Source organism: Tiliqua scincoides, chromosome 5 (assembly GCF_035046505.1).
Source record: "Tiliqua scincoides isolate rTilSci1 chromosome 5, rTilSci1.hap2, whole genome shotgun sequence".
NCBI lineage: Eukaryota > Metazoa > Chordata > Lepidosauria > Squamata > Scincidae > Tiliqua > Tiliqua scincoides.
In genome coordinates this window covers 124,612,572-124,755,857 of record NC_089825.1, presented here as the reverse complement: position 1 = coordinate 124,755,857, position 143,286 = coordinate 124,612,572, and the positions used below count along the sequence as shown (strand labels likewise).

The 143,286-nt window shown below is 45.4% G+C and overlaps 5 protein-coding genes across 7 annotated transcripts; 4 read left to right on the top strand and 1 right to left on the bottom strand.

The window, feature by feature from the left end:
* Window positions 1-1,502: 1,502 nt before the first annotated feature.
* PRSS53 (serine protease 53) lies at window positions 1,503-22,086 on the bottom strand (the record flags this gene model as incomplete). The annotated part of the gene is given in 12 exon segments (XM_066630391.1): window positions 1,503-1,519; window positions 2,604-2,835; window positions 5,053-5,230; window positions 6,297-6,551; window positions 7,949-8,099; window positions 9,472-9,688; window positions 12,937-13,103; window positions 14,552-14,829; window positions 15,462-15,630; window positions 16,203-16,229; window positions 21,871-21,958; window positions 21,961-22,086. Coding segments are annotated over 12 exon segments (1,905 nt in total), but the record flags the coding sequence as incomplete, so codon positions are not given.
* Window positions 22,087-30,079: 7,993 nt separating this feature from the next.
* On the top strand, window positions 30,080-54,382 carry LOC136652292 (interferon-induced very large GTPase 1-like). The gene is made up of 5 exons (XM_066629222.1): window positions 30,080-30,167; window positions 37,417-37,710; window positions 41,335-41,475; window positions 42,313-42,378; window positions 48,760-54,382. Exons 2-5 carry the CDS (start codon window positions 37,440-37,442, stop codon window positions 53,454-53,456), a joined length of 5,175 nt encoding a protein of 1,724 aa, XP_066485319.1. The 5' UTR covers window positions 30,080-30,167; window positions 37,417-37,439; the 3' UTR covers window positions 53,457-54,382.
* A 5,811-nt stretch (window positions 54,383-60,193) lies between these two features.
* On the top strand, window positions 60,194-82,317 carry LOC136653493 (uncharacterized). The gene is made up of 7 exons (XM_066630390.1): window positions 60,194-60,439; window positions 69,478-69,615; window positions 70,991-71,129; window positions 74,675-74,779; window positions 77,899-77,970; window positions 79,981-80,052; window positions 82,160-82,317. Exons 2-7 carry the CDS (start codon window positions 69,496-69,498, stop codon window positions 82,315-82,317), a joined length of 666 nt encoding a protein of 221 aa, XP_066486487.1. The 5' UTR covers window positions 60,194-60,439; window positions 69,478-69,495.
* Window positions 82,318-83,875: 1,558 nt separating this feature from the next.
* Window positions 83,876-101,714, top strand: LOC136652291 (up-regulator of cell proliferation-like). 3 transcript variants are annotated; one of them, XM_066629219.1, is made up of 7 exons: window positions 83,876-84,166; window positions 86,042-86,113; window positions 87,042-87,113; window positions 87,572-87,643; window positions 87,886-87,957; window positions 88,200-88,271; window positions 95,021-101,714. In XM_066629219.1, the coding sequence occupies exons 1-7, from the start codon at window positions 83,887-83,889 to the stop codon at window positions 99,721-99,723; spliced, it is 5,343 nt and encodes a 1,780-aa protein (XP_066485316.1). In that variant the 5' UTR covers window positions 83,876-83,886; the 3' UTR covers window positions 99,724-101,714. The 3 variants fall into 3 exon arrangements, with proteins under 3 accessions (XP_066485316.1, XP_066485317.1, XP_066485318.1); XM_066629220.1 differs by lacking the exon at window positions 87,042-87,113; XM_066629221.1 differs by lacking the exons at window positions 87,886-87,957; window positions 88,200-88,271.
* Window positions 101,715-107,909: 6,195 nt separating this feature from the next.
* LOC136652295 (up-regulator of cell proliferation-like) lies at window positions 107,910-133,405 on the top strand. The gene is made up of 3 exons (XM_066629224.1): window positions 107,910-108,063; window positions 120,062-120,347; window positions 127,117-133,405. The coding sequence occupies exons 2-3, from the start codon at window positions 120,221-120,223 to the stop codon at window positions 131,814-131,816; spliced, it is 4,827 nt and encodes a 1,608-aa protein (XP_066485321.1). The 5' UTR covers window positions 107,910-108,063; window positions 120,062-120,220; the 3' UTR covers window positions 131,817-133,405.
* The last annotated feature ends 9,881 nt before the right edge of the window (window positions 133,406-143,286 follow it).

Sequence of the window (143,286 nt, the reverse complement as noted above, 5' to 3'; positions counted from 1 at the left end):
ACCCACCCTAGTTGACTGCTGAAGCTTTTGTATTGATGGCAGCAGTGGTACTTACTGTGCCATCAAGCATAGTGCAGAGCTTTGTCCCAAGATACCCAGCAACCTAGCACCAATACTCAAAGCAAGGGTCAATTTATAACAAGAGGTGCTAAGTCTCAAGGGGAGCTCGATCTTGGATGTGGCATAGTAAGGCTCGGTTATGAAGCCCACTGGAAAGGCATTGAACAAGTTACTGACTCTTGATCCCACTGTCTCTCTTACACAACTGCTGAGAGGCTCAGGCCCCACCCCAGAAGATGAAGGAAGGAATCCTTGAAGGAGGGATGTCAATGTGATTTTATAAGTATGCTTGGGATAGATTGTCTGACTGATGGGGGCATCGACAGTGTTCAGGTGTTTCCACATGATCTAGAAAGCCGAGATTTGGTCCCTATGTAGTTCAAAACAAGCTGATGATTAGGAAAGTGAAAGGCCAGGCATTTATTTTGTGCACTTATATCCTGCCTTATCACAAGGTAGCTCTTTATAAAAACATATCCCTGGAACACAGAAGAGCCATCAGTCCAAAGCAAACCAAGAAAAGCAATGGAAGAGCCACTGCTGAAAAGATCCACTTCAGCTGCCGCCTTGAAGTTTCACAATGTAACAGAAGAGAGCTCTGCAGATGGGTTCAAGGAAAGCCAAAGAGGAGGGGGGATGTGGGACGACAGAGTTAAGTGTTCGCTTCACTCACTCGAGTCCGCTTTAAGGGAATTTCCAATAGCCACTGGAAAGCATACACTGCATTTACTAGCACACAAATTATCACCATATATTATTATTACAGGCTAGTACATAAATAAAAGCTAATTCAAACAGTTTTATTATGCCAGTTCAACTTAGCTCTGGTTCTGGGCGGGATCTCAGTCTGACTTGCCCACAAGAGCAGACAGATACGGTAGTGGTCTTACTAAGGTGACCCTGGGTCCACCTCATTTCATCTCTTGCAATGAGCCTATGAGGAGCTAAGAAAGAGGGGTTTGTCCCAGGCAGAGCACCAGACTGGACTCCTTGCCTCAGTCGGCCTGTCTGTAAAGAGGAAAGGAGGGGAAATAGCAGCACTCGCATCTTGCCTGTTTTTCTGTAATGCCCAGCAAGAGCAAGGTACCTCACTGTCACTTGGAGGGTGTGGCATTCAAGTATGATAGATGTCCTTGCAAACCCAAGTGGTGTCCACATAACACTATCTGAGCCTTATACAATGAAGCTGTAAATAGTGCATATCCCAAGATTCAGCTGCGTGATGGAAACCATCAGTCCCGCCAAAAGGGATTTTGATTTAATTTGAAAGACAGTGTAGAAATCTCCTACATAAATTAAATAAATAAATAAATAAATAAAAAGCCCTTCCCATGGGAACCAGGATGCAGCCTTCAAGGTGCTGTGAACAACAGCTGCTCTGCAGTTCCATCAAGTCAAGTTTACCAGGTCCAGCGCTGTCCTTCCCATCTTTGAGTGTCTTGTTAATCATGGCCTGCCTCTACAAAAAAAAGAAAAAGGGGATGCAGAGTTATACCTTTGTGATTTCTTCAAAGAATCATGGAGGGGGGAGGAGTAGAAAGTCTGGGAAAATTCAATGGAGTGTAGCTTCTGAGTCCTTTGGTTATAGAAGTTGATACTTCCAATCTTCCTGAAAGGTTCAGATTCTCACCAACCCCATGACTGAGCTCCCATTTAGGATCAAGACAGCACTACTGTCTTGACTCCCATTGCTAATGTACCACCAACTGGGTGGGAAAGCATATGTGGAGTCCCACAAGGGCTGTTCACTAGCAATAGAAGAGATCCTGCTTGAGTCACCCCACCTAAGAACTCACCCCACCCCCAGCTTTTCCTGATTTTTGTACTTTTTGTTTTGTACTGAGATCAGCCTCAGGCCTCCTTTCCCTAAATCTAGGGTTCCCAACCTGTGGTCCGTGGATCACTGGTGGTCCACAGCACCCCCCCCCCAGGTGGTCCATGACGTCTCTGGTCCCACCATCTCCAAATTTTGCCTTAGTGGTCCCTGAGCTCCTAAAGGTTGAGAACCACTGCCCTAAATAAACTCTCTTGCTGGACTCATCAAGTACTTCAAGAACAAGGCAAATTGCCCTTGCCTGAAGTGATTCCTTTCAGAGGCTTTGAGTGTCACTCGGGAGAGTTCTGTGGAAGAGACAAGTGGGTGAAGTGCCCTGTTTCTTATAAGCGCATCCCTTGCTTGTAGCCTTGGTTCAGGTTACAGAGAGCCATTCCCAGCTGCATCCCTTTGCCACTGCCTGAACCACCAAACCCCCCCCCCTTTCTTGCTTCCCCCATTTTTCTCCCCTTTTTTCTCCCTTGCACTCCAAAAACTTATCTTTCCTTTCTCAGGTTCCTCTGGAAGCCAACCTAATCTCCCTATGCACCTTCTCTCCCCCCCCAATAATTTCCCCCTCTTTGCTCTGCCCCTTCTCCTTCCTCTTCCCTCCGCTTATCTCTCCTCCTTCTGAGATAGATGTATATATGGACTGAAACTGTATCTGTTGGTTCCATTACATAAATCCTGCAAAAGGAAAAAAAAAAGTCAAAGTCTTGATCCACCTTACCTTGAGGCAGTTCATTCAGGCAAGTGTCCTCATCCTGGACTATTGGAAGTGGTGGTTGCTGCATATCATAGTAAGTAGTCCAGGCAAGTTCCATCATCCAGTTCTGATAGGCGGACACTCTGGTGTAAACCCCTGGATGAACCACAGTCCCACAGCCCTTTCCAAAGCTGGAAATGCCTGCCAAGAACCATTTTCCTCTCTCATTGCAAATCAGAGGTTCCCCAATGCCCTCCTAGAGGATGAAGAACAGAGAGATCACCTCAGTACAGTGGACTTGCCAAAGAGATGGACTCGCCATCAAAATCAGATGCAAAACTTACAAAATACATGATCAGAAAAGCATTTATTTGAAAAGGAACAACAACCAAATCCCCACATTCTGGCCTATATTTTGGCCCTTTGCCAGGAGGAAAGTTTAATGCTAATAGTAGGTACTCAGCATTGTGACTAAGTTTTACTTAGATATAGCAGGTATACATTTAGGTTCAAGATGACTCAATAGAGTTGAGCAATATGGGTGAGAACTGGATATGCAGAAAGCAGTTCCTATGCCCTGGGAGCACTCTGGGTTCTAGTGGATTAATGAAGGCAAAATTGAACCACAACATGTGGATTCTCTCCCTTGTTGCTCAAAAGTGAATGACCATCATGGATTAAAGCAGAGTAACAATCAGAATGCTATTCACCCCATACCAATGTGCTGGTAGGCACCCTCCCTCCATACTGAGCATAAGTACAGTGTTTGTCAAAACTTCAGTCCAGCATTCTTTAGCATTCAGCCCAGGATCTTTCCCAGGACATGGAAATGTCACTGACTGTACTTATGGTTGCTGGAGAGACAGGGCTAACCAGCCCACTGGCACAAGGAAGGTTTTAAGAGCAGGTCCACATTTTATTAATGTCTGAATGGGGCTCAGAACTCCTGGCTGTCAGCGATTAATGTCCCCATGGATCTGGATGGACCTCCAGTTTCTGTACTCTGAATTCCCAATCTGTTTGAGTCTAGAAAATGGTATTTGAAAACATCACACTAGACAGGGGGGAGGGGAACTGAAAAAGTCAGCAAGCTCTTCAGTAGAGCCTCTCAGATAGCCAAACATATTGGGTGTTTTCAAGTTTTGAATTAATATAGCTGGAAAAAAATCATCAGCCATTGGCCTTAAGCATTTCAGCACCACACTCTGTGTGGACAGCTGCAAGAGACTGAAGGAATCTTTTCTGGGGAAGGGGGAAAAGAAAGAGTTATGAGCAAATTGAAGAACTCCATTTCTGGGTTTTCCTTCCTACCAGACAACCAATAAATGGGATGAGGGAATGTGCCTCAGCCCCCAAACACTGACTTTACACAGCCAGCCAGTCACAGCTAGCCTGACATCACACCAGTGCTCTGCACTGGAACGTTCAGGCTCAAGAAACAGTCCACAGTATTAACTACGAACATGGCCTGTACTGCACAACAGAAAATAAATTCATCAAGTAGACTTTATAAAAAGATGCAGGCCACACTTCGGTGAAACCATTTGTATGTGTATATCCAAATTGCATGAATTCTGAGTGCAATCCACTCTTTCTACAGGAAGGGGAGCTGCAGCCTTGCGTGACTTTGGTCTGCTGAGGTTACACTCTCCAGGGAAAGTGACAATTCAAATGAGCGGATATTTGCAGAGGAGCCAGTCACAGTAACATCTGAAATGACTCCCAGCCACGGTACAGTCTGGGACACAAAAGCAGGAATCGGGGCAGCTGGCTCCCTGTTGCTTTTGCCTTAGACACAGAGGAGGTCTGACCTCTAGGCAAAGTGAAGCTGCTGTTCCACAGGGCAGACCCGGGGTGCCACTAAGGACATCTGAGTGAAGCAAACAGTTCTCATGGCTGCCACCCACTGGGAAACTCTCCTGCACAAGCCCCATCCAAAGGAACATGCTCATTTTATTTCAGTGGTGTCTGTGCAGGAGAATATTGATTTGCAGAAACAGCACATACCATTTGAGACACACTACTGATTAAGTAAGACCTGTTTGTTACAAGCTGCCTAGAAAACCCAGAGCAAAACAGTGTGATAATGTGAAACACACAGAGATCTTCAGGGCCCTGAGTCCTTGAGAGGACGATGCAGCAACTAAACTACCTGAAATTGGTGTGTCTTTTACTGAGTTCAAGTGCTACCAAACTGCAGTTAAAAACTGCATGACATCAATAGTGAAGTATTCTGCCGTAAAGCCACTATAGTTGCAAAGTGCAGCAAATCACAATAGAAAACACATCCTAGGCAGTTGTGGCCTGTATTACTTTGGGGAAGTGGGCACAGCAGTACCATTTGGATTTCTGGCCTTCAGCAGCAAAGCATCTTGGGTTTGGCTTGCATGAAGTGCTTGACTCTTGTGGGACAAGACCTCATGCCCTTCCTACTTGTTTGTTTGAAATGACCCCTGTGCTGGTGACTCTTTACCTCACAGTGCATGGTGCTTTCATATGGCGTGGCACACAGCATATCAGAGGTAATGGAGATCTCATTCCCAGGTTTACTGGTCTTGTTGTAGATGCAGTTACAGTTCTGGGGACCAAGGAGCTTTACCTCCACACCCCCTGATGATGAATTCCGCATATGGAGGCTATCTGGATAGAGAAAGAAAAGGTGTATTTGAATAAGGAGAGCTGTTTCAAGTCTTGTTATGGATATGAGAAGATCATGGGGCTCTCTCTCTCTCTCTCTCTCTCTCTCTCTCTCTCTCTCTCTCTCTCTCTCACTCACTCACTCACAGAGCATTCTTTTCTTCTGAAGCATTAAGGACTTCCACAGCCAGAGACAAAATATTGGATAGTGTGAATCTATATTTGCAAATCTTTGAGACTTGCTCATGGTTCAGTCTAACTTAGTCCCTATGGAATAAACAACGTACCTTTTTCATTGCTTAATGCATGAGTTTGGAACCTTTCATGTAGGTTGTGAACATCTGGTTGGAAAATTCATGTGTTTGTCTGATAGCCGTTAGTTTTTAGCCCCTAGAAGAGATGGGATGGCATCCTGGACTGTCTCCAGGGGAGGGTTTGCAACACCAGGAAGTTCACAGCCTCACAAGGGCAAACCCGTGGGAAGTGGTGACAACTTCCACCCCTTTTGACAAGCAAGTGCTGCTGAGATACAAACAGGCAAGAAGACAGCCAAAGGATGATGGACAGCACTGGAAGAGAGACTAGTGTGGCTTTTTCTACAGATAAACTCCAAGATGGAGTGGATCTGTGATTACAAACCCCATATGGGGACACTCATGAATGTAACTCATGGATGCCATTTCCCACAGCTGCACTGCACATTTGGTGCTGGCCTTAGACCAAGGTTTTGTTCTCATTATGGCAGTAGGCTTGTATCTGGGATGCACCATTTCAGAATGAAGACAGAGGCATGTGTGCATATATACAAAATCTTTCATGCAGAAAGCTAGCATGTCAGGGAGAAGGCTGGACTAGGGCCCTTCTCCTTGACACTCCAGTTTCAGTCTGTAAGGTGTCATCAGCAAAGACAATTCCTTTAATAGTGAGGAAAATTCCTTTAATAGTGAGGAATAAGCCTGAGACAAGATTGCATCTGGTGTTCACTAGTAATCTGTTTCTGCCACTGCTCTAGTTGACCAATCTGCAGATGGATTAAAGCCAGTCCCCACATAGCCCATGACCTCCCCCAACATACCAGTCCTCCATCCACGGGTCCAGCAGGTGGAGCCAAAAGGAAACTGGTGGGTGGAATATGGAGCACATATGGCCCGGATGCTGTCATTGAACACCACCGGATGAGAGAGCAAGGCCATGGCAATGTCATAGCCTTCTTTCATATCGACATAGGCACCGTGAAGAACAATCTTGCGGAGAGTCCTCTTCTCCTGCCACTTTTGATCCATCCCCACCTGCTGTTCGCCCAGCAGCACCTCCCAACCCTCAGTGTCCTGTTTCCTGAAAAGCAGAATCAGAAAGAAGGATGCAAAAATAAATTAAGCAACTTGATTTGTTGAGGTTGCAGGATGTGGCTTTCCTTGTTACGGAATCTGCTTTCTACTAGGCTGGGCTACTGGCTTGTGTAGCTCAGTGTTGTCTGCTGTGGTTGGGGACAGCAAGGGCTCTCTGGAATCTTGGGGGGGCAGCAGCAGACCTCCCCAGCCCCAGCCCAGGGCAAAGGTTCCCAATGGCGCCCACTGCGGGCTATCGCCGCCCCCCATGCAGAAATCTCCCCCCCCTACTCACCAGAGGCTCACGGAGCCTCTTGCAACCTCCATCCACATTGGGGAAACCTCTGTGAGGTTCCCCGACGCTATAAACTGTGCTTCTGGGAAACCAGAAGCACAGTTTCCGCCCATGACAGGAGCTTCAGAGAGGCTTCCATGGGGCTCTAGCGCCTCGCACCTGGGGCTTTCACCCCATTGGACCTTATGGTAGCTCCACAACTGGGGGGGGTCTCTTTCTCAGCCCTTCCTGGAGATGCTGCCACAACCTTCTGCATGGAAAGCAGGTGCTCTGTCACTGAACTAGAGTTCCTCCTCAAATCTCAATTTTTAATTTTTCTACCAAAAGTAGTCTGGCAGGGTAGAGCAACAGATTCCAGGAGACTCCCATGACTCATCATCCTCACCTTACAGTGCTTTAGAGCGTGCAAAGCACTTTGTGTATGTTATCTTGCTGTAGTCCTTACAACAGCCCTGTTAAGTAGGCCAGTGTTATTATCCTGGTTTGGTCTCCTTATCTAGAGCTCTTTCCTCTCTTTGACACACTGTGATGGTTTTTCTGTGCCTGCCGTCTGCCTCAAATTTTTGTAGCCTGTTTATCTGCATCCCACCTACATCCCACTTGTATATATCATCTGCATCCCACCTGGTGTGCCTTGGGGCCCATCCTAAGCTACTTCTAGTGTGAAACAAATTCCCCCCCCCCCCCGAATCCTGATCCATAAAGAGACACATTTACTAGACTGCCTCTCCCAGTACTAAAAGCCATTAATACGCTGGCTTCCTGACAACTAGAAACCTAGACTGAATTAACCTGTCACAACTTTCATCCAGGTAACTTTCACAGTTAACATGGTTAATTCTGCAACTGAACTGAGTGCAACAGTTTAACAGAAAACAGGGAGAAATTCAATCGCTGCTGCTTATCCCATCACTCCAGCTCTGGCCATGGAAAAAACCTCACCTTTTGCAATCCTCATTTGTGTAAGCAAATCATAAAAGAAAAAAAGCCACTGCATGAAAAGGCCTGGCCAGGTCTAATTCAAGGTAGGTTAGCATGACTGTGGATATTTACCCAGCATACTTCATTCTCCCACCCAGAGGCCCCAAGGCCCACCCAGCTTCACTCACCCAATGAAGCACTGTGCAGCGGTCACAATCCAGTCCTCAGCCACTAAGCTGCCTCCACAGACATGCTGACCCTCATGCCGCAGGCTCACATACCAGGGCCAGGGACCCTCTGCCCCTGCACCAGGAGTGTCTGGCTTCAGCTTCCCACAGCCTAGAAAACAGCACAGAATTTGAAGTGGTGCCAATTTGTAGCACCTTCACAAAGCAACCCCAAACCCCACCAAGATAGCATGAGAATCCAAACCCCAAAAGCTACAAACAAGGAGATAGGATTTGTTTCATAGTTCTTTTCCTTTTTTCTATCAATCTTTCCTTCCAGGTTGATGTTGTTTAAAAGGAACATTACAGAGGAGGGGAGTGCTTAGTCTTTTCAAAAAGGAACTGCAAGGATCACACCTGCTGAGAAGCTGCACCATAGTCCAGGTTTACTCAAAGGTGGTAGAAAACCATCTGCAGATGATCAAAAACACTCTCATCTTTGCTAGTAATTTTGTGTGAGTGAGAAAGGTAAGAAATGTCTATTTGTTTGAACCATAGGTCATAACAAAAATCTTAGTCTGACATATAATATTCATAGTTTCAAAATCTATATTGCCACTGACCATTATAAACAATCTACCACTTTCATGGGGGAGGGGGGTGTCATATATACTCTGCTGTAAAGATGTGAAAAGCCAAATTTTTGGTTATATATTCTTGTTGTTGACTGGCAGTAATCCAATCTGTTGTGGTCTTTCAAAAAACAAACCAAAAAAAAAAAAAAAACACCCACACACTCTTGATTGCCAGCAAGCAAGAATTCCAGGTACATGCACTCTTACAGCTGCACACTTAAAGATAGGGCAACTCAACAAGAACTGGGGTAAATCCTCCACTGCGGCATGGGGTGGGCGGATAGGGTCCTGAATGGGGTACAGGATCAATAGTGGTGACCTAAATCTTCATAGTGGCCAACCAGTCACTTCCAGGAGGCCACAGTTTGGGCATCTTGTTCTGCCATTTCTCACCAATATCTGGAACCTGGAGGTAGCCTGTCACTGAACTTGGAAATTTCAGTTAGCTAACATGGCTAATAGCCATTGATATACTTCTCTTCCGTGAGAACCGTAGAAGATTAGAATTCTCCTGACAGAGAACTTTGTGTTGTATTGTTAAACAGCTCTCATAATTACGATTGCACTTAATCATGTCATTTCAGATAGATGTTCTAACTTTTAAGAGGATAAATTATACTGCACCAATACACCTTCTAGTCTGTCTTTGGTGACAGACCATGGCCAGTCCAAAAATAGACTTCCGATTACCTTTGTGCATCTCATTGTGTGTCCTAATTTTACAAGCAAGCCACCAAAATAGATATGGAAGCCTTGTCCATGCTTGGTTTATGTTAAAATCCCAGAAGAATGAGTTTGAATTGAAAGTGACTCCAAGATAAGGAAACTATGAGTTTTCATGGGTTTTCAGAACGTTTGTAAATTTAAAATATTCATTCACAGATAGTAGTTCTAGATGAAGTAATGTACCTATGCACATGTAATTGTCGGTCGTGTTGGGACGGGGCTCCGTCTGTTTGGCAAAGGTGGCCCCTTCAACGTGTTCCTGGATCCACTCAGTATAGGCCTGGATCTCAGTCAAGATGATGGGTCCAATGAAGCGGCCACAGCCCATGGAAAAGCTCATCAGTCCTGCCTGGAACCATCGACCATTCTCGAGGCAAACCAAAGGACCACCTGAATCACCCTGGGATGAAAGAGGAGCTTTATTTCAGATTAGCATACACTACTTTGCATATGTTGGTTGCTGACCATTCCTTTACCAAGTGGTTTGCTGTTTAACAGGCCATGGTGGTTGGCTGATGTTTCATCAATGAATGCTAGTGGTCAGGAGATGGGCTCTCAATACTTCAGAACCTCTGTGCCTTTTTGAATGAGTCACCCACCCAAGCTTGGACAAAGTGTCAAACATAATGCATAAGGGAGGGAGACAGGTGCACATGCAAATAAGAGAGAGGGGGAAACAAGGCTATGGGCTGGCTGGAGACGAAGCATATTTGGGGTGCAGGGTCTTTCGCTGGTGACCTGATGCTGGAGATCAGCTTCAACTTTTTCCCAGATAAACTCATTTAGAATTGTTAATATCTATATCCTATCACAATCATTGTGCTGTTTGAGTGATTAGATGAGTGATTTTTGCTTACAATTGTTTTTAGCTCCACAGGATAGGCCAAAGAGAGAGAAACTGAGATAGGGCCACAACAGAGTGAACAATGCTTCTATGACCCAGAACTGAACATTCACAGAAGAATTTGTAATGAAGCAGACAGGACCTTAAGAGCAATTTTTGTACATTGCTATTTAACAGACCATCAAGGTGACGCTGGAGTCTTCAGCCAAGAAATCTGCCCAAGCAGGGAGCACAACAAACTGTCATGCCACTTTGGGTGGGGATGGACTGTACCCTTGCCAGTGTGATCCAGACAGGACTTTCCAGAATGGTAAACTTCTGTGCCATCACTTCATAACCCCTTCCCTATGCTACCACCCTGCAGAAGTAGGAATCACTGGCTCTAGGTAGGGTTATGATGTAGGAAAGACTATATAATTTTAGAGGCAAAATTCATGACATCAGAGAAGGTCAACAGGACTCACCAAAAAGCTGCACTTCCCACTTTCTCTCCATCACCTACGCCACCAATTGACCTGCCCAGGCAGTGGTGCATGCTTGTGTAAGTATGAATACTTAGAGTATGAATGTAAGAGCTATCCTTATTTGACTATATAACATTCAGTGGAATGCCTAGAGTGAATTCATATAACATTCAGTGGAATGCCTAGAATGTTGCTCAGAAATAAAGCACTTTTGTATGCATTTATGTCACATCTTTGTACTCTCCTTTTACAGGTTCCACTAGTTAGATGTGTGGTCCCTTCACCCACAGGTCAGTTGTGGTGACTCTTGACCCTTTGGGATTGGGAGGCAGACAAGAAGAAGTTTTGAGCTTTGTTTGCAGAACAGCACACTGGAAATGGGACATAAAGATCCAGGTCATTGGATTAAGATTGACAAGCTGAAATGAGCTGATCTACAAGACCCTTAGAATAAAGGGATAAATTGACACTAGGCGAATTCTTCATTAAGGCTGCCCAAAGAACCACCTCTTTTTTCTTTAAGAGTAGCACCTCCACACAGGGCAGGGAAAGACCTGAAACCCTGGAAAGTCGCTGCTACATGGTGTAGTCAATACAGTATGACCTCTACGTATACAATGGATGTGTTTCTGGAAACAGAGTCCCCTGTGAAACAGTGTTCTAGGAGGTAATTATAACACTGCTTTAATGTGGATGTGTTTACTCACCAGTCCATTCGGTCAGAGCCTGCTGCTTCACTGACTATCACACACCTCCTACAAGGCAGCAGTGGAGGATCATGGGAGGAGCAACTCTCGGGAGGAATGAGCCAAGCTGTGACTCATCCTTGGGAAGTGCAGGACTCAAGGTATCTGGGATACTTGCCTTGCCCACTGGTTGCTCCCTCAAAGTATTTCTGCTAGCGGGTGACTGGAACTGTGCCAGCCAGAACATGCTGCACTCATGGGCACAGCACTAGCCAGAGTATCCGCTTCTGTTGGTTGAAAGCACAGTGCAGACAGCTGTCCTTTACTGCCTCAAGCTTGTTAAATGGTTTTATGAATTTTAACCTTCTTCCTTTTTTAAATAATACTGTAAACGTTACGCCCAGGACAAAGAGTGCTATAATGAAACAGTTTTATAGGATGCATTACAGTAATGGATGTGGTGACGGCATCCGGCCTGGACGCCTTTAAAAAGGGATTGGACAAGTTTCTGGAGGAAAAATCCATTACGGGGTACAAGCCATGATGTGTATGCGCAACCTCCTGATTTTAGAAATGGGCTATGTCAGAATGCCAGATGCAAGGGAGGGCACCAGAATGAGGTCTCTTGTTATCTGGTGTGCTCCCTGGGGCATTTGGTGGGCCGCTGTGAGATACAGGAAGCTGGACTAGATGGGCCTATGGCCTGATCCAGTGGGGCTGTTCTTATGTTCGTATGTTCTAATGCATCAAACTCCTCGAGGTAAGTGTGTGTAGAGGAGGGGCTACAACAACAATATGATCTCCGGGATTGCGCTGCTGCCAAGGATGGGAGGGTGCTTTTTACCTTACCTGCAGCTAGTCCCAGAATCCTGGGAAGTCTGGAAGCACACCACAGAGCTCCCTACAACTCCAAACATCTAAAAATAACAAAAAAAGGGCACTTCCAGTTTTTGTTGTGACACTGGAAGTGCCCATTTTTTGCTATTTTTATATGTTTGAAGGCGCAGGGAGCCTTGCGGAGGGTCCCAGATCCTCTGGACCCCCCAGGACTCTGGTGCTGGATGCAGGTAGGTTAAAAAACACCCTCCAGTTCCCAGCAGCAACATGACCTTGGGGGTCTTGTTGCTACCTTCCCTACCCTTAAAGGATCAGAGGCAGGGCTTCTTGGACTGGGGATTCATGACGCCCCAATTTGTGATGAACGAATTAAGCACTTTCTACATGCACAAACAGAATATGACAAAGGAACCATCATCTTCTAATGCTCTGTCTTCGGAAGGAGGCTAAAACCCCTAGTGTTGCCCCGGTACTTCAAACCGAGAAAATAAAACTGCAACTCAGATAAACAAAGCAGATTAGCCAAAAGTAAACACATTTTCTGATCTGCTTCTTTAAGTCATGAGGATGGTAAGCAGCTACACCAAATTCATAGCACCACCCCCTTCACCCCCTCCAACTGTCATCTGGATTTAGAGATTTCACCAGACAACGTCTGCCTGTTTCCGAGTTCATCTCATTCCAAGTGAGACTTGGATGTGAAACTTGCTCTTCTCAAAAACAGATTGGTCTGCACCAGCAAAGCAAGTTTAATATTCTTGTGAGGCACCAAACACACTCATCTCTCCTTTCACAGCTTCAGCCATTTATCACTAACCTTGCAAGGCCCCCGCTTGCTATCAGGAGTCAAGGCACAGATCATGCCAGGCAGGGCTGGGTGGACAGTCTTCCTGTCCCGCAGGTTGCTATAAATGCAGTTACATGTGTCGGCGGTCAGCAGGTCCACGCTCATCTCCTGGAGCGGCATGGGGTCCGGCAGGGAGGCTGCAAGGTACAAGGGGATGAGATTAGAATTTTAGAGCACCGGCCTCAGTCACTTCCAGATGCCTGGAAAAGCAAGCAGGACCTGCAAAAAAATGCAGCAGGGAAAACACTTTTCTTCAGAGCCCAATTCTATTCTTCTTCGTGACCCCCACTGGTGCAGTCACACCAAAAAGGCAGATGCTGTACACTGCAGGCAGGGGGAGGGGCAGTGCACCAGCTCTTTAATTAGTGCATGTCCAAGAAGAAGAAAAAAGAAGGAAGAAGGAAGGAGGAGAAGAAGAAGAAGAAGAAGAAGAAGAAGCAGCAGCAGCAGCAGCAGCAGCAGCAGCAGCAGCTCTGTTGGCAGTCATTTTGCAAGAGCAGATGTGGATTCCACTGTCACAATGTGTTCTGCAGGACAGCCCAATCCTGGATAGGACTGGGCTGTTAGTCAATCTGGAGCAATTCAGGCCTTGCTGGGGTGGGGAGTTTTTGAAGTAGGTAGGAATTTTCCCCACCCATTCCCTTGAGGATTTTCACAGCTGTTGAAGAAAGTCAGTTGGGGAATGACTTCCAACCCCGAACCCGAGCATGATATCGCTATATATAGCAAGAGGAGCCTCTGGGTGGGAAAGGAGAAAGGTGTCCTTTTTCCCTATCTCTTGAAATATCTCTGTGTATTGCTGAAAGGGGAATCAGTCAAACTCACCATATGCAACCCCCTAAACTCAACCATTCATTCCAGGACATTTACTACAAGTTGTTAGCTGTTAACTTGGAGCAGAACAATTTCCTTCCCTCACCTTCCTCACCTTCATTTCCTCTCACCAGCACACTCAGTTCAAGAGCCCTCCACATTTTGCAGGGTCTGAAAGCTCAAAAGGCTATTTGCAGAATCTTTTAATTTACAGAGTTGCTTATTTCTGCACACTTAGGGAGTGTGCCCTGAGAATGAAAAAGACAGTTTTTCTTCCAAAGTGACAGGCACTTGACCACCAGAATTTAGTATGAGAATGCATGACTGATTGAGCAACCCACTCTTCCATGGAACATCTGATTACTGATTACTTCTCATCTAAGGAGCTTACCAGGACGCACATGTGCTTAGTTTCAGCAGTGCTACAGCATCAGAAGCTTTCGAGCCATTCAGTGGGCCAGACAGGCTCCAACTGACACCACAAAAGTACAGGCTGCCAATCACATGCAGACTGCCCCTTAGCACTTTTTAGCTCTACCAGTTGCACAGAGGGGAAACCATGGGGGGGGGGGATATGTGTGTGTGTGTGCAACACACCCCTGGCTTTATTTGAACTTGCTAAATACTCATCTCCCAATCCGGCAATCGCTGTGTAGCTTGCAGGTCTCAAGCATCATGAGTCGGACACCTGGGATCCAACACAACCACCCCCTGGTTCAGAAGCACCTGGGTTATCCCCCACCCAACTACAAAGGTCTCCCTTTCCAGTTACCATTTGAACTGATGTCTCCCCAGCCGCTGATCCAGCACTGCGTCCCAAAGGCAAAGCGATGGTCAGTGAAAGGGAGGCAGATGGGCAATATGTCGTTGCTGAAGCTCACGGGCTTGGAGAGGCGCACGAGAGCAATGTCTTTGCCTTTCTTGAAGTCAGTGTAGTCTGGATGGAGGATGATCTCAGTCACATTGCGTTCCAGCCCTTGCACCTGCCTGCCTTTCAGTTTCAATCGGCCCAACACCACACTCCACTTTGAAAGCCTGTAGTCATCGATTCTGGTGGAAAGAAAAATGCATTTCTTTTTCCCTTTTTTCAGAAACATTCAGCTATGTCAGGACAAGCTCTCAAGTACACTAGGGAGGAGTCAGCTGGGTGCATATCCCTCATCTACTCTTGCTGCAATACATCCCATTCCTGCCTATCTCCAGGAGTCTTTTTCTCCCACCCTTCCATCTTCTGCAGATGTTTCTGGGCACCATTCCAATGACATCATTTTGCTGGTCCTGGGAGTTAAAAGAGAGCTTGTGCAATTTCAGAATTAAGCATGACAAGCTTGCTGGGAGCCCTTCAGCAAATCCCCTTCCAAGTCTCAGTTTCCCTATCTGCAATATGGAGATAACAATATTGCCCTTAATGAGTGTATGAATTGGGTTGGTAGAATATTGGGGCGGCGGGGGGGGGGGGAGACCTTATAATGATTATAAATGTAAACATACAAGTGCTACAGCATTTTGCTGACTTATTTTATTTTAAAAAATTATGTCCTTTCTTTCCCATACCAAAGCAAATGCCCAAGGTGGCTTACAAAGTTCAATCAGTTAATTTAACTGATTAACTTACAAACCTAATCAGTTAAATGATGATGGAGTTCCCAATGGCATAGGAAAGGGAAATTCAGCCAACTCACTCAGAGAAGCAGTGGGCAGCAGTCACGATCCACAAGTCACTAATGAGACTTCCACCACAAATGTGCGAGTCCCTGTACTGGACACTGACTTGCCATGGCCACTCCCCACGCCGGGCACTCAGTCCTCCGGATATCCGAGGAACGGGCCTTGGGCTGCCGCAGGTGAATGCTTGGGAGAGAACAAGAAAATAAATGGTAAGGAGATGAAACCATGCCCCTCATATAAACAGCAGATTCAGGGATATCTACAAGAGAATTTTCAGCCCCCTTATCAAACTACAATACTTGGGGAGACAGCATGATAGTTAAAACAGAAACCAGTTCCCATGACAGAGTTGTCCTTCTGTATATACCTTTTCCATTAAGCCACTGGTCTAGCCCTTTATCCTCATCTCCAAAAGATATGACGCTCTAAGGACATACTAACCATATTCATACACAGCTTTCTTGATCCCTGCCTTTCCCATCTCTCCTCACTGTTGAAATTGAGATTGCGGGCAATCAATTTTTCTGTTTTGCCTGTGGTGTTAACAAATATGGGTGGCAAGCCTACTACACTCTAAACGTTTTCCAAAGAAGCCCAGCAATCAAAACTTCACGTCCTCCCATATGAAGACCCCGGTACCATCCTAGCAGCTGCCGTCTGAAAGATCTAGAAAGGACTTTGGGTTGATACAGTTCATGTGTCCACAATAGTGTGATTTATTATCCTGGCATGAGTGTTTAGCTCAGGGTATATACCTGGCGCAGATGATCCTTGATGAAAACCTGGATGAAAGAGAAAAAAAAATGACTGTGAATGTTTTTGGTTTCATGTGTCCAATCATTGCATGACACCACCCATATATCCTACTATTGTAACCAAGCTAAAGTGTAACTGAAATAAAGGCATATTCTTCCAATTTACCCCAGGCTCTTTTCCCTCTCTCTTCCCTGTTGTCTCCTGTCTCAGTTTAAGTTTTGCTAGTTCCTTGGAGCAGGGATACAGCAACCTTGTATTCTGGAGACACCTATTATTGACTGCTACGATGATGAGAACTACAGAAAACCAACAAGAACGTAGAGACATGGACTGCACAAGCATCAAATCAAATCATGGAAATGTTGACACCCTGAAAATCTCAGCTGGCATTCTTTTAAAAAGCATGTATCCAATTCAAAAGGCTTTTGGTGCTAATTTTCTTTTACTTGGTGGCCACTCCACCTTTCCTGACATTACTTTAAGCATGCAACAGGGGCTAATGTGCTTAGTACAGTACATTGCAAACTGATCCAGCCTCCCACGGATCAGAGCTGCAGCACAACGGAGCACAGAGGGTTTTCTGAAGTCCGCAGAGGCTGCATGTGCCTGCCCATGGCCCTTGTGTGTTTCAGAATGGCTGTTCCAGCCAAAAAAAACTACTTGCTGAGGAAAATTTCTGGAAGTGATGTTCTTATGCTATATAAGGCATTCTGAGGCCCAGGGAAGCCTTCAGGGGTTTCCCTCCAGAAACTGGAAGTAGCATTTTTCCAGCCATAATGGCCATTCTGAAGCCCGCAGAAGCTGTGGGCAGGTGCGCATGGCTACTGTGGGCTTCAGAAAGCCCTCTAGAGGTGACCAGAGTACAGCTCTGGTCACTTTCAAAGGGTTTAAAGGAGCCCAAACCGTAGGTTTCAGTAGCCACGGTTTTGGTATCTGCAGGGGGGGGGGGGATCCAAGAACAGATTCTCCCAGATACCAAGACCCCACCTGTACAGCAGATGACCAAAGCAGAAAATGTCAGTTGACATCAATGACAATGCGTTCCAGACAGTGCGTTACAATGGACATGCACAATGCGTTCCAGACAGTATCAAAGCTCCATCTGTTACATTGTCCTTTCAATGGCACAACTGGATACACCATACAAATACCTGAGGCATCTGATAAGCCAGCTCTCAGAGTGGGCTGTATTCAATTTCACAAACAGGCAAATTCCAGTCCCCTGCAAAGGTCTGCCATGCGGGAGAGCTTTCCCAAGGCCAGGTGGCCACATGAAAACACCTCCCAGGTACCTTCCTACCAACTCCAAAACAGCCTTCTGAATCTGACCCATAGCAAAGGGGCTGCTGATTCTTTCACAGCCAGTTGATCTGATGATAACATTGTCTTGAACAGCTAATTCCTGCATAATTATACTGCATAATTATACTGCTCTTTCTGGCCAGTTGCTTGCTCTGCCTCACAATACTATAATAATGAAAGCAGGTCAGCACTTTTGAAGCTCTTTCAAAGACTGTGGCCCCAAATCCCCCACCACTGGACCAATGTTGCAGTTTGTTTTGCGCTTGCTCAGTGAGTTGGGGCCAAGTAAACCAGTTCCAACCTCGTCTAGATAGAAGCTCTTCTAGGGCTGGAGGGACCTTGGAAATTGTTTCATCCTGTTGTTCTGTCTTTTTGCTATACTCTGATGGAGCAGTCGCAGAAACTGACTGCACAGCAAAGCAGCAAAAGTCTGATCCTAACTGGGAGTTTAGTACTGGTAGAAATCCCAGAGCCTATGACTGTTTGGGGCTGTGTTATGCCTTCCCCCTGCACGCCCTTTCCCAGCCCCTCTTGACTTATGAGCTGTTGCATAAGCAAGAGAGAAAGTCCTAGTAAGCAAAGCTCTCTAGCAAACACTGGTGATTCAGAGCCTCCTCGGTCCCAAGCTGAGCTGCCTGCACTAATGTCTTTCCCATTGCCTCCACGAAGAGGAAGCTGTGGCCCCAGCTTCAGGGGAATGGGCTTGCATTTGTTTGTGCAATTTGTCACATCACAAGGTCAACATCCTTCATCCGGATGGTTGCTGGTTCCAGATTCTTGAAGCCAACCTGCTTTGGGCCAGATCAGCCAATACATCTATCATCCAACTGACAGCTGTGTGCTGCATTTCTCCATTATATATACCATTTTTTAAAAGCTGTGTGGCGCCCGTATCTAGATCATGATTGCAGTGCACAGGGACCTTTAACTCAACCCCTCTACCATGGCCATGATCACAATCCAGATCTCTCCCAGTTGCTATTTCACCAAGAAAAAGCTTCAATAGGCATTTTTGTGCATGTGTAGTAGAATGTGGTACAATCGTGAAATGAGCAGACTCTAACATTTCAGGTAGAGGGAATACCATTTTTTACTATTCCCCATGTTTTTTGTTTTTTTTAATGCATTCAGTTCCCTGCAGTTTAAGGATTAACACAAGGGGGATAGCTTCTAGCTCACTCCATACCCTTCCAAGCTTGATTTCCACTTGCAGGATGTTTTTAATATAAAATTGTGATTCCACCTCCTGCAGCTAGAACAGACATGTTTTGCTCTGCTATCTCCCTTCGATCAAGACTTTTCTTGCCTGACTTTCTTTCAAAGCTGCATAGAAGGTTATTTGAGATTAGAACAATATCTGCCCAGCTCCTTACTGCAAAAAGAACAAAAAATCACGTATATGTACCAGGTCATTGTAATTAGCCTGGCACAGGAGCCCAGACAGCTGACGCCTTTGATCACACCCTGTTGCCATCCTGTTCTTGGGAATAAAATCCCAGTTTTTCTACACCTCCCTTCCAGGAACATTTACTGAAAACAGTAATACTGAAATCAGTAATAAAAGCGAACACACATCTCAAGGCTGGACCCAGATTTTACTCCAGAGATAAAGTGTTTTTTTAAAGAGAGTTCTTAAAGTTCTTTTCTCTAATATAAGATCTGTGCGGAGAAGGATGGTGAGGAAAGGCGTTCTGTATATGTTCAGAGGAATGCTGTTCTTATTAGCATTTCACCCTTTCCAGGTCTAAGGCCTGGTATTCAAAATGGGCTACACCGCTTTCCATATCTTGCTAGGAAAAGCTTTATCTGTTGAATTTCTGCAGGTCAGGTAGTTTTTGAAGATATAGAAGCCTTAATGGGGAAGGCGGCGGGAAGGAGACAATGTGGAAACCATAATTATATTCCCCCCAGAAATAGTTTAGAGAGCAAAGATATAGATAAAATGCAATGATAGAGACAGATACACCTGTTGAATTGCAGCACTGTTAAAGGGATAGGAGCTCTGCTCAGTGGCATTGCTTGGGGGTGCGGGCCACACCGGGTGATTTGCACGGGGGGGGGTGATGCACTAAAATCATGGTCGTTAGGAATAATACCGTCATGTTATATACCATTTGATGCAGAATTTACAGCACAATGCAATGAAAAAAGAGCAAAATATATCCATTGTATCAAAAGTTATGGCCAAAAAACCAGAAAACAAAAATGCAACACTCTTATGTAACAAAAGAAGTACATTTCCTTAATTCAAAACAGACCAATGAGATTTTATTATGACACAACATGGAACCAACAAGTTGTTAATAAGGTGATACCCTGGGGTGTGTGTGTGTGTGTGTGTGTGTGTGTGTGTGTGTGTGTGTGCGTGTGACACCACTAGAGACCAAAATCAGTAAAATCGTGGTTTGAGAAATAATACAATCATGTTATATACATTTAATGTTTAATTTACAGCAGAATGCAATGAAACAAACCACTTTGAAATGTCTCTATTCTATCTAGAGGTTAGGCCCAAAAACCAGTGTGTGTGGGGGGGTGAGAGTACATCACCACGCCTACCACCGGGTTGTTGCCCTGCCTACTGCATGGGAAGAGGTCCATCATGGGGTGACACGCTGGCCTTCCACGCCAGGTGACACAAACCCTAGTGACGCCATTGGCTCTGCTAGAAAAAAGGGCAGGTTATCTTATTTGTGGCACTTCCACATATTATGGACCTTTGCAGTCCTTTTATCCCCAGCGTTTATTATTTACTTCCTCGTCTTCCTGACCTTTTTCTCTCAAGTTCATATGATTCAAAGTACAGTATGGGCAAATTCTTACATTACCCCAGATCTGTTGTAACACAGTGATTGAATGAAATATTTCCTTCCTATCACCCTTTCCAGGGTAGCCAGATTGTTGACTGATCTCTCCTCTTGTGTAATTAACAGCAACTTGAACTAGATTACCAGAAGACAATGCTTATCTTCAGGCCATGAAAAGCTTCAGCAGCTGATTTCAACAAATCAAGCTAATGCAAAGGCACAGGGGCTCTTCCCCCCCCCCACTTGTCCCTTGGCAACTCTGCCCTGCACCACAAAATCCTATAACCAGAGCCTAATTCCTTAGAAAGAAATGGACTTTTGACCTAGGAAAGCTTCTAGGTTAGAAGCTGCAAATGGCACCTTTTCCAGGCACCGCAAATTCCATCCTAAAGGGGAAATACTAGATTACCTTGCAGAATTTTATATGCTACATCCTCTCCCCTCCCCCCCCAACACACAAGGGGAATGCCACATCTACATTACATTACAATTACATTACATCTACATTACAATTTTTGTGGTCAAATGTGACTACAAGAGCCATCAAAGGATCAATTTTACAGCTTAATTTCAGCCATAAACTCTTTTGGAAGCAGCCCTGAAATCTGAGTCTTTCATGTCCGGCTACTGACTGGGACTTTCATTTTTGTCTATACCCAAGGATTGCCAGGAGAGAGTGGGGGCCACTGCACACAGGCAAAGTGCTTTAACCATGTCCCTATAGCCACAGCTACTCCTGGCTTCCAGGTTAAAGAAGTTGTTCCTCACCAGATAAAAAGTCCAGGACTTCTCAATCTACAGAAGGAAAACAGACTCTATTTACATTTTCACACTGCCTTGCTGTGTGTCTGTCTGCCTCTTGCCTCCCATTGTAAGCCTAACCACTTGCCTATCCACGCACCATGCTAAGTGACTTATTACATGTATTATAAAGTGTCTCATCTTGCTTTTCCTGCTGATCTCGGTCCAAAGCGGCAGATGCAGAAATCTATTATAAAAACAATGTTTAAAAGCAAAACGAGCCCCCAAAAGCTATGGGAGCTGCAACAGACCAGAAGACCCCCCTCCTGGAAAGCAGTCACCACCAATCAAGCGCAAAACAGCCCCACCAAAACTATCAGCCAGATGTTAATTTTTAGTTCATCTACAGGACAAGCATTTGCATGTCAGCAATGATTGCACTGTGGAAACACATGATCCGTCTGTATCTTGCCCAGCACATCTCTGCTGCCTATGTATCTGTTTTCAGAGTGGGAGCCACATTAGTCCGTGGCAGGACAAACCACCAAGGACATCAAAGACTAACATTTATTGTGGCACAAACTTAAGTAACTGGAGCTCAATTCATGGTCCCCTCTCTCCCCGTTACATCTGTCTGCTTGTGTAGCTACCTGTTTCCTTCTTGCTTTTGACTTTCACCCTTGGCTTTTGTCCCCATTTAGAGTTGGGGACCATCTCCATCTATCCACCTCACTCTAGTCATTCCCACAAGTCTCTCTATAAGGGACCTACCCTTACTCAACCATCTCTTCTGCATGCATTGTGCCTGAGAACTCACCCATTAAAACCAGCAGCGACAGCAGCCCGATGCAGGCAAACCCTCTCATCTGTCTTCCCATCCTTGCAGATCTTCTCTGTGTGTGTGTGCCTGCTGCCTGTGGTCCTGACTTTTAAAGTCATCCCAGGCCGGGCCGTTAAAAGAGGAGGCACTTTGGGTTACCCGGTCCTGTAACACCTCATCAGTCTTGCACAATGGGGCATTTTTCTGGATGTGTAAGAAGCATGGTTAGTCATTCTCTGGAAGGAACTCCATATGCTTGGGCTGTGTATTGACAACTCTGGACTTGCTGCCCTGAAAAAAAGAGCAAATATTGATTTATGGACGTTTTACTGGCTACTTCCTGGCCACTCTAACAGTGAGTTAAGATACTGTCTTTCATATGGAGGCTGAGAGGGAGATGAGACACCAGCAAGGGAGACACAAACAACAGAAATAATAATAATAATAATAATAATAATAATAATAATAATAATAATAATAATAATAATAATAATAATAATAATAATAATAATAGAATATAGGCATTTAAAAAACATATAGATGAGGACAGATATACCCTCCATATTTGACCAACTGGCCGTCCATGGGTCAGACTCATTCCACAGCAATTTTATCTGTTTCCCTGGAGTCTCTACCAAATTTTAATCAATTTATGGGACAATGTTTGCCCACAATTTAATTCATAAACCAAATAAAAACGTTTCAGCTTGCAAAAAGTTAAAATATTTCACACATATGTTCCCTTGCCTGGGGGAAAGCCTCCACTGCCTGAAGGGTTTCCTTGGACCCGTGCCAATGATTTTGCTGGCACAAGTCCAAGTTGACTCAGGTAGGTGGATCAAGGCCAGGAAGCAATAGGATATCGGCAGAGCTGCTGTTGCTCATAATTGCCCCCTTTCCCACCTTCAACACACCCTCATCCCTGCCCTGGTCCCATTCTGCCTACCCTCTGCCCTGTTCCATGCACCAACTTACTGCACCGACTTACTGGCATTGGGGCTCCTGTGGAAGCCACTCTCACCTAGCCACTGCCACTCACTGTTTGCTCACCGTCACAAGTTCTGTCGACACACAACACACCCATTGAATTGGGCCATAAGTAAAATTAAAAAGTTGTCACAGCAGCTCAGAAAATCATTATCTCTAGTGGCTATTATTGGTTTTCCAGCATAAAGCACCTTTCACCTGCTAAGGCTGCCGCAGAAGCAGTGATTCCTCCGAGATGGCAATGACTGAGCCACAGTTGCCTATGCTTAGTAACAACTCATTTGAACAGCAGTGTGTCTTGAAACATGAATACCTTTTCCTCAACAGAACCTGCCTAAGGATGTTGTCCATTCACTGTGTCCCTCCACCTTTGAAACTGGGGTATGTAGCGACTATGGACAGGGCATGTGTTGTTTTTTTTGTACACTGTAGGAACTTCCAGGGTGAGAGGCTGGCAATCCAATGTCTGTGAAAGATAAAAATTATGAATTTCAAAAGCAGGCAGAGTAAAGCAAGGTGGGGGCTAGGATATGTTGCCTGTAATCTGGAAGGGTGTTGTCCAGGGAAAAGCGACCAGAAGGAAAAGATCAGATGGGAGAGTCTGAGAGGCAAAAGAAGACTGCAAGGGAGAAGCCGCAGGCCCGTGGCCAAGTGGGCATGAAATTGCCACTTAATGTCAATTAACCACCAATTATTTAGACTGTTCGTTGTAATCAATGTCTCATCGCTAACACAGATCAAGAAACTGTGGAGGTAAGGGGTTTCTTAGAGTGTGGGAATCATGACTTATTTCTACTGCAGCATGGTTCATGCTTGGGCTCATCAGGGCTCAGCCCCGAAACCTGCCTCTAATTACCCTAACTCCACAGGTGAAAGAATGGATGCCAAGCTCCAAATGATATTTATCAGCATTGCATGCATAGCAGGCGTCATCATCATCCCCTCCCAGAAAGACCTCTCCCTTGTGATGGAGCTCTGATCTATCTTGCTTTCTTCTGCATGTGGGCAGAACTGCATACATGTTCATACTCCCACTTGCCCGCAGGGAAAGAGGGGCCACGGAGAGCCGAAATTCCTACTGAATGTGCATTTCGGCTGCCAACCCATTTGAACTCATCAGCCCAGCTCAGTGAGTGGCAACTGTCAAATAAGGAAGTTTGGCTGGGATTGGTGGAGGGAGAGTGAAGTAACTCACGTGCAAGAAAAGATGAAGGCAGAGTGAATAGTTCCCCATATACAAAGAACTGAAGAAAAATGCTTGCCTTGGCTTGTGTAGCCACTGGCTATTCCGCACATACTGCTGGGGTGAGGAGCAATCAAATGCCAAAGGCCATAATCACCACTTGAACCGAGAGATCAAAGGCTTCTCTGATGCTCTTACCATAAATGGAGCCAGATTTTTAAAAAGCATTTGGCCCCAATCCTATCCTGCTGCTGTGTTGCTGGAATGTGCTTTCCTGTGACACAGTGCACTTTATGGCCGTTACAAATGCCACAGAATCAGTAGCAGACCTGCATTTTTTGGGCCTTGAAGCTTGAACTGTTGGGTACTGTTGAACTGTTGAATTGGGAACTGTTGAACTGCTTCACAACCAGCAACAAGATCTGGGTAACCACTGTCATCTTCTTCAATGGGGTGGTTCCACGACAAATCACCACAATTTAATTTTTTTTAATGTAACCACTACAGCTCAGATTTTGATTAAAATTGCTGCACTAGATTATCTTGCATGTCAAAGTCACTGGTGTGAATAAAAATTTCCTATGCCTTATAGTTTTCAAGTTATGGGGGAGGATGAAAATTAGGAAAATGTTATATACATTCTATGATGCATCATATAAGGATGGAATAAAACATAGAAAAGACCACAGTCAATATATCTTTTGTTTTAGACTCCAATGAGAACACACACTACATGGCGCACATTTTAAAAAATATTCTTTTTCCTGTTTTTTTCTCGCAACATATTTGAATTTTGGGATTGCCAAAATATAAAGAAAAAATTAATCAATTTCAGTTGTGCAACTATTACACTATATTATTAATTTTTTTTTTAAGTTTTCTCTTACAAAAGACCCAATATTTTTAAGCAATGAGGACTAAAGTAGCTTCTGGGGCACCTCCCTCTCCCCCCCCCCCAGGAATTAGGGGTCCTGAAGTTTAAGCTTAATTAGTTTCATAGTAGATCTGCCCCTGCATAGGGTGCAACCTAGCCACAAATGGTGGGTAGCAGCAGCTGGGCAACAGTGGCTACTGCAGAAGCCCCGGCGCTAGAGATTGAAATAAGTTGGCAACCTTCAGTCTCGGAAGACTATGGTATCGCGCTCTGGATGGTGGTTCTGGCACAGCGTCTAGTGTGGCTGAAAAGGCCGATTCGGGAGTGACAATCCCTTCCACACTGGGAGCAAGTGCAGTCTGTCCCTGGTCTGTCTCCCTGGCTATGGGCCTTCCTTCTTTGCCTCTTTGCCTCAGTCTGTTGGCCAAGTGTCTCTTCAAACTGGGAAAGGCCATGACGCACAGCCTGCCTCCAAGCGGGCCACTCAGAGGCCAGGGTTTCCCACCTGTTGAGGTCCACTCCTAAGGCCTTCAGATCCCTCCTGGGAAGATTGAAATAAACTCATCCTCAAAGACCAAAGGTTCTCTCATGTCGCTGGGAGTTTCCTGCTAGTAAGATTGTGAGTTGTGTGGATGCCCTGGACAGTGTCTAGAATCAAGAGGAGGAGATGACCCAAGTGGTGGGCACAATCATTCCTAGATGCTCTCTCTAGTACATTGCAGTCTGGCTGGTTCCCTGGTTTAAAAAAGGTTGGTCTGGGACTTGGAGAGAATCCCACCTCTGGGTCATCTAATTCCTAGGGCCACCACTACCACTAAGTCTTGGGGTTTCAGGAGTTGGCCAGGTTATCCTTCCAAAGTCCAGGGATGTGCAAGAGTCAAGTCTGCAAGTCTTGAGTGCCTGTACCTGCCAAAGAGTGAGGGCCCTTGACCATCTTGCTGACCTGTAGGCTGGCCTTGAGCAGCAGTGAAATTGCTTGGACAAAAGCTAGAATGATGGTGGGTGAAAACATGATGAATCCAATCAAACATTGAAGAGGTCATTTTAAAGCCTACGTATTGGCAGAGATCATGCAGGTACATCACAACTGTGCCAATGCAGTGCTGCCTGGCAGAGCTTTTGCAAGGGGCACAGGGTCTTCTGCATTCCACCTCCAAGGAAAGACAGGGGTATCTTGGTGGCCCATTATGACAGGTTTCTGATTCACATTGCACTTCAAGCTCCCATTTCCACTTAAAGGTAGACTCTGCAGTTAGAGATGTGATTCTGGATTATTCTAATTCCATGCTTTCTTTCTGTCACATGAAAATATGACAAAATATTGATATGAAAATTGTTTATTTTATCTGAGGAGGTGGACAGGATTCATGAACAAGTGAGTTTGTTCATCTTTGACCCCTGCTCTTTCTAACTAGTTAGAGCTGCTATGCCACAAAAGGCTGGAATTGTGGAAACTGTTAATATGTCCTTGAGAGAGGGTATCGTCCCATCAGCCCTCAAGGAAGTTGTTCCAACACCCAACCTAAAGGAGAAAAAAGATCATAACTTTCTTGGGCTGTGTGTTCTAACACGTGGGGGAAACTTCTTATCAGGATCCATTTCAGTCTGGCTTTCTATCCAGCTTTGCTATTGAGATCACATTAGTCATGCTGGTAGGTAATCTATGCCGAGAGCTGGTTAGAGACAGAGAAACTATGTTCCTATTGATGCTTCCGAATCACTTTGTAGCTTTCAGTACTATCAGCCATGGTCCTCTTCTGGATCACCTTGTTGAAATGGGGATATTAAGGGGCACCACATTATGATGGCTCATTATTCCTGAATGGTAATTCCAGAGGGTGGTGCTGGAGAACTGCTTCTCCACCCCATAGCCTCTGACACATGGGATGCTACACATGTTCATCTTGTTTCCCATCCTGTTTGACAACCACAGTGAAGTTCTTGACAGAGGCCACCAGGAGATTGGATTCAAATGTCAACCACAATGCAGATGACAATCAGACCCATCTCTCATTTCCACCTGAACCCATGGATACAAAAATTCCTGCAGCTCGATCCTATTAGTCTGCCATGCCAGTGGAACATGTGTTCTGTTGGCACTAGCTGCTGAAAAGCAACCATAAAGTGCTGGACTGCAGTGTAAGCTGCTGGTGTGCCGGAGAGAAGGCTGGAGCCTTTCCCTGTGCACCAGCAGGCATTGGAAGGGCTGCTGGAGCAGGTAAACTCAGCACAGGAGTTGGACTGGGATGGGGGGATGATGGGTAGAAGTGAAACAGGGAGGAGACGGGGTGGGGGGATTGGCAGATTGGGCCAGGGGGCTGGGTAGTGGTAACGCACACTGAATCCAAACCCTCTTCCCAGGCCTGCTCCACCTGCATGGATCAACTCAAACTTAGGTCAGCTATGGAGCTGGTGAAGTTCCAAGTTGACCCATAGCAGCTGCTGGGGCTTACTCTGGGGCAAATGTCCCTTGACCTCAAGGAAACCTCCCGTAACCAAAGCTTCCCTGTGGGAGGGATACATCAGAGGCTGCCTTGCTGCTGCTTCCGCATCATCACACAGGGAGTTAAGTAGGACTGGGCTGCTAAGCTCACGACTGAGGTCAGGAATGGACTGGATGTGGATAAACAAACTGAAGCTTCAGATGGCAGAGACCGTGCTGGTTGGAGTTCTGTTGATCTGGAATTAGGTGTACAGTACAGCCTGTTCTGGGAGGGGTCCTCCTATTCCCAAGGGACCAAGTGCACAGCATTTACTATCCAGGCATAGCAGCTGTAGACAGGAGCACCCTCCTCAGTTTCAGCTGGTTTGCTGGTCACACCTCTTCCTGGACACAGCAGACCTGGCAAGGGTCATTCATGCCTGAGTAACATCCAGATTAGGTTACACCAGGGGTGCTCAAACTTTCAACTTTAGGGATGCTGGACCTTTAACAAGTGTATAGAAGAGAGAATTGCAGCAGGTGCAACTTGTCATCCCACAGATGACAAGCTACACCTGCTGAAATTCTCTCTTCTATACACTTGTTCACTCATTCTCGGCATCACCTGGCAGGACAAAGTTCCAAACAACACAGTCCTGGAACGTGCTGGAATCCCTAGCATGTATGCACTACTGAAACAGAGACGCCTGCGTTGGCTCGGTCATGTCGTGAGAATGGATGATGGCCGGATCCCAAAGGATCTCCTCTATGGAGAACTCGTGCAAGGAAAGCGCCCTACAGGTAGACCACAGCTGCGATACAAGGACATCTGCAAGAGGGATCTGAAGGCCTTAGGAGTGGACCTCAACAAGTGGGAAACCCTGGCCTCTGAGCAGCCCGCTTGGAGGCAGGCTGTGCAACATGGCCTTTCCCAGTTTGAAGAGACACTTGGCCAACAGTCTGAGGCTAAGAGGCAAAGAAGGCAGGCCCATAGCCAGGGAGACAGACCAGGGACAGACTGCACTTGCTCCCAGTGTGGAAGGGATTGTCACTCCCGAATCGGCCTTTTCAGCCACGCTAGACGCTGAACCACCATTCAGAGCGCGATACCATAGTCTTTCAAGACTGAAGGTTGCCAACTAAAAAAATACACTTGTTAAAGGTCCAGCATCCCTAAAGTTGAAAGTTCGAGCACCCCTGGGTTACACTAATCTGCTCTAGGTGGATTACCTTTAAAAATGTTTAGAAACTTTCAATGTTTCAGAGTAGTAGCCAGATCCTTATCTGGTCTGGTCTGCTCCAATTATACAGCTGGTTCATCCTATTCATTTCCAAGTCCATCTCAAAGTGTTGGTTTTGACCTTCAAAGCCTTAAATGGCCCAGAACCAGGATCCCCTGAGGACTGCCTTTTTCTATATGAACCTGCTCTCAGATCAACAGAGGTAGAGGAGGTGGGGGAACAAAACAGGATCTTTTTGGACAGTGCACCTAAACTGCGGAATGCCCTCCCAAGAGATACCTGCCTGGCCTTCTGACAGCAGCAAAAGCTTGGCTTTTTCAAACAGGAATTTGGGTCAAGGGGAAATTAGTAAACAATACCTTATCTTGTTATTTATTTATTCAATTTTTATACCGTCCTTCCTCCAAAGAGCTCAGGGCAGTGTACACAGCTGCTCCCCTCCTTTTGTCCTCACAACAACCCTGTGAGGAAGGTGAAGCTGCGAGAAACTGACTGGCCCAAGGTCACCCAGGAAGCTGCATAGTTGAGGGGGGATTTGAACCTGGATCTTCCAGGTCTATGTCCACTTCCCAAACCACTACACCACCCTGCTCTTACCCACCTTGCGGGTCTTTAGGTTGAAAGGCAGGGGAGCATATCTTCAATAAACACACATATACCCACAAAGGAGAGCAATGGACAGGTGGGAGGTGGTCAGGTAACCCTTTCTCCTTTTGCCATTGGTCTGCTCAAAAGCATGCCCTCTCTGCTCAAATCCATGTGTCCCTTATGTGAGCTGTAGAAGTTCCAGTATTGGAAGTGGATTGGGGAGAGCAAGTGTGAATCTCTACCTGGACTATGAAGGGCACTGGGTCATCTTGAGTCTGCCTGGCCTACCTCACAGGGCTCGAATGAATAAAACAGTGGGAACCCTATCAAGGGACGTGACCCTGGGAGTCTTGGAGGAGGAGTGAGATATACACATGTTAATAACAATAATATTCTCCTGCAAGGGGGAAAGCAGCAGAGGGAGGGGTGGGTGATTTGGCAGGGCAAAACAGCCCAAAGAGAAAGAATTAGGCTGCAATCCTATCCACATTTACCTGGGAGTAAGCCCCATTGACTATAATGGGACTTACTTTCAAGTAGACATGCCTAGGATGGGGCTCTTAAGCCCCCCCTTCCCCCCTCCGTTTGCTTCTCCAGTCAGACTGACAGATCTTGCGAGCACCTTTCCGTGTTAGCAAAACCAAGACTGGAGGCAGGCAGGCGGAAGCGCGATTGCGCAGAGCGCAGGTGGCCTTTGTGATCGACACTGTGAGCAGCAGCAATTCGCAGGGGATCGTCAGCACCTCTCCCTGTCACGAAAATCTGGCTTCAGGGGCTGATTCCTGCATGCCAGAGATCTGGCTTCAGGGGCAGCGCAGCCTTGCTCTCTGGACTGGGAGGGAGCTGGAAAGGGTCTTGCCCCAGTGTGCTGCTGAGATTGAAAGTTTCTGTTTCGTTTCTCTGGCATGTGGTGGACTGACAGTTCTGGGTTTCGTTTCAGACCTATATATGCCCAGGTTGCTTTTGTCTTTTTCTTCTCCTGCTTTGAATGAGATCTGGGTAAGCTCTTCCTTTCTAGATGAAAGAGATTTGTGGGAAAAACAAACACGGCAATGTTGTTTGGAGGGGTGGTGATAGCAAAGCAGTTACAATTACATCCTCTAACTGTAGGTATTTTCTTTGGGGATGCAAAAGCTGAATTAGAGGAGGTCTTCTCATTACCAAATGCCCCCTTAATGGATCTGTTAGCATACAGATATACTTAACAATAACATTGCCCCAACTAGCTAGAATACTAGAGATATCTTTTTAACCCAGCCTGCAGTTAGTCTGTGGAACTCCTTGCCACCGGATGTGGTGATGGCATCTGGCCAAAATGCCTTTAAAAGGGGATTGGACACATTTCTGGAGGAAATATCCATCACGGGTTACAAGCCATGATGGGTATGTGCAATCTCCTGATTTTAGAAATGGGCTACGTCAGAATGCCAGATGCAAGGGAGGGCACCAGGATGCAGGTCTCTTGTTGTCTTGTGTGCTCCTTGAGGCAACTGGTGGGCCACTGTGAGATACAGGAAGCTGGACTAGATGGACCTGTGGCCTGATCCAGGACGGCTCTTCTTATGCTATGTTCTCGTATCAATAAAGGATAGAAAAGGTATTTTCGCTCCCACGTAGCTAAGATGCCAGAGGTTTCCCAAGGGCATTTTTCCAACCTCTAAATGTAGCAGAGCCTCTCTTCTGGAGCCATTGGGGCTAGAAACTTGAGATGGACCACTTGATTTCTTTTTATGAAGAGAATATTATATGTGAAAGGGTGTCTGCTGACTGGGAACAGGTATGTATTCTTGATACAAAATATATACTGGCCACATCACTTTAGGACCTGGTGTCAAATTATAATTTTTATATATATATAAAAATCAGCGGTGTAACAAAGCAAAATTCAGTGGGGGAAGCTTTTACTGATGTGCAGAGACCACAATGGGAAATAATTTACCTCCTGAATGTCTTCCTGTAATTGCTTCTGTTAAAGAGGAAGGCAGGAGCCTTGTGAGAAACGAAAGTTGGCATCCCTGCTCAGCATTATCTTCCATGCAAGGGGGAGCAGGAAATATTTACTTCAAAAATAGTCTGGTTCCTGTTTGTGCGGGACCAACTTCTTTCCTTCAAGGAGCTGTTCTAGCCAGCAGGCCTGGCCAGGTAAATGTACAAGTTGGGGAGTGACTTGGCAGCCTTTCTCAGAATTGCAGGTGCATTGAAACGCACTCCCTTCTCCTCAAGCTGCAAAAGGGAGAGATTTGTTAAGGCAAATGCATAACAGAAGCATGTTTATATAACAGGTGAGAGACTTGCAGCCAAAGTTTTGGCTGGTGAAGTTTGGCATACATGCTCCAGTCACTGAACACCTGGACAATCTTTTTCCTTTTTCCTCCATGTCTCTAGCCTGGCTCATATTTTGTATTGCGGCAGGGCATGTGGGTTGGCTTCTCCTCTCCAGCGTATGGCTCAGAAAACATGGGATCCAGGTGATTTGTGATGTTGCTCCTCTCAGTGTCTTAGGGCCCAACCCTATCTAATTTTCCAGTGGCAATGGGGTGTGTGCTGCATCCTGTGGTGGGGAGTCAGTCACAGAAGCCTCCTCAAGGTAAGGGAACATTTGTTCCCTTACCTCAGGGCTGCATTGTGTTGCATCAGTGTTGAAAAATTGGATAGGATTGGGCCCTTAATCTTTGTGTCCCCTCCCCATCTCTCTTGCCCTTTTGTCCACTTCTCCTCCCTTATTTCTGGCTAGCCTTTGCTGCCACAAGCACAATGCAATAAAATATATTAATGAGCATGACTGTGTTTAAATAGCTGGGATCACAGTGTTGCCACTTCACCTCCCTTCTCTGTTTTGCATGACAAGGTGCATTTCAACAGGGAAAGCTTTCCCATGACTCACAGCACATAATATGTGCATATTTACTTGCAAGTAAATCCCACTGAGTTAAATATGACTTATTCTCAGGAACGTTATAGGATTGCAGCCTAAATCTCCCTGACTTGGGACGGGGAGCTGCACCCAGGTTGACCAGATACAGTGGAGGATAGAGTGCCTTTACCATTAATCATTGTATAGAAGAGGGAAGCTGGGCAGGTGCAACTTTTTAAACTGTTCCATATTGAGTTGCACCTGCCCATATTCCCTCCTTTATACAATGGTTAAATGTGAAGGCTCTCTGTCCCCAAGGTTTCTGGTCACCCTGGCTGCAGCTGCATGATCCCATGTTATCATGCAGCTTGCTTAGACCAGAAACAGCACATTGACACCTAGATGATATCTTTTTATCTGTGGTTCCCAACCTTTTATGCACCGGGACCTGCTTTTTTAGGTACAACAACCTGTCGGGACACCCAGAAGTGATGTCATTAAGCAGGAAGCAAAAAGTGACATCATTGTGCTGACAGGACCAGAAGTGATTGTTTTAAATAAATGACACATTTTTAAAGTTGTACTCATAAACAACCCCACTCAAACCATCCCATTTGCAGAAATGGATGGATGGGAAATGGGTGTGTGTGTGTGAAAAAAGAGAGAGAGAAAGAGAGAGAGGACGAGTTTTCAGCTATTCACAAATGTGTATTATTATGTCTTCAAACTGCAGCTGGGGAATGGAGGCACACAGGGAACAGCTTGCCTGAGCTTGTCTGTAGCTGGGGAGTGGAGGCTCACAACCCCAGCCTGACACTTCCGTTGTCAACTGATACCAGCAATCAATGGCAAGCAAAACTCTCCACCATCCACACAATGTCCTGCAGAATAAGGCAGGCAGAGATGGGGAGGGGATGCAGTGAAAAAGACACTGCAGCAACACACAGCACCAAATTAATTTCAGGATGGGCGCAGAAGCCTGTGTGAATAGAATGAAAATTAGGTGGATGTGGTGGTGGGGGGGACATAGGAGGAAAGGAGTTGGAGTGAAGGTATAGCAATAGCCTGTGACTTACAACCTGCTCCAAAAGCCCTGTCTCCTTGCCCTCTGCTGCTCTACCAACATTGTTCAGTACAGATCTTGACTCTCGCTCCTTGGCCTCTTTCCCTATCCTCCCCCCCCCCACTCCAATATTTAAACTTTAATAAGAACATAAGAATAGCCCTGCTGGATCAGGGCATAGGCCCATCTAGTCCAGCTTCCTGTATCTCACAGCGGCCCACCAAATGCCCCAGGGAGCGCACCAAATAACAAGAGACCTCATCCTGGTGCCCTCCCCTACATCTGGCATTCTGACTTAACCCATTTCTAAAATCAGGAGGTTGCGCATACACATTATGGCTTGTACCCCATAATGGATTTTTCCTCCAGAAACTTGTCCAATCCACTTTTAAAGGCGTCTAGGCTAGACGCCATCACCAAATCCTGTGGCAAGGAGTTCCACAGACCAACCACACGCTGAGTAAAGAAATATTTTCTTTTGTCTGTCCTAACCCGCCCAACACTCAATTTTAGTGGATGTCCCCTGGTTCTGGTATTATGTGAGAGTGTAAAGAGCATCTCCCTATCCACTCTGTCCATTCCCTGCATAATTTTGTATGTCTCAATCATGTCCCCCCTCAAGCGTCTCTTTTCTAGGCTGAAGAGGCCCAAACGCCGTAGCCTTTCCTCATAAGGAAGGTGCCCCAGCCCCGTAATCATCTTAGTCGCTCTCTTTTGCACCTTTTCCATTTCCACTATGTCTTTTTTGAGATGCGGCGACCAGAACTGGACACAATACTCCAGGTGTGGCCTTACCATAGATTTGTACAACGGCATTATAATACTAGCCGTTTTGTTCTCAATACCCTTCCTAATGATCCCAAGCATAGAATTGGCCTTCTTCACTGCCGCCGCACATTGGGTCGACACTTTCATCGACCTGTCCACCACCACCCCAAGATCTCTCTCCTGATCTGTCACAGACAGCTCAGAACCCATCAGCCTATATCTAAAGTTTTGATTTTTTGCCCCAATGTGCATGACTTTACACTTACTGACATTGAAGCGCATCTGCCATTTTGCTGCCCATTCTGCCAGTCTGGAGAGATCCTTCTGGAGCTCCTCACAATCACTTCTGGTCTTCACCACTCGGAAAAGTTTGGTGTCGTCTGCAAACTTAGCCACTTCACTGCTCAACCCTGTCTCCAGGTCATTTATGAAGAGGTTGAAAAGCACCGGTCCCAGGACAGATCCTTGGGGCACACCGCTTTTCACCTCTCTCCATTAAGGCCAAGACCTTCCAGATCTATGGCTGCAGGTAATGCTTATATCCGCAATCCCTCACCTCTTTACTCCTCCAAGTTCATGCCACCTCTTCATCCTGATTCCTTCCTATTCCCCACACAGTGAGACTCACCTAGGGATGCATAGGGAAGGTGTGACATGCCCACTCAGAGAGAGACACCGGAGAGACTTCACTGTACACTCGCACTCACCCCAAGTCTAGTTTTCCACTTCAGCCAGAAGCATTGAGGAAGTGGTGGATTAATAGGGAAGCCTCTTCCCTAGCTAGAAATTCTCACTGCTCCCAACTGCTAAGTTTTGCAACGCTAGTTTGCAAAGGGACTTCAGCAGGCGCAGGAAGGATTATACCTTTCGTAAAACATAGTAAAGAAAGCACACTCACCACCAGACAATCACAAATGCTCGCTCCAAGAACAGCCACTAAGGCTGTGTTCTGTTCTCACTGTGTTCTGTCTCTTCCACCTCACACTCACCAAACTCCTTTATCTTGCCAAAAAATCCTTTGTGAAAAGTTCTGTAACTTCCCTGCTGTGGAAGAAGACTGGGAGGTCACTTCAGAAACTAGCAGCTGGGAGCCAGCTTTCTCTCCAGCAAGATGTCTTGAAGTTTCTCTGCTACTAGAAACCTCCATTTTTGAAAGGGGGGGGGTCACTTCAGAAGCTAGCTGTGGTACTCATGCTGTACTTGGAGGCTTCTTTTTCCAGAAGAAAGCCTCCTCTGGAACCTAGAATTTTGCACTCCTGCCTTACTGCTCAGGATGGATTTTGCACCCAAACCATAACCTGTAGGCTCGGATAGATGATCTTTCCTTCACCTCCTCTTTTTTTTTTTTTTTTTAATCTTCATAGCCGTTCTCTAACTCTCTCCCCCCCAAAAAAAATTTAAAAGCCCAATCCTATGCATGTCTACTCAAAAGTAAGTTCCAATAAAGTCAATGGGGCTTACTCCCAGGAAAGTGTGGATACGATTGTAGACCCAGTCACATTTCCAACTAACTCTTGTTGTCCAAATACAGCTATTTGCAAGTATCTCTCGTCTCTGTAACTGATCAAAAATTAAATGTGCCTTTTATTTGTTATCCATATTTCTTTAATAAACTATCTTTGAAAAGTTCTGTCTTGTGGTTCCTGTTAGCCTCATTTTGAGGCACTCTGAGATTGTTAGCATCACTACTCCATAGCAACGGTACCAAACCTTGTCACACAGCTAGATTTGACCTCTTGATTCCTAATTTCCCCAATTTCAGTTATTTGTGTGCATGCGCACATGCATGACACACATGTACATGTGAATGAGCAGTGTTGGCAAAAGTTTGCCAGAGAATGCAGGCATAACAGATTAGCTGAGCAGGGTTAGCATCAGTGATAAGCCTGTGTCTCCCCTCCTAAGAGAGAAGCCAGAGCATTTGGTGTGAAAGGCATTTGGCTTATCAGATGGTTGTAACCTTTTCAACTGTCTGGTGCCAGGAGGAGATGAGCAGTGGAAACTGTTTTATGAGAGGCATCTGATTGTCAGATTGTTGTGGGCTCTTCCAGGCCAAGATGAATTGGTTTCAGCTGAGTTTACCAGTTGGGAGGGGGCGAGGCAAGTTGTGTCATCCTTTCCAGAACCTTTGGGGATTTTAGGTTATTGATTGGTGGGAACTTTCAAGAAGGTGAGCTTTATTAAATAAATACAGGTATAAAAAGTTCAGGGGTGGGCGGGTGCACTTGGTGTGATAGATGGGGGGTGGTCCAGTATCTTAGTGCTCTTAAGCTATGTTCCTAAGCTGAGGTTGGCTGGTATTTAACAATGAGCTTAGTTTGGTGGATTTCTGTCTGCCTTGTATTATTCCTAAATTGTATTGTAAAGTTTTGTTGCTATCTTTCCCTTTTGATACATTTACAAAATCTACTGGGTGGAAAAATCTTGGTTCATTCTAAGTCCAGGTCTGACCATGTTACTGTATTTTGCCAGTGCTGGGAAGGGGCTCTGCAACTTGTGAATCTCTGTCCCCTCTGCATAGCTGGGATGCCTAAAGGCTTTAATTTCTCCTGACAAGGAATGGCAGTAAGGGGTAGTGGCAGCCTTCCTGGTAGGGCTAGTTTTAACCCTGGATTGTGGTCTTGATCAAATCAAGCCACAGTTAGCATGACACAGTAGAGCCCAAGTTTGGGGGGGGGGGAGACTGGAGATAGGCAAGCCATGATACCATTTGCCAGATGATGCCTGCTATCCTCAGTTTTTGAAAGCACTTATACTAACAACTTCTAAAAATCTGCTGCCCAATTAATTGGTGATGCCTTTTATATTGATCATAAAGCTGTAGCTTAATCTAACTCAGGGGTCTCCAAACATTTTGGCCAGAGGGCCACATCAAATATCTGGCACAGTGTTGAAGACTGGAAAAACATTTAAATATAAAATTTATAGAAATAAATTAGAGATGGAACTTAGAAGAGTGAATGAATGAATGGGCTTATTCATTCAAACTCTCTGGCCCTTAGAACACCCTCCAGGCATAACCAGAACACAGTTCCAGTCATGTTTGGACAAGCGGGCCAGAGGCTTTCAAAGGACAAGAGGTTGGCTGTGGGCCAAATAGAGGCTTGCCATGGGCCGCATCTGGCTCCCGGGCCGGGATTTGGAGACCCGTGATGGCTGGGTCAAAATTGCCTGAGGCAGTATGCCAAATGCTGCCCCTTCTTCCCCAATGATGTGCCAGTCTCTGTTCTCCCATTCTACAATGTTCAGGCTTAGCACTTTCTTCCCTTCCACATTTCCTTTTCCAATCTAGGAGTTGAAGGAGAAGCAGTGGCGACAAGCAGGCCTCCCAGCAATCAGCTGCCTGCTTCAGTTGGCCTCATGGATGAGCAGGCCCTGATCTAACATTAATTGTTACAGATTTAGAATGTTACCAAAAAAAAAAAAATCCTCCTCCTTGGTGCGCTCACATGTGGCTTGTTCCTGCTGCAAATTGGTGATGTACCCCATTCTGTGTTGTAAAACCCCAATGTATAACAATGTATCACAGTCTAATAACATTGGACCATGTCTGTTTTCTCCAGGATAGCTACCACTCTCCCTGCCCATGGCTTTTGAGACAATCCGAAGGGGCCGTGAAAAACTCATCATATTTCTTCAAAAAGCTCCTGATTTAATCTTGGATGATGCAGCTGCCCAGGGCTTCATCTCCGAGGAAGAATATGACGCTCTGGATAAGCTGGTGAACCCAAAGGAAAAGATGCGGAAACTCTTGGTTAAGATACAGATCAAAGGGGAGCAGAGCTGCCAGCAGTTTCTGGAAGGCGTAAGGAGCCTCTTCCAAGATTTGCCTCCTGATCTGTGGCCTCCGGCAAGTGGTGAGTTCATAACAGTGATGCTGTTCAGAATAATTTTTTTATGTGGTTATTCAGATCTCCTTATACACGGTATCCCTTACAACTCTCTGGGAGAGTTTGAGCTGCTGTAAGTCCTTGTGGGGGAAGGCAGCAATGTAGTCCCCAGGATCGCGTCGCTAAGGGGGGTTCAGGGACTGGCATGCACTTACCAGTCCCTGCTGCAGCTTCCCAGGGGTGTGGGGAGCCTTGCGCGACCCTCCACAGGGCTCCCCAAAGCTTAGAAAGTGAAAACGGAGTGATCAAGCTCTGCCTCTGCAAAACCAGGGTTCCTCACATCTCTGGAAGGCTGCAGCAGGGACTGGTAAGTGCATGCCAGTTCCTGCACCCCCCTTAGCAATGCGATCCTGGGGATTGTGTCATTGTCTTCCCCCGCCCCTTAAGGGGGCAGAAGCCAGGGCTCGCAGGCTGGGGCGTCACGACACCCTAGTTTGAGAAGCCCTGCCTTGCAGGATCCATGTCCACATGATCTGTAAATGAATCCCTGGATATTATGACCTAATCTGATTGCCATTGCTCTGTATTAAATAAACATTCTAGTCCAGAACAACTAAGGAGTGCAAATGACCTTAATTTTACTGCACTATGATTATCATAATTAATCATAAATGCAGCGGCACCTTAAATAATCATGTCACTATGGTTTTATGACCTTGCAACACACCTATGAGTGTAGGCCACTATTGTCCCCCTTTCACAGACAGGGTAACTGAGACTGACAGATTGCAAGTGCCTAGATGGAGTCAGGGCTTAATCTAAGACATCATCAACCCCAGAAAATGATCAGTAGCAGAACCTAACCATGGCACACTTGAAGGAAAAGACAGACCCTGAGTATGTGCAGAAAGGGCTTTTTGCACTTACGCAGCCAGTTTTGTGTTCCTCTGGGATAGAGGAAAGAGCTCTGGAAGACTAAACTCTAGGTTAGTGGTAGACTTGGGTTGGGGTATAATTATGAGTTCCTTCCCAGTTCTGGGAAGGAAAGGGTGGGGTCTGGTGGATTCATAAGTAGGTGTATTTGTGTAAGGATTGTGAACTCAGATTCCTTGATTCGGTCATATGAAGGTGCCTTGCACTGAGTCAGGCCATTGGTCCACCCAGCTCAGCATTGCCTATGCAGGCTGGAAGTGGCTCTTCATCATTTCAGGCAGGAGTCTTTCCCAGCCTTACCTGGAGATGCCAGCTATTAAACCTGACACCAGTGGGGCTAGTGGGACACCATCCTTACTTTGAATTTTATTAGCTTTGCTTGTTCCCTCTGACTTTCTATTTCTCACTCATGGACGATGGCTTGCATTGCAGTCAGATTATTCGGCAAGAGATGCAAGCAGAACTTTGTACTTTTGACCCCCATTATGAAAAGAGCTTCCTCCCTGTTTCATGCATGGGTTGAGAAAGGATTGCTGAGTGTTGCCCATTTCCTGAGTGGTGGGAAGTTCCAGGGGAATGCTACCGGATTTATTTCCCTTGTGGCTGAGAGAGCAATGCAGACTTGTGCAACATTTTTGCTCAATGTTTTATTTACAAGCCCAGAACCAAAAACCTAAACCAGCTGTACTCCAGATGGCAAAGCCTCCAACGCTGCATTGGATTCCCAATGCCACTGCATGTCCATTCTCCCTGCCCCACCCTTCTTCCTCTGCTGATGCAAAGATTCAGAGTGCCAACTGTTATCCTCTATCTCATTGCTGTCCCCACCCCAGCAGGGCATTGTTCTCAAACCCGGCTCCTGAAGGTGAATTGCCTGTTGAGTAACAAACATCATCTCGGTCTTCCTTTGTTGTTGGTGGATAACTGGTTTAACAAATTATGGTTGCTTACATAACAGAATCCTCATTGGATACAAAGAGAGGAAACAGTTCCTGATTCAGGGCCCAATCTTATCTTATCCAACTATCCTATCCTATCCTATCCAACTTTCCAGCACTGAAGCAGCCATGCCATGGCTGCCATGCCATGCCATGCCATGGCTGAAGCAGTCAGTGGCATGGGAGGGAGCAACAGAGTCTTCCTATCCCCCTTGGGGCTGCATTGGCACTGAACTATGGGATAGGAATGGTCCCTCAGGGTATCTACCCACTCTTATGCATGTCTGCTCTGATGTAAGTCTTGTCAAGTTTAACAGGGGCCGTACTCCCAAATAAGTGTATAGGATTTGCAGCCTTAATGTAACACTCTCTTTTTTTCAAAGCAGCAAGGAAATAAACTATTCATGTACCTTTTTTAAACCTCTTTCTTGAGCTCTGGAAATGTAGATTTTAAATTACAAAAACTGAGGTGCACCCCCCCCCCCCCAAAAAAAAAGGAACAGTGATTGGGACACCTTTTATCTCTGGATTAGAAGTCAACCACTTATAAATGTACTAATGATGTGGTATTACACTTTCATTCCATCCTTCTTCCAAGCAGTATGGAGTGAATGGCATACATTGTTCTCCACCCTTCCATCTTCACAACAACCCTTTAAGGTGGGTCACTAGGAGACAGTGACGTGCCCAAGTCACCCAATAAGCTTTTTGGTTTAACCTGGATTTCCCAGGTCATAGTCTGACCGCCTCAACACACACTGGCTTCTAGAGTGATGCAGAAATACCCAATTTTTGCTACATGGGGCTTCAAATCTAAATACAGACAATGGTAGAGACAACCCAGAGATAGCAGAGGAATGAGAGAGGCAAGAATGACAAAAGGATGAATATGAGCAAATTCAGTTTCATATACTGAAACATTCATGGTTTGGGGTGACTAGGGACTGATCTCTTCCATATGTGTCAAAATTATCCCCTGGAGGAACCAACTCTCCCTTGATAAATTGAGCAATACTTGCATTTCTGGTTCCTTCTGATGAAATGTTGGTGACTTCTTTCAATCTGAAATTTTCCCAGATCATGAACTATGGACCCAATTTGTCATTTTTAAAGCATAATATTGAGTTGCTCAAGAGCCTGATTTCCTCAATTTGTGTTCAGCTTGGGGTAGGAGTGGGAATGATGGATCATCAAGCCTGAACTTGGTGTGAGGTCAATAATGGGAGATGAAGTTTCACTTCTTGCAACCTATTCATAGAAATCCAAGTGAATGATGGAGTGCCAAGCATGTTTGGGGAGCCATAGGCCCAAGGACCTCACTTGTTTTATCTCATTCAGTCCCCTTGACACCACATAATTTGACCCTTCTGTTTTCATTCAGGCCCCAGTCTCATCTCTACATGATGGGCTACCTTAATGAAGTATGGAGATTCCTAGGAGGATAGATAGCCCAGATGCTCAGCAAGAGCTGAACATAATTTTGGCAACAAGGAGAAATGCTCTTCTACCCTTTTCTGTGCAATCGCTCTTTACTATTGCTTTGCATAAGTACTAACTGACCTGGTGGTGATGGGAAGGCAGGGTCCTTATGCTAATCATACCTTCATTATTCTTTCCTTTGCATGCAACTTGGAGGCTGTGCTGAACAGGGTCATCATATAATATAATTTTAGGATTCTTAGAGGTGGCAGAAAAATTAATGATCTCTCTGAAATTGAGAAGATGAAACTACCAATCCATAAAGTCCTGTTCTGTTTAATTCTGAGAATCTTCTTTTTAGCTTGTGCCTCTGCAGCATGCGCCAATCAAAATGAACTTGATTGTAACCCCAGTCAAGCCAAGGTTTTGGAGAAGAATGGACCAGAAAATCCAGATGACACTGTGGCACCTCATGTGCCGAACGGAAGCAAGAGCTCTGAAGGTACAGCCTATACTTTGTCGGTACTTAGAGTGACTAACTTCATTTTACGCAGCCTTGTCTGTGATGTGCTGGAGTAGGCAGTATCCCTACAATGTGACTTCAGAGTTCGATCTCTATAATTCAGCTGTGCGTCACTCTTTGAATCTTCAAAATTAGAGCCATGACACTGCTTTCATTTCTTAGTAACTGTGAGAGCAAGGAACCTCATTAAAATGAAAACTGGGAGTTTACTGGGAATATCTTGGGCAGTGAAGCTGCATTCTGTCCACACAAAGCCCTGATGTATATTGTACTGAGGATATAGATCTTGTTTGTTCTGAATCGTTATGTGAAAGATTCAGACTGTGGCCTCCAGACTTTTTCACACACTCTTCTATCAGTGAAACACAGCTTCCCACCCTGCTGTGCTAACCCTTTTTCCTCCATCTATTTTCTTGCACTCCAGCTTCTCCAATTGCTCTGAAACATTAGGAACATACTAGGACTAGTACTAGGACTACTAGTACTAGGGAAGTACTAGAACATACTAGGACTAGTACTAGGACTAGTATTAGGAACATACTAGGTTCCTAAGCTTTCTTCCCACCAAACTTTACTTCCCTCACTGAAGCTAAACTGATGTCCACCACTCCCTGATTGAATCTCCCTCTGCAGCATTTGTGATGATTCCAGAACATTCTAGCACCTGAGCCACTGTGGAAAGGGGGATGTCACTGGTAAAGTAGTTCTGTGGGGGTGGGGTATGCAACCCTTACCACAATGTTCTCATGTCTTGAAGAATAACTCTAATGTGCTACTTAAGTCTTCTATTATGTTTGCAATTTTTTTTTAATGCAGATCTAGAAAATGTATCTGATAAACAAGAGCCTGAACAAGAAGTGATGGAGATGGATGTCTTTGATGGTAAGGATTTTGCAGCCCCAGGTGCTGTGTGAATTTTTTTTTGGAAGAAAGTTATGGTATGGAAACAGGGCTCCTGTGCAGGAAGTTACTTTTTGCATGAACAAAAACAAGCTGGATTGAGTGGTTCAGTTTCTCCCACAAGCAAATCTATGACTTGGGTGGGGAAGGCAGACAAAAGTAAAACATTCTTCTGTACTTCCTTTTCAAATGAGAAGTTCCAGTGTGGTGAACTCAGGTTTTAACTTCTTCTGGAGGGGAAAAGGAACATGAGACTTCTGATATTATGCAGTTGCTCATCATCTTATGCAAGGTTTATATTCCAGAGTTGTCACACAAAGCTACAATTGTGTATATTCAAAATTGTGTTGAAGATCCCTTGCATTGGCATAAAAGGTACTGTCTCTTTAAAAATTATGAGGGGCAGGTGGGAACTGAGACTGACTGAGGGCCCAATCGTATCCAATTTTCCAGCACTGATGCAGCCCCAATGTAAGGGAGCAAATGTTCCCATACCTTGAGGAGACCTCTGTGACTACCTCCCCAACACAGGAAGCAGTGCATACCCCATTGGCACAGCAGCACCAGCACTGGAAAATTGGATTAGGATTGGGCCCAGAGGCTTCAATCCTAAACACACTTTCCTGAAAGTAAACCCCATTGAACAAAATAGGACTTACTTCTGAGTAGACCTGGTTAGGATTGTGCCCTAAGGGAACAGCAGCTTCATTTTCCAATCTTGGGCTCACTCAGAAGCATAAGAGGAATAGCAGACAGAATTGTCTGTGCAGTTGAAAAATGTTGTGCTTCTCTTTTGGGGAGTTGCTGAATTTGTTTGTTGAATTTGCTCAAATCCCTTGTGCCTAACATGAGGGACAACTGTATAATATTTTTACCTGGTGGGGAGGGGGGAAGTTGCCTTTCCCTAAGCTCTGATGGCTTTGCTATTGAAGAGACTCTTAAAAATTGTGGCAAGCCCTGTTGATCCACTAAAAAACACAATTTGGATCCAGATATCTCTTTACAGGAGCTATTAGGAGATGGCTTCATGATACAATGACCAGCACTTGGCCCCCACAAAGACACATTCATTGACCTTTAGGAACTCCTAACCAGCAAAGCAATGGCAGGCCAGTCTTTGCTATGTTGCTTAACTGACCTAGTGGAAATGTTCACTTCCTCATTCGCACTGTAATCACAAACGTGCTGTTTAAGGGTCGAGAGAACAGGATGTGTGCAAAATTATCTTCCCTGAAAATAAACTGCATGACTAATGTTGTGGTTGTTCTATGTGATTGCGTATCACGCAAGAGTGGAAAATGGTATTTTGGAATGACATTCAGCATCCTGATAATCTTGGCTTTCATTTTTGAAACAGGGTTGAAAACTATAGAGTAGTGCGATGGTTCCCAAACATTTCAGCATTGGGACCCACCTAAAGAAAGTTTCATTTTACCAGCCACTCAAACCTCTGAGGCAATCATGAGTGCTCCCCCAAGTGGCAGCTTGTTTAACCCTTGATGCACATAGTCTAATCTGCCTTGTCATGTGAAGGGTGTCTGTATCTGATATATGCCTTGTTTATTTTCCTTTCCGCCTATTTTTCCTTATTTTGAGGCTTCTGATCCCCCAGAGACTCCTGTGCTGGCCCAGCATCACAAAAGCTGTTATTCCCAAACAGCCACATGCTTTGGTATATTTGGTCCCTCTAATTATCTGGGCTAATCAAGCCTCCTAATGAGAGTGGCATGTGCCAAACCTGCCTGTCTAGGTGAAAGAATGGAGAGGCCAAGTGGTCTCCTCTCATCCAAGCAGGCAACACTATGACACAACCAAACATAGTTTTAAGTTCAAACACAGAAATGTTTGTGTGTGTGTTCTGCCAGATCTGTTGTTGGAATCTAATGTTGGTTCACAGAAGGCACAACCATGTACAGCGACTGGAATTCTTAGGACAACCCAAGTCCCTAGCAATATGGACTGTATTTCTAGCTAAGCACACTGGAGCACTAACCACTAGGCCCTACTTCCCTTGGTCAGCCTGCAGCCTGCAGCTTCTTTCCTGATGTTCTCTTATAGAAATGTCTCAGCACCTCACCATGCGACAACTCCTAGAATTCTTTGGAGGAAGCCATGATAGTTAAATATGATACAATTAGGGTTGCTAACCAGGAAAAGTCTGCTCTGACCTGCTTCTCTCCCTGCAAACAGAAGTTTGAGGTGCAGAAATGGGCAGGTGAAGCTTTTTATTCTCAGTGGCTGCAGACTGGACTGCTATTAAAGGACAGCTACAGAGATTAATTTATAAGTAGGCAACCCAATAACACCACCATTGTAAGTCTGTGTAAGGGCTATCCATATGTTATGCTCTCCCCAGACACACGATTCTGTATGAACAACTTCCCTGGCTTTGCTTTCAAAGTCACCCAATGACAAGAACCTTTAAAAGTCCAAGGACAGCTCTCTCCAGATGCAATTGCATCCAGATAGTGCCTGCTGCCTCCTACCCTTGGTTTGTAATCTAATGAAGGGATATGAAGGTAAAGAGGCTCTTTATGAGTCCCTTCGTGGGAGTCACAAATGTCTGTCGGCCATGTTCCTGCTTTTTCTTTTGATGGTCTGCCTGAGGGCCTAGAAGAAAACTTCTGAAGGGGAAGCAGGGTTGAGGGCCAGCCTTCAGGGATGTAGAGGGAGTTCACTACCCTGCACTCTCCCCTCATCCCTCACCCCCTCATCCCAGTGTGATGAAGCATGACTGGAAGCACCTAAGAGTTCCCTAAAGGTAGGGGAGGGGAAAGAAGACAGAACCCAAAATGAAAACTTGAATTTTTTTTAATTTAACTTGCTGCTTCAAAAGTGCATAAATACTCTGTGGACAGAGTGACAGTATAATCCTATCCACCAGTGGTTCCCAAAGTCTTTTAGAGACCCTAGAGGCTGCTGCCTGATTTATAAATAACAAGAGATGTGGCTATAATGGTGAGTGCGCAGCAGTGCTCCCCTTGTTAGCAGCTTGTTTACCCCTTGAGGCACACAATCTGTCACTTTTGTGAGCCTGTAACTTTTGCACACCACCGAAAATTGGGTCATGACCCACTGGTGGGTACTGGCCCACAGTCTGAGAACCACTGCTATACACGTTCACTTGGAAGTAAATCTCACTGTGTTCAGTGCGGTTTGCTCCATTTTAAGTGTGCGCTGAGATTGTGGCTGAAGAATTTTCAGACTGTGATAAATGCATTAATAAGATTAATTAATCTTTCACCATAATGAAAGATTCATTATAATGAAAGCTACATATTCTCTTTTTTCACCTTTCACCCCCTCCCAGAAGTTAGAAAATAGAAATATTATATGAAAATTAAGCAAAACAAATACGCATTCTTTTAAGGGTCACTCTTATTGTCAATTTAAAAGGGGGGGGAACACTGTAGCCCTGCCAGCAAATAGATTTCCTTTGTGTTGATCTACTGTTTACACTGGTTCAGTCATAAACCTTAACTTGAAATGTTCTACTATGAAAAACACAATATTTAAGAAGTGATAGCTTCAATTTTACTTTGCTCTGTGTGTTTTTGTAATTTTCAAAGTCACTTCCTGTCTGCCTGGGGCTGCTGTGCTGGCCCTATTATCCAGAGGGACAGAACAGATGAGCAAGAGGAGAAAGTGCTCTGTGGACCCAATCCTCAGCATTGCATTGCTTGGAAGGGAAGCACACATGAATGACCAACAGGATGAGGCAGCTGCATCTTGCACAAGCAGCCTCCTCTGCCTACTTTCATGCCCATGGATCTAGTTCTCATTGCCGCCCTGCTTGGGGGAGTGTGAGTAAGCAGGCAGAAGTGGCCAGGATCTCAGGAATTGTCTTTCCCAGCCTTCAGATATTTAGTAGATGTGCCAGGAACTGAACCTTGGACAAAGTGTAGTGTGCCACACCTGCAATGTGACTTAGGTTTGTTAATTCATCTGCCAGACTCTATTTCCTGGGTCAGCAGATCCCACACCCCAGTGGCATAGCTAAGTCATTTGACACCCGCGGCCCATAAATTTTTGTCACCCCATACGACATAATTAATTTTCCAAGTGATGTCAGGGTTGAAAGTGACATCAAGTAAATTAAAATAAAATAATTATAAGTAATTAAATTAAAGAAAAATAAATAATTAAATAAGGGGAAGCCAGCCCTGAGCCTCCAAGTGAATTTTCTTTATAGCCTGCCTGCAATAACACCCCTCTTACAAAAAAAATCAGTGAGATTTTCAGCTCTAGCCAATACCCAGTTCAATGTAAGTTCTTATATTTCAACCATATTATCCGAACCCACCTGGCTTTACAAGTCTAAAATAGAAAAAATTCATCTTACCCTCTCAAGCCTCTTGTTTTATTCTTTTTATGGAGGGGCTGCCTTCTGGAGCTCCAGTTCCATCAGGTCGGAACCATTCTGATGGCCTCCCATTCCCCTTTGCCTGACCTGATCACAAGGCAAGGCACATTTGCTTACTTGTGAGTAAGTGCTTACTTGCGAGTAAATGCTTAGTTTCAATTTCCATAGGGCTCGTATTCTTGGGTGTTTGGGGGGGTTGCGTTCACCAGATCGGGATCATTCTGGTGCTAGTTTCCTCTCAGTCTGCACTTTTCCAATGCGCTTTGCCTACTTGCGAGTAAACACGCAATGTGGCTCAGTTGACTTTTCATAGGACTCCCTGCATTTTTTGTTTTCTGGTTTTTCGGCCATAACTTTTGAAAGAATGGAGATATTTCACTCTAGTTTTTTCATTGCATTCTGCTATACATTCCGTATCCAACGGTATGTAGCATGATGGTAAATGTGCAATTTTAGCTATTTTGGTTACTTGAGGTGTCACCCCCCCCAAGCTTGCTAGCTATGCCACTGCCACACCCCATCTGTGTCCGCATTGGAATGTTGGAAGGTATGTCCTGCTCATGTGCCAAGTTTAGATAGTGGAAGCGCATCTCAGAACAACGTAGCATGGTTATGTCATGTCATATATATTACATTAAGAGGGCTGCAATCCTAAATACACTTTTTAAGAAGAGAGAGCATTCAGCACAAGGTGACTTACTTCCAAGTAAACATGCCTAGGATTGCTCTGCCCATAAATAGTTTTTCTGAGCACTTAAACAATATAATAAAACAATTAAAAAGAAGTGGAGGGAGTGATATGGCCAGAGTAATGACTGATTTTGTCAATAGAGTGCTGCACAGAGGTGAGGAAGTTGAGTTGAACCACTGGAAGCCCAGCAAGGAGGAAGCTGGAGAATACCAAGGCATGAACTAAAGGTTTTGCAGAGAGGAAGGGCCATTTGCTTATAATATCGTACAGGGAGAAGTGGCTTGAATTGGCAATAGACTGAATATAGGGAATAATGGGTGAAGAGAAACGTCAGAGAGCGACCAGTCTTTCAGCCTGTTCAACCGGGCAGATGGTAACATTGTCCATGGATAAGTAGGAAGAGATGGCTTGACAGTCTTGGATATATTGGTGCTTTTTTTTTTTAATGACTTAATTTTAATTGTGGTAATTCTGGGGTTTAAATGTTTTAGTTGTTTTTAATATATATTTTATTTTATGTTGATATTGTTAGCCACCTTGAGTCCCCCTTGGTGTGGGACAAAGGCGAGATAGAAATCCTATTAATAATAACATCTTGAGCCTGAGACAGCAATGAAGAATCCAAGCAGAAATGTCAGATAAGATGCAGGTTTTACTGAAGGGAGGAAGTTCAGAGGTACTTTAGAAGTACAGCTGGGTACCACTGCTGTAGAGATGTTACTGAAAGTAATAAGCTTTGATGAGATAACTGAGAGAGAGAAGAGGAAGGGGGCAAGAACAGAGCCCGAGACACTGCCAGTGGGGAAGAAAAGGAAGGACTTCACCCCAGAAAGAATGATGGGTTTTGTCCCTCCCTGCTTCTAGCTGAAGCAGGTTATAATTATGCAAAACAAAAAAACTCATGAAAGGTTGCAGTATTCAGACTGATTTCAGAATGTATCTTTTACTGGTAAAAATTCCACAGTAGCTCAAGAATTTTTATTAAATGTAGAGTGCACAAGCCTTGATCAGAGAACCCAATATGTCTATACCCATATTTACATTTTTCCCTAGCATTCCATGACTGTAAGACACTGAGGGATAAATGTGTGGTATTTCGGCCAGTACTGGCAGCCTTATTTGTTTGGCGAACTGGTGGAATCCTCAGTCCTATCTAGAAAATACTCTATTCGCCTTCCCACATCCCACCAAGCTCTGCCTTGTTCTGGTGAAAGACTGTGGTTGTGGAAAATCTCTCTCCTAAGTAAACTACTTCTTCCAACACACTGGCACACTTCATGGGAGTAATGGTTTCCTTTCCTTTCCACAGAAAGAGTTACAAACTTTTTGATGAAGTTGGGTCTTAAGAGAAACAGCAAGCAGCTCACCATGGGAGAAATCTTGGAAATCAACTTGGAAACGTTGAAGACTGTAGATCCTCAGACATTGCAAGATCTACCTTGGCACTTCTTGAGAAAATTGATGGCCCTCAATGGCACAGCCAGGAACACTGGCCTGGTGCTTAAGGCTGAGGAAGATTCATGTGGGGATGAGGAGGTTGAAGTGGGGAGTGAGGTGTTTTGTATGAGGGAGGTGGGCTCGGCAGTTTCTGTCAACCCCCTTGATGTCCTCTGTGCCATCTTGCTTCACTCAGACAACTTCCTTCAACAGGAGATCCTGCTTAAAATGTCCATGTGCCAATTTGCAATCCCTTTGATCCTCCCTCCTCTTGATGCTCCCAAATGCACATTCACCCTCTGGGGCATGAGGGACATAGTGAAAAAATGGAGGCCCCACTCCCTTTCTGAGAGCAGAGGCTTCCGAGAGGAGAGCCTGGTGCTGACCTCCATGCCAACCATTTCCTTTGTGCGAATGGGAAGCTGCAGTCTCTCCAAATCTAAACTCCTCAATGAGGTCCTCAGTCCCCCTCAACAGCACCATGATTTCTTTGTACACCGTGATATGGAGTGTGGGAATGTTCCTCGAGAGATCAGTGATGGCTTGGTAGAAATCTCCTGGTACTTTCCTGGTGGGAGGGAAAATTCAGATCTTTTTCCAGAGCCTGTTGCAGTTCTAAACCTCCGTGGAGATGTTGAGTCACATTGGGCGCAGTTTAGTTTTTTAACAGAAGTATCCTCAGCTGTGTTTATAGTTACTGAGAACATTTGTGATAAAGAATATGAAATGCTGTTGACTCTCCGGGGATCAGCATCTGAATATTACTTTATCTTGAACTCTGAAGGTGGGAGTTCAAAGGAAACACTGGGGTTCCTCAACCAGTTAGCTCCAGTGTTGAACATGAAAAAGTCACAACTATTGGTGAAAGAAAGAAGCCAAAATATCACAGAATTTGTGAAGAAGCTTCGGTCAACTATGAAGAACATATTGAACTCCCATCAAAAGGTGGTCAGTGTGAAACAAATGGCTAAGGTAGGCCAAGAACTGGGGATGCAGGTAGATGAGGATACACCTGGCTGTCGCAATGGGATTTCACATGCTACAGAAATTGTTGAAGAAATAGTAGATGTTCCAAGATACAAAAAGGAAATGCTGAAACTCCAAGGGGATTTGTGGAGAAGTGTGGCCAAAGTGGAGAAAGAGCTGTGCAGGATGAAGGGGCAAGCAGATACTCCAACAGAAGATTACAGATCACAGCTTATTAAGAAAAGGATGGATTTACGGGTACAGCAAAATCAATGTGACCTTACTGATGGGATAACAAAATTTATTAATGGGATACAGAATCTGCACCGAGAGGAGAAACATTACTTCCTGAAATGGATTAAGTTCTGCTTGGATTGTATCGCTAGGGAAAACCTGTCGAGATTACGGGAGGAATATAAAGAGAAAAATAGCATTGGTGGAACTGATCCACAACAATTAGCAGAGTTGGATGAATTAATCTCCACTAGTTCCCTGGGGGTGGAGCACTTCATGCGGGAGTTGGGGCAGTTCTATGAGGCAGAATGTGCAATGGTAAAAGAATGCAATATATCAGAGAAGAAAAGGCAATTTGTCCACCTGCCAGGGATAGCTGCTGACCTGATGCTGGAAGGCTTCCCAGTGGAGCTCATCGATGGAGATGCATCCAACATCCCTCTGAGGTGGATAACAGATGTTCTGACTGAGCTCCATAAAAAACTAGGAGGTCAGTCCAAAATGATGGTGATCACTGTGCTGGGGGTGCAGAGCACTGGGAAGTCCACCCTTCTCAATACCATGTTTGGGCTGCAGTTTGCTGTGAGCAGCGGCCGATGCACACGAGGAGCATTCATGACCCTCCTTAGAGTCACAGGAAACTTGCAGGCAGAAACTGGCTGTGATTTCATCCTGGTGATAGACACAGAAGGCTTGAAGGCCCCAGAGCTGGCCAAAATGGAGGACAGCTATGAACACGACAATGAACTGGCCACCCTGGTGATTGGGCTGAGTGACATAACTATCGTGAACCTGGCTATGGAGAATGCCACAGAGATGAAGGACATCCTGCAGATTGTAGTCCATGCATTTCTGAGGATGGAGGACACGGGGCATAGACCCAACTGCCAGTTTGTCCACCAGAATGTCAGTGATGTGTCTGCCCATGATCAGAATATGAGAGACAGGAAACGCCTCCTGGAGCAGCTCAATGAAATGACCAAAGCTGCAGCAAGGATGGAGAAACAAGGCCGGGAAGTGGCCTTTTCGGACATTATGGACTATGATCCAGAGAAACACAACTGGTACATCCCTGGCTTGTGGCATGGAGTTCCACCCATGGCACCAGTGAATCTGGGATACAGTGAATCTGTATCAGAGTTTAAGAGGTACCTATTTGAATTCATGAGTAATTCCTCTCAAAACAGGTCATCTAAAGACATCCCTCAGTTTGTTGAATGGGTCAAGAGCCTGTGGAATGCCATTAAACATGAAAACTTCATCTTCAGCTTCCGGAATAGCCTTGTCGTGGATGCTTATAACCAACTTGCAGTGAAATATTCAGAATGGGAGTGGGATTTTCGGAAGGAGATGCATCTCTGGGTGTCCAAAGCTGATGCCATCATTCAGAATCATTCTGTAGAAGATATAGAAGCTGGTGCATTTGATAAGTTAAGGCAAGAAGCTGAACAGAAATTGTATAATGGAGAGCAAAAGATGTTGGCATGCATACAGAGCTATTTTGAGAGTGGTGGAGACAACTTACACCTTGTAGAAAAGTACAGAGAAGACTTTATCAGAAGTGCAAAGTTTCTCCGGCAGCAGCTGGACAGGTATTCGATGAATAAGTGTCAAGAGACAATCCTTATAAGGAAAGGGCAAAGTAAGGTGGATAATCTGCAAACCAGATATTCAAAAACCATGGAAAGAAAGGTGAACAATCTCTTGAAAGAGTGTAAAGAGCTGGAAAGCCAACTGAACTTTGAGGAACTCAAACAGGAGTTTGAGAACATGTGGAAAGAATCCTTATTGGAATTATCATCACTTAATAGTTTAACTCATCGTGACATTCGTCTAGATGTTTACTGTCAGATTAGAAAAGATTTGGACCATCAAGGCAGTTTGGTCAATCAGGTCTTTCAGGATTTATCCCGCACTTCAGTCACTCGCAGGACCCCATTCACAATGGAAAAGAAATATTTAAACACATCACTAATGGTAAAGGTAAAAAATTTTTTCACAGATTATCTAAGTGGTGCACAGGAATTTGCTAATTCTCTGATTGAAGTTTGTAGAAGTTATGTTACAGAGAAAGTTAGTACAAAGAGGGACTATGATGAGACATATTGCCAGGAATTGCTGAGGATAATAAATGATGGACTTCAAGGAAAGGATTTTCAGAAATTTAATTTCTCCAAGTACTTCGAAGTGGAACTGAAATATTACATTATGGGAGAAGCAGCTGATGCCTTCCAGAAGATGCATGATGACTTCTTCAAGGCAAACAACCCTCATCAACATCTGGAAAACCTCAAGCCTCAGTATTTCTCTATCTTCAAAGACCTTTATTATGAGGGAGATGCTTGTCAGAAGAGAGCCAAGGATTTTTGTGATCTGTGTCTGAAACCAGCTCTGGTGGACCACCTCGACAAGAGGCTTGGGATAGAAATAGTAGATGATATTCTCAGCAGTGGGCAATCTGTTCAGTATGGGAGTAGGAGCTTCTTTCAGTTCACTGTGCAGAAGTCATTGCTAGAGAAGAAAAAGTTTGATGATTATGTAAAGTATATAAATAACTATACTGATTTTGTGACTACTTGGATCCATACAAACCTGCTTGAGCATTACAGGCAGAGAAAAGACTTGGCTGTTTTGGAGAAAAGAATCCTGTCTGCTGTGATAAAGAAGACAAAAGAGGCTTTGGAGAGCCCTGCAGAACAAACTTTGGCTGAATTCTTGGAGTGTTTCAGGCATGAGATGCGTGAAGAGCTTGTCATTTCCAAAGAGGCTTTGGATGTTGTTCTCTTCAACAATGATGCCAATGCTGGACCTTTCTCAGAGGAGGTGCAGGCTTCTATCTCTGAGGTGACTGAGGACATTCTTTCAGAACGGTCTCGGATGAGTGTGGAGACGGTACTATCAAGCATTCCATTTAAGCCCCAGGAGGAGATCTTCAAGCATGTGTTTGGCTGTGGGAAGCAGTGCCCCTTCTGCAAGGTACCCTGTGAAGCTGGAGGGGGCAATCACCGAGAACACTTTGCATCAGTCCATCGACCTCAAGGGTTGGGGCGGTATCGATATATTCAATCAGATAAGCTTGTGTATTCCTTATGCTCTTCTGACGTTTGCTCAAATGCCTCTTTTAGGAATCTGGAAACTGGGTTTGAATGGCATCCCTATAAAGAGTATCGTACTTACTACCCTGACTGGCGTATCCAGCCTGATCCCAGCATCTCAGCCTCGGATTACTGGAAGTTTGTGTTCAGTGAGTTCAACAAACAGTTTGCAGTGGAGTATTCTGCTGTGTGTGCTGACCTCCCGGATGATTGGAAGAATATAACCAAGCAACAAGCACTGGAGAGCATCCAAGAAGCCTTTAATATGGAGTAATGGTGGCTTGCTGCAATTTTCAGCTTGGTATGCAAGTGCCTAATCTGGTTATGGAAACACTGCCTGTGACAAGTAGGTTGACAGAGACTAAAAGCCCCTTGGCTGATGCCTTATTGACCTAGTATATGGTAGGCTACATACAAAGAACAAGGGAAAATGCTAGAGTCTTTGCAGACTGCTTTGTTAGAATCCGATGTAAACCTCTTAAGTGCATTTAGAATGTAAGTGTTAAATACAAACTGTCTTCCATGTGTAGGACATAGCAATGTCACAGAATTTACATTCATAGTTCTAGAATGTTTGTTTTATGTTTGCATATTCGATTCAAGTATTCAATAAATACTTTTCTCTTTCCTACAGGCAACACTGTTCTGCATACGTTGCTCACATATAATGCCTTTCTTCCTCATGGTTCTGCTTGTGTGCATGTACAGTGAGGTGGTCATCTAATAGCAGTTGTAGCCTAAGGTATGGGGGGAGAGGGAGAATTTAGGATAGAACCCAATATATTTGTACCTTGCTGGTTTACAATAGCAGCCTGTCAGCCATTGGGATACTCCCACTCCCCAGTTTTAAAGAAGAGAACATTTACTGCAGGATAAATTTATGAGGGCTAGAGAGCTTCCTTTATCAGAAACATGAAGTGTTACTGTCAGGTATGCAGGTCGTGTGTCTGTGCTCCAGGAAACTGAAAACCTATTGAAGAGAAGCTGTGGTTTTATTTTCAGTGATCCAGAATTAAAATATCTTGATTGCCTTGAACCTATGATACAAAGTGGTGAGTCAGTAAATGGGCAGAAGATGTTCTGTTTCTGAGGTGGAATACCCAGTGTTGTGCCAGCACCTGCTCTTCTCACTTCTGGACTGGAAAAGGATGCTCTACTCCACCATCCTCCTCTCCCTCACACTTCCTCTTCCACTCTGCCCCCACCTTAATTTTTCATTCCAGAGCTTGGAGGAAGAGGAGGAAGAGAAGCAGTGTGGTCTGTGGGTTTTCCCTCCAAGTCTGCTGCCTGAGGCAACTGCCTCATTTCAGGGATAGAAGTGTTTCATTTTCCTGTGCCCTTTTTATCCTGTTGTATGTATTCGGTTTTGCTTTCTGAATTTTAAAAATAGTTCAATAAATGTTTCTTTCAAGTGAAATAGTTCCAAGTGACAAAGTTATACAGGTATTGTAAGCAGGAGAGATTGAATGGTTTGGTAGGAAATGTCTTTAAAGTGGTTCAAACTGTCAGAATCTATTTCTTGAACCATATTTTCAGGCTGGTGTTTAAACTGGAGAGAGAAAATATTGATGAGCTGAAACCAAATTAGTCTTAATTAGGCATGGACACAAGCATGCATGCAAACACCCAGTGGAATGCATAAAATTTAAACAATTAAATTACATTCAATTAAAATTAAAATGCCAGTCTATCGTTTCAGCCGTGAACAAAATGTCTTAAGGCCCCACTGAACAGTCTCCAAGCAGAAAGCAGTTCTTAACTACTATAAGGAGAGGGAATTCCGTAATTGGGCTGCCACCAAGAAGGCCCTGTTCCTCGCCACCATCCCCCTCACTTCCATCAAGCAGCATGGTTGAAAGGGCCACCTCAAAGAACTGGTCTGATTACATGGCAAGAGGGTATTCTATGCAAAGAATAAATGACACAAATCGGATATATACAGTATAAAACACGGCAATGTTTAGAACCCAGTGAAGGAACACTTCACTCTCCCTAAACACTCTACAGCTGACTGGAAAACCAAGAAAAGGGAGAATTTGGTGCAAAACTGCTGAATTAGAATCTATCTGGAAATTTGTCTCTGTTCAATCTGGCCTGAACAAAGCTCAAGGCTTCCTTGCTCACGGCATGAAGTGTACTGTCATTTTTATTTAGCTCATACTTTTAACGTCCAGAAGTGGTTCCCCCTCTGCATTTCACAAGGAAGCAGTTCATGACACTGACCTCAAAATAGCTAGGGAGCACAGCCTTATCCAACACACTGTTGTGAAGCACTACCATGCTAAGTGAGGATTCCACTTCATGCACCGGGTGGACTGCAATCCACGGAAAGCTTAGGCTGAAGTAAAGTGGCTATGCTTTTGGGTGCAAAAAGATTTTCTACCGTTTGGGTATAATCAGAAACCTCCTGAGTAAATCCCACCTCTGCCACAGGTAGCTTAAATAAGCTACTCTCCAGTGCAGGGGTGGGCAAACTTTCAACTTTAGGGATCCTGAACCTTTAACAATTGTGTAGGAGAGAATTTCAGCAGATGCAGCTTGTCATGGGTGAGATGAGAAGCTGCACCTGCTGAAATTCCCTCTTCTATGCAACTGTTAAAGGTCCAGGATCCCTGAAATTGAGAGTTTGCCCATCCCTGCTCCAGTGAGCAGTCTACCTCAGTGCTCCATCCAGTAATACAGCAATCATACTCTCCTTACAGGGTTGCCAAGGTTTACAATAAGCTAACTCATTTCTGGTGCCCTACAACCTCCAGCTGTAACACAGTACATTCGTCGGGAACCTGTATCCAGCCTACTACAGCTCTCAGCATGCCCTGCAGTGTTACTTCCTGCCCCACTGCTCACTGGGCAAATCTTTCTGATAGGCAGGCTGTGTGCAATCAGGGGTGACCTACTGCCAGACCAGGCTGCTAGATGCCGTTTACTCCTTCCACATGGTGACTTCCAAGGAGCGGGGTGCCTCCTAGTGGGCCATGTGCGATATTGGCCTGGCTGTCAGCTGCTCCTGGAGTTTTCACCTCCAGCCACTGCTGCATCCTCTCAGCTTTTTCAACAGGAATTTGAGCCAAGGGAAAGTTAATTTTCCTGTATATACTTGTACTTTCTGCAGTGGTTTATTGGTTCTCTTGCATTTTTAATTCCTTTGTGATTGTTTCACTCGTAGCTAATACCTTACGTTGTTACCCACCTGGAGGATCTTCAGGCTGAAAGGCAGGGTAGAAATATTTTCATTAAAAGTACATATACATATTGGAGAGTCTTTAGGTTGAAAGGCAGGGGAGCATATCTGCATGAAACACAAACATACCCACAGAGCAATGGGCAGGTGGGAGGTGCACAGGTAACCCTTTCTCCTTTTGCCATTTGTCTGCTCAAAATCATGCCCTCCATGCAAATCTACGTGCCCCTGATGTGAGCTGTAGTGGCTCCAGTATTGGAAGTGGATTGGGGAGAGCAAGTGTGAATCTCTACCTGGACTATGAAGGGCACTGGGTCATCTTGAGCCTGCCCCGCCCCTTTGCCTGGCCTACCTGACAGGATTGGAATGAATAAAACAGAGTGGGTAGCCCTATCAAGGGACTTGACCCTGGGAGTCTTGGAGGAGGAGTGAGGTATACACGTGTTAATTACAATAATGTTCTCCTGCAGGGGGGAAAGCAGCAGAAGGAGGGGTGGGTGATTTGGCAGGGCAAATACTGTTTTCAAAAAGGTTGTGAAGACCAGAACTTAAAAAGTTAGAGAATAAAATAAAGAATAAAAATGTATCTTATGATCTTTTACTATATTTTTAATAAATTGGGCACTGTGTAGTTATTAGGTAACAATTACTGGCAGGTTATTTTTCTAGTCTTGGGTAGAATCAGACAAAATTTGTCATGCACCCCCCTAAGTTTAACCCCCAACTTATCCGAGGGCCATAGAAAATCCCATGATTTTCTGCTTAAAACCTGCCCTCAACTTATCTGTGAGGTCAACTTAAAGGTGAGTGTCTGCGGCAGGTATCAGTGCGGTATGTACCATGTTCCTAAAAGCACCTTTTTTTGCAGATATGATGGTGTTATTTCAGTAAGCTGCAGTTGTTTAAAGTAATTCACAAAACTTTTCAAGATTGTTCCAAGTGTCCTGACAATAATGGGGACCACTTTGACATGTTTTGTCCATAGTTGTGCGATTTCAATGACAAGGACTCAGCATTGTGTCATTTTTTCTAGTTCTTTTTCATTGACTCTGGCGTCCCCAGGAATTGCAATATCAACCAGCCAGATGTTTCAATTTTCTATTTCAAGTGTGTGTCCCTTAACAACAGGAATGTATTCCTGCACCCCTGTCATCAAGTGATGCCTGGCGCTAAATGAAACCACCAGAGCTGAGGGGTACTGTGCTCCCTTCATTTTCAGGGGATTTTCTGAGCCCTGCAGAGGCAGCATGTGCCCACTTCCAGAAAAACCATAAGTGACATTTTTCCACCTTCTAAGGCATTCGGAGGCCCGGGGAAGCTTCTGACCAGTGACGCACTGCGGGAAAAGCCCCCAGAGGAAAGGTGAGCAGAGGTGAGCTGTGCTCACCTCAGTGTCAGAACCTTGTGCGGGTAGAGTGACCGGCAACGGACCGTGGCATATGCGGCCCATCACTGGTTGGAATGTTGCAAAGTGATGTTCACCTGTATTATTGTATCAGGTATATTATGTTCAAGGTGTCGGTCCATTTGAATTTTAAAGTTCCACAGGATTGTGACTTGTTCTTTCTCTAACATCTTCTCAACCTGATGTTCCCAAACATTTTTCAATGCTGGCAAATTATACTTTCTACTTAATGACCAGTGGATTAATTTTGCAACTCTATGGTGCCTGACTTCCTAATCCATCTGTGCAATCTTACTGCATTCACATATCAAAGGAGACACTGTCTCATCTTCCTCCTGGCAAAGTCTGCACTTAGGGTTTTCACCCACTTTCTGGATTTTAACCTTCATTTTTTGCAGAGCCTGTTCTTGCGCAGCGAAAATCAGACCTTCAGTTTCTTTCTTGATGGTACCCAGTTTCAGCCATGCCCAAGTCAAGTTGTTATCACTTTTCCCTTCACTGTTTTACGGATGCTGTCCTTGCAATGGTTTATTTTTCCAGCTACTCAACCTCTTTTCAAGTTGCAGCTTTTTAGATTCAGTTTTCGTTTCTGTAGTTTTTTTAAAATATTCTCCATTTTCACAGCCTTCAATAGTTTTTCTGTGCTTTAATCACTCAGACCTCTTTTTTCTTTTTCCTCTACCTGTTGTACTTTTAGAAGTCCATGATCTCCCATTTTACATGGTATATATAATCTGTCAAAAGGCGGCCACAGTATCCTGCATGCCCTGGGCAGCTGCTGCCAACTCCTCAGGAGAAAAGGACTTTTGTCCACTTCCTCTGAGTAAGGGAAGTAGCCCCACAATGGGGCTACTCGAATCAAAGAGACCTGTGTTGGGCCGTGTGGCCCAACACAGGGCTCAGGATCTGGTAGAGCTGAGCTCCACCGGTCCCGCCCCCTGCTCCCTTCACCCGCCACGCCTCCTTCCTACCCTGGAGTGCCTCCTCCCGCCCCCACTCATCTCTCAGTGGTCCAGGCGATTGCCAGGTGGTGGGACGTTGGCCCAGCATGAACTCGTCCTGGGCTAATTCCAGCACTGGGACCATGACAAGGGCTCTGAAATGTGCCACGTTAGCAACAATACATGCCAGTGGTAAACCGGCGTGCAGGACTCAGGATTGGGCCCTAACTCACTTTGAATCCAATCAATTTTTCCAGCTATCTAGTTACTGGGATGGCCCATGTATTTATGGCTTTGTTTATATTTCCATCCTTTGACTTTAAGATTTCTCACACTCTTTTGATGAATTCTCACTGCGTCAAATCTTTCACTTTTGTATTCAAGATGTTATCTGCTTCAAAGATTATTAAAAACTTAAAATTTTCATTTTTTCACAATGCATCAATTTCCAAATTCTATTCCATCTAGGTTCTGCATTTTTCCATGCTGCATTTCCATGTTGCATTTTTCCACTTTGATAAAAGTGCACATTTGTCCAATCCAAACTTATATTGAATTTCCCTGCTAAATCTTTGCACTGTATAATAATGATAATAGCCACCTTGAGTGCCCTTTGTTGGGATAGAAAGACGGGATATAAATTCTATAAATAAATAAATATTATTATTATTATTATTATTACAAATAAGTTTCAGCTGGTTTGCTAGTCACATCTCTTCCTAGATCTGAAAGACCCGGCAACAATCATTCATGCCTGAGTAGCATCCAGGTTAGATCACAGTAATATGCTCAATGTGTACTACCTTTGAAAACACGTATTAACTTCAGAGGTTTCAGAATGCATTAGCCAAGTGTTTCTCAACCGGTGGTACAGGTACCACTGGTAGTACTTGAAGTGTTGTCTGGTGGTACTCACAGGGCCCCTGGACCAGAAATGCATCACAACAAGAGCGAGACCAGAAATGCATCACAACAAACAGGGGTAGGAGGTTCAGCTTGGCAGGCAGAGCTCCAAAGCATGCTTTTCTGCATTTGAAAAAGCCCTCCTGTCCACCCTGAGCCTCTTACTGGTGTTGATTGCGTTACATCTGGCCTCCCAATCCAGAAGTAACTAGAGATGATGATGTCATCGCCAGTTACTTCTGGTGGTACTTCGAATAGGTGGGCCATGGGAAGTGGTGCAGCAGAGGAGAAATGTTGAGAGACACTGCAGTAGCCAAATCTTTGTCTGGTCTGGTTTGCTTCAGTTATACAGCTGACCCACCCATACTGGTGCTACCTATTCATTTCTAAGCCCGGTACTGGTTTTGGCTTTTGGCCCAGGACCAGGATCCCCTGAGGGCCGCCTTTTTCCATATGAACCTGCCTGTGCATTCAGTCCATCAAATCATTTTCATTTTCATGCACTTTCATGGGAAGTTTAAAAACTTGTGGACTTCTGCATATCTGCTAAAAGGGCAGGGTAGGCTTGTTTTCTGGGACTGGAAAAGAGATCAATGCCCAAAGAATGGTTTCCTGTTTAAAATGAAAGTTTGTTTTCTCTGAAATGAACTAGATTCTTGGAAATGAGCTAGCTTGGTTTTGGTTTCAGACTTATCCACAATATATGTCCAGGTTAATTTGTCCTTTTTCTTATTCCTGCTTTGAATGACTTCTGTATCAGTTGTTCCAGCTTCCAGAGGAAAAGGACAGTGGGGAAGACAAAAGTCAGGGAATTGTAGTTTGGAGGGGTGAGTGTCTCAAAAAACAAAATCCTACTACTGCATTCTTTATTTTCTTTTCGGATGCAAAGGCTAAACTGGGGGAGGTCTGCTCACTATCAAGCGGATCTATAATTACCTATATAGATATATTTAATGATAATAGCTCCCAAATGGCTAAAATACCAGAGGTTTGCCAAGAGTATTTTTTCTGACCGCTAAAGACAGCAGTCTCCCTCTTTTGGAAATATAAGGCCTAGAAATTTGAGATTGACCATTTGATTTGTTACAATGTGTTCTATGTGAATGGGTGTGTGGTGGTTGGAGAGAGATGTTCATTCCTGATGCAAGTGTAGTGGTCATTTCACCACAGGACCCTGGAGTTAAATCTGTACCAAGTTCAGATATTCTTCCCTTTCTTGTGTGTACACTCTCTTTTGAGGGGGAAACTAAACTTTGTGGTAGGACTCCATTTTTTTGGACAATGTATGTATGACATTAATAGCACTAGGTGTTCATTATTATTAATACAAATAAGTGCTTAAACATCAGGCCCGGTAATAATAATAATTGATAATAATTCTTGATAATAGTTACAGAAGGTCTCTGTTTTGGGGACCAGCTTATTTCCTTCATTCTAGTCAGGTAAAAGTCCGTGGTCAGGTAAAAGTCCAAATTGGGGAATGGCTTGGCAGCCTTCTCACAGTTGCAGGTGCATGGAACGTTTTCCCTTCCCACAAGCTACAGAAGATCTCTATCAACAGTCACAGGGAGACACTAGTTAAGCAACTAGACACAGCGAGCCTGGGTATGATTGGTTTAAGCCAGGGGTGTCCAAAGTTTTTGGCAGGAGGGCCACATCATCTCTGACACTGTGTTGAGGGCCAGAGAAAAAAAGAATTAATTTACATTTCAAAATTTGAATAAATTTACATAAGTTTACATAAATGAATATATTGAAGATGAACTTATATGAATGAATGAAAGTCTTGCAATAGCTCAAGGCTTATAAAAGGCCTTGCACAAAGGAAGGCTGGCCTTTCCTTTCCTGCCACTGCTGCATCACAGACGTGAAACAGCAAGCAGTGGAGGAAGCCCTTATCCCACAGCTCACATGAGAGGTCAAACAGTCACCCTCACTCTGAGAGCAGTTGCGTCGGGCCAGTGCGGGCTCCAACAAATCTCCAGAGGGCCAGAGGCTCATTGGAGACTGGGGACTCCCTGAGGGCCGCATTGAGAGGCCTTGAGGGCCGCATGTGGCCCCAGGGCTGGGGTTTGGGCACCCCTGGTTTAAGCGAAGCCTACAGGACTATAAAGGAAAGATTGCTCGACATTGAGCGTCAAGAGCTACTCTGTGCAGCTAACACCATTTGCTCCCCTCTCCATCTGCACATCCCAGTCAGCTTTGGGAAGCCGGCTTCTTTCCTTTATCATCTGCAGTGCCCACAGGCTCGCAGAGCATTTTCTCTTGCGAGATGCAATGCCTTTCCATCAGCTATGCTAGCAGGCAGGTTTAGTGGCATTCCCTACTCAGAAAGAAGATGTACCTGTGACAGGAATTGTGTGGAGACATTACATCAGATATTTTTTTACTGCCCACTCCATGATACCCTTCGTAAGATCTATTTGGCTCCACTGCTGAACAAAATGCAGGGCTGGGAGGATTCATTTAAATTACAAATTCTTCTTTCCATAGAGGAAACTGACTCTCTTGACAAGGTCGCTAACTTTGTTTCTGGGATTCTGGCAGGACGGAATTCTGGGTCTTCCGCTACATTATGGTGAATGGGGGGAGGGGGTATTGGATGATTACGAGTGTTTTATTTTATTGTGTATGTGTTCTGAATGTTTAATGTCTGGTTGTTGTTTTGTATTTGTATCTATGCCAATAAAGGTCTTATGTATGTATGTAGTTAAACAGTGTGTCTGTTTAACATCCAGGTTAGATCACAGTAATATGCTCAGAGTGTACTACCTTTGAAAACGCGTATTAACTTCAGAGGTTTCAGAATGCATTAGCCCAGTGTTTCTCAACCAGTGGTACAGGTAGCACTGGTAGTACTTGAGGTGGTGTCTGGTGGTATTCACAGGGCCCCTGGACCCTGATGCCAAGGAGCGAGGCCAGAAATGCATCACAACAAACAGGGGTAGGAGGTTCAGCTTGGCAGACAGAGCTCCAAAGCATGCTTTTCTGCACTTGAAAAAACCCTCCTGTCCACACTGACTGGTGTTGATTGTGTTGCATCTGGCCTCCCAATCCAGAAGTAACTAGAGGTGATGATGTCATAGCCAGTTACTTCTGGTGGTACTTCGAATAGGTGGACCATGTGAAGTGGTGTAGCAGAGGAGAAATGTTGAGAAACACTGCAGTAGCCAGATGTGGTTTGCTCCAGTATACAGCTGATTCACCCATACGCTATCCATTTCCAAGTCCAGCTCAAGGTGCTGGTTTTGGCCTTGGCCTTGGCCCAGGACCAGGATCCCCTGAGGGCCGCCTTTTTCCATATGATTCTGCCTGTGCACTCAGTCCATCAGATCATTTTCATGCCATGGAAAGTTTAAAATCTTGTCGACTTCTGCATATCAGATATCTGCTAAAAGGGCAGGGTAGGCTTGTTTTCTGGGACTGGAAAAGAGATCAGTGTCCAAAGAATGGTTTCCTGTTTAAAATGAAAGTTTGTTTTCTCTGAAATGAACTAGATTCTTGGAAATGAGCTAGCTTGGTTTTGGTTTCAGACTTATCCACAATATATGCCCAGGTTGATTTGTCCTTTCTCTCATTCCTGCTTTGAATGACATCTGGATCAGTTGTTCCAGCTTCCAGAGGAAAAGGACAGTGGGGAAGACAAAAGTCAGGGAAGTGTTATTTGGAGGGGTGAGTGTCTCAAAAAACAAAATCCTCCTACTGCATTCTTTATTTTCTTTTTGGATACAAAGGCTAAACTGGGGGAGATCTCCTCACTATCTAGTGGATCTATAATTATCTATATAGATATACTTAATGATAATATCTCCCAAATAACTAAAATACCAGAGGTTTGCAAAGGGTATTTTTTCTGACCTCTAAAGACAGCAGTCTCCCTCTTTTGGAAATATAAGGCCTAGTCACTTGAGATTGACCATTTGATTTGTTACAGTGTGTTGTATGTGAATGGGTGTGTGGTGGCTGGAGAGAGATGTGCATTCTCTCCAGAGATGCAAGTGTAGTGGTCATCATACAAAAATAAGTACTTAAACATCAGGCCTGGTGATAATAATAATTTGTTAATAATAATGGATCATAATTCTTGATAATTATTACAGAAGGTCTCTGTTTTGGGAACAGCTCATTTCCTTCAATGAGCCATTCTAGCCAGCAGGTCCCAGTCAGGTAAAAGTCCAAGTTGGGGAGAGGTTTGGCAGCCTTCTCACAGCTGCAGGTGCATTGAACACCTTCCCTTCCCTCGAGCTACAGAAGATCTCTATCATCCGTCACAGGGAGACTTGTTAAGGCAAATGCAAAATTGTTTGCGATTACTCCACTTTCACTGCTGCTGACCTGGGAAGCCCTGCAGACCCTCATACAGGGTTCCCCTCACCCCAGGACGGCTGCTGCAGGGACTGGTAAGTGCACCCCAGTCCCTGCAGCCCCATTAGAAGTGAAAGTGGAGCGATCGTGCTCCACTGCCGATTTAGCGGAGGCGGGGCGCGATTGCTCTACTTTCACTTTGGAAGCACCGGGGAGCCCTGCAGATACTCACGCAGGGCTCCCCGCACCCCCAGGAGGCTACAGGAGGCTCTGGTAGGTACAGCCAAGCCCCTGCAGCCCCCTGAGTGGCATGATCCTGGGGATTGCACCCCTGCCTCCTGGCTGCCCCCGCCCCTTAAGGGGGCAGAGGCCAGGGCCCTCGGGCTGGGGCATCGTGACGCCCCAGTCTGAAAAACTCTGCCTTAAAGGGCATTAAAACGTCACTTCCAGTTTCCCTCGTGTATTTTGGCCAGAAACAGTCATTCTGAAGCCCACAGAGGTCACAAGCAGACATACCCGGCCTCTGCAGGCTCCAGAAAGCCCTCCGGAGCGGACTCTGGTCTCCTTTGGAGGGCTTAAGCGGCCAAAAATTGCAGATTTGCTTTTCTACGATTTTCTGTATCTGCAGGCGGAGGGTGGGTGATTGACTGAGAATGGATCACCTGCGGATACCGAGGTCTCAGCTGTATACAGTAGGCAAGAGACTTGCAGTCAAAATTTTGGCTGCTAGATTCCTAGCAGATGACCTACCTGTGCACTCGAATCATGAGAAGTAGAGGATGTGCAAAAGAATGGCCTTCTTGGGCATGGCACCTAGACTGCTGAATGCCCTTCCGACTGAAACCTGCCTTTGGTGGGTAGTAAAATCTTTGCTTTTTCAACAAGAATTTGGGCCAAGGAAAATTGGTTCTGCTATCTATATTAATGCTTGTTGTACTTTGTGCAGTGGCTTGCTGGTGTTTCACATTGTAAAGAACACCTTATGTTGTTACCCCACGGGAGGGTCTTCAGGCTGAAGGGCAGGGTAGAAATGTTTTCATTATATATATTGGAGAGCGAAGGACAGGTGACGGGCAAGGCTGCTGAACCCATTCTCCTTTTGCCATTTGTCTGCTCAAAATCGTGCCTTACTTGCTGATTCAGATCCACGTGTCCCCTGTGAGAATTGCAGTGGTCACAGTACTGGGATTGGGGAAAGCATGATTATATCTCTGCCTGCGCCATGAAGAGCAATGCGTGATCTTGAGCCTGTCCCCCTCTCTCAGCCTAGCCTACCTTACAGGGTTGAACTGAATCGGAGCAGGGTAGGCGGCTCCATCAATTGATATGACCCTGGGAGTCTTGGAGGCAGCAGTGAAATGTGCAAGTATTAATAATAATACTCTCCTGCAGAGAGGAAAGCAGCTGAGGGAAAGTAGGTGATTTGGCATGGCAAAACAGCCCACAAGGAACCTCCCATTTCCTTCTCCAGTCAAATTTATTGACTTTGCAAGTACCTTCCGGTTTTAACATAACCAAGACTGCAGGCAAGCAGAAAAGGAAGTGTGATAACAAAGGGTGCGGCTGCCCTGATAAATAACAATTATCTACAGGAATTACCATGGGATCACTGCCACCTCTCCATGCCTTAAAAAACTTCAGTGGTTGATTTCTGCATACCAGATATCAATGAAAAGGGTAGCGCAGGCTTGTTTTCTGGGACTGGAAGTCATCTCTAGAAGAAAGATCCACACCCTGAGGGTGGATTCCTGCTTAAATTGAAAGGTTCTCTGTCAGTTCTCTGAAATGGGCTAGTTTAGTTTTGGCTTCAAATTTATACAAAATATATGCCCAGATTGATTTCTCCTTTTTTCTTAGTCCTGCTTTGCAGTGGCATACTGGGGGGAAGGGGTGCAAATACCCTGGGTGCCAGGCTTCAGAGGGTGGCGCCACATGCCATCCACTCCTCCAGCAGTGCCTCCCCCACAGCACTCAGTCAGTGCGCCAATATTGGTGCGTCAATCTGAGGGCCACCCCTGAGGGCTGCTGTCTAGAGGCAGTCTGAGGGCCAAGGAATGGCTCTCAGCCTCCCTGGTGCTCAGAAGGCCTTCTGGAGGCCTAAAATCGACAGTTCCGGTTTTCTGCTGAAAACCAGAAATGACTGTTTTCAGCCTTCTGAATGCCAGGGAGGCTGTGTGTGGCTTTTCTGGCCCTCAGAATGCCTTCTGGGGGCTGAAAATTGACACTTTCAGTTTTTGGCTGAAACTGGAAGACATATTTTCAGCCTCCAGAAGACCTTACAAGAACACCTGGGGAAGGAGGCAGTGACAATTTTCAACCTCCAGAAGGCCTCGGGGGGGGGGGGGGAGCTGGTGAGGCTGTGCACAGCTTCCCCAGTCCTCAGAACACCTTCTGGGGGCTGAAAATTGATACTTGTGGTTTTTGACTGAAAACCAGAAGTGACTATTTTTGGCCCCCAGAAGGACTTACAAGACCTTCTGAGGGCTGTGAAATCTACACGCAGTCTCCCCAGCCCTCAGAACAACTGGGGGAGGACACAGTGGGCACAGGGGGGTGGCACCTCCAGGTGGGGGGTGGCATCCCTGGGGGTAAACCCCAGGCAGGGCACTGGCAGGAGCACCATTGCTGCTTTGAATGACATCTGGGTAAGTTGTTCCAGCTTCCAGAGAAAAAAGGACTGGGAACACAAAGGTCAGGGAAATGTTAATTGGAGGGGTGGGATGTGGGTCTCAAAGTAACAAGATCATCACGTCCTCTAACTGTATTTCCTTTTGGGATACAAAAGTTTAATTAGTGGTTCTATTAGGTATATAGTTATACTTAATGGCAATAGCTCCCAAATAACTGGGATACCAGAGGTTTCCCAAGCTGTTTTTTCTGGTCTCTGAAAATGGCAACTTCTCTCTTGGAAAATAAGAGCTAGAAACTTGAGATTGACAGCTTGTTTTTTTTTTTTAAATGAAGAGTGGGTTATATGTGAATAGGCATATGCTGACTGGAGAGAGGTTGTTAAGGAGAGATACCGGTTAAGGCAAAGAAAGGTGTGCGTTCTTCACACACCACTTGTTCTGGGCATGTCACTTCAGGACACTGGTGCCAAATCCATATAGTGGCAGTACAGAGTGACCAGATACAATGGAGGACTGAGAGCCTCTACTTTTAACCATTGTATAGAAGAGGGAATTTGGGCGGGTGCAGCTTTTTAAACCCTTCCATGTTGCACTGCAGCTGCCAAAATTCCCTCTTATATACAGTGGCTAAAGGTAGAGGCTCTCTGTCCTCCATTGTGTCTGGTCACTCTGCCCTGGTGCCAAATCTGTACCAAGCTTGATGTACACCCTTGCACATGCGTTCTTTCTCCCTCTCTGATATACACACATGTGCATGTTTCACAGATAATCAAACCCATTCTTATAGAGAATGTGTGTGTGACACCTAATAGTAGTTAGTGTTTATTATTATGATTAGCTCACATAAGTAGTTAAACATCAGACCAGGCTTTCTTGAGTGTAATAATTACAGAAGGTCTCTATTTTGGGGACCAGCTTATTTCCTTCAAGGAGCCATTCTAGCCAGCTGGCCCAGTCAGGTAAAGGTCCAAACTGGGGAGTAGCTTGGTAGCCTTCTCACAGTTGCAGGTGCATTGAACACTTTCCCTTCCTTTAAGCTGCAGAAGTCCTTATCAGTCACAGGGAGATGCTTGTTAAGGCAAAGGCATGACAGAATCATGCTTATATAACAGGTGAGAGACTTGTGTCTCTCTCATGCCTCATAACTGGCACAGTGGCGTCTCCCCTCCACCATATGCCTCAGAGATCATGTGATCCAGGTGCTTTGCGATGATGCCTGGTTCCCTGGGGAGAAGAGCATCTCTTCATGGGGTGGGGGAGGATAGAGAGCAGCCCCTCTCAATGTCTTAACCTTTGTGTCCCCACACCATCTCTCTTGCCCTTTTGTCCACCACTCCACCCTTATGCATGCTCCATTTCTGGCTACACTATCACCAGCACAATGCAATCATGGATATTAATGACCATGACTGTGTTTAAATAGCTGGGATCACAGAGAGCAGTGCTGCCACTTCACCCCCACCGCACCCGCCATTCTCTGCATTTCATGACAAGGTGGAGTTCAACAGGGAAAGCTTTCCTATGAACTACAGCACAAGCTTATGCATGTCTACTCAGATAAAAATCCCACTGAGTTCAATTGTACTCCCAGGAAAGTGGGAAAGTTAGGATTGCAGCCTAAATTTTCCTGTCATGGGATGGGGAGCTGTACCTGCTGACTCCACATTAACATGCAGGTTGCTTGGACCAGAATAGCACATTGGCATCTAGATGGTACCTTTTTACAGTCCAGGTGTATGCAGATCCTAAAGTGTCCTGGGGCAGAGCCATGTTAAGGTATCTGTGCATCTAAATGGTTCATCAGGAGCTGTTAGGGCTGCTTCTCGTTAAAGAAACATGAGGTGACAAATCATATGATGATCAAATGCATCACTACTACTCTTTTATGAGGAACGTTCTTTATTTATATTGACCAAAAGGTTTTAAATTTTCATCTAACTTGGGGTCAGCTCAAGACCTGCTGAGGCAGCCCGCCAAATGCTGCCCCCTTACCCGCTGATGTGCCAGCCTCTCTTCCTCCCACTCTCCAATGTTGTAGCTCAGCACGCTCCTCCCCTCCAGACATCCTCTTCCTTTTCCAATCCAGGGAGTGGAAGGAGAAGCAGGGAGGCAAGTTGACAGAGGTGGATGCCCTCCATTAATCCACTTCCTGAGGCAACCACTTCAGTTGTCATCATGGACAGGCTGGCCACTATCTTCTAATCTAACCTATTGTCACAACATTATAATTAACACAAAATTCCTTTGTCTCAATGTGCACATTTGTGGTTTGTTCATGCTGGAAATTGGTGTTGCATGTTGGGATTTCACAACACAAAATGGGGTACAGCACTGTAATAAAGTCTAATAGCAGCAGATCATGTGCTGAAGGCTTTTCTCCAGGATAGCAAAGGAGAATTTTTGATTTTTGCTTTTATTAAGTGCACTGTATTTGCCTTATATTTTGGTCCCTCTCCTATGTTTAAAAGTACTGTGCAAGTTTCAGACTCTATCTGTACCTTCATAAGAACAGCCATTCTATCTCAATGCAAGAATCGCATCGCCCTGCAACATTGCTAGATGAACAGGAAAGGCTTTATCTCAAATTCATCTGATTCAGAAAAGTAGAATATGTACTAAAGGCCTGGTCAAAGAGGTCAGGATGCCATATTTCACACTTAATTTAAGTTTTCAAGCTCTGTGAGATTATTCAGACATGACACTGGATGTTTTGGCAGCCAGAAGAAATGTTCATAGTTTTATGGTAGTTGATTGACAAGCTTGCTTTTTCCTGTTTCTGTTTGGGCCCAATCCTATCCAAGTTTCCAATGCTGATGCAACTCAAATGCAGACTTGAATGAATCCCCTGCAGGTACCAAGGCACCACCTAAATACAATTTTCTGTCTTCTATCCTTGACGTGCCATAGCATTTTTTTCTCTCCTACAATAGATACCACTCTCTGCAACCATGGCCTTGAAGGCAATCAGCAGAGCCTGTGGGAGGATCATCAACTATTTCCAAGAATCTCCTACCCTGTCTTGGTTGATACAGCTGCCTAGGATTTTATGTCTGAATATGATACTTTGGGTAAGCTGCTGAACTCAAAGGAAAAGATATGCAAATTCATGGTTTCTAACTGGAAACTATATTCAATCAGATCCAGTGGCATAGCTAAGCCATTTGCTACTTGGCGCAAAGTAGCCCCCCCCCCCCATGACATCAAATTTAATTAATTAAATTGGTGTGTTTTTTTGTAAAAGCTTTTATTTATTTATTTATTTATTTATTTATTTATTTATTTATTTATTTATTTATTTATTTATTTATTTGCCTATTTAATTTTTATCCCACTTTTCTCCCAGGGGCATCCAATGTAGCTAACGTTTAAAATACTGTATATATATATACATAATAAATAATAAAGCTGTAAAATGCAACAACAAAAAACAGACATATAAATCTTAAAAACAGCCAGCAGCAATCAATCACCGACACAGTGGATGAACACAAGCACACAAAATAAATAACCAACAAACAATAAAACCACCAGTAAAACCAGCAGTGGTCAGAAGGTGTCAGGAATTCTTTTTCTAGACATACAAAGAATGAACTGAAGAAAGTCAACCCAGGTATAGATTTTTTTTATATTGCAAATTGCATCTAAATTCTCAGTAGTGTGAGAGATTTTGTATATGTTGAGTTTAGAATCAGACCTTAAGCTCCTTTGAGCCCTAAGGGTGGGACAGAACAGAAGCCCTAAGGTGTGACAGAACAGAAAGTTTTCTTTAAAATATACAGTATTTTGTCAGTAGATCAGAGGTGGGGGGAAGCAACCATGGATTCTGTTTTGGATTCCTACATGGTCCTTCTCTTCCTTCCTTCTCTCCCCTTCGCAAGGTCCCTATGATCTCTAAGGCTGCCATCCTATGCACACTTTCCTGTGAGTAATTCCTATGGAACACAATGGGAATTACTTCTGAGTAGACATGCATAGGCCTCTTGTGCCCAGCAGGGGCTCTTGTGGGCTCTTGTGCCCAGCAGCACACAAGAGGTTTGGTGGCATTGCTTTTATAAGTGTGCTGCTGGCTGTGGGGTGTGGGGAACAGTCTGGCCTGTCGCCACAGCATGCATGCGACTTACATTTGGCTGCTGGCAGGGCATGCAGCCGAATGTATGTCATGCGCATTCCACTGTGGTGGCGGTGGACGACTACTCTTCCCCAATACTCCGGTGTACCTGGCAGGGCTGTAGCAGCCCCGTGTAAGTTGAGCGGGGTGTTGTTACGTGTTGTTGCCCGTGCTGTTGCCCCCCCAGCCTGAAGTCCGGTGTACCTGCTGCCCACTGCACCCCCATAGCTATGCCACTGGTCAGATCTCGTTTTCTTGTGAGGAATCACCTAAATACAGTGTTCTCTCTTCTATCCTTGGTGTGCCATAAAATATTTTTTTTTCTCCTACAATAGTTACCACTGCCTGCAATCATGGCCTCTGAAGCAATCAGCAGGGCCTGTGGAAGCGTCATCAACTATTTCCAAAAATCTCCTGACCCTGCCTTGGATGATCCGGCTGCCCAGAATTTCATCTCTGAATATGATGCTTTGGGTAAGCTGCTGAACCCAAAGAAAAATATGTGCAAATTCATGGTTACAGTACAAGAGCTGGACTGCCAGCAGTTCCTGCCAGTTATATAAAACAACAGTAATAGAAGCCCAGCTGAAGTTTATACCGCATAGAAGGAGGGGCTTGACTAAATCCAGGAGGGTTCCAGCATGGCTAACAAGCCACGTTAGAGAGGCCATAAAGGGAAGGAAACTTCCTTCTGTAAATGGATATCTTGCCCTAATCAGGAGAATACAAAGGAACACAACTCTGTCAAAAGAAATGTAAGAAGATGGTATGGGAAGCCAAAAAAGACTTTGAGAAGTGTATGTCCAGCTACATTAAGGGGAATAATTAAAGCTTCTTCAACTATGTTAGAAGCAAGAAACCTTCCAGAAAAGCAGTTGACCCATTGGATGATGTGGGAAGGAAAGGTGAGATAAAAAGGGACTTGGAAATGGCAAATAAATGAGTTCTTTGCGTCTGTCTCCACGGCAGAAGACCTTGGGCAGACACCTGGCTAACTAAGGGCGCAATCCAGACCTGCGCTGCAGCAGGCAAGCCAGGAGGCTTGCACTGCATCCAACGCAGGTTCGTTGGCTGCCGCGGCTCAGCCAGAGGCAAGGGGAAGCTCTTCCTCTTACCCCTGGGTAAGAGCTGCGCACCCCAATGGGTCTCCTCAGACCTGCGCCACCTCTGGAGCCGCTCTGTTCTCGCCAGGGATGCGGGTTGGGATCCAGCATAACTGCCGGGTCCCAGCCGCCCCCGGCTCCCCATGTGCCTGCCCTTGGGGCCACCCATCACCCGCCCTCCCCCCACCCAGAAACGCCCCCTCCTGCCTCCTCCCCACCCCCCCACACCTACCTTCACTGCTTGTGTTGGCAAGGGTACACTGGCACAAGCAGTGGCGAGGAAGCAGCCACGGAGGCTTCTGCTGGCCTCCATGCGTCGGTGCATGTAGATGCGCCAACGCAGCTTCCTCCCATGGATTCCTCCTGGGGCTCCTATGCTGGCATAAGTGCCAGTTAGGATTGCGCCCTAAATGTCTCCTCCTGACTAACAAACTCCTGAATAATCCCCTGACTAAGGAATTGGATCAAATAGAGGTTAAAAGAGAAGACATTTCAGAACTAATTGACAAATTAAAGATCAATAGGTCACCGAGCTAAAGCATCCACCTTGGCATCCACCCAAGGATTCTTAAGGAATGAAGTTGCTGCTCTTCTGGCTAAAATAAGCACTGTGCTTATCCCTTAAAATATCCACTGTGCTAGAGGATTGGTGGATAGCAAATGTCACACCAATTTTTTAAAAATGAAGGAGAGGGGACCTGGGAAACTACAGGCCAGACAGCCTAACATCTGTTAAAGGTAAGATGGTGGAAAGCCTAATCAAAGATTTTAAAACACATAGAAGAATAAGTCTCGCTGAGGGAGAATCAGCACAGCTTCTGTGAGAGTAGGAGCCCAATCCTGAGCTCGGCACGCCGGCTCTCCGCTGGCATGCACTATCGCAAACATGCCATAAGGCACGTTTGCAGGGCTTAACACTGGTCTACCACCGGTGCTAGCCCAATGCTGGGCGGCACGTTGAGTAAGTTGAGTAAAGTGAATTGAGTAGCCCCACTGCGGGGCTGCTTCCCTTACCCTTCTCTCGAGACGCTGCCCACGGCAGACTAAGGTGTGCAGGATGTGCTGGCAGCCATTTTTGGCACCGCCAAAGCTGCGTGCCCCGAGCAGCTCAGGATTGGGCTGTAGGTCTTGCTTCATGAACATTTTAGAATTTGTTGAAAAGATCAACACGCATGTGGATCTTGATATATATATGAATTTTAATGCCATTGTACCCAATTGCTGGTAAGGCCACACCTGGAGTATTGCGTCCAGTACTGGCACCACATCTCAAAAAGGATCTAGTGGAACTGGAAAAGGTGCAGAAGAGAGTGACCAAAATGATTGGGACCCCTCCATTATGAGGAAAGGCTACAGAATTTGGGGCTCCAGTCTAGAAAAAAGGTCCCTGTGGTGGGGGACATGAGACATACAAAATTATGCAAGGGTTGGGTAGAAGGATGTCCTTTTCCCTCTCACACAACACCAGAACCAGAGGACATGCACTAAAATTGTGTATTGGGAGAGTTAGAACAGACAAAAGAAAATATTTCTTTATCCAGCATGTAATTAGTCTGTGGAACTCCTTGCACAAGATATGGTGATGGAATCTGACCTAGATGACTTTAAAAAGCGATTGGGTGGATTTCTGGAAGCAGAGTCCATCACAGGTTAGAAGCCAAGATGGGTATGTGCAACCTTCTGGTTTTAGGCTGCCTCAAAATGCCAGATGCAAGGGAATGGCAACAGGATGCAGATACCTTGTCTTCTTTGCTTCCTGAAGCCTCTGGTGGGCCACTGTGAGATATAGGAAGCTGGAATAGATGGGCCTTTGACCTGATCCAATTGGACTCTCATGTTCTGAAAGGCATAAGGTGCCTCATCCAAGACATGCCTCTGGATTTATGACATTCAGCAAGTGGTGAATTAGTAAAAGTGCTTTTGTTCAGAAGAATTCCCTCCTTTTTTGAAAGTGTAACTTCCAAGATCTCTATTCCACTGCATCCCTCACAGGATTCATGTCCACAAATGATCTATAAATGAATCTCTGGACATTTTGGCCTGAGTGTCTCTCAACTTTAAAACAAAACTCCAGTCAAGAGGAACTGAGGAGTACAAATGACCTGGATTTTACTGCATAGTGGTTATTAGAATTATTAATAATCATGAATGGAGGACATGAACATCATGTCAACATTGTTTTATGACTTTATACATGCAACATACCAATGAGTGTAGGCCTCTATTATCCCAATTTCACTGGGTAACTGAGATTGAGAAATTATGATTTAATAGTACCTAGATGCTGTCAGGTCTGAATCTAAGCCAAGGTCAACCTCAGAAATGGGTTAGTAGCAGAACCTTGGCACAGTTGAAGGTAAAGGTCGACTCTGATCATGTGCAAAAGGAGCTTTTTGAATTGCCTCTTATCCTGAATTGTGCTCCAGCGGGCACCTGCCTTGCACTGAATACCGCGCAGGCCACTCAGACTGCTGGTTCCAGTGCAAGCTAGGATTGGGCTGTTAATCTCCCGATCAGTCATCAAAAGAGAAAAATACGAGATGATAGAGAAAAACAAAAAGGATTCCAAGAAGAAAATTCAAATTTTGCTGATTCAGTTGCAGCAAAGGGAGAAACAGCCTGTCAGAAGTTCCTGGAATGTCCCAAAGCTGAACGCCCAGGTTTGCCTCAGGATCTGCAGCATTCAATATCTGTCATAGATGGGCCATGACTTGGATGACTTAAACTTATGAAAACACACATTTTGGGTGACTTGTACAGACATGAGTCATGTGTGCCAAAAACGTGGGGGCTGACTCAAGATTCAGGGGTTTTATCCTAAAAATGGAATGACTCAAACAGACTTGAGTCAAGACTCACTTTTGTGTGTGCTTGCTTTTTTTGCCACTTCTGCAACTTGACTTGTTTCTCAAAAAGACTCAGACCCAAGTCAAAATTACTCAGGAGCAACTCAAGTCAAGGGGACAGAAACATGGGACTCGACTCCAGACTCAGCACTCTCTGGCACATCCTTGGTATCTGGTGAGTCTTTTTTAAACTCTCTTCCTGACTCGAAAGCACAGCATCCTTCTTTACATACAGAAGAGGCATGTGAGAAAAGATTTTTCTCATTTTATAAGCCAACTATAATCGAGTTCCAGCTGGTTATCACTAGCAGCTTCTCCAGAACCTAGTTAAGATTGCTGGGGGCTGAGCACTAAAGGATTGTCCTTAACTTAAAAGCCCCACCTCACAAAAATAAATTGCTTCCGAAGAAACGTGCTGCAGGGTTTGTATGAGTTAGGTTTAGTACTTCAAAACATGTTCACAGATAAGTAGTTTACTTATCTATATCCATTTGTTATAACCAAACCAATCCAATTAAAAGGATACGGAAAAATGGCTGTGAGGAATACATCTAAAATTCATGCTGAAATTCTGCTAACATTAATGATACAAAAATTTAAAATTGAGGAACAGATTTTGATTCCATAATACTCTTTAACAGCTTTTAATACATTAATCTTGAATGATTTTGTAACCAGGCTAATAGTCAGGGGTCAGGTTGGGTATCCTCATGGGGATCCCCTGCCTCTAAACTACTGTACCACAGGCAGAAATTCAACAGATGTGGCGCTTGCTCTTGCTGTATCTGCATGCCAGGGAAGTCTGCATGTCTTGCCTTAATGTCACACCCAGTGTATGTTTTCTCCAGTTAATGGTAAAATCAAGAAACATTTGACACTTTGTGGGGGAGGAGAATAACTTCAGAAAGCTCAGTAGACTGCTACCATATGGGGCAAATTTTGCACCTCAAGACTAGGGGAAGCTGGGACTCATTTCATCATCCCATCTCCCAAACCTCACTCTGGTTTCTTAGATTACATTAGGAATGATCTGGGACATCAATAGACTAGGGGCTAACCCCAATATGTAGGCACCCCACTTTCCCCACATAGCTACAGCCCAGAGAGATCATCAGGGATGGGGGAAGGTATCTCAGCGCTCTAAACCGACAACATCGGCAAGCAACCCATAAAAATAGCAAGAGTCCACTGAAAATGAATAAAAAATTTAAAAGGGGAAAGTCTAATGCAGGGGTGCTCAACATGTCAATCGCGATCGACCGGTCGATCGCGAGGCAAAATGAGTCGATTGCGGAGACTCTATAGACTAAGGGCTCCGCGATCGACTCATTTTGCCTCGCGATCGATGTGTTGAGCACACCCTTTTGCCCGTCCCATCCTGATCCCAGACGCCCGTGCAAGAGGAGAGGAGGTTGAGGGAGGCGCACTGGCGGTGGCGGTGGCTGAGGGGTGGCGGTGGGCGTAGCTGCTGCCGAGGGGAGGGGAGCCCACCTCAGTCGCCCAGAGGAGAGGAGGGGAGGACACCCGCCTGCCTGCCTCAGCCGTTGGCTGGTGAAGCGGGAGGCGGCTCTGGAGGTCGGGGCAAGGAGGGTGGGACAGGCCCATGGACCAGCCGGGCTTCCAGCCGCAAGAGCTGCAGCCACTCGGGGAGGCCTCGTGGAAAGCAACGTAGTAGGGAGCCGCCACCGCTGGACCCAGGGCGCTGAGGGAGAGCGGGCCTGAGGGTCGGCTCTGCCATCCTTCTCCCCCGCCCCCACCACCGCCACCATGTCAGCCAAGATGCGGCTGAAGAGGTTGGAGCAGCTGCTGCTGGATGGGCCGTGCCGCAGCGAGAGCGTCCTGAGCGTGGAGGCACTGCTGGACCTCCTGGTCGGCCTCTGCACTGAGTTCAGCCGCGACTCGCCCCTGCACAGGGACAGGCTCATCTCCGACTTCCTCGAGTGGGGTGAGAGCGGGGCTCTGGGTGGGGGAGGGGCTCAGCTGGACGTGACCAGCTGTGCATGTCTACTCGGAAGTAGGGCCCACTGAGTTCAGTAGAACTTACTCCCAGGTGATTGTGTGTAGGACAGCAGTCAAGGGGCTGCAGTCGCTACGCCCAAGTTTCCTGCTGGAAGCAAGCACCATTGACAGCCCAATCTTGTGCGGGTCTACTCAGAAGTAAGTCCCACTGACTAGCATGGAGCTTGCTTCTGAGGGGACATGCAAAAGTTTGGGCTCTAAAGCTCCTATCCACACTTACCAGAGAGTAGTCCCCATTGACTAGCATGGGACTTACTTCTGAGTAGACACCATAGGGTTGGGCTCTGAGGTTACAATTCTGTCCACATTTACACAGGAGTAAGCCCCACTGACTATAATGGGGTTTACTGCTGAGTAACCTCATCATAGGGTTGGGTTCTGAGGTTGCAATTCTATCCACATTTACACTGGAGTAAGCCCCAATGACTCTAATGGAACTTACTTCTGAGTAGACATGCATAAGGTTGACCCCAACACATCTACTTCTGTTATGGCAAATGCTATTATGTTGAAATGCCAGCAAATATACTAGTATGAAGCAAAAGAATTCACTGGAGGCACTGTGTATTGCTTAGCCCTGAACCAGGGAAACTGCCAATGCCTGATTTTTTATCTTTATTGATTTAATTCACTATGTAAACTGCCTTATATACTACTTTTCAACAAGAGTAGTTCAAGATGTCAGCAGCTACTGTCCGGAATATGCATCCTTAGCTGATTCACTTCAGTGCAAATCATCAAAGTAAACTCAAGTAATTACAAAAAATGTTTATAGTTAATTATGTTGTGTTGTGCAATATTGGCTCATGCGGTTATGCAAGGTACACCAACATACATTGTACACATAAATGATATATGTTATGATGGCGCGAACATTGTAAAAAAACTCTGGTAGATCTCCAGGCCTTGCTGGGTTTCAAAGTAGCTCTCGAGCCAAAAAAGTGTGAGCACCCCTGGTCTAATGGTATGAACAGACTCAGGCACTTCCATTTGGGATAAGAAGGAAATGAAAAGAATACCATCCTGCAATGGCTAGGAGATGTGATTTAAACCACAAGTGCTTAGGTCCTTGCAGTTTCCAGTAAAGGAGATTCTAGAAACAGAGGCTAGTGAATTGTCACACAGATTGCCAAAGCTTTGACTAATCACTTTGTCATGGGAAACAGGTCTACCAGTGGCTCTAGTCAACACAGCCATGTGCTACCTCTGAGCTTGGTGTCAACATCTAAACCAGTATGCTATTTCAACTTGACAATTAAATGTGTCTCTTTCTAGATGATTCAAGTCAAAAACAGGAATGTGAATTTCAGCATCAACCAGAGCAGGAGGAGAAGCATCCTGACAATGGTAATACTCTTAAGGCACAATCCTAACTTGTGCTGGGGCAGGCCGGCCGGTAGGCCTGCACTGCATTCAGAGCAAGTTTGGGGCCAGAATCAGCACAACCTGAGGCAAGGGGGAAACTTTCCTCTTATCCTGTGTGGCACTGCATGGGCCCCAATGGGTCTACTCAGATCTGCACCAGCTCAGGAGGTGGTGCAGATCTGAGTAGGGTGGAGCAGCCAGAGGCTGCTCAGCGTCTCCCAAGAATGGGGGTCAGGATCTGGCATAACAGCTTGATCCTGGCCCCTCCTTCCGCTCCCTACCCACCCGCCCCAGGGAATGCCTGCCACTCACCCTCCCCCCACCCCAAATGCATCCTCCCTGCCTCCTCCATGCCCCTGCTACAGACCCCTATGTCCCTCCCAGACCCCTGCATTGAAAAATGTACCCCACCAGGTCCGAATCTGGTGCAGGGAGGCCAGCGCAACTCCTTACTCTGGCCTCCCCAACTTTTGAGTTGGCACAAACGTGCCATAAACACCCCTGGGTCAGCACAAATGCACATCTCTCAGGTAGTTTGATTGCTATTTGCAAAAAAAAAACTTAAATAGACTGGGATGCGTTAACTCACCTCTGATGTAACACACACTTTGGCCAGTTGTGGTCCTGGGCTTTTTCCTGCCCAGGGTTGACACTCTATTTGCTGACCCTCCCTCGACCTGGAAGTAATTGCGGTGACATCATCACATCACTGCAATCGCTTCCGGAATTGGACCAGGAGTTCCAGTCTCTGCCAGCATGATTCTGTGCTACCCCAAGGAGAGGAAAGATGCAGTCCAGAGTGGCACAAAATTGTGCCAGGACTGTCCTGGCACAATGCGACTCTGGGATGCCCCCTCCTCTCCTCCTGTTGCTCTAGGCCACCTCTTTCCTACTACTAATAATAATAATACAGGTATTTCTATACCGCCTTTCTTGGTCCTCAGATTTCTCCTTAGACTTTAATCAAGGCGGTGTACACAGGCAGGCAATTTAAATCCCTGTAGGGATTTTTACAATTTGAAAGAAGGTTTCTATCTTTCAAGAAACCACAATATTCAGATGTTACTTTCTTGATCTGGTCGCACATTCTGGCCTCCACCCTCCCACGCTCAGAGCAGATGGAATAGCTCGGCTCAGCTTGTCAGCTGCTTCAAGGTCGCACGGTGCTGGTGGCCTCAAACTGGCGACCTTCGGATGTTATCTTCAGGCAAATGGAGGCTCAACCCTCTAGACCAGACTTCCTGCCCATTTGCTCTACTACAAAGGAAGAGAGAAGGGGGATGAATCAGAATGGTATCAGAATCAGATGAATCAGAATGGCATGGAATCGCAGCCAGAGTAGACACAACTCACAGCCACTCCAGGCATGATTCTGTGCTCCCATCCCCTTCATCAGGTGAAGTGAAAGAAGCCAGCAGAGCTGCCAGCATCTTTCTCTTTAAAAAAAAAAAAAAGATAAAAGGGCAGTGGTGGGGCTGGAGGCTCCATCCCCACAGGTGTGGCACCTGGGGCATTTGTCCCTGTTGCCCCCCTAAGTATGCCACTGAGTTTGGCCACCAGCACAGGGCTAAAGTCACAGCCAATTTGAAAAGTTCTTTGCAACCCTTTTCATAAAGGCTCTACAAGGGACCTTACCATATGCGTAACACCAACCAGATTCATCAAAACCGTTTTGACTCTTCAGGTATCCTTGCTGCTTAAGCCCTGGAACTGGTGAACAGCAAAAGCGACCATCTCTCAGCGACCATCTCTCAGCGACCATCTCATCAGCAAAAGCGACCATATGACAATCCACAGGCTGCCCTTTATCTATAATAAATCAGCCAGGTGGTGGCTAGAAGATCCTATGAGAGCTGCCCTGTACAAGCCTGTTTCCTTGCATTTCAAGTCCTCCCAAACATGGAGGAGACTCCTGGGATATGAGAGTAGTTTTCAGGAGCATCTAAACCATTGTGCTATTTCAACTTGACAGTTAAATGTGTCTCTTTCTAGATGATTCACATCAAAAACAAGAAGACAAAATTCAGCATCAACCAGAACAAGAGGAGAAGCATCCTGACAATGGTAATAATCATTCAGAAAATGTATGCGTAGTCTGAAGGCCAGTTATGACACTAAGGGCACAATCCTAACCAGGTCTACTCAGAAGTAAGTCCTATTTTGCTCAGTGCGGCTTACTCTCAGGAAAGTGTGGTTAGGATTGCAGCCTAAGGGGATCACGTCACTGCCTTCCCCCTGCCGCCTCTCTCCCCTCCCCTGCAAGAACTTACTGCAGTTTTCAAACTCCTGGAGAGTTTGAAAACTGCAGAGGTAAGGGAATGTTTGTTCCCTTACGTTGGGGCTGTGCTGTAGCTGCATTGGCTCTGGAAATTTGGATAGGATTTTGCCCTCAGTAGACTCAGGTGGTAAAGCTTCTCCCAGACCATACCACTTTTGGCTTCAGGAGAGGATCAAATATGAACCCCATAGTGAATTACGGAGTTTCCTGGTAATCGTGAATGCAGCACTTTAGCTCATCATATACCACCCTTGTTTTATGACCTTATATTTGCAACATACCTATGAGTGTTGGCCACTATTGTCCCCATTTGACAGACAGGATCACAGAGTCTGTTGATATAATAGGTAGAATGAGGGCTTAATCTACACCAAGGTCAGCCGCAGAAATTGATCAGTAGCAGAACCCAACCATGGCACACTTGAAGGAAAAGACAGACTCTGAGCATGTGCAGAAGGTGCCAACTTTTTGCCTTGACGCTTTCTGCAGCCAGTCTTGTTTTCTCTGGTTTAGAGAGAAGAGTTCTGGAACGCTAAATTCTAGGTTAGTGGCGGGCTTCAGTTAGGATTAAATTTCGTGAGTTCCTCTCCCTCTAGGCGGGAAAGGTGGGGTCTGGTGTATTCATAACTAATGCATAATTGGTGTAAGGATTGTGAACTAGGATTCCCAGGTTCTGTCATATGAAGCTGCCTTGCATTGAGTCAGACCATTAGTCCGCCTAGTTCAGTAGTACCTGCACAGACCAGTAGCAGCTCTCCAGCATTTCAGGCAGGAGTCTTACCCAGCCCTAACTGGGGATGTCAGGTATCAAACTTGGGACCTGGTGCTAGTTGGACACCATCCTTACTGCTTATCTGAAGAACAGGTCTACCAGTTGCTACTAGTCATGATAACCGTGTGCTTCCTCCGGGTTTGGTGGCAGCATATCTCTGAATACCTTTTGCAGGGGAGCAGTGGTGGGTCAGAAGTCTGCCTTTCTTTCTCTCCTGCTTATGGGCTTCTTGAAGGCTACTCTGGGGAACAGGATGGTGGACTAGATGGGTCTTTGCAGGACTTTCCTTATGTCCAAGCGTTTTAGCAAAGCTTTGTGTGTGGCTGTATTTGTAGTAAATGATATGCACAGGTGCTGAGCTTTGAGATGCCTTGGCATGTTTGGCAACAGCAGAGCACACTCTGCGACTGCACAGAGCCCACTCTGCCATCAGCCTTGAAACATGCTGAGTGTCTGAAGCCCAGTGAAGTAAACAACAGGATCATATCTAGGAATGTGTATTGTGGTTAAGCTAGAGCAAGCCGGTCATCTAGCAGTGTAACCTTCAGTAACCCTCGTTGTATTGCACGGTATTGCGACACATGTTTAAGAATGAATAAAGCTTGGTAGAGGCGGGGCAAGGAAGTCAGATCTGTTCCAGCTTCAAGCCTCTCTGCATCTCTCTGAAAACCTGTCTCCCAGCTCTAATTCATTTGCTTTGTTCCTCGCTGTTCCTGTTGATAGTCTAAAATTTCTCAGCGCACTCTGCACTCCCACCAAACAACAAGGCCCCAAAAGCCTTGGTTGTTTCCCATAGCAGCATTGCGCTGCTACAGTATTTCACCCTCTATGCTGCATTTCTTCAGCTTTTTCAACTTTCTAGCGGGATACTTCCCCCTTTAAAATAAATCAAAATGCAAATATTTAGCGTAGGATGAACACAATGTTTCTGAAAGCAGAAAAAAATATGGACATGTGGTTAAGCCACCATCAGAATTTGGACTATTTTTTTTTAAGTATGAATTTCATTTTAATTTTTGGCATCCAACATACCATTCTGGCATTACAAGATACAGACTGGTCATCCATTTGACTACTTGAAGCTCTTTATCGGTATTCATTTTCACAATTTCTATCAGCAGAGCCATCTTCCTTTGACGCCACAAAGGATCTTGCCAGTCCTCCGATTAAAACTGCTATGCCTGGGTCAACACCAGTAGGAGAGCCATCCCATGCAAGGGAGACAAAAGAAGAGGATCATGGGAGAGAGATGTTATCAAGGACAGCTGCCAAAGGGTAATTTCTAAACTTCCATGATAACTAAGGCAGAGGTTCTCAAACTCAGTTGTTGTGGTGGCCCATCCAGGGAACCTGTTGCTGCCTCTTTAAGGGGCAGGACAACAGTGACATGATAACCACAATCATATCGCTGCCAGGCACAAAAGGGTCGCAGCTAAAACATAGCTGCGACTCACTATGGCTCTCGAGGGTGTGGGGAACCTGCAACCCCCTCTACAGACCTCACTGTACCTCCAAACTGCTGTGAACAGTAAAAAAAAGCCACTTCCACTTTTGTGACAAAAACTGGAATTGGCCTTTTATCACATTGCAGCAGTTTGGAGGCACAGGGAGGCTCGCAGAGGGGGTTTCAGGCTCACACCATCCTCTGGAGAGCCATAGTGGCCCCAGGTAAGTTTAAACAAAAAACAAAAGACCATTTTGTTCCTGGCAGTGGAGCAATTGTGGTGATTTCCTTGCTGCCCCTCCCCTCCCCCACAAGCACTTACACTTACTCTCAGGGAGAGTTTGGGAACCACTGAATTAAGGTCTTGCCAAAATGGGTGCCCTACAGCAAGTAATGTTTGCATCAGGACTGCAGCTCATGCCTCCTTCTTCCATTGTCTCCTCTAGTGCTGTGTTGTATCCAGAGGCATCACTAGGGTTGTGTCACCTGGTGTGAGGGCGCATTGCATCATCCCCATGATGCACCTCCTCCCGTACCAGACCATACAGAATAGATTACAATATCATACACACAAAATAATGCAATGGCATCACCAGAGTTGGCATAACACCCAATAACTTTATTTATTTTAATGTATAAGAGTACAGGCACCCAACAAATCAGTAACCAACAAAAAATCAGTGGCCAACTTAATGACACTCACACAACTGAGCAAGCATTCTAGTATTAGCTCTGGAAATGCGAACTGGCTTATACTAACACCTTATTGTTTTCCTGCTGTGTCATAACACCCCATTAGCTCTCACATCAATATCTTTCGTTATAAGTTCTTGTAAGTACCAAGTACCAATCTTTCGTTATAACTTCTTGTAAGTACCAAAACAGCATGCAGGGCGACCAGCATGTGACAGAACAGAGCATGAGGCAGGGGCCATTTAAATCTCCACAGGCCCTACACATGCATGTCCATTCAAAAACACAAGGGAGGGTCCTGCATGCACGAGGAGGCTGGCATTCTGCAATTTCTGCATGATGGTGGCGGATCGGAATTCTATACTTTTTAAAAAAACATCAGTATCTTTCATATACTGTATACTTTGTTTAAAGAATGGGTAAGTAAGGGTCCCCCCACAAACTGGTTTTGCTCAGAATCCACCAGTGCCTTAAGGTGGCCCTGGGAAAGGCCAAAGACTGGAATCAAACTGGGAGGAGGGTGAGAGAGACCTTTGGCTGAGGCCTCTAAGAATTACTACCAGTCAACAGTGGACAGTCCTAACCCAGGGAATCCACAGTCTGATTCAGAATGAGGAAGGTCTTTGTTACCTCAAGAGGATCTCCTGTTTTTCTCTCTCTGATGTTATAAACAAAGGAATATTTTTATCCCACAGGTCAAGTGATTCAGTGATGATGTCTGGTGATGCAATTATATGCAAGGCGAGAAAACAATTAATTGACATCCTTGGGAAGGACTCAAAATTCAATTTAGATGACTTACTCTCCCAGTCTGTCATCACAAAGGAAGAATGTGAGGCCTTGACTAAAATGGAAGGAACTTCAGAGAAAAAAATTGAAAACTTGCTGATCCTGGTACAGGAGAGAGGAGGAAACGGCTGCTGCCAGTTCTTGCAACAGTTAGAAATGACACATCCAGGCTTGAATCTGTTTCTGCGGAGTTCAGTACATGGTAAGTCTTCCTTGGCATTCTTCCCCAGGACCATCCATGTAAGGGCCCAGTCCTGACCCACTTTCCAGAACTTGCGCCAATGGGGCATGCGCTGCATCCTGTGGTTGTGCAGGACATTCACAAAGGACTCCTCAAGGTAAGGGAACAAAGGGGTTGCACTGCGTCCTCCCCAGTGCTGAGAAGTTGGGTGGGACTGAGCCCTAAGTTTTTATCCCTTCTCACAAAACAATGCAAATTATTTCTGCAAGCATACCTTAAATATAACAGGACTTTACACTTCAAACAAACAGCTTACAGCCCAACCCTAACTTGCACTGGAACAGGCAGGCTGGTGTGTCAGCGCTGTATCCAGAGCTAGTTTCAGGCTGCTTGTGGGTCAGCCTGCGGCAAGGGGAAACTTTTCTCCTTACCCCAGGGAGAGCCACAGCAGCCCCAATGGGTCTACTCAATCTGTGTCACCTCAGAAGATGGGGCAAATACAAGCAGACCAGGACTGCCCTAGGCTGCCCAGGAACGGGGTCGGGATTCAGCATAACATCTGGATCCTGGTCCTTCCTACGGATCCCTGCCCACCCCCGGGAACACCTGTCGCCTTTCCCCGCCCCCAAACACCTCCCTCCTGCCTCCTCCCCCCCTCCCCATGCTCCCCCCCCGACTCCTACACCAGCCGGGCTTGGCTGGCACATACTTACTGGGCCTGGAGCTTGTGCCAGTGTGGGGAGGCCAGTGCACATCCATGTGCTGGCCTATCTTCCACCACAGTGGCGCAAACGTGCTTGACGGGACTTTTGGGACACTCCCAGGCCGGCACAAGGGACAAGCATCGGCCCACGGGCACCTTTGAATTGCCCCCTTAGTATAAGTGGAGCAGGACCAGGCACCTCTTTCCAGCTCACTTCCAACTCCAAAAAACAATTATCCTCATTTTCGAGGTCACAATCACAAGTCAGTCCAGATTTTCATCTTCTCGGGATTGCAGACAGTCCGGTTTGTTTGGAGCTGGAGTCCCTTTTGCAGCTGCTCTAATATCAGCTTGCAACTTTCAGTGGGAAAATGGTATGAGGGGAAAGTATGAAGCCCCTGTCTCCAACCCCATGTCCCAGTCCAGCAAACCCCGTGGTTACTGTTTGCACAGAAGCTTAAACAGACCGAGATGTGTTCACACATATCTGATGCAACACTAACAGCGCAATCCTGACCCACAGATGGACAGGTGCAAGTCCCTTGCGCTGGCCTGGGAGTGTCACAAATGTGCCATAATGCACTTTTGTGTAACTGAAGTACACTGATGTGCTCCAGCCTCCCCATGCCGACATGCGGCCCAGGGGAGAGGGTGAGTTGCTCAGGCCAAGCTCGGCAGGCACAGGGGTTAGGGGGCATGAGAAGGGCAGGGCGTAGGTGAGAGGGAGGTGTTTTGAGGCGGGGCGAGGCGGCGTGTGTGCGTTCCCAGTGGCAGTATCCTGCAGTATCATTCAGGGCAAGGTGGCATAATGCGGCAACAGACTGCCTACAGGCAATGAAGGAGAGAGAGAAGAGTCAAGCAGAAAGCCAAGGTTTTGGAGCCTGTTCAACGCAGCAGATAATGACATTGTCAATGGATAAATAGGAGGTGCAATGGGATGATGGCTTGAGATAGTCTTGGATATATTGACTTTGAGACAGCCTTGTCCCAGCAAGAGCCTGGTTTGTTTAGGGCTGGAGCTCTTGACTGCACAGTCTTTCTTTTGAGGGTACTCTAATATAAGCTGGGGGGTGGTCAACTTTCCATGGAAAAATGGCATTGTTAGGACAGCCATGTGCCACCTCTGGGTTTTGGTGGCAGTATCTACACCATTGTGCTGTTTCAACCTGACAATCAAATGTGCCACTTTCTAGATGATTCAAGTGAAACACAAGAAGGTGAAATTCAGCATCAGCCAGAGCAAGACGAGAAACATCCTGCCAAAGGTAATACTCTAAATCCCTCAGGCAGAGAGGAAGGGCCATGCTCCTGCAGTATCATTCAGGGCAAGGTGGCATAATGTGGCAACAGACTGCCTATGGGGAATGAAGGGGAGAGAGAAGAGGCAAGCGGAAAGCCAAGGTTTTGGAGCCTGTTCAACGCAACAGATAATGACATTGTCAATGGATAAATAGGAGGTGCAATGGGAGGATGGCTTGAGATAGTCTTGGATATATTGACTTTGAGACAGCCTTGTCCCAGCAAGAGTCTGGTTTGTTTAGGGCTGAAGCTCTTGACTGCAAAGTCTTTCTTTTGAGGGTACTCTAATACAGGGGTGTCCAAAGTTTTTGGCAGGAGGGCCACATCATCTCTCTGACACTGTGCCGGGGGCCAGGGGAAAAAAAGAATTAATTTACATTTAAAATTTGAATAAACTTACATAAGTTTACGTAAATGAATATATTAAAGATGAAGTTATATGAATGAATGAAGGTCTTGCAATAGCTCAAGGCCTATAAAAGGCCTTGCACAAAGCAAGGCTGGCCTTTCCTTTGCTGCTGCTACTGCATCACAGACGTGAAACAAGCAGTGGAAGGAGCCCTCATCCCACAGCTCACGTGAGAGGTCAAACAGTTGCTCTCAAGCTGAGAGCAGTTGCATCAGGCCAGTGTGGGCTCCAACAAATCTCTGGAGGGCAAGAGTCTCATTGGAGACTGTGGGCTCTCCGAGGGCCGCATTGAGAGGCCTCGAGGGCCGCAAGTGGCCCCAGGGCTGGGGTTTGGGCACCCCTGCTCTAATATAAGCTGGGGGATGGTCAACTTTCCATGGAAAAATGGCGTTGCTAGGACAGCCATGTGCTACCTCTGGGTTTCGGTGGCAGCATCTAAACCATTGTGCTGTTTCAACTTGACAATCAAATGCGTCACTTTCTAGATGATTCAAGTGAAACACAAGAAGGTGAAATTCAGCATCAGCCAGAGCAAGACGAGAAACATCCTGCCAAAGGTAATACTCTAAATCCCTCAGGCAGAGAGGAAGGGCCATGCTCCTGCAGTATCATTCAGGGCAAGGTGGCATAATGCGGCAACAGACTGCCTATGGGGAATAAAGGGGAGAGAGAAGAGGCAAGCGGAAAGCCAAGGTTTTGGAGCCTGTTCAAGGCAACAGATAATGACATTGTCAATGGATAAATAGGAGTTGCAGTGGGAGGATGGCTTGAGATAGTCTTGGATATATTGACTTTGAGACAGCCTTGTCCCAGCAAGAGTCTGGTTTGTTTAGGGCTGGAGCTCTTGACTGCAAAGTCTTTCTTTTGAGGGTACTCTAATATAAGCTGGGGGATGGTCAACTTTCCATGGAAAAATGGCGTTGCTAGGACAGGCATGTGCTACCTCTGGGTTTCGGTGGCAGCATCTAAACCATTGTGCTGTTTCAACTTGACAATCAAATGTGTCACTTTCTAGATGATTCAAGTGAAACACAAGAAGGTGAAATTCAGCATCAGCCGGAGCAAGACGAGAAACATCCTGCCAAAGGTAATACTCTAAATCCCTCAGGCAGAGAGGAAGGGCCATGCTCCTGCAGTATCATTCAGGGGAAGGAGCTCTTGACTCCACAGTCTTTCTTTTGAGGGTACTCTAATATAAGCTGCGGGATGGTCAACTTTCCATGGAAAAATGGCGTTGCTAGGACAGCCATGTGCTACCTCTGGGTTTCGGTGGCAGCATCTAAACCATTGTGCTGTTTCAACTTGACAATCAAATGCGTCACTTTCTAGATGATTCAAGTGAAACACAAGAAGGTGAAATTCAGCATCAGCCAGAGCAAGACGAGAAACATCCTGCCAAAGGTAATACTCTAAATCCCTCAGGCAGAGAGGAAGGGCCATGCTCCTGCAGTATCATTCAGGGGAAGGAGCTCTTGACTCCACAGTCTTTCTTTTGAGGGTACTCTAATATAAGCTGGGGGATGGTCAACTTTCCATGGAAAAATGGCGTTGCTAGGACAGGCATGTGCTACCTCTGGGTTTCGGTGGCAGCATCTAAACCATTGTGCTGTTTCAACTTGACAATCAAATGCGTCACTTTCTAGATGATTCAAGTGAAACACAAGAAGGTGAAATTCAGCATCAGCCAGAGCAAGACGAGAAACATCCTGCCAAAGGTAATACTCTAAATCCCTCAGGCAGAGAGGAAGGGCCATGCTCCTGCAGTATCATTCAGGGGAAGGAGCTCTTGACTCCACAGTCTTTCTTTTGAGGGTACTCTAATATAAGCTGGGGGTGGTCAATTTTCAATGGAAAAATGGCATTGAAGGAAAGCATTAAGTCTCCATCCTCCACGCCATGTCCCAATCCAGCAATCCTTGTTTTGGCTATTTGCACAAAAGCTTAAACAGACCGAGATGCATTCACACATCTCTGATGTAGCACATAGTTTGGCCATCAGCACAGGGTAAAAGGCAGAGATTAATTTGAACATTTCTTTGCGCCTCTTTCATAAACAGAGGGTTTGACTAAGCAGTTTGTCATGGGGAATACGTCTACCGATGACTACTAGTCAGGACAGCCATGTGCTGCCTCTGGGTTCAGTGGCAGCATCTAAACCAGGGGTCTCTAAACTTTTCGGTCAAAGGGCCACATCAAACATCTGGCAAAGTGTCGAGGGCCGGGAAAAAGAGTTAAATATAAAATTTAAATAAATACATTAGAGATGAAAGTTAAGTGAATTAATAAATGGGCTCAAATGTCCAGGATTTCTCCAAACACCAACACAGCCCAAAGCAGACCCCATTCCCCCACCCCACAAGAACAACTCTGGTTGTTTTTGGTCAACTGGGCCAGAGGTTCTCTGGATCAGAGGCTGGCCGCGGGCCAGGTAGAGGCTTGCTGTGAATCGCATCTGGTCCCCAAGCCAGGGTTTGAAGACCCCTGATCTAAACTACTGTGCTCTTTCAACTTGGCAATTAAATGTGAGTGTCTCTTTCTAGATCAGGGGTGCTCACACTTTTTTGGCTCGAGAGCTACTTTGAAACCCAGCAAGGCCTGGAGATCTACCAGAGTTTTTTTTTACAATGTTCGCGCCATCATAACATCTAACATTTATGTGTACAATGTATGTTGGTGTACCTTGAGCCCCACTGAGTATAACAGGACTTACTCCTGAGTAGACATGCCTAGGATTAGGCTGTGAGGCTGCAATCCTAGCCACACTTACCTGGGAGTAAGCCCCATTGAGTACAATGGGCCTTACTCCCGGCGTTTCCTCCCAGAGGCACCTGAAGGGGGGGGTCGGCACTCCGCGATCTACTCATTTTGCCTCGCGATCTACCGGTAGATCGCGATCCACCTATTGAGCGCCCCTGTTCTAGATGATTCAAGTCAAACACAAGAAGAGGAAATTCAGCATCAACCAGAGCAAGACAAGAAGCATCCTGCCTATGGTAATACTCTTATAGCGCAACTCTTATCTTGCACTGGAACAGGCAGGCCAAGATAGAAGCCCAAAGTGGCTCAGTCGGAGGCAAGGGGAAACACTTCCGCTTACCCCCGGGTAAGCCACCACAGCCCCAACTGTTCTCCTCGGATTTACCACACCTCTGAACGAGACATAAGTCCGAGGAGAGCGGAGCAGCTTGCAGCCGCACCTCACTGCTCGGGAACACTGTTGGGATCCGGCATATCTGCCAGGTTCCTGCACCACCTCCAGCTCCTCACCAGCCCCTGGCTCCACCCTCTGTCCACACTCCCCTCTCCCTGGAATGCTTCCCTCCCACCTCCTCCCGGCCTCCGCCTTGCCCACCCCATAACCTTGCCTTGGCCAAGGTCAGCCGACACAAGCCTCACCTTTCTAGTCTGCAAGTGATTTGCACCAGCCCAGGAAGCAGTTTGGATTGCAGCCTTAATCTCTCAGGAAAAGAGGAAGGGCCGTGCTCCTGCAATATCATTCTGGGAGAAGTGGCATGAAGTGGCAACAGACTGACTATGGGGAATGAAGGGGAGAGAGAGGAATCAAGCAGAAAGTCAAGGTTCTGAGCCTGTTCAACATGACAGATAATGACATTGTCAATGGATCAGTAGGAGGTGCAAGGGGATGATGGCTTGAGACTGTCTTGAATATATTGTTTGAGACAACAATGTCCAAGCAAGAGTCTGGTTTTTGGGGGGCTGGAGCCCTTTATTGCAGTCTTTCTTTTGAGGCTGCTCAAATTTAAGCTTGGGGGTGGTCCTTTCAATGGAAAAATGGCACTGAAGGGAAGCATTAAGCACCCATCCTCAACCCCATGCCCCAATCCAGCAATCCTTGTGGTGGCTGTTTGCACAAAAGCTGAAACAGATCTCTGATGTAACACATAGTTTGGCCATCAGGCTTAATGGCAGAGATGAATTTGAAAATTTCTTTGCACCTCTTTCATAAACAGAGGCTTGTGAATTGTCACACAGATTGCTAAAGGTTTGACTAACCAGTTTGTGATGGCGAATACTTCCACTGATGGCTACTAGGAATTTGGCCTGTGCTGCCACAGTCGATCCCACCTCCTCCCAGGCCCAGTCCGGCTCCCAGTCCACCAAGCTTGCCCAAAAACACCCCTTCTCCACCTTCATTCCACCCTCCCACTACACTTGCTCACCCCCTGATCCAGCCTGCCTTGGCCACCCCAAACTTACCGTTTCTGGGTCCAGAAGTGGTGCGGGAAGGCTGGTGCCAGGTGTCTGCTCATAAGGAGATGCAAGTGTGCTTCAAGGCATGTTCACAACACTCCTGGGTTGGGACAGGAGATTTGCACCACCCACTGCTGAGTCTGGATTGTGCAGTTAATCCCTTAGGCAGAGTAGTCTGAAAGCCAGTTACAACAGTAAGTAGACTCGGGTGGTAAAACTTTTCGCAGACCACACTAAATGCCGTGGCATCACTAGGGTTGGTGTAACCCCCATTAACTTTATTTGCTTGTTTATTTGTTTCAATATACAGCAGTACAGGTTACCCATAAAATCCGCAACCAACAAAAAACCAGTGGCCAACTTGATGACACTCACACAGCTGAATACAAGTTATCGTTTTAGTTCTGAGACATAGAATTGAGAGCCGACTCATACTAACACCTTATTGGTTTTCTGCTATGTCTGAATAACACTTCATTGGCTTCAATCAGACTTATTGGTCATTTTACAGTTCAAGGGCACAATCCTACCCTGTGCTAGAGCAGGCAAGCCAAGAGGCGTACGCTGTATCCAGCACAGGATAGGGGCCCAAAGCGGCTCAGTCAGACCTAAGGGGAAACTTTCCCCATTACTTCTGGGTAAGGTGTCATTGCCCCTATAGGTCTCCTTGAACTTGCACCACCTCCTGAGGTGGCCCATGTCCGAGGAGAGCGGAGCGGCTTGAAGCCACTCCAAACTCCCTAGGAATGGAGGTTGGGATCTTGCATAACTGCCGTATCCCAGCACTGCCTCCTGCTCTCCGCCTGCCTGCCCAACCTTGGGGCCACCCACCGCCCACCTTTCCCCTGCTCAGAAATGCCTCCCTTCTGCCTCCACCTCCTCCCCGCCCATCCCAGAGCCTTGTGTTGGCCCAGCCGGGGGCAGGCATGTGGGGGGCGGTCATGTGTAGGAGCCTTCCCTTGCCACAATGTCTTCAGTGTCATGAAGAATAACAGTAATTTTATGCTTAATTTTCTTCAAGAGTGAGTGAGTGAGTGAGTACAGCACAGGAAGTGATGGAGACAGATACATTTGATGGTAAAGGTTCTCCAGCTCCATATCCCTGTGGAAATTTTTTTCTGCATAAAGTCATGGTATGGAAGCAGGGCTTCTGTGAAGGTAGTTGCTTTTGTGTGAACGAAGACAAGCCACGTTGGGTGTTTTTCCCCCACTGGCAAATCAATAGTTTGTGGAAGAGCCAACCAAGGACAAAATATTATTCTTCCATCTGCCCCCTTTCCCAGTGAGAAATTCCAGTGTAGTGTAACCCAGGTTTTGACTTCTTTTGGAGGACAAAAAACACACAGGCGACCTGTGTGGCTTATGTTTTCTCTGCTTATTGATCTGCCAGACTCCATTTCCTGGGTCAGTAGATCCCTCGGCCCCATCCAGTTATCTCTCAATTTTCATCTATAAAACATTGGAACCTGTCCATGTGCTAGGTTTAGATAGCAGATAGATAATGACCTGGTTATGTCATGTCACATGTATTGCACCATGAAGGCTGCAATCCTAAACACACTTATGAGAATAGGCCCCATTCAGCACAGTGACTTATTGCCAAGTAAACATGCATAGGATTGCTCTGTCAATATGGTATTTCTGGCCATTTAAGCAGAATATTAAATCATCTTTTCCAAAAATTAAGTGGAAGGAGTGATATGGCCAGAGTGAAGAATGGTTTTGACAACAGCGTGCTGGACAAAAGTGAGGGGGTTGAATTCAGCCACTGGGAGACCAGCAAGCAGGAGGCTGGAGCTGGCCAAAGCATGGACTGGAGTTTTTGCAAAGCAGACAGAGAGGAAGGGCCATGTTCCTGTCATATCATTCAGGGAGAAGTGGCATGATGTGGCAACAGACAGAATATGGGGAATTGGGGGAGAGAGAGAAGGGGAAAGCCAAGGTTTCGAGCCTGTGCAACAGAGCACATAATGACATTGTCAGTGGATAAGCAGGAAGTGCAAGGCGATGGTGGCTTGAGACAGTCTTGGATATATTCAGCCTGAGACTGCATGGAAGAGTTCAAGCAGAAATGGCTAGTAGGTAGTTGAAGATGCACATTTGGCTGGAGTTCTGAGGTACAGCTGGGTACCATTTGTGTTGAGATGGTACTGAAACTAATACTGTTTGATGAGAAAGAGAGAGTGAAAGAATGAATGGATGGTTGGCAAGTGGCCAAGAATAGATCCCTACGGCACTGCTAGTAGAGAGAGGGAAAAGGAGGACTAATGTCCACCCTGAAGAATGATGGGATTTGTCCTTCTCTGTTACTAGCAGAAGCAGATGATAAATATTGAGAACAAATGAAAACTCTTGCAAATTTGCCCCTTTCAGACTGGCTTCAGTATGCAGCTTTTCTGTTACAAATTCTGCAGTACCTTGAGGAAGACTTTCAGTTTTTGTTTTGTGTAACATGTGCACAGCCTTGATCAGAGAACTCACAGTGCCTATCCACACGTTGTACTTGATTTACTGTGGTGCCACATAACTGTAACACTCTGCAAACAGAACGCCTGTGTATTGGGCTCTCTGCCCATGTGTCCAAATGGCCTGACATGGGCCTCCAGGAAGCAGTTGGTGGTGATGTCATTAAATCACCACCAAGCATTTCCAGATGCCATGCTTCAAGCGCAGCACTACATGTGCTTCTCTCCAGTGGCATCACTAGGGGGTGCAGGTGGTGCGGGCCACACTGGGTGACGCGCACAGGGGTGGTGACACGCACTGGTGGGGCCTGACATGCTAATATTGCGGTGGTTAGGAGTAACCCCATCATGTTATATGCCGTTGGATGAAGAATTTCCATCAGAATGCACTGAAAAAATCAAAATGAAATATTTCCTTTCTATCAAAAGTTCTGGCCAAAAAACCAGAGAACAAAAAATGCACGGAGCCCTATAGAAAGTGAAACTGAGCCCTATCGCGTGTGTGCTTGCGAGTGGGTAAACTTGCCAGAAAGGGCAGGCTGAGAGGAATCCAATGACACCAGAATGATCCTGATCCAATGAATGCAGCCCAAAAAAACACCTGAGAAGGAAGTCCCTCCCTCTAAGAAGAAGAATGTATTGAGCCCTATGGAAAGCGAAACTAAGCGTCACGGTCGTGTTTACTCGTGAGTAAGCAAACGTGCCTTGGCTGATGGTCAGGCCAGGCAAAGGGGAATGTGAAGCCACCAGAATGGTCCTGATCTGATGGAACTGGAGCTCAACAAATGCTCCTCCCCCCCCCCCCCACTAAAAAGGATCAAAACAGAGGCTTCAGCTGAAAAGGTGAACTTTTTTGAGACCTACAAAGCCAGGTGAATCCTGACAGTGATCTGGTTGAAACAGAAGTTCTTAAATTGAACTAGGCACTAGGTAGGGCTGAAAACCTTACTGGTTTTGGATGGGGGGGTGTTATTGCAGGCAAGCCACAGAAGAAATTAATGTGGTGGAACAGGGGTGGATTCTGCTTATTTATTTGTTTTACTTTAATTATTTATTTTAATTTGCCTGATGATATCACTTCCACCATGACATCACTTCTGGTGGATCTTGGACAGATTGTCATTCTAAAAAGTGGGTCCCAGTGCTAAAAGTTTGAGAACTGCTGCAATAAGGTGTTGTTAGTAAGTTGACACCCTGGGGGGTGTGACACCTCTAGTGACCGAAATCACTGAAGTCACAGTTTGGAGGAAGAATACCAGCATGTTATATCAATCAATGTGTAATTGCATACAGAAGGTGTTCTATCCTTGTTCCATCAAAAGGTACAGCCAAAAAACCAGTGGGGGTGGAGTGATGGTACATCACCACGCCCACCACCTGGGGTGTTGCCGCGCCCACTGCATGGGGGATGATGTGCTGGTATCCTGCACTAGGTGACACGAACCCTAGTGATGCCACTGCTTCTATCACTGCAACTGCCTGATGAGTGGGGGAGAGGGCTGTGGGAAGAGGGGGCCCAAAGGAATGTCTCGCATTGAGCCCTGCTGTTTCTGGGGCTATTCTTGGGTGCCAGTGCTAGAAGTCTTATTTGTTTGGAGGTCTGAAGGATTCCTCAACCCTGTCTAGAAAGACTCTTTGATCCTCCTCCCCAAATCTCACAAAGCTCTGCCTTGATCTGGTGAAAGACTGTGGTTGTGGAAGCTCTCTCTCCTCCTACGAAAACTTCCCTGCTTCTTTCAATATATACCACACTTCATGGGAGTAACAGTTTCCTTTCTTTTCCATAGAAAGAGTTATGAGCTTCCTAATGAAGTTGGGTCTTAACAAAGGAAATAGCAAGAAGCTCTCAATGGGAGAAGTCCTGGAAATCAAATCAGAAAATCAGACTGTAGCCCCTCAGAAGTTACAAGATCTACCCTGGCACTTCTTGAGAAAACTGATGGCCCTCAATGGCACAGCCAGAAACACTGGCCTTATACTCAAGGCTGAGGAAGATTCATGTGGGGATGAGGAGGCTGAAGTGGAAAGTGAGATGTTTTGTCTGAGGGAAGAAGACTCAGCAGATTCTGTCAACCCCCTTGATGTCCTCTGTGCCATCCTGCTTTGCTCAGACAGCTTCCTTCAGCAGGAGATCTTCCTCAAAATGTCCATGTGCCAATTTGCACTTCCTTTGATCCTCCCTCCTCTTGATGCTCCCAAATGCACATTCACCCTCTGGGGCATGAGGGACATAGTGAAAAAATGGAGGCCCCACTCCCTTGCCAAGAGCAGAGGCTTCCGAGAGGAGAGCCTGGTGCTGACCTCCATGCCAACCATTTCCTTTGTGCGAATGGGAAGCTGCAGTCTCTCCAAATCTAAACTCCTCAATGAGGTCCTCAGTCCCCCTCAACAGCACCATGATTTCTTTGTACACTGTGATATGGAGTGTGGGAATGTCCCTCGAGAGATCAGTGACGGCTTGGTAGAAATCTCCTGGTACTTTCCTGTTGGGAGTAAAAATTCAGATCTTTTTCCAGAGCCTGTTGCAGTTCTAAACCTCCGTGGAGATGTGGAGTCACATTGGATGCAGTTTAGCTTTTTAACAAAAGTATCCTCAGCTGTATTTATAGTAACTGAGAACATTTGTGATAAAGAATATGAAATGCTGTTGACTCTCCGGGGATCAGCATGTAAATACTATTTTATCTTGAATGCTGAAGGTGCAAAATCAAAAGAAACACTGGGCTTCCTTAACAAGCTAGGTCCAGTGTTGAACATGAAAAAGTCACAACTGCTGGTGAAAGAAAGAAGCCAAAATACCACAGAATTTGTAAAGAAACTTCTGTCAGCCATGAAGAACGTACTGAACTCTCATCAAAAGTTGGTCAGTATGGAAGAAATGGCCAAGGTAGGCCAAGAACTGGGAATGCAGGTAGATGAGGATACACCTGGCTGTCAGAAGGGGATTTCACATGCTAGAGAAATTGTTGAAGAAATAGTAGATATTCCAAGGTACAAAAAGGAAATGCTGAAACTCCAAGGGGATTTGTGGAAAAATGTGGCCAAAGTGGAGAAAGAGCTGTGCAGAATGAAAGGGCAAGCACCAAATACCCGAGCAGAAGATTACAAGTCCCAGCTTATTAAGAAAAGCACGGATTTACGAGTACAGCAGAATCAGTGTGACCTTACTGATGGGATAACAAAATTTATTAATGGAATACAAAATCTGCACCAAGAGGAGAAACATTACTTCCTGAAATGGATGAAGTTCTGCTTGGATTGTATCGCTCGGGAAAACCTGTCGAGATTACGAGAAGAATATAAAGAGAAAAACAGCTCTGCTGGAACTGATCCACAGCAATTAGCACAGCTGGATAAATTAATCTCCACTAGTTCCCTGGGGGTGGAGCACTTCATGCGGGAATTGGGGCAGTTCTATGAGGCAGAATGTGCAATGGTAAAGGAAGGCAAAAGGACAGAGAAGGAAAGGCAGTTTGTCCACCTTCCAGGAATAGCTGCTGACCTGATGCTGGAAGGGTTCCCAATGGAGCTGATTGATGGAGATGCGTCCAACATCCCTCTGAGGTGGATAACCGATGTTCTGACTGAGCTCCATAAGAAACTAAGAGGTCAGTCCAAAATGATGGTGATCACTGTGCTGGGGGTGCAGAGCACTGGGAAGTCCACCCTTCTCAATACCATGTTTGGGCTGCAGTTTGCTGTGAGCAGCGGCCGATGCACACGAGGGGCATTCATGACCCTCCTTAGAGTCACAGGGAACTTGCAGGCAGAAACTGGCTGTGATTTCATCCTGGTGATAGACACGGAAGGCTTGAAGGCCCCAGAGCTGGCCAAACTGGAGGACAGCTATGAACACGACAATGAACTGGCCACCCTGGTGATTGGCCTGAGTGACATAACTATCGTGAACCTGGCTATGGAGAATGCCACAGAGATGAAGGACATCCTGCAGATTGTAGTCCATGCATTTCTGAGGATGGAGGACACGGGACACAAACCCAACTGCCAGTTTGTCCACCAGAATGTCAGTGATGTGTCTGCCCATGATCAGAATATGAGAGACAGGAAACACCTCCTGGAACAGTTCAATGAAATGACCAAAGCTGCAGCAAAAATGGAGAAACAAGGCCGGGAAGTGGCCTTTACAGATATTATGGACTATGATCCAGAGAAACACAACTGGTACATCCCTGGCTTGTGGCATGGAGTCCCACCTATGGCTCCAGTGAATATGAGATACACTGAAACTGTATCTGAGTTTAAAATGTACCTATTTGAATTCATGAGAAATCGCTCTCAAAACAGACCTTATAATGGCGTCCCTCAGTTTGTTGAATGGCTCAAGAGCCTGTGGAATGCTGTCAAACATGAAAACTTCATCTTCAGCTTCCAGAATAGCCTTGTCGTGGATGCTTATAACCAACTTGCAGTGAAATATTCAGAATGGGAGTGGGATTTTCGGAAGGAGATGCATCTCTGGGTGTCCAAAGCTGAAGCCACCATTCAGAATCATTCCACAGAAGATATAGACACTGGGGCATTTGATAAGTTAAGGCAAGAAGCTCAACAGAAATTGTATGATGGAGAGCAAAAGATGTTGGCATGCATACAGAGCTATTTTGAGAGTGGTGGAGACAACTTACACCTTGTAGAAAAGTACAGAGAAGACTTTATCAGAAGCACAAAGTTTCTCCGGAAGCAGCTGGACAGCTATTCAATGAATAAGTGTCACGAGACAATCCTTATAAGGAAAGGGCAAAGTAAGGTAGATGATCTGCAAACCAGATATTCAAAAACCATGGAAGGAAAAGTGAACAAGCTCTTGGAAGAGTGTAAAAAGCGGCAAAGCCAACTGAACTCTGAGGAACTCAAACAGGAGTTTGAGAGCATGTGGAAAGAGTCCTTATCAGAATTATCACCTGATAGTTTAACTCATCGTGACATTCGTCCAGATGTTTACTGTCAGCTTAGAAAAGATTTGGACCATCAAGGCAGTTTGGTCAATCAGGTCTTTCAGGATTTATCTCGCATTTCAGTCACTCACAGGATCCCATTCAAAATGGAGGATAAATATATAAACCAATCAATGATTAAAAAACTGATTAGAAAAGGTTTTTCCTCCGATTATCTAAGTTGTGCACAGGAACTTGCCGATTCCCTGATTGAAGTCTGTAGAAGTTATGTTGAAGAGAAAGTTGGTACCAAAAGGGACTATGATGAAATGTATTGCCAGGAATTGTTGAGGATAATCAATAAGAGGCTTCAAGAAACGGATTTTCAGAAATTTAATTTCTCCAAGTACTTTGAAGTGAAACTGAAATACTACATTATGGAAGAAGCAGCTGAGAGGTTTCAGAAGATGCACAATGACTTCTTCAAGGCAAACGACCCCCATCAGTATCTGGAGAAACTCAAGCCTCAGTATTTTTCCGTCTTCAAAGACCTTTATTATGAGAAGGATGCTTGTCAGAAGAGAGCCAAGGACTTTTGTGATCTGTGTCTGAAACCAGCTCTGATGGACCACCTCAACAAGAGGCTTGGGATAGAAATAGTTGATGATTTTCTCAGCAGTGGGCAATCCATTCAGTATGGGAGTCGGAGCTTCTTTCAGTTCAGTGTGCTGAAGTCTTTGCTAGAGAAGGGAAGCTTTAAGGATTATGTGAAGTATATACTTCACTACACAGATTTTGTGACTTCTTGGATCCAAACAAACCTGCTTGAGCATTACAGGCAGAGAAAAGACTTGGCAGTTTTGGAGGAAAAAATCCTATCTGCCGTGATAAGGAAGACAAGAAAGCCTTTGGAGAGCCGTGCAGACCAGGCTTTACCTGAATTCCTGGAGTGTTTCAGGCATGAGATGCGTGATGAACTTGTCGTTTCCAAAGAGTCTCTGGATGTGGTTCTGTTCAACAACAATGCCAAAGCTGAACCTTTCTCACAGGAGGTCCAGGCCTGTATCTCCGAGGTGAAGGAGGCCATTCTTTCAGAACAGTCTCAGATGAGTGTGGAGACGGTTCTTTCAAGTATTCCATTTAAGCCCCAGGAGGAGATCTTCAAGTGTAGGTTTGGCTGTGGAAAGCAGTGCCCCTTCTGCAAGGTCCCTTGCGAAGCTGGAGGGGGCGATCACCGGGAACACTTTGCATCAGTCCATCGACCACAAGGGTTGGGTAGGATTAAAGATCATGAAACAAAGAAGCTTGATTATTCCTTGTGCTCCTCTGATGTCATCTCAAATTCACGTTTCCGGAACAAGGATACTGGTTATGAATGGCATCCCTATAAAGAATATCGTACTTACTACCCTGACTGGCGCATCCAGTCCGATCCCAGCATCACAGCCTCGGACTACTGGAAGTTTGTGTTCAAAGAGTTCAACCAACAGTTTGCTGTCGAGTATGATGCCAAATGTGCTGACCTCCCTGATGACTGGAAGAGAATAACTAAGGAGCAAGCTCTGCAGAGCATCCAGGAAGCCTTTAATATGCAATAATGGTGGGTGTGCTATTTCCAGCTTGACACCCAAGTGCCTGATCAGGTTATAGAAATACTGTCTGTCTTTATTATCAGAATACAAAATTTTAAAGAAAAATCTCCAGAAGACACCAGAAGTAGAATAGGAGAATGGTTTACAACGGAGTTGGAACTGGAGGAGGATCAGATGAAAGAGATAATAGATACTGTATACAGAATGATTTCTAGATATGCAAGACTGAATAATAAGCCAAGAGAGATAGTGATAAAGTTTACAAAAAGAACTTCAAGAGACAATATATTAAAAAGATTGGAGGAAAAACAAAGAGTTGTAGAGGGACAGCAAGTGAGAGTTTTGAAAGAAGTTTCCTGGAAAATTCAACAAAAAAGAGTACTTTATAAAAGCTTTGCTGCAATACTGAGAAGAAACAATGTGAAATATTGCTGGCAAATTCCAGAAGGCCTCCTGTTTGTTTATAAGGAGAAAAGATTTAATATAAATTCAACAATGAAAGTTCAACCATTTTTATCAAAATATGGAGAAAGTCTAGAAGAACAAAAGAGGGAATTCTCAGAGAAAGGGAGCACGTCGTCTCAAGAAGAAGCAGAATCTTCGGATCAAACCCAAAAAGAACAGAATGGAGAAAACGAAAAAAGAAAAGAGATGGATCAAGAAATACAAGAGAGTCAAGAAGAAGAAGAAGCGGAAGGAGCAGTGGGAGGAACAGGAAGGAAAATACAAACAAGACAGAGAACAAGGAAAGCACCACGGCAGAGTCAAAGAATTTCCAAGTGAAAATGGCTGAACAACAAGTGAAATTTTTTTCTGTAAATATTAATGAATTGAATTCTTCTCAGAAACGGAGAAGAATATTCCATCAATTATACCAAATGAAAGCAAGTGTAACCTGTATTCAAGAAACACATATTAGAAAAGAAGATGATAGATTTCTCAATAACAAAAAAAATGGGAACTTTATTTTTTTGCCTTAGACCCACACAAAAAGAAAAGGGGGGTAGATGTTAACCCCAAATTGGAAACTGAACTGAAGTGGCAATCAGAAGATGGGAGATTCTGATTGTAGAGATTCAAGTTGAAACAAGGAAAGCATTAATTGTCAATAGTTATGCACCAAACACACATCAAGATAAGTTTTACAGAAAGCTATATGATAAATTAATTACGTGAGAAGACAGGGACCTCTTTCTATTTGGAGATTTTAATGCAGTTTTTCAAGCTAAATGGGACAGAAAATCTAACAAAGGATCCTTAAAAAGAGGATTTGGAATACAAATATTAAGATAACTAAAGCAGTGTCTTTTAAAGAGAATTTATATAACATGTTTTATAGATGGTATTTAACTCCAGATAAATTAGCAAAAACGTATTCTGGGTCATCAAACAAGTGTTGGAAATGCAAAGAGATTGAGAGAACTTTTTATCATATGTGGTGGACATGTGAAAAAGCAAAGAAATATTGGAAAATGATACATAAATTGTTGCAAGAGATATTGAATTGTGTATTACCATTCAAACTGGAAATAGTCCTCCTAAATGTGGCATCAGAAATAAGACCAGTATAAGAAACACCTTATTGTACATATCGCTACAGCGGCAAGAATATTGTATGCGCAAAAGTGGAAATTTACAGACGTTCGAACTAGAGAAAATTTAATAGATAAAATTTATGAAATAGCAGAAATGGAGGTTTTAACAGAAAGAATGAAAGAGATTTAGGTAGAGTAAGAAGATATTGGAAGCCTTTCTATGACTGGACAGATAATTTTAGTTAAACAATATTGACTGTCTAGACAAAGCATTAATTTTTATACTGACAAATATGATAGTTTTTGTATTGATAACTATAGTCGTTTCTGACTTCTTTTTCGGAACAGTGCATGTTGTAATCCATGGCCAATACCCCTATGTGTAACCTGTGTAGTCCCAGTTCCAAGTCTAACCCATTTTCCTCACCTGTATCTGTAATAAATAAATAAAATTTTTTTTTTTAAGTCTGTCTTTAGTAAACATCAGTCTTATTCGTTAATAGCCCTTTACACTGCCGCCTTATTGATCTTATATATGGTAGACTACATAGAAAGTATAAGGGAAAATGGCTAGAGCCTTTGCATTCTGCTTTGTTAGAATCTGCATGGAAACCTTAAATACATTTAGAATATACATATTAAATACAAACATGTCTTCCAGGGTAGGACATATCAATGTCACAATACTTACAATAGTATTTTTAAGAATACTTATTCCTATTCAATAAATACTTTTCTAATTCCTACAAGCTACACTCTTTTCATAAATTGCTCACATACAATTCCTTCAGTATTCTTCCACACACAGTGAAGTGGCCATCTAATAGGAATTGTAGCCTGAGGCTTCTTTGGTTCAAAGCATGGAGTTCTTCCAAAGGAGGAACTTACTTCCATGGCGGGGTGCGGGTAGAAACTGCAGGATACAATCCAAAGTATTTTGCCTTGCTGGTTCACAATAATAGCTGGCCAGCCTCTGGGATGCTCCCGCTCTCTGGCTTTAAAGAAGAGTAACACTTACTACAGGATAAATTTATGACTAGAGAGCTTCCTTTATCAGAAACATGAAGTGTTGCTGTCAGGTGTGCAGATCATATGTCTGTGCTCCAGGATACTGAAAAGCCATTTAAGAGGGGCTCTTTTGTTTTCCTTCAGTGATCCAGAATTAAAATGATCATAGTTGCCTTGAACCTATAGATACAAAGTGGTGGCTCATAATTGGTTAGCAGACCTGCTGCTTCTGAGGTGGAACACCTCAGTGATGTGCCAGCATCTGTTCCTCCCACTCCCTGAACTGGCAAAAGTGCTCTACTCCACCATTCTCCTTTTCCTCTTCCACTTTTTCCACCTCTTACTATTCTAAGCCAGAGCATGGAGGAGGAGGAATAGAAGCTGCGAGGTCAGTGGGTTTTCCATGCCAATCTGCTGACTGCCTTAAGTCAGCCTCATGTCCTGCACTTAGATTTTGATGATACAATTGTTTAATTTTCCTGTGCCTTTTTTTTCCCTGCTGTGTGAATTTTGTTGTGCTTTTTTAATTTTTAAAATAGTTCAAAAACTGTTTACGTAGAGTTTAATCGTTCCAAATGACTAAGGGCCAGTGGCATAGCTAAGGGGATGCAGGGGGTAGCAGTCGCACCAGGCAACAAGCTTTAGGAGGGTAACAGGCTGAGCTTTACACTAGTGGCCAAAATTATGAAAAGATTGGAATGTACAAATAATATCTTCATGATATATATCATTGGAAAGGTAATTTAATGCGGAATGCAATGAAACAAACCACATTAGAATATCTTTATTCCATCAAACGTTATGGCCAATTAACCAGAAAATGAAAACAAAACCATCTTAAGGAACAAAAAGTGGATTTCTTTAACTCAAAACTAGCCTAGGAGACTGATTGTTCTGAGAGTCAATGAGATGTTATTATAATTCAGCATGGAACCAATAAGGTGTTAATAGGAGTCAGCTCTCATTTCCATGTATCATAATACAGCTAACTGGTAAAAAGGCACTTTTTCAAGTGGTGCTCCTCTTATATTTAGCAGGAAGTAAAAAACCATCCCTCTTCACCCCAGTACAGCGTCTCTTATTGTTAAGGGGCACACTTTTTATTTATTTACTTAATTAAATTTGATTTTGTCGTGGAGGGGGGGGGGGCTACAAAATCTTCTTTAATCCCAGGTAGCAGATAGATGCATTAGCTTTGCCACTGGCTGGGGGGAGGTGGCAGATCAAGTGGCTGATCAGCTGCTGACAGGAGAAGGTAAACTCCCCTTTATGAGTTTGCTGTAGAATTACAAGATAACATCTCTAGCTCCTTACAGCCTCCTGCTGTTATACATTCCTCGGGAATCTGTATCCAGCCTGCTACAGCTCTCAGCTGCCCTGTGCACTTCCACCCACCCACTGCTCCCTGAATGCAGTGGAAAGGCAATCAGGGAAACTACAGTCTGGTGCTGCTTATTCCTTCCATGTGGAGACTTCCAAGGAGTGGGATGCCACCTACTGGGCCATATCAGCTCCAGTCATCAGCTGCTCATGAGTCTGAACTTCCAAGCATGTGGGTGGGTGGGTGGGGCAGTGTCCTGCCCCACTGCTGCATCCTCCCCCCATGTTTTGTGGGTTCTGACCCCCCCCTTCACCTTTGCACCCTAAGAGAAGTAGAAAGACCTTACTGGACGGGGAATGTTCCCAGCTCCCAAGCACACACCTGACAGCCAATCCTAGCTTACCCTACATCACACCAGTGCTGTACCCTGGAAAAGTCAGACTCAGGACACGTCCTTAACTAGGAACATGACTTATACTGTGCAACTGAAAATCGATTTCTAAAGCGGACTTTATAAAAAGATGCAGACAATGCTTAGGTGAAGCTATTTGCATGTGCATAAAAAGTCCAAATAGGATGAATTCTGAGTGCAATCTGCTCTTTGCACAGGAAGGGGAGCTGCAGCCTTGTGGGACTTTAGTCTGCTGAGGTTACACCCTTCATGGGAAGAAATGTCTCCCATGAACTGATATTTGTAGAGAAAAGCCAGCCACAGCAACATCTGCATGAGGTTTCAGCAGCATCACAGTCTGGGACACAGGAGCAGGAACCAGGGCAGTTGGCACTCTGTTGCTTTGTCTTCGAAATAGGGGAGATCTGAGGACTTGGGGTGCCGCTAAGGACAGCTGAGTGTGAGGCAAACAGATCTGACTCACAGTGCCCACCTGCTGCTCACGGTGCCCACCTCCTGCATAGGCCCTGTTTAAATGAACATGCTCATTTTATTTCACTGGGGTTCATGCAGGAGAACACACATTTGCAGAAACAGCACAAGCCATCAAAAACACACCACTGATGAGTAAGGGCCCAATCCTACCCAACTTTCTAGCACTGGTGCAAGGATAATGTAGCCCCAAGATAATTGAACAAACATTTCCTTATCTTGAGGAGGACCCCATAACTGCCTCCCCACCCCAGGAAGCAGTACATGCCCCATTGGCAGTGCTGCACCAGCACTGGAAAACTGGATAGGATTGGGCCCTAAGACCTGTTTGTTACAAGCTGCCTAGAAAACCAAGAGCAAAACTGAACCCTAGTGTGATATGTATGTGCAAACTACACAGACTACAACTACAACTACAACTGCAAACTACCCAGGGTCCTTGGGACCCTAACTGCTGAGTCCTTGAAAGGATGGTGCAGGAACCTAGCTGCCTGGAATCAGTGTGGCTTTTCCCGGGTTCAGTGCTGTCAAACCGCATGGAAAAAACTGCAGGAAAAAACTGCATGACATCAGTAGTGAAGTAGTTAGTAGTTGGCAACCTTCAGTCTCGAAAGACTATGGTATCGCGCTCTGAAAGGTGGTTCTGGAACAGCGTCTAGTGTGGCTGAAAAGGCCGATTTGGGAGTGACAATCCCTTCCACACTGGGAGCAAGTGCAGTCTGTCCCTGGCCTGTCTCCCTGGCTATGGGCCTTCCTTCTTTGCCTCTTAGCCTCAGACTGTTGGCCAAGTGTCTCTTCAAACTGGGAAAGGTCATGTTGCACAGCCTGCCTCCAAGCGGGCCGCTCAGAGGCCAGGGTTTCCCACTTGTTGAGGTCCACTCCTAAGGCCTTCAGATCCCTCTTGCAGATGTCCTTGTATCGCAGCTGTGGTCTACCTGTAGGGCGCTTTCCTTGCACGAGTTCTCCATAGAGGAGATCCTTTGGGATCCGGCCATCATCCATTCTCACGACATGACCGAGCCAACGCAGGCGTCTGTTTCAGTAGTGCATACATGCTAGGGATTCCAGCACGTTCCAGGACTGTGTTGTTTGGAACTTTGTCCTGCCAGGTGATGCCGAGAATACGTCGGAGGCAGCGCATGTGGAAAGCATTCAGTTTCCTCTCCTGTTGTGAGTGAAGAGTCCATGACTCGCTGCAGTACAGAAGTGTACTCAGGACTATTCTGCTGTAAAGCACTATTGTCACAAAATGCAGTAAATCACAATAGAGACCGCTTCCCAGGTAGCTGTGCCCATGTTACTCAGGGGAAGAGGGCAAAGGGGTACCATTTGGATATCTGGGCTTTGGTACCAAAGAGACTTGGCCTGGGCCTGAACTGAGTGCTTGACACTTGTGGGACCAGATCACATAGCAGGGCCAGGGGCCCTCTGCACTTGTGCCAGGCCTGGCTGGTTACAGCATCCCATAGCCTAGAAACTAGTACTGAATTTTGAAATGGTGCCAACTCCCAACATCTCCACAAAGCAACCCCAAACCCCACCAAGTATTTATTATTATTATTAAGAATATTTATATACCACATTTCAACAAAAAGTAGTTTACAAAAGTGTTTACAAAACAAATCAATAGTTCACTGTCCCCAAAGGGCTCACAGTCTAAAAGAGATGCAGAAGTGACACCAGCAATGGCTACTGAAAAAGACACCATGCTGGGCAATGAGGAACAGTTGCTCTCCCCATGCTAAATATAAGAAAAGCACAACTTTAAAAGGTGCCTCTTTGCCAATTGCAATCCTGCCCCCCCCCCCGCACCACCCAGTGCCAGAACCACAAATGCCACCCCATCCCTCCCACCATGTGCACAGAAGCCTTCTGAAGGCTGGAGAGGCTGTCCACTGCCTCCCCAGAAGACCCTCTAGAGCAGCCATTTTCAACCTTTTTCAGCTCACGGCACACCCACAAGGCACTAAAATGGTCAAGGCACACTCCCAGTTTTTTTACTTACATTAAGTCACTACATTACAATTAATTGTTAATTAATATAATTCAATTGTATTATTACATGAGGAAGAAACTCACAAGAAGCTTGTAGAGGAAAGTATATGTGATTCTGGAAAGGATGAAAAATGTTATTAAAGTGTTATGCGAGAAAGTGAGGTCAGATTAAGCACATATTGGAGAGCTGTGGGGTGAGGGGCAATGAAGAGACATGAGTGGAACAACTACAGGATTCAGCTGGAGTGGGGGGCATGAGAGAACTTGAAGCAAGTGATTCTGAACCTTTGGAAGGTGGGGAGGTGAAGGGAGGGACAGTAGGAGAGGTGCTGACTGCAGTTATGAGATTTGGGGGGCAATGTGCCTGTGGGGGGGGAGTGGGGGGGAAGAAGTGCCAATTGCCTTTTTTCTGTATTTAAGAAAAAAAAAGTGCAACCAAAAGCCCAATCCTAGGCATGTCTACTCAGAAGTAAGCCACATTATAGTCAAAGGGGCTTACTCCCAGGTAAGTATGGAGAGGATTGTGGCCCAATGCCCTTCCCCTAAAAGGCAACGCAGGGAGGGTCGCTTTGGGAGGCAAAGCAAAGGGACTTTCCAGGACCCTGTGAGTCAGCCAGTTCTTAGGCTGGTGGCCTCAGCAGACTCACTCGGCTGCCAAGTGCTCCTGGCTCACTGCTCCTCCAAGCTTCTCTGGTCGCCCAGCCAGCACGCAGAGGAAGCAACACGGACTTAATACCCAATCCTAGGTATGTCTACTCAGAAGTCAGCCCCATAATAGTCAATGGGGCTTACTCCCAGGTAAATCAGGATCGGGTTGCAGCCTTCCTCTTGCTTAGGAGCAGGAGCAAGGACAGCAGGAGGTGCAAAGCAGCCGCAACCAGCCCCTTCTAGCTGCCTGCTCCTTTTTCTTCTGCTGTGCCTGAGGCTCAGAGCAGCCGCTTTCCCTTTTTTACAAAGAGTGTGTTGTAAGTGAACGGGTGTCTGCTGGCTGGAGATAAGATAAATTGGGGGAAAACCCACCTCCTCCATCCAGCAGCTCACCACCTCCCAAAGCCAATGGCATAGCTAAGGGCCGAATCCTATCTAATTTTCCAGTGCTGGTGCAACCATCCCAATGGGGTGTGCACTGCATCCTTTGGTGGGGAGGCAGTCACGGAGGCCTCCTCCAGGGATGGGAACATGCACGCAGGAAGGGGAGAAGAGCAGGCTAATTTTCTGAGACGGGAAGCTTTTTTAGAAAAGAGATCCACCCCTAAGGGTGGTTTCCTGCTGAAATCGAAAGCATCTGTGTGCCTGCATCCTTTGGTGGGGAGGCAGTCAGGGAGGCCTCCTCCAGGGATGGGAAACATGCACGCAGGAAGTGGAGAAGAGCAGGCTAGTTTTCTGAGACTGGAAGCTTTTTTAGAAAAGAGATCCACCCCTAAGGGTGGTTTCCTGCTGAAATCGAAAGCATCTGTGTGGTTTCTCTGAAATGAGGCAGACTGGTTTTGGTTTCAGCTATCTATCTACAGCTACATATAACTGACCAGAAAAGGTTTTTTTATATGTGTGCAGACTCTGGTTTATTTCTCCTTTTTCTTAAGCCTGCGTTGAATGACATCTAGGTAAGTTGTTCTAGATTACGTGGGTGGAAGGATTGTGGGGAAGACAAAGTATAGGTGTCAGGGAAGGAAAGCAAAGACCTGACTGGAGTTAAAAGTTGGCTGTTTATTAGAGTTTTGGTGAGTGTTCTCTGATGGTATGGGAAGGCTGTAGTGAACAACTTACAAGTCATATATAGGGTTTTGGGACGAGATCATCCAGTTTCTTATCAGATTCAGTAGGGACTTTCTTCATTATCAACTAGATTAACTACAGTAAAATGGACAGCTAGATTGGTTTATTGGTATACTGCTGTCTACAAGAAAGCAGACAAAACCCATATGCAAGAGTTTTAAAACAGATAATGGAGCAGGATATATCCATTAAAGAATCATTTATGCCCAGGTTCTGGCCATGTCCTGACCGCCTGACCCTGGCAGAGTCCTCTGGAGTTCAGTAACTGAGGACAAAAGTCCACTAGCTGGCCTAGCAGCTTTTGAATATTGTGATACACAGACAATGTGGATTCCAAGTTGCCAATATGGATTCTGATTTTTATGAGAAAGAAACCTTATTTCTCCCACATAGGGAAGTGTTAATTGGAGAGGTTGGGTTCTCAAAAGCGTCAAGATCCTCTAACTCAGTGGTTCTCAGAGTTTTACTCCCTCAGTAAGTCTTTGTGGGGGAGGGGCTAGGGCAATGACCCAATCCCCAGGATTGTGTGTGTGTGTGGGGGGGGGGGTGTTTTTGACTTACTTTATGAAGGTGGGGCTGCAGCAGGAGGTGCAGGGAGCCCTGCACAGCCCTCCACAGGGCTCCTCGAGGCTTGGAACATTCAGAAACAGCAGGAGCAAAGCAGCTCCTTGCACCCGCTTTTTCTGAACGTTCCAAGCCCCGTGGAGGGCTCCCTGCACCTCCTGCAGCCTGCTCAGCCCTACCTTCATAAAGTAAGTCAAAAACACCCCCACTCACCCCCATGCAGACGTGATCCTGGGAATTGCTTCCCTGCCTCTCCCCTTCACCCGCCCCTTAAAGGGATGGAGGAACCTTTGCATGTACTGGTGGGTTGTGTGACCCACCAGTTTGAGAACCACTGCTCTAACTGTATTTTCTTTTGGGATAGAAAATCTAAAATGGGTGAGTTCTCACTGTTAAGCCCCTCCTTAGTGGATCTATTTATTTAGTTATACTCTGCTTTATCTCTACCCCAGGCATTCAAAGCAGCTATACTTACTGATAATATTCCCCCAAATAGCTATGATACCAAAGGTTACACAATGGTATTTTTTTTTTCTGACCTCTGAAGACATCTTTTGGAAATATAAGGGTTAGACCATTTGATTTTTTTTTTTTTTTTTTTTACAAAGAGTGTGTTGTATGTGAATGGGTGTGTGCTGGCTGGAGAGAGATAGGCATTCTTGACACAGACATGCTCCCTTATGCTCTCTCATGAATATGCATGCTTGAGAGAAAAGCATACACTTTTGGGTGGGACCTCATTTGTTTAGAGGAGGGGTGTCCAAAGTTTTTGCCAGAAGGGCCACATCATCTTTCTGACACTGTGTCGGGGGCTGGTAAAAAAAAATTTACATTTACATTTTGAATAAATTTATATAAGTTTACATAAATGAATATATTAAAGATGAACTTATATGAATGAATGAAGGTCTTGGAATAGTTCAAGGCCTATAAAAGGCCTGGCACAAAGCAAGGCCATAAGAACAGCCCCACTGGATCAGGCCATAGACCCATCTAGTCCAGCTTCCTGTATCTCACAGTGCCCACCAAATGCCCCAGGGAGCACACCAGATAACAAGAGACCTGCAAGGCTTTCTGGGAATTGTAGTTAAGAACATAAGAACAGCCCCACTGGATCAGGCCATAGGCCCATCTAGTCCAGCTTCCTGGATCTCACAGCGGCCCACCAAATGCCCCAGGGAGCACACCAGATAACAAGAGACCTCATCCTGGTGCCCTCCCCTACATCTGGCCTTCTGACATAGCCCGTTTCTAAAATCAGGAGGTTGCGCATACACATCATGGCTTGTACCCCGTAATGGATTTTTCCTCCAGAAACTTGTCCAATCCCTTTTTAAAGGCGTCCAGGCCAGATGCCGTCACCACATCCATTACTGTAATACGTCCTATAAAACTGTTTCATTATAGCACTCTTTGTCTTGGGCGTAACGTTTGCAGTATTCTTTAAAAAAGGAAGAAGGTTAAAATTCATAAAACCATTTAACAAGCTTGAGGCAGTAAAGGACAGCTGTCTGCACTGTGCTTTCAACCAACAGAAGCGGATACTCTGGCTAGTGCTGTGCCCATGAGTGCAGCATGTTCTGGCTGGCACAGGTCCAGTCACCCGCTAGCAGAAATGCTTTGAGGGAGCAACCAGTGGGCAAGGCAAGTATCCCAGATACCTTGAGTCCTGCACTTCCCAAGGATGAGTCACAGCTTGGCTCATTCCTCCCGAGAGTTGCTCCTCCCATGATCCTCCACTGCTGCCTTGTAGGAGGTGTGTGATAGTCAGTGAAGCAGCAGGCTCTGACCGAATGGACTGGTGAGTAAACACATCCACATTAAAGCAGTGTTTCACAGGGGACTCTGTTTCCAGAAACACATCCATTGTATACGTAGAGGTCATCCTGTATTGACTACACCATGTAGCAGCGACTTTCCAGGGTTTCAGGTCTTTTCCTGCCCTGTGTGGAGGTGCTACTCTTAAAGAAAAAAGAGGTGGTTCTTTGGGCAGCCTTAATGAAGAATTCGCCTAGTGTCAATTTATCCCAATATTCTAAGGGTCTTGTAGATCAGCTCATTTCAGCTTGTCAGTTTTAATCCAATGACCTGGATCTTTTTGTCCCATTTCCAGTGTGCTGTTCTGCAAACAAAGCTCAAAACTTTGCGGCCTTTCCTTCGCTGCCACTGCTGCATCACAGATGTGAAACAGCAAGCAGTGGAGGGAGCCCTCATCCCATAGCTCACGCAAGAGGTCAAACAATCACCCTCACGCTGAAAGCAGTTGCGTCGGGCCAATGTGAGCTGCAACAAATCTTAGGAGGGCCAGAGGCTCATTGGGGACTGGGGGCTCCCTGAGGGCCGCATTGGGAGTCCTTGAGGGCCGCAAGTGGCCCCAGGGCTGAGGTTTTGGCACCCCTGGTTTAGAGAATGTATGTATGACCCCTAATAGTAGTAGGTGTTTATTATTAATAATACAAATAAGTAGTGAAACATCAGGCCAGGCTTTCTTGAGTATAATAATTACCGAAGGTCTCTGTTTTGGGACCAGCTTACTTTCTTCAAGGAGTCATTCTAGCCAGCTGGCCTGGCCAGGTAAATGTACACATTGGGGAGTGACTTGGCAGTCATTCTCAGAATTGCAGGTGCTTTGAAACACTTTCTTTTCCCCTCAAGCTACAGAAGCTCTTCATCATCATCAAGGAGAATGCTTCTTTAGGCAAATTCATAACAGAATTGTGTTTATATAACAGAAGAGTGACTTGCAGTCAACATGCATAGTGGCACAGCTGGTGTGGGCTGGCTTCTCTCCAGCATATGGCTCAGAGAATATGTCATCCGGGTGCTTTGTGAAGTTGCCTGGAGAAGAGGAGGGCATCCCTTCTTGGAGGGGAGGATGGATAGCAGCCCCTGTCAATGTCTTAATTTTGTGTCTCCACCCCTCTATCTCCTCTGCTTTTGCTCACCTCGCCTCCCTCAAGCAGACTCTATTTCTGGGTAGCCACAAGTACAGTGCAATAAAAGATACAGGAGGGCCCCCGTATCTGTGGATCCCATATCTGCAGATTCAGTTACCTGCAGATTGGGTCCAGCTCCCCCAGTGTGTGCTCTCTCATGCATGCCCCCTCCGGAGGCGAGGGAAGCTCTGCTCCTTTGTCTCCAGCAGGGCTTCTGAGCTCAGCATAGGCCAGGGACTCCTCTCTCCTCCAGAGGGGGAGCAGGACCATCTGTATACACGGTTTCAGCTATCTGGGGGGGGGGGGGAGTTTCAGAATGAAACCCTGCAGATAAGGGGGCATGCCTGTATTAATGACCATGATTCAGAGTCAAAGTTTATTAGGGTAATTAGCCCTATAAGCCATATACCTATACGTTCGAGACTAAAAACACATTAAAACAAAAATTGGCCACGTCCACAAGACACTCTTTGCAGAAACCGCTTAAAAGTAGTTTCAGTCTAGGAAGGTCTAGAAGTGTTGTGTATTTTTGCAACCATTTCTTTAAAAATCCCTCTAGCTGCTATATGTTTCAGGCAGCAAAAGAAGGCATGTGATGGTGCGTCTAATTTAATCAAAGGGCAATCACAATAATGTTTTTCTGGTGGTATCTTTGGAAAGCAGCCTTTCATCTGTGCAGTTGGTAATGCAGGGCCCAATCCTACCCCATTTTCCAGTGCTGGTGCAGTTGTGCCAGTGGGGTGTGCATTGCATCCTGTAGTGGAGGGACAGTCACTGGAGCCTTCTCAAGGTATGGGAACATGTGTTCCCTTACCATGGGGCTGCATTTGGCTACCCCGGAGCTAGAAAGTTAGATAGGATTGGGCCCACAGCGTACAATTGTATATGCCCACCTCAGCTTGGGAATTGTCAACATATTGAAGCACATAGATTTCCTGCTAAATTTACACTGCCTAATTCCTAAGTAAAGTGGAGAGCATTTCCACTTGGCCTCCACTAGAAGGCAGTCCCAGTAACTTTTTGACAAGCAGTGTTTGCCTTCTTGCAGTCAGTTTCCCTTTTCTCTGTAGGCTCAGCTTGCATATTTTCATGTCAGTTTCTTCATTCCATTTTGTCCAGCTGTGTTCTTGCGCTGCTAATTTCATAAAGATGGGAAGGTTTTCAGCATTTGCTAGAATGACCATGCGTGTGTTTTAACAGCTAAGATCACAGAGAGCAGTGTTACCACTTTATCCCTAACCCACCCACCCCATTCTCCACCTAGCATGACAAGGTGAATTTCAACAGGGGAAGCTTTTCCATGACTAAGGCTGCAATCCCAACTACACTTTCCTGAGAGTAAGCCCCATTGAACAAAATAGGACTTACTTCTGAGTAGACCTGGTTAGGATTGTGCCCTAAATATCCCCGTCATGATATGGGAAGCTGCACCTGCAGACTCCATCTTATCACGCAGCTCAATACAACCAGAAATAGCCCATTGACATCCACATGGTACCTGAGAATGGATGATGGGCGGATCCCAAAGGATCTCCTCTATGGAGAACTCGTGCAAGGAAAGTGCCCTACAGGTAGACCACAGCTGCGATACAAGGACATCTGCAAGAGGGATCTGAAGGCCTTAGGAATGGACCTCAACAAGTGGGAAACCCTGGCCTCTGAGCGGTCCGCTTGGAGGCAGGCTGTGCAGCATGGCCTTTCCCAGTTTGAAGAGACACTTTGCCAGCAGTCTGAGGCAAAGAGGCAAAGAAGGAAGGCCCATAGCCAGGGAGACAGACCAGGGACAGACTGCACTTGCTCCCTGTGCACTTGTGGAAGGGATTGTCACTCCCGGATTGGCCTTTTCAGCCACCTAGATGCTGTTCCAGAACCACCTTTCAGAGCACGATACCAGAGTCTTTTGAGACTGAAGGTTGCCAATGCAATACAAAGGTACCTTTTTGTATGCAAAATTCCTAGATGTCCTGGGGAAGAGCTATAGTAAAGTGTTTGTGCATCGAAATGGTCAATCAGGATCTGTTAGGGCTGCTTCTCATTGGAGAAATCTTAACTGATAGATCATATGATGATCAAATGCATTGATTATAGTTACAATAGCAAGGCATTCTTTATTTTTACAGGATGTGTGTTCCTGTTTCAGCAGGCCTCATCTTAGCAGAAGCATCCCTTCCTGCTTCAGAGAAGTGGGGAATGTCTTTGCTAAATGATGCTTGCCACCCTCAGTTTTTGTAAGCATGTATACTGACATATACAGTATAAAAACCTGCTACTCAAGCAGTATAGACCCACTGCCTGACTGTAGCAGGAAATCCTCCTAGAGCATCTCCAACAGGTGCTTGTCCAGCCTCTGCTTGAAGTGAGGAAGAGTCCACCACCTCCCTCTGCAATCTGTTCCACTGCTGAACTGCCCTAACCTTCAGGAATTTTTTCCTGATAGCCAATCAAAATCTCTTCTCTTGTAGTTTATCCTCATTGCATCTATTCCTACTTTCAGAGGCAGTTGAGAACAAATTTGTCCCTTCTTCCCTATAACAGCCTTTCAGGTACTTGAAGAGCACTATCAAAACCCCTCTCAGCCTTCTCTTCTCCAGGTTGAACATACCAAGTTCCCTCAACTTTTCCTCTTAGAGCAGAGGTGCTCACACTTTTTTTGGCTCGAGGGCTACTTTGAAACCCAGCAAGTCCCGGAGATCTACCAGAGTTTTTTTACAATGTTCGCACCATCATAACATATAACATTTATGTGTACAATGTATGTTGGTGTACCTTGAGCCCCACTGAGTATAACAGGACTTACTCCTGAGTAGACATGCCTAGGATTAGGCTGTGAGGCTGCAATCCTAGCCACACTTACCTGGGAGTAAGCCCCATTGAGTACAATGGGCCTTACTCCCGGTGTTTCCTCCCAGAGGCACCTGAAAGGGGGGGGGGGGTCGGCACTCTGCGATCTACTCATTTTGCCTCACGATCTACTGGTAGATCGAGATCCACCTATTGAGCACCCCTGTCTTAGGGCTTATCCTCCAGCCCTCTGATCAGCCTCCTTGCCCTCCTCTGAGCCAGCTCCATTTTAGCTGCATCTTTCTTAAAGTGACATGCCTAGAATTGCACACAGAGTAAAGCAGAACCACAACGACTTGGAACTTGAAAGCTACTGTTCTACTAATGCAGGCCAAAGTTGCATTTGCCTTCTTTGCAGCCATATCAAACTGCTGACTCATGTTCATCTTGTGATCCACTGCAGCTTCAAGATCTTGCTCACATGTTGTGCTGCCAAGCCAGGTATGTCTCATTCTGTACCTGTGTCTTTGGTTATTTTGGCCTAACTGCAGAACCTTGCAAATGTCCCTGTTGAACTTCATCTTATTCATTTCAGCTCAGCATTCCATTTTGTCTAGGTCTTCCTGAAGACTTCTACTGTCTTCTTTTGTGTTTACTAGTCCTCCCAGCTTAGTGTCATCTGTAATTTGATGAGACCCCCTTGTATCCCTTCATCCAAGTCATTGATGAAGATGCTAAAGTGAACTGTGAACATAAGAACAACCCCACTGGATCAGGCCATAGGCCCATCTAGTTCAGCTTCCTGTATCTCACAGCGGCCCACCAAATGCCTCAGGGAGCACACCTGATAACAAGAGACCTGCATCCTGGTGCCCTCCCTTGCATTTGACATAGCCCATTTCTAAAATCAGGAGGTTGCACATACACATCATGGCTTGTAACCCGTAATGGATTTTTCCTCCAGAAACTTGTCCAATCCCCTTTTAAAGGCATCCAGGCCAGATGCCGTCACCACATCCTGTGGCAAGGAGTTCCACAGACCGACCATACGCTGAGTAAAGAAATATTTTCTTTTGTCTGTCCTAACTCTCCCAACACTCAATGTTAGTGGATGTCCCCTGGTTCTGGTGTTATGTGAGAGTGTAAAGAGCATCTCTCTATCCACTTTATCCTTCCTGTGCATAATTTTATATGTCTCAATCATGTCCCCCCTCAGGAGTCTCTTTTCTAGGCTGAAGAGGCCCAAATGCTGTAGCCTTTCCTCATAAGGAAGGTGCCCCAGCCCAGTAATCATCTTAGTCGCTCTCTTTTGCACCTTTTCCATTTCCACTATATCCTTTTTGAGATGTGGTGACCAGAACTGGACACAATACTCCAGGTGTAGCCTTACCATCTGTACAACGGCATTATAATATTAGCTGTTTTGTTCTCAATACCTTTTCTAATGATCCCCAGCATAGAATTGGCCTTGTTTACTGCCGCCGCACATTGGGTCGACACTTTCATCGACTTGTCCACCACCACCCCAAGATCTCTCTCCTGATCTGTCACATATGTGAAGTTTTGATTTTTTGCCCCAGTGTGCATGACTTTACACTTATTTACATTGAAATGCACCTGCCATTTTGCTGCCCATTCTGCCAGTTGGGAGAGATACTTCTGGAGCTCCTCACAAAGACAGAGCCCTGGGGTACCCCACTTGAAACTGTCTCCATGTTGATGTGAAGCCCTTTGTGTACAGCTGACCAACCAGTTGCAAATCTGACTGACAATTGTACCATCTAGCCCAGTGGTTCTCAAACTGATGGATCACAACCCACCAGTTTGTGTAACACTTCCTCCATCCCTTTAAGGGGCAGAGGAAGGAGAGAGGCAGCAATGTGATCCTCAGGATCATGTCACTAAGGGGGGCAGGGGTGTGCTTTTCACTTACTTGTAACTAGGTAGGGCTACTGGAGGTTGCAGGAGGTGTAGGGAGCCCTGCACAGCCCTCCACAGGGCTCCACAAGTCTTGGAATGTTCAGTAAAATTGGGCGCAAAGCACTTCCAAGCCTCAGGGAGTTCTGCGGACAGCTGCGCAGGGCTCCCTGCACCTCCTGTAGCCTCTAGCAGCCCTCCCTAGTTACAAGTAAGTGGAAAGTACCCTTCTTGCCCCCCCAAGCAATGTGATCCTGGGGGTTGTGTCGCTACATTAGCCCCTCCCCTGCAAAAACTTACTGAGGGAGTAAAGCTCCCTCAGAGTTTGAGAAACACTGATCTAGCCCATATTTTACGAACTTGCTGATTAGGATGTCATGTAGAACCTTGTCAAATGCTTTACTGAAGATAGATTACATCCACAGCATTCCCACTGTCCAGTAAGCTAGTGACCCAGTCAGTACATGAGATTATCCCCTGGGGGCTGGGGATAAGAATAAGCCTTCGGTTTGGCTGTACTTGTCGTAAGAGGTGACTAAACAGCCACTGGGTAGATGGGACTCGTCAGCCTGGGAAGGCAGCTTATCTGAGAGAAGGAAAACTCTGATCCCAAACCTCCACTGCCTTGTGGCTACATCCAGTTATGGAAAAGCCTTCAGGAGTCAACCTCGAGGCAAAATCCAGAGCCGGAGTCCCTGAGGCAGTTCATGGCCGAACACAGTCTTGTGTGCTGGAACCAACCATATTGGCTTCTGCCTTTCCATTGGACCATTTCCATTTCAGCAGTATGTAAATACCTGTATAAATAAATAAATAAATTTCTCTGAGCTTGTTAAAATCAGCCTTCCTGAAATCCAATATACAGGTTTCACTGTGTATTCCATTTGTTTGCCATAAGACTGAAAATTCCAGCAGTTCGTGATCACTTTCCTGTAAGGTTCCTACTATTTTGACCTCATCAATCAGGTCAAAGTAGTAAGAACCATAGTAGTAGGAATTGGAATCAACCAATTTCTCCTTACTGGTTAAGATCAGGTCAAGGATGGCCCCTCCCCTTGTTCCTTCCTCCACTTTCTGGAAGATAAAGTTATCCTCTAGGCACAACAGGAATTTATTGGAGCTCCCATGCTTGGCCTCCCAACAGCTATCCAGATAGTTAGTGCCCCATTACAACTACCTCATGTTTCCTTGCAATGTCTGCCAGTTTTCAAGAAAACCTCGTTCACTTCCTCCCCTTGGCCTGCCAGTCTATAGAAGACACCCACCACAATGCAGTGCTTGTTGCTTTTCCCCCTAACCACCCAGATGCTCTTCATGGGGTTACCTGGACCATTTTGTTGGATTTCTGAGCAGGTGTATAAATTTTTGACATATAATGCCACCCCCCTCCCCTTTTACCACATCTGTTCTTCCTTCTAGCCTCCCATGTGTGCATTTCAATCATAAGAGTCATCCCACCAGGTTTCAGTTACTCCTATCAAGTCAAATTTACCTTCACTTGTTAGAAGTTCAAACTCATCGTATTCATTTCCCATACTCCGTGCTTTTGTATATATGCAAAGTAAGCCCTTGAGGTTATGACCCAATGTCCCTTCCCCTTCTTTAGTTAGGCTGGGCCTCTCCAAATATTCCCTAGTTACAGAAGTGTCCCGAGGATTCCCATCTGGAGCACTTACCTGTGAAATAAGCTTCTGGCTGATGTCTCCAACCCCCTTCTCATTCAGTTTGAAGCTTTCCTAATCAGGATCGACATGCTTCCACTGAAAACATTCATTCCACTCCTCTTGAGGTGCAGTTCGTCTTGAGCCAACAGCCCCTCATCGAGGAAGCGCAGTCCCAGAAGCCATCTTGATGACACTATCAACATAGCCAGTCATTCCCCTGGAGTATTCTTCTCTCCCTCTGAAGTCCTCTGCCTGTTACCAGGAGAACAGATAAGAATATCACTTGGGCCCCCAAGTCGCACCCTCCTGCCCAGAGCCTTGTCATCTGAAATGATCTGCTCATAGCTGCACCCAACAGAATCATTTGTTCCTATGTGAATGAGCAAGAAAGGATAGTGATCCATGGGTTTGACCAGCCTTGGCAATCTCTCTGTCACATCCCAGGAAGACTGCACACCTTATGAACACGTGGGTCAGGCCGGCACACAGCAGCTTTGACACCCCTAAGCAGGGAATCCCCAACAACCACCTTCCTCCACCTTCTCTTCTTGGGTTGACTTTCCCTACCCTTTCTGGTTCTGCCAGCTGTTGGTGTCTGTGAGAAGGGTCTTCAGAAGTGCTAGCATCTGGGAGACACTGGAATAGGTTATGTAGGCCTATTCAACATGCCTTTTGACTTTCCTTCTCCGGACAGTCACTCACTTCCATGCAGATTCTTCCCCTGTGGAGGTCTTGTTCTCACTGTTCCTAGTGGTATCCTCCAGTGTTGCCTTTGGAGAAGTTCTGTGTGTGTTGTGTCCAGGAACTCCTCAGATGTCTTGATTTGACAAAGAGTGGATATTTCTTCTGCCTCTCACCTTCTCCTCCAACAGTGCAACCAGTTTGCACATGTGTGTGGTTCACCGGATCTGCAGGCAAGAAGACAAACATAGCACACATGTTACATGTCACCACAACCGGAGTCTCCCTTTCCTTTTTTATTTTTATTTTTTGGAGCTCACTGTTGAAGAGCTCAGGGCTTGCTTGCTGCTGAGGTCCTTACAGGTCAAAATGAGTGCCTCTCTCAGCCATTCCCTTTCTACTGCAGCAGATGAGCTGCTCTGCGTCCAGCTGCACTGCTTTGATCAAAAGGTTGATCAAAAGGTTCTAAAATGTTTCATCTCACTCAGGGCCAGCTCAAGACCTGCTGAGGCAACATGCCAAATGCTGCCCCCCTTTCTCAATCCTCTGCCCCTCCCACGCTCCAGTGTTCTACTGTGGAACTCTCCTCCCCTCCGCACTTTCTCTTCTTTTCTGTCCCCCTCTTCCTTTTCTAATCCAGGGAGTGGAAGGAGAAGCAATGGAGGCAAGTTGGCAGACAGAGATGGGTGTGTGTGTGTGTCCCCTTCCTGGTTAATCTGCTGCCTGAGGCAACTGCTTCACAGACCAATCCTATGCATGTCTACTCAGGAGTAAGTCCCATTAGAGTCAATGGGGCTTACTCCCAGGAAAGTGTGCATAGGATTGAGCTGTCAGTTGTCATCATGAACAGGCTGGCCCTGATCCAACTCATTGTTACAACATTATAGTTAAAAAATAATAATGAAAAAAGATTCCTTCCCCTAGATGTGCACACATGTGGCTTGTTCATGCTAGAAATTGGTGTTGTATGTTGGGATTTTACAGCACAAAATGGAGTACAATTCTGCAGTACAGTCTAATACAGTAGTTTCCAAACTGTGGGCCAGGATTCACTGGTGGGTTGCAACCTGATTTTTGGTGGGTCCCCAAAGGATGATGGCAAGATCAGATAACTAGTTGCCTCAAGCCCTGACGCTGTTCAAAAATCAGATACCGTAACTGCTAATTACCCTGCAAAGAGCTCAGTTCCTGCAGTTTCCAAGCATGCGTGAAAATAGGGAGATAAATATCTGAGGGTCTTTTTTCTGGTTATTGTTACTAAATAAAATATTATTTCTTTCTAGATCTCCTTTTTTAAAAGTCTGGTAAACCTCGGTGGGTCCTGATAGAGTGTCACTTTAAAAAGTGGGTCCCAGTTCTAAATGGTTTGGGAACCACTGGTCTAATAGATTTGGATCGTGTGTTAAAAGCTTTTCTCCAGATAGTTACCACTGTCTGCACCCATGGCCTTTGCGGCTCTCTGGAGGGCCAGTGGAAAGATCGTCGACTTTTTCCAAAAACCTCCTGACCCCGACTTGGATGACACAGCTGCCCAGGACGTCATCTCTCAGGAAAAACATGATCCTTCAGGTAAGTTGCCGAACCCAGAGAAAAAGATGTGCAAATTTTTGGTTAAGATACAGGAGCAGGGCAGCCAGCAGTTTCTAGAAGGCACAAGCAACCACTTCCAAGATTTGCCTCTGGATTTATGACATCCAGCATGCGGTGAATTAGCTACCGATCATTCCATTCCATTCCATTCCATTCAGCACCTCTAGTGGTTGAATGTAGCATATACTCATGCTTTTTCAATCCTTACCCATTCTCCCTTCTCCCTGTGCAAGTCAATTTTGCTCAGCCCCTCTCCTTCTTCCACCCCACCCACTTATTATATTCAATCAAAGTCCCAGTGCATCATCTCTCCATGTATTTATTTTCCAGCTGTGCCAGATATATGATGTGGCCCTTTTGCTGAAAAGTTTGGAGACCCCTGATCCAAGCAAAGGGCAATTTCAGAAACTGATCAGATGCAGAAGCCAACCATGGCACACTTGATGGAAAAGACTGATCATGTGCAGACAGGGGCCTTTTTGCCATGCCACTTACTACAGTCAGTCTTGTGTTCCTCTGGGTTTAGAGTAAAGAGTTCTGGAAGACTAAATTCTAGGTTAGCAGTGAGCTTGGGTTAATGCTTAATTATGAGCTTCTTCCCGGTTCTAGAAGAAAAAGAGTGGGGTCTAGCATATTCATAAATGGGTGTATTTGTGTAAGGTTTGTGAACTAGTATTCTTAAATTCTGCCATATGAAGCTCCTTCCACTGAATCAGACCATGACCAGTAGCACAGCAAGGGGGAGCAGGGGCTGGGTTGACCCGGGGTGCCAGCCATAAGGAGGTGCCAGCATCACATGCCTGTCGCATCACATGTCTCTGGCTGTTACAAAAATCATAGCATCTTATTGGTGCTTTGATGTGCCAGGTATAAGGGGGGATGTCCCTGTTGCTTGCCTGTACAGGATTGTATGTTCAGGTACATACAATTAATTCTCCTAGTAGCCCAATACTGCTTATGTTTCCACCCCTACTGACCACAACATGTTCAGGAGCAGAGGCGTCCCAGTTGCATATGGTTACTCAAATGCTGGGTAGAATTGGCTTCCACCAGGGGACCCCTTCTCCCTTCTCCCTGTCCCACCCTTCTGCTGATGCACAGAGATAAACTGCCAACTGGCATCCTCTCTCTTTGCCCCTACCCAGCAGTGTGTTGATCTCAATCAAACCTCACCCTGAAGGTAAATTGCCCTTTTAATTAACCATCAGCAACCCAGTCATCCTTTGCTATTGACAGATAAATGGTTTACAAATTATGGTCATGTATGTAAGAGTTTCCTTATTGGATACAAGAGAGGAAAAGGTCCCTGATTCAGAGTGTCTGCCCACTCTTATGCATGTCTACTCAGAAGTAAGTCTCATTGAATGAGACTTACTCCCATGTAAGTGTACATAGGATTGCAGTCGGGCAGAGCAATCCTGAGGCATCAATGTGCCTGTGCAGGCCAACTGCACCAGCTCCCAGGTGTCGCAAACGTGCCATAACGCACATTCGCACCAACTCGGGAGTCGACTGGGCCAATGCAGAGGACCGTACCAGCTCCCAGAGACCAGATCCAACCCCAGACAGAGTATGTTTAACCAGCCTGGGCAGGCTGAAACAGGGGGTGCAAGCAGGTGGCAAGAGGGTGGAACAGAGGAGGGGAGGTGGTGTTTTTGGGCAGGAGTGGAATGGGGGGGGTGGATTGGACCAGGAGGGGGATGGGTTCCTTGGAGTAACTTGGGTTCCTCCTATGCTGGATCCTAACCCCCACTCCCAGGCCTGGCAGCCTTACAGCCTGCTTGGATTTGCACCAGTGAAATCACTGGTACAGATCCAAATAGCCCCATAGCAATGGCTGGGGCTCAACATGGGGTAAGGAGAAAAATATCCCCTTACCCTGAGTAGACCTCCAGCATTCACCTAATCTGCAGTGGACATAGCGCAAGCCTATCGTGCCTGTTCCAGCACAGGTTAGGATTGAGCTCACCCTTGGTGTTACAGGTTTTTTTTTGGAGTCAGCTGGCAAATAAACCATTCATGTACCTCTTTTCAAACTTCTTTCATGAGACCTAGAAACATGGATCTAGTTAAATAATAAAAGCTGAGTTTGCCCCCCCCCCCAAGCAAACTCTGGGACTCCTTTTGTCTCTAGATTAGAAGTCAACAAATTAGTACATTAATGTACTAATGGTCTGTTGTTTGTTACATTTTTATCCCAGTCTCCTTCCAAGGAGCGTAGGGTGGATGGCATATATACTTCTCTCCCCCATGAACCTCTTTTAACTTCGCAAGAACCCTTTGACATGGGTTAGACTGGGAGAGGGTAACTTGCCCAAGTCACCCAAAGAGGTTATTGGTTGAGTGGAGGCTACAACTTGGATCTCCCTGGTCCTAGTCTGACCACTACAGCATTCTGGGTTTAAAAGTAATGCTGAAATGCCCAATGTGGCCCCAAGAAAGTTCAAATCTAAATATCAACAGTGGTGGAGATAACGCAGAAAGAGAAATGAGAGAGGCAAGAGTGACAAAAGGATGAATATGAGCAAATTCACATACCATACTGCAATTTAAACGTGCTTTGAGGTATCTAGAGTCTGATCTCTTCTGCATGTGTCAAAATTATCCCCTGGAGGAACCAACTCTCCCTTGATAACTTGACCACTACTTGCATTTCTGGTTCCCTCTGATGAAATGTTAAGCGATATCTTTCAATCTGAAATATCTTCAGATCATGAACTATGGACGCAATTTGTCATTTTTTAAAAACATAATATCGAGTTGCTCAAGAGCCTGTATTTCCTCCTCTTTATGTTCAGCTGGGGAGGGGATGGTGGATCATCAAGTCTGAATGTGGTGTGAAGTCAGTAATAGGAGATAAAGCTTCACTTCTCACAACTTATTTATAGAAATTCAAGTGAATGATGGAGCACCAAGTATGTCTTGGGAGCCAAAGGCCGAACACTTTGTCTGTCTTTCCATCTTGCCTCTTTCAGTTCCCCTTGGCACCACATAATTTGACCCTCCTGTTTTCATTCAGGCCCTGTCTCATCTCTGCATGGTGGGCCACTTTAAATAAGTATGGAGGTTCCTAGGAGGACAGACTAGATACCCTGCAAGACCTGAACATAACCTGGGAAACCAGGAGAAATGCTCGCCTCCCCTATTCAGTGCAATTTCTCTCTTAGGGCCCGATCCTGTGCTGGGCAATCCTGGTGGCCCTAATGCTGCCTAGGAAACAGGTGTTTCAAACATGCCATAAGGCACATTGTGGCAGCCAGGAGGGGAGAGGCACTGGCTGGGAGGCCAGTGTTAGTTGGCGCTGGTCCTCTGTGCCATTGGGCAGATGCGTGGTGCCCGTGAGCAGTGAGTACCCCACCACTCGGCAGGAAGGTGTTTATGGGCAGGGAAGGGCAGGGGTGGGTCTAAACTCGGTGAGGGAAGGGCAGTCTGAGGGCGGTTCAGGCCCAGGAAAGGGGCAGGAACAGTGGCAGAGGCTGCTGCCAAATCCTATTTCCCCCCTCCATGCCTAAAAGTCCTACATGGGCTACTCACATGTGCACCAGCAATTTCACTAGTGCACATCCAAGTAACTCCAAAGGGGCTGCAGGAACACTACATGGGTATTCCCTTACACTAAGGAGCTTCTGCGTCTTGCCCCACAGGATACTGGGGTGGTTGTACCACAGGGTGGGCAAGTAGCATAGGATTGCGCTACCCGTACAGCTCTGCACAGGTCATAACCAATCTGGTGCTGATAGTATGGCAGAGTCCTTAAAATATGCAAGCCATCCATTATTCTTTCCCTTGCATGCAACGTGGAGGTCATACAATGTAGCTTCAGGATTCTTGGAGGTGGCAGAAAAATTATTGATCTTTCTGAAATGGGGAAAAGGAGACCATCAAATACGTACAACACTTATTCATAAAGTTCTGTTGTGTCTAATTCTGAGGATCTTTCTTTAGCTTGTGCCTCTATAGCATGCTCAGACCAAAATAAGGGAGGTTGTAACCTAAATCAAGCCAAGGTTTGGGGGAAGAATGGACCACAAAATCCAGAAAATTATGGTGTCTTAGGGCCCAATCCTATCCAATTTTCCTGTGCTGATGGGTTATGCACTGCATCTTGTGGTGGGGCAGCAGTCACAGAGGTCCCCTTAAGGTATAGGAACATTTGGTCCCTTATCTTGGGGCTGCATTGCAGCTGCTCCAGTACTGGAAAATTTGATAGGATTGGGCCCTTATATGCCAAATGGAATTGAGACCTCTGAAGGTACACCCTAAACTTTGTCAGTACTTAGGGTCCAATCCTATCCAACTTGCCAGAACTGACACAGCCATGACAATGAGGCATGTGCTCCATCCAGGCCTGGATTCACCACTAAGCAAAATAAGCACATGAGTAGGGCTTTATGGGAAGGGGGGCACCAGAGACATTTTTTTGCAATGCCAGATTTACCATGGACTATGGTGCAAAAACAAACAAAAAACAACAACAGTTAAATAAAACAATGGAGAAAGAGGGAGAATCACTGAACCCAAAGTGTATTAATTCAAAATATATTTTATTGAAGTTTTTTTGTTTATTTCTTACTAAATTCTGTTTTAAAGTGTCCAGTGGCTTAAGAAAATACAAGAATTTAAAGTACTCAATCCTTAAAATAATTATGCGCTATAGTTCTTTCTAAATTTAAAGATTTTACTATTTTAAAAAAAATTGAGGCACTGTACATACACACGATATACAAGAATATTAATAATAAAACATTACTATTAATATTATAGTATTGAAGAGGTTAATAATATTTTAACCTCATGGATCCTCTTGTATAATACATGACATATATATCTTAATTTGTTCTACTATTCTTAAACAACACTTTACAGCCTTTACATCATAGTGTATCAAATCTTCCAGCCAATCAGAAGTAAGAAAAATATCACCCAGTTGGCTACTTGCAAAGGTTCGCCTATATTTTCCGTTTAAAAATAACTGGTGTATTTAGAAGTGAATGCTAAGTGAGTTGCTCTCTTTACTTTTTCCCTTACCTCCTGGTAGGGTGCCTTTGCTCCTATGGGTCTCCTTGGACTTGTGCCACCTCCTGAGGTGGCACAAGTCCAAGGAGAGTGGAGCAGCTTGAAGGTGCTCTGAACTCCACAGGAATGAGGGTTGGGATCCAGCAAGGCTGATGCAAGCCTCGCCGAGGAAGCCAGCACAGAGGCTTGTGTCAGCCTCTGCAGGCCAGTGCACCTCCATGTGCTGGACTGGCTTCCTCCCAAGGAGGCACAAACATGCCTTTCGGCATGTTTGTGACTCTCCTAAGCCAGCGCAAGTGAAGGGCAGGACTGCGCCCTAATATGGCTACTGTTTTCTCTGCTGATAGATCTGCCAGACTCCATTTCCTAGGTCTGCAGATCCCACAGCCCCATCCAGTTGTGTCTTGATTTTCATCTATACAACATAGGAACCTGTTCATGTTCTAGGTTTAGATAGCAGACAGATTATATGATTATGTACCTGATTAAAGGTACAGAGATTACAGATCTGAATATATCATGTCAGATGTATTGCATTATGAGGGCTGCGATCCTAAACACACTTATGAGAACAGACCCCCTTAAGCACAGATTGACTTATTTCCAAATAGTCATGTGTGGGATTGCTCTATCTGTATAATATTTCTTAACTTTTTTGAAGCAGCATATTAATCTTTTACAAAAATAAAGTGGAAGGAGGGATGTGGCCAGAGTGATGATAGTGATGAATGGTTTTGGCAACAGAGTGCTGAACAGAGGTAATGGGGTTGAATTTAACTACTGGGAGACAAGCAAGGAGAAGGCTGGAGATGACCAAAGCCTGAACTGGAGTTTTTGCAAAGCGGGCAGAGAGGAAGGGCCATGTTCCTGCCATATCATTCAGGGAGAAGTAACATGTTGTGGCATGAATGAATAGCAGCAGCTGACACTGCATTCCCATGGTTTTGCCCCCAGCATCATACGCAGACAGTGAGTTTGGGTGAGATAGGAAAATGTAAGAGCCCAGGAACTTTCTGGGCCCACTCTTTTGACTCCTGGGCCCCCTTTCTGACCCTGGTCCCGGGTACAAATTACCTCTCCTAGGCCCTGGCTGGGTACCATTAGTGTAGAGACAGTACTGAAACTAATAAGATTTGACGAGATCACTGAGGGACAGTGTATGGGGGAGGGGGAGAATAGGAAATAGCAAAGGGCCAAGAACAGAACTTGCAGCACTGCTAATGGAGAAAATCCTCATTTCCCTAACTTCCCAAAGAAAGAATGATGGATTTAGTCCCTCTCTGTTACTAGAAGAAGCAGATGATAATGATGCAACACAAAGGAACACTCATGCAAATTCAGACTGGTTTCAGTATGTAGCTTTTCCATACAAACTCTGCAGTACCTTGAGGAAAACTTTCAGTTTTGTTTCAAGTATGGCATGTGCACAGCTTGATCAGAGAACTCACACTGCCCGATACACATGTTGTACAATGCTTTTCTGTGGGGTCACATGACTGTAATACTGAGGACTACATTACTGGTGTCTGTGCTAGAAGTCTTGGAGAACTGATGAATTCCTCAGTCATACCAAGAAAGAGCCTTTGAACCTCCTTCCCATGTCCCACCAAGCCCTGCCTTCCTCCGGTAAAAGACTGTTGTTGTGGAAGCTCTCTCTCCTCTTAAGCAAGCTTCTCTACTTCCAACATATAGCACAGTTCATGAGAGTAATGATTTTCTTTCTATTCCTCAGGAAGAGTTACGAGCTTTCTAATGAAGTTGGGTCTTAACAAGAGAAACATCAAGAAGCTTACAATGGGAGACGTCCTGGAAATCAACATAGAAACACTGAAGACCAAAGCTCCTCAAACATTGCAAGATCTACCTTGGCACTTCTTGAGAAAGTTGATAGCCCTCAACGGCACAGCCAGGAACACTGGCCTTATGCTCGAGGTTGAGGAAGACTCATGTGGGGATGAGGAGGTTGAAGTGGGAAGTGAGGTGTTTTGTCTGACAGAAATTGAGACAGCAGTTTCTGTCAACCCCCATGATGTCCTCTGTGCCATCCTGCTTTGCTCGGACAACTTTCTCCAGCAGGAGATCTTGCTCAAAATGTCCATGTGCCAGTTTGCGCTCCCTTTGATCCTGCCTCCCCTTGAAGCTCCCAAGTGCACTTTCATCCTCTGGGGCATGCGGAACATAGTGAAAAAATGGAGGCCCCACTCCCTTGCTGAGAGCAGAGGCTTCCGAGAGGAGAGCCTGGTGCTGACCTCCATGCCAACCATTTCCTTTGTGCAAGTAGGAAGCTGCAGTCTCTCCAAATCTAAACTCCTCAATGAAATCCTCAGTCCGCCTCAACAGAACCATGATTTCTTTCTACACCGTAATATGGAGTGTGGGAATGTCCCTCGAGAGATCAGTGATGGCTTGGTAGAAATCTCTTGGTACTTTCCTGGTGGGAGGGAAAATTCAGATCTTTTTCCAGAGCCTGTTACAATTCTAAACCTCCGTGGAGATGTTGAGTCACATTGGGCACAGTTTAGCTTTTTAACAGAAGTATCCTCAGCTGTGTTTATAGTAACTGAGAACATTTGTGACAAAGAATATGAAATGCTGTTGACTCTCCGGGGATCAACATCTAAATACTACTTTATCTTGAACACTGAAGGTAGACAATCAAAGGAGACACTGGTGTTTTTGAACCAGCTAGCTCCAGTGTTGAACATGAAAAAGTCACAGTTGCTGGTGAAAGAGAAAAACCAGACTACCACAGAATTTGTGAAGAAGCTTCAGTCAACGATGAAGAACATATTGAATTCTCAAGAAAAGCTGTTCAGTATGGAAGAAATGGCCAAGGTAGGCCAAGAACGGGGGATGCAGATAGATGAGGATACACCTGGCTGTCAGAATGGGATTTCACATGCTACAGAAATTGTTGAAGAAATAAAGGATGTTCCAAGGTACAAAACAGAAATGCTGAAACTCCAAGGGGATTTGTGGAGAAGTGTGGCCAAAGTGGAGAAAGAGCTGTGCAGGATGAAGGGGCAAGCCCCAGATACCCCAACAGAAGATTACAAGTCACAACTTATTAAGAAAAGGATGGATTTACGAGTACAGCAGAATCACTGTGACCTTACTAATGGGATCACAAAATTTATTAATGGGATACAGAATCTGCACCAAGAGGAGAAACATTACTTCCTGAAATGGATGAAGTTCCGCTTGGATTGTATCGCTCGGGGAAACCTGTCAAGATTACGGGAAGAATATAAAGAGAAAAACCGCATCGCTGGAACCGATCCACAACAATTAGCACAGCTGGATAAATTAATCTCCAGTAGTTCCCTGGGGGTGGAGCACTTTATGCGGGAGTTGGGGCAGTTCTATGAGGCAGAATGTGCAATGGTAAAGGAAGGCAATATATCAGAGAAGAAAAGGCAGTTTGTCCACCTGCCAGGGATAGCTGCTGACCTGATGCTGGAAGGGTTCCCAGTGGAGCTCATTGATGGAGACGCATCCAACATCCCTCTGAGGTGGATAACCGATGTTCTGACTGAGCTCCATGAGAAACTAGGAGGTCAGTCCAAAATGATGGTGATCACTGTGCTGGGGGTGCAGAGCACTGGGAAGTCCACCCTTCTCAATACCATGTTCGGGTTGCAGTTTGCTGTGAGCAGCGGCCGATGCACACGAGGGGCATTCATGACCCTCCTTAGAGTCACAGGGCACTTGCAGGCAGAAACTGGCTGTGATTTCATCCTGGTGATAGACACAGAAGGCTTGAAGGCCCCTGAGCTGGCCAAACTGGAGGACAGCTATGAACACGACAATGAACTGGCCACCCTGGTAATTGGCCTGAGTGACATAACTATTGTGAACCTGGCTATGGAGAATGCCACAGAGATGAAGGACATCCTGCAGATTGTAGTCCATGCGTTTTTGAGGATGAAGGAAACGGGGCACAGACCCAACTGCCAGTTTGTCCACCAGAATGTCAGTGATGTGTCTGCCCATGATCAGAATATGAGAGACAGGAAACACCTCCTGGAACAGTTCAATGAAATGACCAAAGCTGCAGCAAGGATGGAGAAACACTGCCGGGAAGTGGCCTTTTCGGACATTATGGACTATGATCCAGAGAAACACAACTGGTACATCCCTGGCTTGTGGCATGGAGTCCCACCTATGGCGCCAGTGAATATGGGATACAGTGAATCTGTATCTGAGTTTAAGAGGTACCTATTTGAATTCATGGGAAATTCTATTCAAAACAGACCTTCTAAAGACATCCTCCACTTTGTTGAATGGGTCAAGAGCCTGTGGAATGCCATTAAACATGAAAACTTCATCTTCAGCTTCCGGAATAGCCTTGTCGTGGATGCCTATAACCAGCTCTCAGTGAAATATTCAGAATGGGAGTGGAATTTTCGTAAGAAGATGCGTCTCTGGGTGTCCAAAGCTGAAGCCACCATTCAGAATCATTCCACAGAAGATATAGACACTTGGGCATTTGATAAGTTAAGGCATGAAGCTCAACAGAAATTGTATGATGGAGAGCAAAAGATGTTGGCATGCATACAGAGCTATTTTGAGAGTGGTGGAGACAACTTACACCTTGTAGAAAAGTACAGAGAAGATTTTATCAGAAGTGCAAAGTTGCTCCGAGACCAGCTGGAGAGCTATTCAGTGAACAAGTGTCGGGAGACTATCCTTATAATGAAGGGGCAAAGTAAGGTAGATAAACTGCAAGCCAGATATTCAAAAACCATGGAAGGAAAAGTGAACAAGCTCTTGAAAGAGTGTAAAAAGCGGGAATGCCAGTTGAACTCTGAGGAACTCGAACAGGAGTTTGAGAACATGTGGAAAGAGTCCTTATCAGAATTACCACCTAATAGTTTAACTCATCGTGACATTTACCTAGATGTCGACTATCAGCTTAGAAAAGATTTGGAATGTCGGGGAAGCTTGGCCAATCAGATCTATCAGGCTTTATCTGGCATTTCTGGTTATCATCAGATCCCATTCAAAATGAATAATAAATATTTAAACACATCAGTGATAAGAAAAATAAAAGGTATTTTCACAGATTATCACAGTAAAGCAGAGGAACTTGCCAATTCCCTGATTGAAGTCTGTAAATGTTTTGTTACAGAGAAAGTTGGTACAAAAGGGGACTATGATGAAACATATTCCTTAGAATTGCTGAGGATAATCAATGACAGACTTCAGGGAACAGATTTTCAGAAACACAAGTTTACCATGTATTTTGAAGTAGAACTGAAGTATTACATTATGGGAGAAGCAGCCAATGCCTTTCAGAAAATGCATGATGACTTCTTCAAGGCAAACAACCCTCATCAGCATCTGGAAAACCTCAAGCCTCGCTATTTCTCCATCTTCAAAGACCTTTATTATGAGAAGGATGCTTGTCAGAAGAGAGCCAAGGACTTTTGTGATCTGTGTCTGAAACCGGCTCTGATCGATCACCTCAACAAGAGGCTTGGGATAGAAATAGTAGATGATATTCTCAGCAGTGGGCAATCCATTCAGTATGGGAGTCGGAGCTTCTTCCAGTTCAGTGTGCAGAAGAAGTTGCTGGAGAAGGGAAACTTTAAGGACTATGTGAGGTATATAAATAACTATACAGATTTTGTGACTACTTGGATCCAAACACACCTGCTTGAGCATTACAGGCGGAGAGAAGACTTGGCTGTTTTGGAGAGAAGAATCCTATCTGCTGTGATAAAGAAGACAAAAGAGGCTTTGGAGAGCCGTGCAGAACCAACTTTGGCTGAATTCCTGGAGCGTTTCAGGCATGAGATGAATAAAGAGCTTGTCATTTCCAAAGAATTTCTGGATGTTGTTCTGTTCAACAACAATGCCAAAGTTGAACCTTTCTCGGAGGCAGTGCAGACCTGTATCTCTGAGGTGAAGGAGGACATTCTTTCAGAACGGTCTCAGATGAGTGTGGAGACGGTACTTCCAAGCATTCCAGTTCAACCTCAGAAAGAGATTTTCACACGTGTGTTTGGCTGTGGGAAGCAGTGCCCCTTCTGTAAGGTCCCCTGCGAAGCTGGAGGGGGCAATCATCGGGAACACTTTGCATCAATTCATCGACCTCAGGGGTTAGGGAGTTATAGAAATTCTGTAACAAACAAGCTTGTGTATTCCTTATGCTCATCAGACGTCTTCTCAAATGCCACTTTTATGAATCTGGATACTGGTTGGGTAGTCCATCCTTATAAAGAGTACCGTACTTACTACCCTGACTGGCGCATCCAGCCTGATCCCAGCATCTCAGCCTCTGATTACTGGAAGTTTGTGCTCAAAGAGTTCAACAAACAGTTTGCAGTGGAGTATTCTGCCCTTTGTGCTGACCTCCCTGATGACTGGAAGAGAATAACCAAGCAGCAAGCTCTCCAGAGCATCCAAAAAGCCTTTAATGTGCAATAATGGTGACTGCTGCTGTCCCGTCCAAATATTCCAACTCCCTTCTAATGCCCACTTTTTGGCTAATTAACACCCTCTTTATCTCTAGGATCAACAGCTGTGGTGTACAAAGAAATGAACAGAACTCGTTATCAGTTGAGCAATTAACAAGAATTTATTGCTACAAACACACTCCCAGCAATTCCTCTTGTCCAGAGGCTTTCCCCTCCCCAGAACTCCACTTAACTTAGTGGGTAAAGGTCCAAAGCCTCCAGTCCAAGTCCACGGTCTAAACTCCAAAGCACAGTCCAGTCTTCCCAATCCAGTCTTCTGCAGCAGAGTCCCTCCTCTGTGTCCTCTTCAGCAGTGTCTCCTTCAGCAGGGTCCTGGCAGTCCTCTCTTCTGTGTCCTCCAGCAGAGTCCTGGCAGTCCCCTTCTCCCATAGGTCTGGGTCAGGTAGCGTCTCCCTCAGGGTCAGGGTAACTTTGCTCCTCCTGAAGCTGCCTTTTATCCTCGTATATCCCATTAAGTTCAAATTGCAGTTCAGCTGTGAGCTACCTCATTAGCTCATTCAAAGTCCCATCAAGGTCAAATGAAGCTCAGGTGTCCATCCAGGTCTCCATTGGCCTTGATTGATTACAGCTGTGGAGCCAGCCCTGCCTTTCCCAGAGCCCTGCCTTTCCCAGAACATGGGAACACTGTCAACACCACATCATCCACCTGATGATCTTCTGATCTTCCATTACAGCTGCCATTTGCAGCTTGGCATACAAGTGTCTGATCAGGTTATGAAAATACTGTCTGCCCTTAGTAAACATCAATCTTGTTTGTTAACAGCCCTGTAGACTGCCATCTTGTATGGTGGGCAGTGTATCTAAGGTTTAAATGGGAAACAGCTACAGTAGTGTTTCTCAACTTTTGTCCTCCGCTGTACCACCTCACATGGTCCACCTATTTGAAATACCACCAGAAGTGACTGTGGATGACATCCCTGCCAGTTACTCCTCGGTTGGGAGGCCAGATGTGACAGGACAGACACCAGTAAGAGGCTCAGGGTGCATAGGAGGGCTTTTTAGAGCATGGAAAAGCAGGCTTTGGAGCCTCCTACCACTGTTTGTGTCGTGTCTCACTGCCAGGCTGCAGGTGTCCAGGGGTCCTGCGAGTACCACCAGATATCACTTCAGGTGCCACTGGTGACACCCATACCACTGATTGAGAAACACTGAGTTAGAGCCTTTGCGAGCCGCTTTGTTTAGAATCTGCACACTGCATGTAAACCATAAACACATTTAGAATATATACAGTATGTTAAATGCAATATCTGCCTTCCAGACATAGGATGTACAAGTGTCTCAAAATGTACACAGGTACTTTGAGAGCATTTGATTTATAAAGGTTTTAATATGCTTATTGTTATTTGATAAATACTCATCTAATTCATAGAGGCTAGTCTGCTTGCACCTTTAATGCATTTAGAATAGACATGTTAAATGCAAACTATTTTCCAGGGAAAGACATACCCATGTCACAAAACTTACAATAGTACTTTAAGAATGCTTGTCTTTTAAATGTTTCCATGCTTATTCCTATTCAATAAAGAATTTTCTAATTCATTCAGGCCACCCTGTTTGCATACATTGTTCATATATAATACCTTCAGTATTCTTCTACTCCACTTGTAAATGCACAGTGAGCCTGACATCAAATAAGAGTTGTAGCCTAAGGTTTTCTTAGTCCAGAGAACAGAGTTCTTCTGCAGGAGGAAGTTCTTTTCCCATTGCGGGGAAGGAGACTGTAGGATACAACACAAAGTAGTTGTGCCTTACTGGTTCACAATAATAGCCTGCAGCCTCTGGGATGTTCCCAAGCCCTACCTTTTAAAAAAGATTATCATTTTATTGCAAGATAAACTTATGAGGACTAGAGCTTTCTTTATCAGAAACATGAAGTGTTACCGTCAGGTATGTGAGCATGCTGCAGGTTGCTGAAAAGTCATTTCAGAGGGGCTGTGGTTTTGTTTTTGTTTTTTCTTTCAGTGATCCCAAACTAAAATATCTTGGTTGCCTTGAACTTTTAGATACAGAGTGGCAACTGTTTCACTTCTGCACCTGAGATGGCACACCTAATGCTTCCCCCTTACCCACGCCCATTACTGGAAAAGGATGCTCTACTCTACCATTCTCCCCTCTCACACACTCTCTTCCATTCTGTCCCTGTTACTTTTCCAATCCGGAGCATGGAGTAGGAGGAAGAGAAGCAGTGTGTTGGTTAGGGGGTGTTCCATCCCAGTCTGTACCTGAAGCAACTGCCTCATTTCAGCCTCGTGTCCAGCACTTAGATTTTTTTTTTTTAATGAAAGTGCCGTTTTTGGAACCTCTGAAGGTCTTAGAAGGCTTTCTGACGGTTGGGGAGGCCGGAAACATGCTCCGATGTTTCCTGTGATGTGCTGGGTCTGAGGTATTTACTCCTGTACATGTAAGTAAGCTGATTATGGGGTGGGGGAATGGGAGTCCATTTGAGTGTGTGTTTTATTTCTGTGATGTGTGTTGGTACTTGGAGAAATGAGCTTTGAGCCCATTCATTTATTCACTCACCTGAGTTCCGTCTCTAATGTATTTATTTAAATTTTTATATTTAAAATACACACTTTTCTGGCCCTTGACACTGTACCAGATATTTGATGTGGCCCTCTGGCTGAAAAGTTTGGGGACCCCTGGACTACAGGGATATGGCTACACAAATCATTTTCTGTGGGAGATGCTATGGGCTATAAAATACAAAAAAAGAAGACTCTCTTGAATGAGGATCTCATTCTAAAAATATTCCAAGATGTTAACTGTTGCCTGTAGAAGGATCCCCTGGATCTAGATGCAGACTTGGCCAACATAGTTCATGTCTCTACTCTACAGGCTTTATGTAAACCTAACTTGGTTGATGGTGCAGAGGCTTCACCAGATACAAAGCAGCCTGGGTAAGCTCAAAGTCTGAAGCTCTGAATCTTTCAGAAGCAGGCTGACAATGTATGCAAACTACCTTTTGGGATCCAGGATTAGGATAGGATAGCTCACATACTGTCACTTGCCTTGAGCCCTTGGCAGGTGTGGACTCCGTACCTAATTATACAGTTGACAGTTGGTGAAGCACTGAGACTGAGGTCAATATTTATTTAATGAGTTTATACCTCACCTTACTCCCACTAAGGGCACTCAAGGTGGCTTACTTGACTAAAAACATACAACAATACAAACATTAAACAATAAAGCAAGACAAAACCTAGTAGATCACATAAAATTTAACAATTAAATTACACTCAATTAAAATCAAAATGTTAGTCTATCTCTTCAGCCCTCAAAAGCCATCTTGCACAAAATGTCTACAGGCCCCGCTGAAAGATCTCCAAACAATTCTTATCTACAAGGAGAGGGATTATCTACAAGGAGAGGGATTAGGCTGTCACCAAGAAGGCCCTGTTCCTCACCATCATTCCCCTCACCTCCACCAAGAGTAGCATGGTTGAAAGGGCCACCTCAGAGAACACGGCTAATTACAGTGCCATATGTGGAAAGAGTATATTCTATGCAAATAATAAACTACACAAATACAGTATAAAACATGGCAAGGTTTAGAACCCAGTGAAGGAAAACTGCACTCTCCCAGCAGCTGACTGGAAAACCAAGAAAAGCGAGAATTTGGTGCAAAACTGCTGAACTATCTGGAAATTTGACTGTTCAATCTGGCTTGAACAAAGCTGAAGGTTTCCTGGCTCACAGCATGAAGTGTACAATCATTTTTATTTAGCTCATGCTTTTACCGTCTAGAGATGGTTCTCCCTCTGCATTTCACAAGGAAGGCTTTGTTCATGACACTGACCTCAAAACAGCTAGGGGGACAAGCTTATCCAACACCTTATTGTGAAGCATTACTACACTAAGCGAGGATTCCACTTTGTGCACCATAAACTATAGTCCACAAGAAGCTTATGATAAAATAAACTGGCTCGGCTGCAAGGTGCAAAAAAGACTTCCTACTGTTTGTGTGCAGTCAGAAATATCCTGAGTAAATCCCACCTCTGCGATAGGGAGTTTAAATAAACCACACCCCAGTGAGTAACATACCTCAGTGCAACCAGAAGTCATGGATGTGAACTGGAAATCACTTCCAGTTGCTTCCTGAAGGCATTCAAACATGGAGGTGATCTGCGGTGGCTCAAATCCACAGAAGACAAGACTACGGATGTGGAGAGTCGACTGTATTTCAATCTCAACTGGACATCCTGTGTAAAGGTTCCATTCTTCAATACGTAAGATTCCAAATTATTCACAAGTGCATTCATTCAAGATGCATCACAGAGCTGCTAAATTGGATGTCATTCTCAAGTCTGAGTCACTTGCCCTAATCCTGAATGCACAGGCACAAGCTCTTGAGTTGGTGTATGCCTCTAGTCTTAGCCGCACTCGCTTGTGAGCCAGTCCCACTGAATTTGGGGGTGTTTACTTCCCAAGGAGTCAACTATACAATGATGGTTTCATACAAGCTGTTCAGCTTCTTCCTAAGACACAACATAGAAAACATTCTTAAATGAACAGTGGGAAGCAGAACTAAAATTGATATCAGTGAATTATAGTAATACAACATCCCCTCTCCAGAATATCTATCAGTTGGAAGCAGTGACGTAGCTAGCGGGGTGCGGTCTGCCCCGGGTACCACCCTTGAGGGGATGCAACACTACAAATGCCCCAACATCGCTAACATCACGAAGGTTAGGCGTAACCCCATCATGCCATATTCCATTGGATGTGGAATTTCCAGCAGAATGCAATGCAAAAAAACAGATTGAAATATCTCCTTTCCATCAAAAGTTATGGCCAAAAAACCAGAAACCAAAAAATGCATTGAACCCTATAGAAAATGAAACTGAGCCATATCGCGCATTTACTCATGAGTAGGCAAACTTGCCATAGTTCGTCGGAAAGGGCAGGCTGAGAGGAATCCAGTGACACCAGAATGGTTCCTATCCAATGAAAGCAGCCCCCAAAAAACACCCAAGAAGGAAGTCCCTCCCTCCAAGCAGACGAATGTATTGAGCCCTATGGAAAGCAAAAGTAAGCCACATGGTCGTGTTTACTCTTGAGTAAGCAAATGTGCTTTGGCTCCTGGTCAAGTTAGGCAAAGAGGAAAGCAAGGCTAGCTGCATGGTCCCCATCTAATGAAAGTGGAGCTCAACTGACTGTGGAGCTCAAATGGAGCTCAAGTGGAGCTCAAATGGTCTAGAAGGTAGCCCACCCCAAAGAATAAACCAGAGGCTTGAGCTGGTAAGGTGGACACTGGGGAGGGCTGAAAATCTCACTGCTTTATTTGTGTGTGTAGGGGGGGGGTGTTATTGCAGGCAGCAACCCCCCCCCCCCCCAAAAGAATAAGCCAGAGACTTGAGCTGGTAAGGCGGGCACTGGGAAGCGCTGAAAATCTCACTGCTTTATTTGTGTGTGTGTGTGGGGGGGTGTTATTGCAGGCAGTAACCCCCCCCCCCCAAAAAGGAATAAAACAGAGGCTTGAGCTGGAAAGGTGGGCACTGCGGAGAGCTGAAAATCTCACTGCTTCATCTGTGTGTGTGTGGGGGGGGTGTTATTGCAGGAAGGCTACAGAGAAAATTCACTTGGTGAAACAGGGCTGGCTTCCCCTTATTTTTCTGTTTTTCTTTAATTTAATTATTTATAATTATTTTATTTTGCTTGATGATGTCACTTCCAGCCATGACATCACTTCTGGTGGTTCGTGGACAGATTGTCAGTCTAAAAAGTGGGTCCCAGTGTTAAAAGTTTGAGAACCACTGCCTTAGCTCAAAACAGGCCAATGAGACATCGGGGTGGGGGGGGAGGTGCACCCTAGTGACCAAAATTCTGGAAATCCTGGCTTTTAGGAATAATGCCATCATGTTATATCCCATTTGATGCAGAATTTCATCCATTGCTTGTGGGGAAATATTCACTGCATTTATTTTTCTGGCCATTATTATTATTCATTCCATGTCATGACTACTACTATCTCTGTCTCACCTACCTCACTAGGTTGTTGTGAGGACAAAATAAGGGAAGGAACCATGTACACCACCCTGAGCTGCTTAGAGGAAGGGTGGTATAAAAAGTGAATTAATTAATTAAACAATATAATTAATTAATAATTATTAATTAAGTCATATGGAGTGACAAAAATTTACAGGCCCCAGGTGCCTAATGACCTAGCTACGCCTCTGGTTGGAAGACTCCACAATGCATACGTTCCATGTCATTTCCAAAGCACAAAGCCACACAAACAAAATGTTCTTCACCTTTCCACAAACAGTCAACTCTCAGCAAACTGTTCTGATAACAGAGATGCTGTGTTTGGAGCCCTTGAGAGACTGTCTTGCACCCAGTGTCTTCAATCCCTCCCTTCTCTCTCCTACCCCACCAGGGCCCGGCCTTTTGCTCATTCAGGTGGGAGGTTTGGATGTATGGACACAAACCAGGTTTGCTCAGTGACCTATAGGGGGAAGGAAATTCCTTCCCAGCTCTGCAAATGACCCAGCATTGATACTTGTCTTTACTGTGCAGTGTGTGCTCAGCAACCTTCCTAATTTCCATCATGCAGCCTGGCATGTTTTGGCCACATGGACGGAAGCCTTGCCCTACCAAGCAAAGCTTTTGAAAACTTTTGCTGAGAAATGAGGCAGGCAGTCTAGGATGGGAGTGACTTTTGACTGGCCTGGGCAAGGGCTGAGCTGAAGCTGGTTGCTTCCCATTGGTTATGCGACTGCCAGGAAGAGCAAGGGAGGAGGTGAGGGGGAAGGAAGAGGAGGAGGTTAAGCTTCCAGCAACAGCCAGGCACAGTACACATGCACTGGGCTTTTTATTTGAACTAAAGCAGCCTCTGCCTCACTTGGTCTGCATATCTGCACATGTGTATGCACCTTCCCTTGTGCAAGAGGAGGAGGAGATTGTTAAGAACATAAGAACAGCCCCACTGGATCAGGCCATAGGCCCATCTACTCCAGCTTCCTGTATCTCACAGCGGCCCACCAAATGCCCCAGGGAGCACACCAGATAACAAGAGACCTCATTCTGGTGCCCTCCCTTGCATCTGGCATTGTGACATAGCCCATTTCCAAAATCAGGAGGTTGCACATACACATCATGGCTTATAACCCGTAATGGATTTTTCCTCCAGAAACTTCTCCAATCCCCTTTTAAAGGCGTCCAGGCCAGATGCCATCACCACATCCTGTGGCAAGGAGTTCCACAGTCCAACCACATGCTGAGTATTTTCTTTTGTCTGTTCTAACTCTCCCAACACTTGTTGCTGCTGCTTGTGCTGCTGGGAGATGAAGAAAGCACCACATGGGCCAGATAATTTTCTAATGTGGGGCGTATGTTTGATACTCCTGCCTTGATGCTCCACTCTGCACTGCAGACAATCAGTTTGGAGGTTGAGTAACAACCACGGATCTGGGCATTGTGCTGTATTGCTAAATAGCATGAGGAGGCTCCAGTCTAGGAGGCGCTAAGTGTCCTTTTTCCTTTCCTCTTGAAATATCTTTGTATAGTACTGAAAGGGGAGTTTTTAAAACCCAAGGCATGCATTGCCCTAACTGCAATCATCCACCCACCCAGGACAGTAACTACAAGTTATTAGGTTAGGTTTGAGCAGCCCCATTTCCTCTCCTCTCCTGCCCCACCTCTCCCTCATTTTTCCTCACCAGCATATCCATAGTTCAGGCCCTCCACATTTTGCAGTCCCTGGAAGCTCATAAGTAGAGGTGTTTGAAAATAGTTATTTATTTTACTCAGAAGTAAACCCATTGTGTTAAGTAAGACATAGGCTGTAATCCTACCTTACTCACAGGAAACAAACACCTCTACTCATAAGGCTATTTGCAGAATCTTTACCGCCTTACTTATTTCTGCATACCTAGGGAGTAAGTCCTGAGCATGTAAAAAGCACTATTCTATATCTCTTCCAAAGTGACAGTCATCTGACCACCAGAATTTGCTGTGCGAATGAATGATTAATTTAACAGCCACTATTTCATGGGGTATCTACCTCCCTTCCCAGGGACTGACCAGGTCCCACATGTGCTTAGTTTCAACAGTGCTACAGCATCAAATGCTGCAAGCCACTCAGTGGGCCAGACTGGCTCCATCTGATCCCACAAAAGTACACACTGCCAATCATGAGTCGGACACTGGGATCCAACACAACCACCCCCTGGTTCAGAAGCACCTGGGTTATCCCCCACCCAACTACAAAGGTCTCCCTTTCCAGTTACCATTTGAACTGATGTCTCCCCAGCCGCTGATCCAGCACTGCGTCCCAAAGGCAAAGCGATGGTCAGCGAAAGGGAGGCAGATGGACGATGTCATGGCTGAAGCTCATGGGCTTGGAGAGGTGCACAAGAGCAATGTCTGCTTTTCTCGAAGTCAGTGTAGTCTGGATGGAAGATGATCTCGGCCACATCGCGTTCCAGCCCCTGTGCCTGCCTGCCTTTCAGTTTCAATTGGCCCAACACCACACTCTTGTAGTCATCGATTCTGGTGGAAAGAGAAATGCTTTTCTTTTTCCAACAACATTCAGCTATGTCAGGGCGAGCTCTCAAGTACACTAGGTAGAAGTCGCCTGGGTGCAGATCCTTGCTCTACTTGGTTCAGTATGCCCCCTTTCTGCCTATCTCCAGGAGTCTTCTCCCACCCCTCCATCTTCTGCAGAGGCTTCTGGGCACCACATCATGGAGGCACATCATGGAGGCACCAATTAGTGTCTGTGCACAAACAGGTGCACATTGCACCACCCAAAGGAGGTCCATGAGAGGCACTCTGAGTGCTGTTTAACAGGGTGCATCAAGCAAGGTTTCACGTGGCTGTTTGGTCTGCCAGATGCTTAGCAGAAAGCCAGGAACTTGCAGCAGAGCCAAGCCTGAGTTTCTGTATAATATGATTACCTGTCTTTTTGTTGCAAACTGCTTGCCAGTTTCTGCAGTGCCCATGGCTAGACAGAGGTGCAAGGGTGCAGGATATCATATTCCTCTGCACTCATGAACAATTTCTTACATGGGGCTGGGATAATTCTCTTCCAAAGATGGTTTGTGTGTTCTGAAGGGCATATGAAGTTTTTTTTAAAACCTAAAGTGCAGCCTTAGGCGGCTCAGTGACCTAGGAATTCAGATGGTTTCCTCTCTGGTGCACTGCAGCCTGGCTGACTCTCTAGTTTAAAGAGGTTGCTCTGGGTCTTGGAGAAAAACCCATTTCTGGGCCAACTAATTCCCATGGCCACTGCTACCACTGGGTACTGGGGCTTCAGGCTGGCCAGGTGATCCCTCTAAAGGGTTTGGTCCCATGGCCATCTTGCTGGCCTATAGGCTGCCCTTAGCAGCAATGACATTGCTTAGACACAGGCTTGAATGATGGTGAGCAAAACATGATGAATCCAACCAAGTGTAGGAGAAGTAATTTTATAGCCTACTTCTTGACAGTGATCATGCAGGTAAGCCATGATTGTGGCCATGCAGTGTTGCCTGGTTGAGCTCTTCCAAGAGGCACAGGGTCTTTTGCATTCCACCTCCAAGAAAAGACAGGGGTATCTCGGTGGCCCACTGTAACCAGGTTCTGATTCACTTTGCAGTTAAATCTTCCACTTCCATTTAAAGGTGAACTCTACATTAACAAATAAGGTTCTGGATTATTCTAACTCCATGATTTCTTTTTGTCAGGTTAATATGCAGACTGTTCCATTTGTGTTACCTGAGGACGTGGACAGGATTCTTGGACAAATGAATCTGACCTCCTTTGACTTTTGCCCTTTCTAGCTAATTAGGACTCCCACAACAGGGCTGATTTTTGGGATGGTGGAAACTGTTAATGTGTCCTTGAGAGAGAGGGCAGCAGCCTGAAGAAAGCTGCTCTGAGACCAAGTTGAGAGAGAGAGAGAGAGAGAGAGAGAGATCATTTCCTGGAACTAACCCATCTAACTACATTATTGGCTCTATCTTTCTTGGGCTGTGTGTTGAAGCATGTGAGAGAAATTGCTTAGCAGGATCTATATCGGTCTGGCCTCCTATCCAGCTTTGGTGTTGAGATCATATTAGTTACCCTGGTGGGAAATCTAGGAGATGGATGGGAGAGAGAAACATGACCTTGTTGATACACCTGAATCTGTGTTTAGCTTTCAATACTATGAGCCATGGTCCTTTTCTGGATCACCTCACTGAGATGGGCTACTAAGGGCAGGGCCTAGGAGAAGGGGGTAAAGGGAGTAATTTGTACCCAGACCCAGGGTTAGAAAGGGAACCCAGGAGCCAAAGGAGGGGGCCTAGAAACTTCCTGGGATCTTCCATTTTCCAATCTCACCCAGACTCACTGCCCACAAGGGATGCTGGGAGCATTACCATGGGCACATAGCAGTGACTACTGCCACAAGCCATACACACCAGGCCCAGGAATGCATACCTTCCTTAACAGTGTCACATTTGGGAGGAAACTAACGTACTATCTTCGCTCTTTGGCTTGTGGATTTGCTTCCCATGAAGGAGTGTAGCTGTTGCAGAAGTCAGTTTGGGTGTACACAGGACATTTTCCATTCTAGTGTGAGCCTAAATATGATGGTGCTAATTTTCTGCATGATTTTCTATATTTAAAAGATTTGAGAGAGACTTACGAGTGTGTTTGGTTTTCTGTATTACTGTATCTAGCTGCCAATACCAGGCAGGCAGGCTGAGCTCAGTTTCAACTGGCTTGCTAATCACACTTCTTCCTGGACGTGACAGACCTGGCCAATGTCATTCATGCCTGAATAACACCCAGGTTAATTTACTGTAACCTGCTCTACATGGATTACCTTTAAAAATGCTTATAAACTTTCAGTGTTTCAGAATGCAGTAGCCAGATCCTTATCTGGTCTGATCTGCTCCAATTATGCAGCAGATTCATCCATACTCATGCTGTCTATTCATTTCCAAGCCCATCTCAAAGTGCTGGTTTTGGCCTTTAAAGCCTTCAATGGCACTACTTCCTCTACCTCTCAGGATCTCCTGAGGGCTGACTTTTTCCATATAGTCAGATCCTCAGAGGTAGAGGAATACAAAACAGGGCCATTTTGGGCATGGCATCTATACTGTGGAATGCCTTCCCAAGAGAAACCTGCCTGGCCTTTTGACAGGAGTAAAAGCTTAACTTTTTCAAACCGTAATTTGGGTCAGGGGAAAAATAATAAACAGTACCTTGCCCACCTGAAGGATTTCAGGTTGAACATATTTTCATTAAACACACACACACACATGCACACTGGAGAGTGAAAGACAGGTGGCAGGAAAGACTACTTATCCCTTTCTCCTTCTGTCTGCTCAAAATCCTGCCCTCCTTGCTGAGTCAGATCCACATGCCCCCTATGTCAGCTACTGTGGTTACAGAATTGGAAGTGGACTGGGGAGTGCAAGAGTGTATCTCTGCCAGGACTATGAAGGGCACTG

Bases quoted from the DNA above. Each gene is read 5' to 3' on its own strand.
- LOC136652292 (XM_066629222.1), top strand. From the start codon at position 37,440: ATGGCTTTTGAGACAATCCGAAGGGGCCGTGAAAAACTCATCATATTT. The intron at 37,711-41,334 runs GTGAGTTCATAA...TCTTCTTTTTAG, and splicing joins TCTGTGGCCTCCGGCAAGTG to CTTGTGCCTCTGCAGCATGC. The intron at 41,476-42,312 runs GTACAGCCTATA...TTTTTAATGCAG, and splicing joins CGGAAGCAAGAGCTCTGAAG to ATCTAGAAAATGTATCTGAT.
- LOC136653493 (XM_066630390.1), top strand. From the start codon at position 69,496: ATGGCCTTGAAGGCAATCAGCAGAGCCTGTGGGAGGATCATCAACTAT. The intron at 74,780-77,898 runs GTGAGTCTTTTT...GTCTCTTTCTAG, and splicing joins TGGCACATCCTTGGTATCTG to ATGATTCAAGTCAAAAACAG. The intron at 80,053-82,159 runs GTAATAATCATT...TTCTATCAGCAG, and splicing joins GGAGAAGCATCCTGACAATG to AGCCATCTTCCTTTGACGCC.
- LOC136652291 (XM_066629219.1), top strand. From the start codon at position 83,887: ATGATGTCTGGTGATGCAATTATATGCAAGGCGAGAAAACAATTAATT. The intron at 86,114-87,041 runs GTAATACTCTAA...GTCACTTTCTAG, and splicing joins CGAGAAACATCCTGCCAAAG to ATGATTCAAGTGAAACACAA. The intron at 88,272-95,020 runs GTAATACTCTAA...TCTTTTCCATAG, and splicing joins CGAGAAACATCCTGCCAAAG to AAAGAGTTATGAGCTTCCTA.
- LOC136652295 (XM_066629224.1), top strand. From the start codon at position 120,221: ATGGCCTTTGCGGCTCTCTGGAGGGCCAGTGGAAAGATCGTCGACTTT. The intron at 120,348-127,116 runs GTAAGTTGCCGA...TCTATTCCTCAG, and splicing joins GGAAAAACATGATCCTTCAG to GAAGAGTTACGAGCTTTCTA.